The sequence below is a fragment of the Miniopterus schreibersii genome, assembly GCF_964146895.1.
Source record: "Miniopterus schreibersii genome assembly, chromosome: 11".
Lineage (NCBI taxonomy): Eukaryota > Metazoa > Chordata > Mammalia > Chiroptera > Miniopteridae > Miniopterus > Miniopterus schreibersii.
The window spans coordinates 38,620,657-38,764,835 of record NC_138111.1 but is presented as its reverse complement, the minus strand read 5'-3'; the positions used below and the strand labels follow the sequence as shown (position 1 = coordinate 38,764,835).

General features: G+C 38.0%; 2 protein-coding genes and 2 pseudogenes across 9 annotated transcripts; 2 read left to right on the top strand and 2 right to left on the bottom strand.

Moving 5' to 3' along the window:
• Positions 1–7,461: 7,461 nt before the first annotated feature.
• LOC308563680 (ferritin light chain pseudogene) lies at positions 7,462–7,959 on the top strand (annotated as a pseudogene). Its single transcript has one exon. The product of its transcript is annotated as a ferritin light chain pseudogene (transcript).
• An 18,038-nt stretch (positions 7,960–25,997) lies between these two features.
• On the bottom strand, positions 25,998–63,307 carry ABHD17B (abhydrolase domain containing 17B, depalmitoylase). Of its 3 annotated transcripts, none has more exons than XM_081151141.1 (4): positions 62,621–63,307; positions 33,200–33,669; positions 29,881–30,060; positions 25,998–27,520 (listed from the first exon to the last, which is right to left on the bottom strand). In XM_081151141.1, the coding sequence occupies exons 2-4, from the start codon at positions 33,664–33,666 to the stop codon at positions 27,301–27,303; spliced, it is 867 nt and encodes a 288-aa protein (XP_081007267.1). In that variant the 5' UTR covers positions 33,667–33,669; positions 62,621–63,307; the 3' UTR covers positions 25,998–27,300. The 3 variants fall into 3 exon arrangements, with proteins under 3 accessions (XP_081007267.1, XP_081007266.1, XP_081007268.1); XM_081151140.1 differs by lacking the exon at positions 62,621–63,307 and adding an exon at positions 35,882–35,981; XM_081151142.1 differs by lacking the exon at positions 62,621–63,307 and adding an exon at positions 35,229–35,303.
• Positions 45,469–46,170, bottom strand: LOC308563848 (small ribosomal subunit protein eS8 pseudogene; annotated as a pseudogene). The gene has a single exon. The product of its transcript is annotated as a small ribosomal subunit protein eS8 pseudogene (transcript).
• A 123-nt stretch (positions 63,308–63,430) lies between the features above and the next one.
• Positions 63,431–120,982, top strand: LOC308563738 (uncharacterized protein C9orf85). Of its 4 annotated transcripts, none has more exons than XM_081151143.1 (4): positions 63,431–63,826; positions 91,050–91,156; positions 107,048–107,161; positions 107,645–109,843. In XM_081151143.1, the coding sequence occupies exons 1-4, from the start codon at positions 63,725–63,727 to the stop codon at positions 107,796–107,798; spliced, it is 477 nt and encodes a 158-aa protein (XP_081007269.1). In that variant the 5' UTR covers positions 63,431–63,724; the 3' UTR covers positions 107,799–109,843. The 4 variants fall into 4 exon arrangements, with proteins under 4 accessions (XP_081007269.1, XP_081007271.1, XP_081007272.1 ...); XM_081151144.1 differs by having other exon boundaries at positions 63,618–63,826; positions 107,048–107,165; positions 107,658–107,735; XM_081151145.1 differs by lacking the exons at positions 107,048–107,161; positions 107,645–109,843 and adding an exon at positions 91,951–92,209 and having other exon boundaries at positions 63,528–63,826.
• The last annotated feature ends 23,197 nt before the right edge of the window (positions 120,983–144,179 follow it).

Below are 144,179 nucleotides of genomic sequence, written 5' to 3'. Positions count from 1 at the left end.
CATAATTTTAAACATGGGATCTATTTCATCAGTCCCCACAAATGGTATTTCAAAGTGAACGTGTTTTACTGCCAATCTCAAGATTATTCTCCTCCCAGGGACCCCCTTTCTTCTTTTTTTTAGCCACAAAATGTATTGTTTTGAATGATAATAAAAACAAGCAATGAAAACTTGGAACTTTTAGGAGGGCCATTTATTGCTTGCAACTGCGTTAAGCTGGCCCTACCCTAAAAATCTCCATAGAATGAAAACGTAAGAACTTAAAGGGGACACACATTCTCTAGTGGGGCACACTGGTCTTTGACTTACACACCTCTCAAGAAATAATATTTGTTTCTATTAACATTGGGTGAACTTTGACAAATGAACGTGAAGAATTAAATGAAATGAACTGTCTTAACAGGATGCCTCAGCAAATGGAGCAGAAAATAAAATGTAACTAAAGGGGAACAGAATTTGCTCTCCCAAAATATGTCTCTTTGGCATAAGAATTATCTTGGGCTGATTATTTTTGAGAAGCTGCAGATGCAGGAGAAGCTCTGAAAACAGAGTAGAAGTTGCTTTTTTTTGAGGGAATTTACATTTACAAGGGAAATCTCCATCTGTAAGAGTATCTCCCTCTCAAGCAGGAAAATAAAGGTGAGACTTTAAATCTCCAGAAACCGTCAATAAATCTGCATCACAAACTTACCCTTGTTTACCCTGTCTTCCCTAGTAACCTCCCAAAACTGTAGACCCTCCCCTCGCCCTGGGCCCCAATATGTGTGTGTATGTGTGTGTGTGTGTGTGTGTGTGATTAGCTAAAGTTGGTATTTAAGGTGGTGGCTTGGGCCATTTCAGGGAGTTCTCAGTTTTTCTGTGTATCTACACCATGTATATAAGGAGGTATACATGTTATTAAATTTCTGGCTCGCTTTTTTTTTCTTATTAATCTGTCTTTTATTACGAGAGGGTGTAGGGGAAAAAAAGTAATTTTTCTTTGACAATTTTAGGTTCTTAGCCAAGACCTCACCTTAAATACTATCTATAGCTGAAGACAAAAAAAAAAAAAAAAAAAGATGGGAGTGGGGGCCAATTATAGGAGGTTATCAGGAAAAGCCTGGTAAACAAGGGTAAGGTGGCAATTCAGATTTAAATCATACCCTCTCCAAGAGAGTTTTTGGAAATTTAAAGTCAGACCCTTCTACTTGGTTTTCAAAGTTTCTCCTGTGTCTGCTATTTCTTAAAAATAACCAGCTCAGCCCTAGCCAGTCTGGCTCAGTGGTCAGAGCGTTGACCCGCGGACTGAAGGATCTTGGGTTCGATTCTGACCAAGGGGATGGACCTCAGTAGCAGGCTCGATCCTCCGCCCCTGTCAGAGCGCCTGCAGGAGGCAACCAATCGATGCGCCTCTCTCACATCGATGTTTCTCTCCCTCTCCCTCTCTCTCCCTTCCACTCTTTCTGAAAAGCAAAGGAAAAAATATCCTTGGGTGAAGATTTAAAAAAAATAACAGCTCAAGATAATCCTTATTCCGAATACATGTCTTGGGGTGGCAAATTCGGCTTCAGGAATCTCAGCCAAAAACATAAAAGAGTGGAGGGAAAATTGTTTTTCTTGCTCTACTTAACTCTCTTGTAAGAGATGTTGGACTAAAGTGTACCCTTTACATAGATGAGGAAACTGACACTTCCAAGCAGTAAAGTGACTGGCTCTAAAACAGACTTAGAGTAAAGAAAGGAGGTCACTGGGTCGGAGGAAACTCTACAAGTAAGAACAGTGGCCACCAGATTTCAGTCTCCCCCCCACACACACACACATCAGTAAAGGTTGACTTCCTCCTCATGGGGAAATAGTTTTAAAAAACAAGTTAGGAAGAGTGGCCAGGAGCCAAGCTTGAGCTGGGAACAACAGGATGCAGCAGCAAACAAAGAGTCATTGTGGTCACTTCAAATGGCAAAAGGTGACAAGCCAGCATGGCCTGGCAAATAAAAATATCTGTGAGCACAAGAGGATATAAGTTGGGATTTCAGGATCTGGGGTGCAATCATGAATAAGAAATGGGGGACTGTGTTCTCCAAGAACTTTAAGTTTATTAGAGGAAACAGACTAATTACACTACATGAGAAAATGGCACTGAAGTCAAAATGAGAAACACAGTCAACCCAGGGGAGTCAGGTGTTTGAGTCTGTCAAATAACACAGGCATTATACAGGAGGGATTATACCCTGGGTATTGAAGTATAAATAGGAGTTTTTCAGGTAGACCAGTGGATGAAGACCATAGCGTTCCAACTTAGAGAGCAACACATGCAAAGGTAATGAACTAAAATCATGTATTATGGCTGAAGCTTAAACATCAAGTGGGAAAAACAGTAGATGTGTCTGGAGAAGAAGGTGAGGGTTTGGGACGTTGTTCTGAGGAAGTCAGTGAAGTGTCTTTGTAACCGTGCAGAAACTCCATTTCTTTAACATGACCCTTTCTCTTTTCTGTCTGTCCACTCCCTTCCTTAATCATTAAGCACTTAGGACATCAGGTTCCGGTCAGTATCAAACTGTCTTAAGAACAAAGCCTCAAGTCTGTTTGGTGCCGAAGGAATTAATGGGCCAGGTTTCCCAGACACGAGTGGAAATGAGGTCCTTGTGATATTTTCAGAAAATGAATTTTCTAAAACTCGCACAGGAGGATGGGATGTGGAAAAAGGTTGTTTTTTTTGAGTGAAGTTACATTTCTTGGGTTCCAAAGTCCCCTGCCCCTTAAACCAGTCCTGAAAAGGGGGCAGCTGGGGTTTCAGCAGGGCCAGTGTCCAGAGTTTCTGTTCCATGTTGCAGCCAGGTGTGGTTCAGCGTTCAGGCCACGTTAAAGCCTATTAGTCCACGTGTAGAGCCCCACGTGGCCGTGAGCCATGTGGCCACAGGGGAGCGAGTCCCTGCAACAGGAGTCCCAGGAGCCCGGGCCCTGGAGCCAAGAGAGAGTGGCTCCGCTATTCTAGAAGTTTATATACTCAGGTGTCCAGTGCTTGCAGTGGCCATGCCCACTCTGGCCACTAACCTGCTTTCCCGTGTGATTGACGGGCAAGCATTTTCCCACGTCACTCAGACCTCACTGGGCACGAGTCTATCTGGTTTTCCCTTTCCTCCTTTCCTGTTAAATAATAACCAGGTTATTACAACAGCATCATGTTGACCACAGAAACAGAGTTTCAGGCGAGCTAAAGATAACATCTTAATTTCGGTTGTGTTTCAGCCCCAGGCCCGTGAACAACCTGACCCTACGGACAACACCCTCATGAAACCAGACAGACAATGCCCCGGGCGACAGCAGGCCCGATACAGTGAGCAGCTACGCCCTGCCCTGGCCCCAACCCGTCAGCAGAGGCCTTGACCCCAACTCCTTTAGCCCCCACTGTTAACGATTTCTCCCCTTTATCACCCATCCCCTGAGAGCCGCCAGGGAGCCAAGTCTTGGAGCATGAACTTACCTGTGACTCTGTGCCTGGCCCCATTTCCTCAGTTAACAAAAGCTTACTTTCTTGGCTGCAAACTCCTGTTCAAGTCTGATTGGGCTTTAATGCACACAGGCAAACCAACCCTTTCAGTCGGTAACATTTCATTTTGTTTGCTTTGTTTTGTTTGTTTTGTTTAACATAATTTTGACAACCATTTTAAACTTACAGAAAAGTTGCAACAATAAAAAAGGAGTACAAAGAACACCCGCATATCATTTATCCAGAGTCAGCTATTGTTAACATTTTGTGTCATTTACTTTCTCATTTTATCTCTCTCCGAAGAACAGGGGAGAAAAGTGGAATCTAGGTTTTGAGACAGGGTAAGCGAGTGGTAGAGGCCTTGCCAAGACAGAATAATAACAGCACAACAACAGCATGAATAATTTAGATATTTTGTGTGCTCATTATATGCTAGGCATTGTTCCAAATGCTTTAGATGTATTAACTTATTAAATCCTCATTTTAGAAAAGAGAAAAAAACATACCTTGAGAACAAAGATAATGGAGTCAGTTTCTAAGGTAGTGAGGTAAGAAAGCAGCAGAGGCTTCCAAGAAAAAGGCAAGAGAAAGGTCAGGGCCATGGGTCAAGGGATTGTCTTGGAAAATTTGGGACATTTATCCTTCATTCACATCAGGAGATGGCTTGCCACTCTCCAAACCTCCAACCTGAGCTTGAATACTGAAGATTACATTAATTTTATATGTATATACTGCCAGAAATTATACACATATTACATGAATATAGTTCTGCCCACAGAGAATAAAATTAAACCCAAAATACCAAAGAGTAAGAGGTGCTTTCAACCAAAAATTTTATTTTAAATTATATGAAGTAAAATTAGGTATGGAAATGGCAAATCGGTTTTATTTTTATTTTAATATTCAAAATGGGTTTAAATCAGAGATGGAAATCAGCATCTCCCAGGCGCCCCCTTGTGGCGCAGTTTGGTGATTCCCAAATTTATCTGCTGGACATAATTTCCCTGGAGAACTTCACGGAAATAGTTTCCAAGGCTGCGTGCGCAAAGGATTAGAACAGGGTAGGAGGAGGTCTGTATTTTTAAAAAGCTCTCCAACATGATTCTGATGACAGCCATTGTAAGTACCAACAACTTAAAATTTCTTTTGTTGTTGTTGTTCACCTGAAACAACTCCTGAAACAAAATCTTTAGAACAAGAGGGAAGCTTAAAGATGATTTTGTCCCATTGTTTAATTGTAAAATAATTGAAGACTGTGAAAAAGCTGAAACCAAAGATGTGAAATGGCTTGCTCAAGGTCACAGAGAATGTAACCGGCAAACCCAGAGCAGAACCTAACATCTCCTGGCTCTAAATTCAGCATGATTAATTGGAGCAATTCTGTCTAATTCAATCCATCTCCACATGTTTATCCCTCAGCTCACTGAGAGTTCTGCAATGTCTCTAAGGAGAGCACAGGCGGAGTTGCCAATAGATATTGTTCGGAGAGAAACGCTTTCCTTTTCAACATTTGGCATATCTTAAAGATTGATTTTAAGGATATTGATTTGATATTTAATATCAAATATCACCTGTCATTCCACATTAACGTTTTAATTCTTTGGGTCTTGAGACTAGAAGGTGCAGGTGCAAAATGCAGCTTCCTGGGAAAGGTAACAAGAACCACCACCTTCCAGCCTGCCCGAGGGAAGGATCAGTTAGTTAATCTGCAGGGACAGGGACCGAGGGGAAGGCAAAGTGCTGAATGAGGAGAGAAATTTGGCAAGTGGGGAAAAAGACCTGACAAAGTTTGTCTGCCTCACCATTTTCCAAGGTTTGATTCTGTTTATCCCCAATATAATCACATTTCTGAGATTCCTTTGGGTCTGTTCACTCTGATCACTCTCAGTGTCCCCACATCTACTTTGAAAAGTTCTGGGTTTATCTAAAACCTGGCTTTTTAAAAAATCAGACCAGCAGCTTGGGTATCCCCAGGGAGCTAGGTAAATATGCAGAACCTTGGGCCGCACCTCAAACCTGAAGAATTGACATTTTAATGAGATCCCCAAGTGATTCATGTGCACATTAAGGTTTGAGAAATACTGCTCTAAAAATTAAATTGCAGAACCTGGTGGCTGTGAGAGAAACAAAAGGTTACCTAGGCCAGCTCAGAGTTTTCTCCACTGTATCACAATTTAGGGTTTTATGGAAAGTTTCCATGGTTCCAAGAAGCATGATTATTGCTTTGCAAACAGTGTTGAATATGTAAATACTTTTAGCTTGAGGACCACATCAGAACTCAGTTTCTTGCAAGCTTCCTTTTTTAATTTTTTTTTAAAATTCTTACATTAATAAGGCTGTTGGCTTCAGGAGCTCTCTTCCTTTGCACTTCACCTATGGTGGGGCATTTGTTTCTAAATGCAATCTAAGGGAGCTACTTCAAGCCTTGTCCTTCGAAGTAGAAAATGTAAGATGCCAACAGCGCTCTGCCTGTAACGAACTACGGGGACTGCTGCAAATTACCTGGTTTTCTTGCGTATTAGTCACGGTATCAGCAACACGGAGACACTACTGTCCTCCCTGTATGTCTCCCAAGAAAAGTAAGGAAGCAAAAGAATTCCCAGTCTGTGGAAAAGCACTGCTGCCTGACTGCTTGGTGGATCCAGACAGAAGGGTGGGAGCCATCCTTCACCTTCCACACCGCCCTCTCCTTCCAGGCTTATCTCAAATGCTTTCCTTTCTCTCATCCTCAGTGTCCCAAACCTGGACCAAGCCACTGTAACCACTGACCCCCGGCTCTCTTACCCTAAAAACCATCATTTAAGCTGAAACTAGAGGATAGGTTTTTTTAAAACACAATGTTGATCATAAAATTCCCCTCCCTAGAACTCTTCAGTGGCCTTTGAGGGCCATTAGGGGCAAGTTCCAAATACTCACATGACTCATTGTGCCTTCAGATCTGGCCTTTGCCACCTTCTTGAATCTCTTCTCTTGCCACCTCTAGTTACATCAGTTTTAAAAATCAGTACTTATAGAACGTTACCAGGAAACTACTTAATATCTGCCTCCCACTGTCCCTTTACCCTTTCATGTGACTGTCTCTTCTCTCATACTTGGATGAAAATTCCAACGGTTTTAAGGACTTTTTGGTTCTCTGTTGGGTAATAGAAAGTATTATGGTCACTGCCAGTGTCCAGCACATTCTCAGTTCAAAATTTCAAAGTATCTAGTCCCATAGAACACTGACAACACCAAACTCTATTTAAAATTAAATTGTGCCCTTCCGCGTGCTGGAGCCCAATGTGTGCTGGACACTTACGGAGGAAGAGGGTGTGACATGCTCCCTCCTCTTTTCCTGCCACGTGGTAGCAATATAAACTGGTCCAAACTCTTTAGAGAACAATCTGCCATTATCTTATCAAGGTGAACATGTGCATCCCCTATGACTCCGCAATTTACTCCTAGGGAGCAATTACCTCGAGAAACATACATGTGATCAGGAAACATGAACAAAAATGTTCATGGTAGCACTGTTTGTGAGGGTCGAAGACTAGAAACAATCCAAATGGCCACTGACAGAATGGGCCATAGATCATGATGTGCTCGCACAATGGGATACTGTGCAGTGTGAAAATGAATGAACCACAGCTCTATGCAACAATGTGGATAAAATTCACGAACTAATGTTAAATTAAAAAAGCAAGAAGAACTGTAGAATAGTTGCAGTGTAATACCTTACATATAAAGTTTAAAAACAAAGTTAATAATCTATTTTCTACATACATATACAAACACATGTAATAAAACCACACAGAGGTCGTGCCCTCAGCGGTCCCCCGGATCTGTCTCTTGCTTCAGCAGTGTTTGGATGGACCAGACCCAGGGACGTCCCTTCTTCCAGCCTCAACCACCCTCCAACCTCTTTTCCAGTCATCAGCTTCGGAGCCACCCCAGGCATCCTCAGCCTCCGAGACCAGCCGACTCTGTTTTTTGACCTTCCTTCCTGCTGAACACCCATGAGCTCTCAGATTCATCAGAATTATTCCACCGAGGTGGAGGCTGCGGTCAGCCGCCTGGCCAGCCTGCATCTGTGGGCCTCCAACGCCTACTCCTCTCTGGGCTTCTATTTCCAATGTGATGATGTGGCTCTGGAAGGCGTGGCCGGTTCTTCCAGGAGTTAGCGCAAGGGCCCAAGCATCTATCAAAGGTGCAAAACCGGCATGGAGGCCACATTCATTTCCAGGATCTGCTGAAGCCTTCCCAAGATGAGTGGGGCAAAACTCAGGACGCCGTGGCCGTGGAGAAGAACCTGAGCCAGGCCCTTTGGGACCTGCGTCCCCGGGTTCCACCTGCACGGACCCTCAGCTCTGTGACTTCTGGAGAACCAAGTCCTGGATGAGGGGGTGAGACTCATCAAGGAGACGGGTGACACTTAACTGACCTCTGCAGGCTGACCCACCCCCAGGCTGGTCTGGGCGAGTGTCTCTTTAAAAGACACCCTGAAGCAGGACTAGGAGCCTCTGGAGCCCAGAGGCCTTTGAGGGGCCCCTCTGCATTCCCCTGGTGTCTGCCTTTTGTCTGAGCCTCTCCCTGATTACTTCTGGGTCAGGGATACAGTGAAGGCCCCGGCTGGTGTGACTCAGTTGATCATACCGGGCACCAAAAGGCCGCTGGTTCAATTCCCAGTCAGAGCTCATGCCCAGGCTGCAGGCTGGCTCCCCTGTAGGAAGCGTGCAGAAAGCAACTGATGTTTCTCTCTCTCTCCTGCTCCCTTCCTCTCCCTCTAAAATCAATAAAAACATATTTAAAAGAAAGCGATACAGTGAAGAAATAATACACATAGCTGGGGGGTAAGCACATAAGTGTTTATTTTATTATATTCTTTAAATGTATCTATATTTTATATATATAAATGACATACCCATAAATGGTTTTATATGTACAAAATATTTGATAAAACAAACAAAATGTACAGGGTACTTATTTCTCCCTTTCTCTGCCATAATCAGTTGTCTCTGTTATTTCAAGGTAGATCCTAGATTTCTCGAACATTGACCTGTTTCAAGGCCACAGCCTGAGCCCAATTCTGAGGAGCCATTTTGCCCACCAACCAAATCTGGCATTGGACAGCAGGGAAAAAGGAAGAATAAGAAACATGTTCTTATTCTGGCTCTGCCATTTGTCAGCTGTACAATTTTAGGAATCTCAGACTCAGTTTTCTTGCCTACAAAATGGGACGAACCACTCCAGTCTCACAGGGTTGCTGTGAGGATTAAGCGAGACAAAGATGCACAGAGTGCTCGGGGCATACATAATAAGTGCTCAGACATGTTAGTTTCCTTCCCAGTCGTAAAAGAAATAGGGAAGACTGTGTGTTTAAAATGGTCTACAACTAGTATTGCTACTTACAAGCTACATTTAAGCCTGTGCATAACCATAGCCAACTCATTATTTCATTCAACAGACGTGTGTTGAATGGTCACTGTGCACCAGACATTCGGATGATAGATCTGTAGTTTCAACCTTGCAAGTGAAAAATGGTATCTTTTCTAACCTCAGGGGTAGGCCTAATGAAGAGATTTCTGACCCAAGCTGTGCATAACATAAGGATGGAGTTACAGGGACTGAGGCTGCGGGCAAGTAAAATGTTTAATAAATAATGAAAATATGACCCTTGGCGCCAGTGTGGTACTTAAGGCCATTCATACTCCCTGGCATCGGCTGAGTCATTGCGAAGCTGAGGAAACATGAGTTCCTGAAGCTACCTGGAAGGCCGGTTATGTCATCTCTGGGTGAAATGGATCCTGAAATATATGTCATCTTCTGGGGGGTGGGGGTGGGAGGAGAGGTTTTAACCCCTGGGAAGTGAGGTATTATTTTGTTCCAGTTTGCAAAAGAAAGAGCCATTACACTCCATTCCCAGAAACTGTCTCCTGAATGACTTAGAGCAGGGCTAAGGAAACAGAATGCATATTTTTAATTGATTCTGTCTTTCTTTGAGCAGAGCTTCAAGTAGCCTAATAAATTTTTAAGTTCCCAAAGAGCTGGTTGCATTCAGAGTGACTCCAGAAAACATGTTCTAATTTGGGATGTCACAGGCATCGCTGCCGTAAATCATCACAAACAAAATTGCCGCGTGGACTATTTGAGGACTAGATGAAAGGCCCCAATTGTCCCCGTTGCCTCTTCCTCCTTCACTTTATTGGGTATCAGTTCTCAAAATTAAGGATATGAATCTGATCTATGCTTCTATTAATAATTCAGATGTCAGGTCAGAGAAGGACCACAGGGTTTCAGAGCTGGGAGCTGGAGCTCGGAGTTCCTGCATCCATTTCCAAGGTCACCTCTTAGTGCAGGGGATAGCAAACTGTAGTGTGTAGTAGAGTCACCGGAGGGTTTGTTAAATAACAGATTGCTGGCCCCCATTCTCAGCGTTTCTGATTCAGTATGTATGGCTCCGGGCCTGAGAATCGGAATTTCCGGCAGCTTTTTAGGTGTCATTGAGGCTTCTGGTCCAGGGACCACAGTATGAAAAGCCATCCTAGTTAACTGAAGGACAAGGCAGAAAGGCCAACTCTCGAGCAGTTCAGTACTTTTTCCAAGGGGGCTCTTCTATAGGATACGGATTTTATGCTAAAGTTATGGATGGAATCCATAGTTTTCTCCTGAAAGGAGGTAGAGCTAAAATCATGAGCTTTGGATTCAGACAGTTTAGCTCTGTGATTTTGAACAAGTTACTTAGCTTATTTGAATCCCAGGTTCTTCATCTGTAAATTAGGAATTATTAGTTCTTCTAATGACTTGAGACTTCTAAAGATTAGTCCAAGAACTATTTGACAGGGTTTGAGGACTGTGAGCCTATTAATAAGCATCTAATTTAGCTTCTTCACTTTTCAGATGTGGAAACAAATGTGCAGGGAAAGTGTCTTATCTGAGATCTCATAGCACATGGCAGAAAGAGGAACAGGGTCTGGTCTTGTAATGAGTTTCGTTCTGTTTTAATCCTTCACATTGGATGAATCCTTCCAAACCACACACTTCAACAACACTTTAACAGTAGAAGACCATTCATATGGCAGGATGTAGACTTATGTCAAGCATTTTAGAGAGCCATATTAGCCAAGTTCTACGATTTAATCTACTTTTCAAAATGCTATTTCTTGTACAATGTTTTACATTACACTTACACAGTGGAACACAAAATATGGGAAGGTAATAAAGAATTTATTCTGCTCACCCTTAACTATTCAAAGAAAACATATAGCAAGTCTCCCAAATTGATTTTTATTTTTCCTTTCAGTGGATTTTCAAAGAGTCTTCCTTGTGGCATAACAGTGTTTTGCAAAAGGGTTGTGACTATTTATAGAATTCTTCTCTTTGGTGTTAAAAATGAGTACATTTGAAAAAGGAGAGTTTAGTAGATGGGAAATCAATTTCCAAACAAAGGAGGTAAAAGTTTTAAATGCATTAAGAAAATTACAGTAAGTGTTTACAAGGGGAAAAATGCAACTTGAAGGACGTTACTCACTCGAGCTGTACTTGTTTGGGGTGTTTAGAAACAAGAGTGCTCTAGAACTAGCTAAAACTCCTATTGAGTGGACATGGGTCCTGGGGTGCAGCAGTGTTGAGAGATTTGCTGAACTGAGTCTGTGGCATTGGCAAAGCCCAGTTTAGTGCTTTTGGCAGTGTGACCAGCTCATCATCATTTTCATTTTTGAAAATATTAATATTTTCCAAAAGAAGAATTAACATTTTAATGAAGCCAAGAAATAATGTGTCAGTGTTGTGTAGGTTTTGATGTGAGCCCACTGTTTACACCAAGATCACTACTTGGTTCATAGTCAGACTAAGACCAATGGTACATTTTATAACATTTATTTGATCCAAGGAATTTATTTATTTTTTTATTTTTAAATTTGTGTGTGTGTGCAGTACCTAATCTTGATTGATTGATTGATTGATTGGTTGGTTGATTGATTTGAGAGAGAGAGTGATCTACTACTCCACTCATCTATGCGTTCATTGGTTGATTCCTGTATTTGTCCCTACCAGGGATCAAAGCCACAACCTTGGTGTGGGCCTAGTCCAAGAAATTTAAAACTCTTATTCTGAGAAGAGATATATCCACTAAATGGGCACTAACTGGCTAAGTAGACAAGTGATGGCCTTAGCCGGTTTGGCTCAGTGGTTAGAGCATCGGCCCCTGGACTGAAGGGTCCCAAGTTTGATTCCAGCCAAGGGCATGCACATGTGTTGCAGGCTCCATCCCTGGCCTCCGGTGAGGCTCTTGCAGGAGGCAACCAATGGATGTGTCACAACGATGTTTCTCTCTCTCTCCCTTCCACTTCCTTCCACTCTCTCTGAAAAGAAATGGAAAAAAATATCCTCCAGTGAAGATAAATAAGTTAATTAATTAATTAAAATAAAATAAAAAAATAAGTAGACAAGTAAATGGGTCTCTTCTCCCTGCTCTTTAGTTTCAACCTTCAGGATCTAGATATAATCAGTGATTACAGCAGGGATTTTCAATGGCCTTGGGTGGACATTCTGATGTGTCACAGACCAGTGGGGGAGTGAGGAGGGTTTTGTTCCCAGCTAAGGGACAGGGGATTGTGCACATCAGGAAACCTATCTTCTCTGCCCACCATCTGATAATTAACCTTCACTAATGGAAAGGTGCAGTCCTAGGGAGATAATGAAAAATCCCTTTTACAAGCCAATTTGAGACCCAGGCAGAAATTTACAATGTGTCCTACCTCGGATGATCTGGAGCTCATTGTAATAGGCCTGAATCTCTGAAAAGAAATTATTTTGAAGTGATGACATAAATTATGTATGAGTATCAATTGAATATTCAAGTATAATGGATTTATGGAATACAAGAGACCATTTCTTTTGAGATGCTGCAATGCTGCTATTGTTAGGCTCAGAGCCCAGCTGATTGCTTATAGGGAGCCTTTGTGCAAATTTGAAAGAGGCGCTCCCTCTGGGTGATGCAGCCCCGTGGGTACAGGGCTTGGCAAGCGGAGCCTGGGCTGCAGCTCAGCTCCCTCTGTCCCATTGGCTGGGCGCCTTTGTGTAATGCACAAACGGCACGTCCTTAAGTGGCAGCCCCAATTGCTGTTGGAAATGTGTGCCAACAGCAAGGATTTCAAGGCTTGGAGTGCTCATGTTGGTTGTTAGAGAGTGCATCTGAAATAGATAAACATGATGGTTCCTTCTCTTACCTCAATTCAGAAGTTATCCTCAAGAGATAGTTAAGCTCTCACATGCCCTAAAAGCAGGTGGAGCCTTCCTGATAGAGAACAGAGATCCTGTCTTGGCAGGTGTGTTTCCTGAAGAAACTCGGCTGGTGGGGTCATACTTCCCAAAGCAGAAGCAAACAACCAACACCTGGGACATTTAGATTTCTAGTCCCAGAACTGTCCTTTTTGCCACCAGCTGCACTGACACTGGGAGGGGAAACTGTTGTGTTGGGTGTGGAGCTAAAACCCTTTATATCCACCTAGATGGACTGGAACTTAAGGGTGATGTGTGTTAGCAATAAAAAGTATATGGTCTGGAATGTCCATCTTTCCTCCTGGAACCACTGTGTATGGTGCCATGGCAGTGAGAGCAGAAACACAGAAACCTGATACTGAGTTCCCAGTTCCAGGACAAGATGGAATAGACTAAGTGCACTGTTCCTTGGCTAAGTGCAAGGCCTTGGACATCATACAGGAGTGGGAAAAGGTTAATAATAATAACTAATACAATAATAAATAAATAATAATACAAGAATAAACTGTTTCACGTACTCACAAGTGTAAACCTACTTTTGCCCACCTCTGTATATACAACAAATATAAGAAGGCTCTGTATATACATCAAATATAAGAAAGAGAGAAGAAGGCAGGCCTGTGAGGGCTCTCAGACCCAAGGAGGCACGTGGTGACATGGGTCTTCTTCTTGCCTTGTATAGCCCAGACTGGGTGCTGGAGAAGCAGGCAGCCTGGAAAAGCCAACAGACCAAAAAAAAAGCCCCAAGAAAAGTCAACTCACTCTAGCCAGAGGACAAGGAGAGGAGTAGCCTAGCAAAAGAGGGAACTTTTAGAGAACAGCTGCTCTACTCCAGCCAAATACCAAGAAAAAACTGTGAATGGAGAGCCTAGATCTATGCCCTTGCCCAGCTATACCAAGGCACTCCTCTTCCCCTCCCTCCTGGGGGTGTCAGGGTTTCTATCCCCACCTGGCAGTAATGGGAGCACCCCACCCTCTGTCCCAGGTTGTCAGTAAAGACCATCCTGGGAGCCAGCACTTCAGCCCCACCCGGTGGTAATGAGGCATCCCTCCCTGCCCAGGTGGTATGGGAGGGGGCTGAGTGGGAGACTGGGACTTTTACCCCATTCCAGCAGAAACTCGGCTTCCCAGCCCCGAGTAGTGTCAGCAGAGGCCTGGTGGGGAGCCTGAACTCCCACCCTCCCACCCCCCAGCAAGAATGTGATGCCCTTCTGCTTCCCAGGGCTCAATGGAGACCAAGGGGGTATTCTGGGTGTCCACACATGTGACAGTAATGTAACTAGACATCACCACCTTCCTCCACTGGTATGGTGCTAAAGCAGAACATTTCAATGTGATTCAGAATCTCATAACAGAATAGCAAAAATGTCCAAGATACAACTGAAAATCACTCATATCAGGAACCAGGAAAATCTCAACTTGAGAAGAGACAATGAACAGATACTAATACTAAGATTATGTAGATGCTGGAATTCTCTAACAAGGATTTTGAAGCAGCCATCATAAAAACAAAATGCTTCAACATGGAATTTCAAACACAGTTGAAACAAATTTAAAAAATGAAAAACCTCAGCAAAGAAATAGAAACTATAAAGAACCAAATAAGAATTTTAGAACTGAAAAATGCCATAATCAAAAAAACAAAAAAAAACCTCAACTGGATTAATAGAATGGAGAGACCAGAAGAACATATCAATGAACTTGAAGAGAGAGCAACAGAAATTACCCAATCTGAACAACAGAAAGAAAACAGAATGGAAAAAGCCCCGCAAAAAGGAGCAGGACCTCAGTGACCTGTGGGACTATAACAGAAGAGACCATATTTGTGTCCTCAGAGTCCCAGAGGAAAGGAGGAAAAATGCAGGGGTGAAAAAGTATTCACAGAAATAAATTTGGCAAAAGACAAACTTACAGATTTAAGAAACTGAGTGAATCCTAAAAAGGAGAATCTAGAACTGATCCTTGTTTTGGAAGGAGCCCTAAAACAGAAGTCAACTACACAGTCAGGCGATTCACATTGAAAAGAAAAGAGGAAGGAAGGCAGGGAGGGAGGGAGGGAGGGAGGGAGGGAGGGAGGGAGGGAGGGGGGGGAGGGAGGGAGGGAGGGAGGAAAGGTTGGGACCATTGCTTTATAGCATCCTTGTCATAGCATTAGGCATAGCACATGAAAAATAAAAACTTGAGCACTGGTGGCTTAGTTTAGAGAAGAGTGCATCTGCTAAGCAAACACACAGTAATATAATTCATTTAACAGGTGAACCACTGAAGTGGTTTGGGGATGATTTTGGAGGAGAGTCTGGTTTTCATAAGCCACTAGTCTATCCTCTTAAGCAGACTAAGAGTAAAATCAGGATGCAAGCATTTAAAAATAAATTCATTGTTATTTATTTAATTCATTGTTACTAATTTAATGTATTTCATATTTAAAATTGTTTAAATTTAACATTCGAGAGAAAATACCACTCAAAATTGTGGTTTGGTTTTGTATTTTTTTTAACTAAATACGATAACCACATATATTATTAATTCCATCTGGAAGTAATACCATCCTCTTTGCCAGTTTCTAGAATCAAATGACCCGAAAGGATAAGATCCCTCTGACAAGTTGTTCGAATATTTATTTTTCAATGAGTATTACATATACTAGAGCTAATATTCTCATACAAATGACACAAAAAAAGATCCTTGTTGGTTAATAATAATCTGTATTCAATCATTATTTCCTTTAGTCCTCACAGGAACCCAACAGGAAGAACAAAGAGATCTAGAAGATTAAGGTTTGTGCTAGATCCCTCCTAACTAGTGGCTACTTACTGACGCAAAGGACACAAATCCGATATCCTGTCGACCAGCCACTTCAGTAGCTCACAAAGCAACAAACTCCATCTCATTCTGAATTCTTTGCTATGAATTTATGGGGGGAAAAATATCACCTGATTTTATTTTAATCGAATTAAAGTTGTTTGTTAAATGACATAGACTCTAAATAAGGATATTTATTGTTCCAGAATAAGTATCCTTACCCCAAAGCTATGTTTTATGCAATGTTAATAGCTTTAGAGACTGTACTTCTCGATTATGTTCCCTCATTTTAACAAACATTTGTATCTACTATGTACCAGGTGCATGAATGGTCCCTGGCCTTGAGAAGACTCAGGATTTTGGGAGAATATGGATATGCCATTTGTTGTATGGGGCATATTGAGTCTATTATCAGTTTTAATATATTCTCGGTAATCAGAGCTTTGGGTATTTTGGAGTCTTTGGATGATGCTCTTTAATTTTTTCCTCCCAAACCATTAGAAATCACTTCTCATTTTGTGATCTTCTCTTTAGTACTCGGAACACTTCTTTTTTTTTTTTTTTTAATATATCTTTATTGATTTCAGAGAGGAAAGGAGAGGGAGAGAGAGAGAGAAACATCAATGATGAGAGAGTCACTGATGGGCTGCCTCCTGCGCACCCCCGACTGGGGACTCAGCCCGCAACCCGGGCATGTGCCCTGACCGAGAATCGAACCCCAATCGCCTGGATCCTGGGTCGATGCTCAACCGCTGAGCCATGCCCGGCAGGGCCCGGAATTCTTTAAATACTTTTTTTTTTTTCATTTTCACCCGAGGATATGTACAGAAATGGACTTATTTTAAGAGTGGCGAAGAGGGTCATACATTATTCAAGTGACAACTGCGTCGAAGTTGTTTCACATAAATTGTACAGAACATGACGATATACTTCATGTCTCCTTTCTTTTTTTATCCTTTTAATCTAAGAATACATTTTTATTGATTTTTTTTTTGAGAGATTGAGAAACATAGATGTGAGAGAGAAGCATCGATTGGTTGCCTCCCGTACGCGCCCTGACGGGGATTGAACCCGCGACCTGGGCGTGTGCCCTGCCCTGGGGTCTAACCCGCAGCATTTTGGTGACCGGGATGATACTCCAGCCCACTGAGCCACCCAGCCAGGGCCTAAAGCCTGTCAACCGGCTGGATGAACAGTGAGAAACTCTAAATAAGTCTCTGTACGTATGTTGTGAAACCTCCCCTCTCCCTTCCCAGCCAGCCCTCATGGCCCAACCAAAAATCGTCTGAGCACGAACCTCTCAACCGTGCCCCTTCCCTCCTCCAAGAATGAAAACTGGCCCCTCTTCTGCGTGTTTCTCCTCCTTCCCCTCCCCCTCCTCCTCTGTTCGTTTTTCTCTTTTCACTCTTATCACATCCAAATCAGTTTGCCTTCCGTATCTCCTCTACCCGTTCTGGTCCCAAGAATTTCAAAAACACAAGAACTTGATCACAAGAATTTGGAGAACAGGCTGTAATCCTCAGGGTGGAAGCAAAAGCCTCTCGGCAGCGTTGGTCCAGCTGGTTTCTCCTCTTGCTCAAGGGAGGTTAATCTGGGACAGCTTTTAGTCCCACTCAGGGCAGTGCCACTTGACTCTGCTCAGGTCTGTGGCAAATACTTTGACTTCAATTTGATTTTGTTTTTTGGCATCTTCTTCAGAATATCTTCACTCTTTGAAGTGTTTTTAAATGCTAAGGCTTGGACGTGGCTAATTGTTGGCATTACAAATAGGATGTAATCTAATGTCATATTGGACACGACAGTGGAAAGGGGCTGTCCTTGAATGCCCTCTTACTTTATTGACCAACACAGTTGAAGTTTGGCAATAGGAGAAAATGTATTCTCTTGGCACTGTGCCTACCACATGCTTCTTAGAACCACTTTTTTGGGCGGGAGGGGAGCAGAATTCAGTGATTTAAATAAATACCTGCCTAGCCTCTCTAGACCATCACAGTTGTATCAGAATAAGCTGGACCTTGCTGAACCTCATGATGAAAGGACAAGTCCATCAGTTATTTCCTGATAGAAGAGATTTCCCTTTTCACCATAATTATTTATCTTTATTTGGTGGTTACTGTTAATATTTATTTTTCAAGTTAGAATGATGTAACAGCATGGTAAAATTACCTATAGTTGACTTAAGAGAAAATTTTTAATGGGATTCAAATGAAGGTAAAAAGAGGGGAGAAAGGAAGAGACAAGGGGTAAAACTGAGAGATTAAAGATGAAACGTATGGCTTTGCATGTGTTTAAAGGGAAATGTGAAAAGAAATCTATAGAGAATAACACAGAAGCTAAGCCAAACTTCCTAGATACAAATTAAGTGTCTTAAGCCACAAAAATGTGTGTTTTTCCCCGATTAAAAAGCATAAATGAATCCTTCTTTACATGCATTTGAAATAGCTGAATAATCCAAGTACAGAACCATATCAGCACACTTGCAGGTAACGCGTAAGAGCTCATCTGTAACATCCTGGGTACAAGCCCGTTCCTTCCTACCCCCTCTCTAGTTATGATGTAAACTAGGTTCTGAAGCCTCTTGACTTCATCTCTAAAGTGGAGGAAACGGTTTTGGACAAGAGCCTATTTTTTCAGATCTGCATTTTTTCGCATGTTTTACGGTCAAGAATTGGCTATTTTCTTGTGAACTCTGAGAATGAATTCTTTCAGAGAGGGCATACCTCCACTTTTTCTATGCTGTCCTGAAACAAATGAATCAGTTTTTTTCTTGCTTTCATGTGCCATTCGGTGGTATGTGCTCACAACACACATCAGCCTTATGCGAAGTGGCATTACGAAGGGAAATTGGCTGCCCAATTTATATCTTTATAGTTTTAATTTTCTTCATTTTATATTTTTCTTTAAATCCTTGAACATACAACAAATGTTTTATACTCCTTGTTAGCTGATTCTATCACTTCAGTCATTTTTGGTTTGTCTATGATTTTTCTCCTGGTTATAGACCAGAATTTACTACTTTTTTGCATGTGTAGTCATTTTAAATTGGATGGATATTACAAATATATTGTTGAGTGTTGAAATTTTGTTGCCCTCTTTAAAAAGCAGTGAAATTTGTTTTGGCGGGCAGCTAATTTACTTGTAGATCGCTTTCTTTCTTTTTTTTAAAAAAATATGTTTTTATTGATTTCAGAGAGAGGATGGGAGGAGAGATACAAACATCAATGATGAGAGAGAATCATTGATCGGCTGCCTCCTTCACGCCCCCTACTGGGGATCAAGCCCACAATTGGGTCATGTGCCCTGACTGGGAATAGAACCGTGACCTCCTGGTTCATGGGTCCACACTCAACCACTGAGCCACATGGCCGGGCACTTTGATTCTTCTGAGGCTTGGTTTAAAGCTTTGTTGCAGTGGGTTGTTTGGCCTTTATTCTAGGGCCAATAAAGCCCTACTGCTAATAGGTGACCCTTCTCAGATCTCCTCTGATGGCCCCAAATAGTCAAAGAAGATTCTCTGCCCTGGATAGATGGAGTTCAAATGTCTCCAAATCCTGTGTGAACTCTTTAGTCTTTTTCCTTTACCTGACCTTCTAGGAATTTCACCCTATGCACACACAGAGTAATATTCAACCAAGGAATCAAGGGGGCCTTTGTATGAATTTCTGGAGTTCTTTCACTTTGCACCTTGTTTCCCTACAGTATCCTGCCCTGCAAATTCTAGCCACCTCAGCCCCATCCTAGTGAAATTAGCTTGCAACATTTAGTTTCCTCTCCCTTTGTTGCAGTATAAAAATTGCCTCCAGGTAGGGTTGCAGGGTTTAACGAATAAAAATCCAATATTGCATTTCTATACATAATTATAATTTAAAAAATCATTATGTATCTGAGATTCAAACTTAACCAGACATCCTAGATTTAACCTGGCAACCCTACTTCCAGGTAGCAAGCCAGGAAAATTGCAGGGCTCACTTCAATTGTTCTTCTTTTCTTAGGGATCACAGTCTTAAACATACTGTGGTCCCAATATCTGAAAACAGTTGTTTCATATACCTTGTGCAGTTTCCTAGTTGTTTACAGAGGGAGGGCAAGTCTGTATCAGTTACTCCTTGGCTTGCAATGGAAGTCCATAGTGCACCTTTTAAGCAAGCAGGCAAACAAACAGGGCAGGGGCTCTATCTGGAATTGTTCAGGGAAACCATTAAGAAACAGTAAATAAATGTCATTTCTACTCATCCTGGAATGTTACATAGAGCTGCTCCTTGTGAAAAAGAGCTCAATTGTAGTTCAAATCATCTTCCTTCCAAAGTTCATATTTGAAATCACCATTTCTTTTCTGTTTTATGGTCTCCACAGGCTTGGACGTTATCTCAGTTTTATCTGTTCTAGACAATGTCAACCTATCTCTTTGGGAAATCACAAGGATTCTGCAAGGTGAATTCTAGCCACTTCACACATCCCGTACTGCAGAAAGATCATTTCAGATATACCCCCCAAAGGCCCTACGCGGGCTTCTTCACATAAGAGAGTTCACTTTATTTACATAGATTATTACAACAATGACTCTCATCTCTTGGGGAGTTCAAAGAGACTGTGTTCATCAAGCAATAGTTACATGGCATGGTGGAAAGACCCTGTGTCTTGTGAGGATTAGAGGGCAACTAAGGTTTATTGAGTACTTGCTACATGCCAAGTATTTCCATTCTGTGGTGCGCTAGAGCCAGCCTGTGCCAGCTCATATGGGCTTGTGAGAAGCAATTGTTAAATTTTCAGGAATCTTGCCAGCCTTGTTTTTAACTGTTGGAAGCTTGAAATTGATAGCAGGAGAAATAGGTATCTTAAGGAAATCATCAAATGCTACAAATCATGGCTCTTCCATCAGCTTCAAGAGCTGATTTTAACCATTTACTAGCACATCACTGCAATCAGTTTTTCATTTTTATCTTCCCAACAACTCTGTAAGGTATTTATTAGGTGAAGTATAAAGATGGAAAACACTCATATTACGTAAGTAACGTGTCCAAAGTTTCCCAGAGAACAAGAAACAAAAAACCAATTCTGTAACTGCATGCTCTTTCTACTTAGATTGCTACACCTTTGAGCCACATGTGAACAGAGTTGTTGCTTTAACACTGACTGTAACCTTGGGTCAATACCTTACCACTATGAATCACCATTTACTCATCTGTAAAGTTGGGAGCACTGAATTGCTTAATATCTGAGGTCAACAGAATGGATATTATCAACATCCCCCTTTAACTGATAATAATACTGTGGCTCCAAGAGATCAATTAGTATGTCTAAGTTTCCAAAAACTACCTACCTTCCATTCTTCCCTGTACGGTTAGTTTTGCTATTTTTCCCCCCTCTAACATAATAATTTAAAAATACAAAAAGAAAAATGTAAAGTCACAGCTTCATATTATGAAGCTATTCTATTGACTTAAAACTTTGAAATGAACAAAAATTAAGTCTTACCTCTTTGGAATATTTTCTGCTCCTACAGTATGAATTCTGTTGTCAGGAAGCTTTCAGTTACCAAGGGAAGGGTAGACAGACAGTTGAGCCTTGAACAACAGAGATTTGAACTGCCCATTTCCACTTAAACGCAGATTCCCACCCCACCCCCAGTAAATACAGCCAGCCAGCCCCTCATATCCTAGGTTTTGCACCTGCAGATTCAACCAACCATGGATAGAAAACAGTATCTTCAAATTCCCAACTGCAGATTCCAAACCGTGGTTGAATCTGTGGATGTGAAGGGCTAACTGTAGTTAAGATTTGGGGAGTCAAAAATTATACAGACCCTAGTGCGTGTTGCTCAGTGGTTAGAGTGTTGGCCCACCCACCAGAGTCATGGGCCTGATTCGCAGTCAAGAGCACATTCCTCGGTTGCAGATTTGATGGCTCAGGTCCGGGTGTGTGTGAGAGGCAACCAATTGATGTTTCTCTCTCCCTCCCTTCCACTCTCTAAAAAAAATCAATGAAAAAATATCCTCAAGTGAGGATTAACAACAACAGAAAAAGTTATATGGGAATTATTTTGGACTGAGCAGGGGGTCAGATTTAAAAAGCATTTTTATAAAACAATATGTACCTACTATATTGTTGGACCTATACATATAGAAATGTAATATATGTGTAATATATTTGCCAACAACAGCGCAAATGAGGTGAATGTGGGCAAAGCTGTATTGAGCTGAAGAAATGACTACAGATGGTAAACTAACAGTTATAACAATGCACTGCGGGGGTTGTAACATTAATAGATGTAATATGTAGGTACTGCTTAGAAATATTTTCATTAGACTTGGTACTAAATGAGAGTTTTAGATATTATACAATTTGTTATACGCCCTACCAAAACAAAACAAAAACCCTAAACAAAAAACTCAATATCACCCAAATACTATGTTGCTCTGATAGCCAGGCTAAAAATATGTTTGAGTTACTTCTTGGTCTATAGTGGGGTCCTATAATTTCAGAGGCCTGGACTTAAAAAAATAGGTTTTTCACCTTATGTAATCATAAAAAATAACAGCAACATAATTTTCTAAGGAAAAACTCAACCCATAATTCTACTTCGACAAAATACATTTTCATTGTATTTATTGCCTTCTGGTTTTACTCCATAGGCATTCACATTTTATTTTATGGAGGTGTAACTACTTACATGTATTTTTTCACTTGGTATTACATTAGATACTTTAGCAAATTTAGGTGTCATTCTTGATAGCATTACATGTATTCAGGGATATGTAAGTATTTTCTTGTCTCTCTCCCACCTGCCCATTCTACTTTATAGTGGTGGACCTAGGAGGCTTGGAGCCTAGAATTCTACACTCAAAAACAAACTAGAAAGTACCAGAAAACAAAAAACACCAAACACTAAAATCTTGACCTTTGGCGAAATAATATAAATGGTCTGACTTGACCAAAGTTTTAAACTTGTATTTACATAATTTGAAATTGTTTAAATACAAACATAAGTATCATCTGAATAAGATTGGTTGTAATGTAATATAATGTAAAATGCTAATTAGAAGTTTTGATTTAAAGTCTATGAATCCACTATAGTTTGCAGGTAATTTGGAAAACGGGTACATTTAAAAATGTTGACCTACCTGCTCCCCTTCTTACCTTTTAGTATGCTGCCTTAGGCAGTAATCATAGAAATAATCAACTCTGAGTTAACTTAGTTCAATAGTTGAACTTTACATTTTATCAGCAGATACATAATCATATTTAAAATAGCACTTCTCATTTTTCTAATATAAAGATTTCATTTCTTAAAGCATACTACTAAAACTTTTTATAGATGTTATAATTGTCTTTTGCGAGTTCAGTACATGGCCTACAAGAGGAAATAAAGGGTGTAAATATTTTCAAGTCTATTTGGCTTCTAATGAAAAAACCAGCTTAACAGCTTTTAGCTCACTATTTATAAAGACTATGCTTTACTTCCTGTTTTGTTTCATTTTTTAAAACTGTAATGTCAAGTGGGTCATTTCCAGGCTACAGATATTTGCTTCCTTCCTTAGCATTACTTATTCAACTATTCAGTCAGAGGCACAATCCATTTCGAGATGTACTAGACAAACGACTTCTCTCTCCATTCTGCAAATTTAACTCAAAACAATCCAAATATATAAATAGGTCCCTTTTTGGTCACAGGATATTTGGGGTGCACATCATTAGAATGCAACATGCTATCATTGTTTTTTAATATATTGCCTGTTTTAAACCAAAGCAATTAGCTAAAAGCCCATCCATCACCAATTAGTATTAACTTCTGATACTTTATTCAATGTAATGGCTTATTCTCAGCATGTTATATAATTTGTAGTAAATGTGCTGTTGAAGTAAATACTTGATTTGATTAGTTACCATCTTCACTAGGTTTTAACACAACCAGAGCTATTACTGAGCCTAGTAAAATGAATTAGAGTTACTTAAATATACAATTCATTAATTTGAGAAATGTGAAAGGCACAACCTACCAATCTACTCTCTTCAATGAAGAGTAAGGCGTAACTGAAGAGACATTTAAATAAAATTATGTTTAATGAAAGAGCAAATAAGCTTATGCTGTACTATAGTTCAAAAGGATCACTGGCCTGTCAGTCCAGATAAATTGGGTGAGGATGAGGTAGTACCACCTCTGACTAGGTTGTTCGACCTTGGAAAAGTCACTTTTCTTCTTTGGGTTTGTTTCCTCACCTGTAAAATGAAGGGATTAGGCTATATCCTATCTACAAAGTTTTAACTTGAGTTTATCTGGCTTCCATACCTGTTCTTGAAGAGTTGTTCTCAAGTTTTTGTCTAAACGCACTAGGACCAGCCTATTATGTGACAAACGATGTTAGTTTACAATTTTAAAAATTTTCATTTATCAAGTTTTCAAGCTAGCATAGAAATATATATATATGCATAGAAATCACAAAGAGAAAAAATGACACTGCTACATATTCTTAGGTGGGATTTAGAACTGGTAAATTTAAGTTTGAAGTCTGAAAGTGGCAAGGTGAGAAAATCAATGTATTGTTCTTATTCTGCTTTTTTGTACTTGTAAGATAGGCAGGAGTTATGTAGGCTGCTGAACATTTTTCCAGGACTACTGTTAACATCCAAATTTTACCATGTTGGTATGCGCAAGAGCCAAGTATCAAAATAAGTTATCTGGGACTACTGCAGCCAAGGTTAAAAAATTGTATGAATCGTTACATATGAGTGGGGCTGAGAGATTTTACTATCACATTAGAAACATAAGACCATTAATCAATCAGGTCCATCTCTTCATTGATTGTGAGGGCACCAGTGACCCAGGGAAGTAACTTGCCAAGGTTACAGAGCTAATTCGTGTCAGTTGAGGAGAGAGCCCACGCCTGATTGCCAATTCAATTCTTCTACATCATACTGTGTTCTAGATGCCACGGGGCAAGCAAAGTTCTGAGTAGGCAGAAGAAATCTAAATGGACTATAGAACCTTAAAGGGACCTGACACAGGGTCCACCTAATTCAATTTCTCATTTAAATCTGGAATTTCTTTTGTAGCATTGTGACAGATGTCATTCAGCTTCTGCTCTAGTAGTAAGATACTCATTAACATGTAGGGGACAATTATTTCACCTTGATGGACAAATATCCATAAAGTTATTTTTTACATTGAGCTGTAAGCTGCAATTTTCTTTGTTCTACTCTGTGTCAAAAAGAATTGTACGTGCTTCGCAAATATTTGAAGACACCTGTCATTTCTTAGTCACGTAATCCTTGTTAGTTTTTGTTTACAGGATTCTTCCTAACTTGGTCAAACAGACCAGGATTTGTTCTGATTTGTGAATATCCTTTCACTGAATCCTGAAATGAAGTTAATATTGCAGATATGGATTAACCAGCACTTTATAAGATTTTCTGATGAATTTTTCTGCACCCTAAAATTACATCAGTGTCTAAACAGTTGGTTTCCATGTTATTTCTAGTTAAGCTAAAATCTCCATATTTTGTCTGCAAACTCTTGAAAAATGCAGTTTCATATTTCTATTAATGGCTTTCCATTGTTTCTAGGACAGTGTTCAGGATCCATAATACCACATATGATTGTGCCCCTAACTAGCTTGCCAGCCTCATGCCATCCATTCCATTTGACCTCTGGCCAATCTTTTTTTTTTTAATTCTCACCTAAGAATATTTTTTCCATGGATTTTTAGGGAGAGGGAAAGAGAGAGAAACGTCAATATGAGAGACACTGATTGGTTGCCTTCAGCACCCACCTCGACCAGGGCTGGGGATTGAATCTGCAACCAAGGTTAAGTGCCCTTTACCCGGAATTGAACCTGCGACCCTTCATTCCAAGGGCTGACGCTCTAACCACTGAGCCAAACAGGCCAGGGCTCTTCTTAATTTCAGATACACCATTCTTCTTCTAGGCTTCCACATACAGTTTCCCTCAGCCAGGAATGCTTCATCTGGACCATGGAAGTTTAGTAACTTCTTAGTAATTTTTCAAAGCTCAATTCATAAACTACTTCATGGGACTCTTCCTTGCTCTTCTCTGCACCCTCCCCTCCCAGAAGTACCTTTTACTTATTATAATATCCTACTAATCTCCTTCAGCCCTTATCCAAATAGTACTACTTGTCAATGAGGTAAGTCTCCTCAGCTAATACAGTGAAGTGTATGAGGACATGGCCAATGTCTATCTTTAACTGGCATAGGGTTTTCCAGCATTTAAATATGCAATAAATATTTGTTCAATGAATATATAATTAACCAAAGACAACACTCAACTAAACTCTGCAGCGTATGTTGTACAAAGAAGGAACTGTGTATAGGCTCCAAGACAATCTTGAAAAAGAAAAACCTTTCTAAAGGAAAGAAGTGATAAAATTTACAAAACTATAGAACTATGTCCTATTAAGATGAATGGTAACTTTTTTATAGGTGGAGAGCTTGGAAGAAGGCAAAGAAGCACAGGTGAGTGGTATATTTGTTGTTTTACTGTTAATTTGACACATCTGAACCAAAGCATTCACAATACTTGATATACTTTGAAGAGAATCATATACTATAGTCTTAGACATAACCACAGAACAAGCAGAACAATTAAAACTACATAAGGCCTTAAAATATATCCACAGTGTATATTATTTCAATAGCATTCATTTACAAATTAGACTACATACCATTAATTTAATTTTTATTTTTCTTTCTTTTTTTATTCAGGAATGATTCATTCAAGGAAAGGCAACTTAGTTTTTATGTGTGAGCTTTATTTTTTTACTACATTGGTTAATATAAAAGTTATGAATTAAATGTTTTCTTATCTCCTGTATCAGGAGTGAATCCATGAAATCTCCAAAACAGTAGGTCTATTGTTAAAAATAGCCAAAGTGAAAAGGGACCAAAGCCAGTCTGTTTGTGGTCTTGAAGAACATCCAATGGATTTTCAGGTTGTTTTATATGGAAGAGTACTGCAACTTTACAAGATTAGCCAAAATTTAAAACATTGCATACAAAAGTCATTCTGGAAGCTCTAAATGCCTTTTAAATAACTAAAATAAAAATTTTAAGTAGTTGCCTCACAGTACCAAACTTATAAATCAGAACTAGTTAAAATTCAGTGCTATCATGACTTCTCATTTACAAGGTAACTAGCTGGTAAATTAACAGATGGCATAAAAATTAAGACATATCATTTTTTTATTTTTTTTAAAGGAGAAAATGTATGATAACCAGGGAATACAGAAAATTCAATGTATTTTACAATAGAATAATTGTTTACACCTCTATCCCTGTACAACAGGGTTTAGGTTATCTCTAGTGAATGTGTGTTTCCTTAGTATTCTGTTGAGTACTTGAATTGTTTTAGATATACAGCTTTTATTGAAAGAATAGTACATTTGTATACCAGGATAAGATTTAGTACATTGAGATGTTTTAAAAATATTTATAAATTTGTTTCTCATATGCAAAAGCATTTGGCAATACTTTTACAGCATTTGATTTTATAGAATTAAAATTTCATACAGTACTCATCTTGATGTTAAAAAAAAATTCACAGAAAAAATATAAATTACACAGCCTGACTGCATGATACTGTTATTTCCAGTTATAGTTCTGGTAATTAAAACCTTCATTAAGTCTGTTAACAAATCATTACCTGTACATTTATGAAGGCAACTGACATGATTTGCAAACAAAACCTTCAGGTTTTATATTATTTACCAAAGAGTGCAGTTCAGCAAAAGAAAATCCGGTACGCAAATTTACAGAATATTTTACAAGTTTACCAGTTCCTGTGACACAAACTGTTTCAACCTTTCAAGGTACTGTCCATAAAGTTCCACATCATTGTGACCTGCCCCTTCAACCCACAGAGGCTCCACAGGTCTTTGGCAACGCTCAAACAATGCGAGGCCATGTGAAAAGTCAATGACTTCATCTTCAGTCCCATGAATTATTAATACTGGAGAGGTTATCTTAGAGATTTTGTCAATGCTGTAGGGAAAAAGGAGGGGGACAGTCAATGAATTAACTATGAAGAGGAATGTAAAACAAATTTTCTTGTGGTATATCAGAGAGATAATTCAAACATCAGAATCTACTCAGAAGGGATGGATGCCTCTTGGATTTCAAATGATTCAAAATTTACCTTTACATATTTCTACCTTCAGAGTATCTGAGAACGTTAACTTCATTCACTTCTGTTTTGAGGGAATCACTCAATAGTTACTGTCACCCTACTGTACCTTTATACAATGGTGATGTTTTGCACAGAGAAACTGAGATTGCAAAGAGAGGAAGAAACTAAGGACCATTACATACCTTTCTGCACTTATATATGGTGGTATGTTTTTTTGTTTGTTTGTTTTAGGGTGTTAACTCACAAAAATAGAACAAATGTAATAAAACATCAAAAAAATCTAGCTGAAAGGCAGACAGGAGAAAACGAGGATAGACAGTGAAGGAAGAACCAATCCAATTTACACCTAGGAAATGAAAGGGTATGAAGGTGGGTCACTGAAATATTTACAATTTGTTCAAAGAAATAGTTTAGATCCTTCCCTGCCAGCGTCTTTCCCCTACTTTTTGCAGGAGGGTAACTGCACTCCACCCCAAACTGGAGAGTTTGTGGACTAAGGGATTGCCAGAAACAGTTTAGGGCAGAGGTATCAGAGGCCAAGCGAGCACATACATACTGGCTGCTGTGAACCCTTTCTCCCCACTGGGCTTGCAGAAAGCTGGCATCCAGGACTTCATCCACTAAGGGGGAATTTTAGAAAGTTTTCTTTGGAGACTGTACTCACTTTAAGAGGGCAGATATATAAATATTGACAGGGGGGTTTGGGGTGGGGATCCCCAACTAACTGGCTTAACTACATCACTCTATAGTGAAGCTCAGTCAACAAGTCTTAATCACCTGCTTCAGATCAGCACTTTATTCCCTCTTGTCTTACTATGAGTAGAAAACCAAGAATTATCAGACATCAGAGGAGCACACTTTAACATAAGACAGAGATCAAAACAATGAGAATTTAAAAGGTAGCTCAAGGAGACATAAATTACACAGAGAAGAAATCTTACAAACAACTCTTAAAAAATCCTGAGAGAGAGAGAGAGGGCACTAACCATAAAATGAAGACAGAATCATGAAAAGTACAAATATCATCAATGAAATTATTCAAGGCTGCATTTAGTAAGGAAAGAATGTTTGGGTATATTATTTGCTGTCAAATGCTCAATAGTAAAGGAATTAGAACAAAAAATAAAAAGAAATGGATAATCTTTCTCTAACAGCTGTTAGTGCTGTCCTCTCTGTTGGTGCAATAATGAAAGAGGGAGCTAAACAGAGATATAAGTTTTATAGCATATTAGCATTACATCAAGTACCTTCCTATCATCTCTATCATTCCGCTAGACACGAAGCAATATAATGCACATACCTTCCAACCTACTGTTATCTAAAACAAAAACAAACCCAAAATAAAAGTAAAAATCAAAATCTCCCTCCCATAGCCTGCTCTGGTGATAAGGTCATATGTACCCATAAGCTTCCCTACAAAAGTGGCTCCTTACTGGCTAGTGATGAAAAAAATGTTTTTGAAATGACCCTTGCTGTTCTTATAAAGAACCAAGTAATGACTTTGCCTTTGGCCTATCTATCATTCACAAAAAAATCCTCTGTATTGTTGCCAATTAGGCAGAGAAAATAAAACTTAAATTTGCCAGCTTCTCACTTCTTGAGTTGGTGGAACTACCATCCTGGGTTAAGAAGCAGTAGAAGTGGCCCTTCTTTCGAATTTGTCTAACACCTTATGTTTGCAGACTTTGTGGCAGCAATACTTATCCTAGTTCATTTAAAACTCAACTTTTTTGCAATTCACTACTTTGTCAATCAGATAGATACCACTGGATATCACTCACTCATTTTTATGCATGCATGTCTCATTTTCCCTCTACTTGCTCCTTTCCTGCAGTTTTGTGTCTCACTGAATGGTACCACCATCCATTAGCAGTTTAAGTCAGAAACCTGAGAATTACATTCAAGTTCTTCTGTTTAGCATCCTATATCCAGCCTGACATTTAGTTCTATCAATTTCATTTCCCAAATTAATTCTTGTCTCTAATACTAATGCTACTGTCTGGTTAAAAGGCCCTCAGTACTTTGCACCTGGATCACTACTGCTCAAACATTTCAGCTTCCTGGTGTCCTGCTACCACCTGCTTCGTAAGTTAATTTTTTCAGAATTTCTGTAATATATGTAAAATAGAAGCTCATAGCTGAGTTGTATCATGAATACTGTAAGTGATGGAATAAAATTCCCCGAAACTCAAGTGTTTTGAATATTACTACTTACTTTGGGAATGCATCAAAACAGTAGGTCTTCTTGGTATCAGGAAAAGCAACTCGCATTCCTGAGGTCAAAGGAGAATGAAGAATAACAGCAGCACTCTCGTACCGAGCAGCAAGATCCACAGATGGTACTGTCCCTATACTCTGGCCATATATAATCACATTTTCAGGGCGAATGCCATATCTACAAAGTTCAGAAGTTAAAAAAAGAAAAAAAAGAGTTGGACTGGTATGAAAATGGTCAATCATCCCTAAGGATTTAATCTCATAACCGAATGACTTAGACAATGTCAACAAATTTTTATTTAAAATTTAAGTTTCTTAGTCCTCACTATCATATTTAATGTTAGAGTAAAATCTATTTTCTTAACTTCATGTTTTAATTTCATTTTTTGGAAAAACTGCTGAGGTCTTTTTAAAATTTCAATATTAAAAATGGATTTATTAAACCATTTATGTAATTCGATATAGTATCCTGTTGACTAAATTTGGAACATATTATCACTAATATTTTAATGATTTATATGTAATAGATAGTGTTTATCTTCCATTAAATGTTAAAAAAAGTTCTTTATTTCCCTAGACATCAAAAGTGGAGCATTTTCCTTTTTGAAGTTGGTCATAGTGATGAAAATGTGACATAGTTACATATGAAATGAATGTAAGTATTGTTTTAGCCAAGATTAAATTGCTACATTTCTTGAAATCTGCCTTTACTTACCAAAGAAATGGATTAGTGATTGAAAAAATAGACAGATGAATGATAATTCTAATGACCTATGATTCAGTTAATTATGAACAGATTTCATGCTAAAATCTTAAAGAGTGTTGCTTTATTCCCTTTAAAAATGGTTCATATTTAAATATGTGAGCTCAATGAACTCAGTAATATTGGGTATATATATATATATATATATATATATATATATATATATATACACACCATGTTCCAGCCACTGTTACTTGTCTATAGTATAATTGTCCCAACTGTAAACTACTGCAAGTGTAAGTAAGATGCTACAGAAGCTAATGAATGTGGGGTTAAGGGTTAGGGTGACAACAAATATTCCTTTCCACTTTAGAAGTCTGACAGTAGTCACTTCCGGATGCTAAGGGCCATTTGATCAACAGCTTCTCATCTTTTGAAAAGGTAATAGAGCTTTCTAAATTATTTGAGCATTCACCAGGAAAGAACAAGACAAGCCCTGTGTGGCTCCCTATGGCCCTTTCTAGGGGCACAGGCCTATTTGAACTATCCAGATAATGACATACCTTCCCACAGTTTCTTCCATTCAGTCCTACTCAAGCATTTGGATATGTCCCAGAGACTGGGCTCCATCTACTCCAGACTGACTCTAAACTTTTCTGACTCTAAACTTCTCTGACTCAGAAAAGTTTTCTTTACAACGGACCTAGCTGTGCATACTTTATAGGAATGAAAAAATTGGGAAAATGAACATTTGCAGCATCAGCATAACTTTTAAGGCCGCACAGTTGCTGTTAGCTGAGTAGCAGCATTGTTGGTAGCAACTATGGGTTTTAGGCTAAAGTTAGCAATGGGCAAGGCTCCAGAGCAGCAGAGGTAGCTGCCAATTTCACATCAGAGGACTCAAAGCAATAACACAATTTCAGAATACTAGAAATTAGAAAGGACATCTAATCTGGTTCAGCTGCTTACTCAGCAGATGTTCAAAGTCAGAGTACATTAGTGACAGACCTATAATTTGAACCCAGGTACCCTGACTCCCAGTCCAGTACTAACAATAAAGGCTCTCTGCTTTAAGTTAGCATCCTTAAGAACCATACCAGTTCACTGAAGTTATACTTTAAAATAAAGAGTGAATCATGGTATATGAATTATATCTCAACAAATCTGTTATTAAAAATGTGTATTATCATACTTTCCTGACAGTTACTATACTACATTCAACTGGCTGAGTGCCCACTTTCAGCATCAGCCATGCTAAAAGTGGGAACTCATTTTTGTTTCTTCGTTTGTAGGTTGAGGGAACTGATATCAGTATACCAGAGGCAGATTTTGCCATTTAAGGTGGTTTCTAAATTTATACATTTTTTACATTCTGTCCTTCCACCCAACCCTGAACTCCTTCCCTACTACTTTATATTATTTGTCATCTATTTTTTCTTATTCATCAGATATGTTTTCATATCATTTAAATTGATTTAAGAATCCCCTTTATATAGAACTTTGCTGTGAGAGTTGAGTTTTATTACATATCTTGGAGGGGGTAAATGATTCAAAAGACTTTTTCTGAAAAAGGTTATGCTTACCAACAAAACCAAAGTGGTTCTTAACTAACTGAAATCATTCAGATTTAAGCATTAAATTAGAAATGGTAAGTTTTCTTTTTCTTTCTTTCTCCCCCCCATCTCTCTAGTTCTTTTTTTTCAAACTTCATTTTCATTGTTGATCCTATTACAGATACCCCTATTTCCACCCCATCTCACTGCCCACCTTGATCCAGTCCCCAACCACCTCTTCCCTCTGGCCATCACCACACTGTTGTCTGTGTTATGGGTTATGCATATATGTTCTGTAAGTTTTCTTTATGTCCTTTAGCTTTGATCTAAACTATGGTGGAAGTCAGGCAACTGATCAATGTATAATAGGAAGAATACTTTATACTAAGATATCGATTTATTGTATGTTAAATGATGGGAAAATTCACTGAAGTCTACAAAATTGTATTTTTTTTTTTTTAAAGTATAAGTATCTTGGTGACTAGAAAAGACTAATGCAATTTCTAGTCCCCCCAACAATGTATTGTTATAATCAAAGAATAACTGTCATAGTAAGGTAATTTATTTAAATGATTTATCATAGCATTACTTTTTTTTCCTACTTGAGAGCCTCTCCAAATTTTGAGTCCAGAATGAAAGTAAAATCTCAGTTTTACAGAATGAATACTTTAAAAATAGTTCCATTATGATATCTTTAAGTCACACCTCTAGGAGATAATTACATAAAATAATGCAAACCCTGGCTTAGGATTTTGACAAAAACAATGCAGCCTCTCACACTGTTAATGACAGGTCAAGTCAATGAGTAATTAGCTAAGTCACTATTTTCTCTCATTCATATGAAATGCTGCAATTCTGAAAAAAACACTGTTATATCACACTCTAATAAGTTCAATTACAACCTAATTTTAACTCTTCATAGATATATATTGGTAAATATAATCTCTATTTAGTACTTCAACTTCAAGATGTGTTATAAAAAAGCTTTTATTTTATTCTACTATAAGACAATTTTAGTTATTCATCCTAAGTATGGAAAATAATTCCCAATCACCATTTACCTTGTCCTAAGAGCAAGCCAAGCAGCTTCTATGTCTGCATAGAGGTTCTTCTCCGTTGGTTTCCCAGAACTTGCACCATATCCAGAATAATCATATGAGAATATATTACAGTTAATCCGTGATCCCAGTCCTATGTAAAAGCTGCTCATCTGACCAAGATCAACAGCATTTCCATGTGAGAAGAGTAAGGTGTATTTGGCATTGGGTGAGCAACGCACAAACATGCAGGCAATTCTGTTGCCTTTACTGGTTCTAGTCATGAAACACTCAATAGCATCTTTTTCTCTAGAAGAGTACTGCCAGTCAGCTCGTTCTGATAGGTGTAAAGTCCAGCGGCTTCCACTTTCATCACACATTAGAGTGTAAGTTGGATCAGGTGGCAAAAATGCTAATTTTGAAGCAATTTTCCCTGGACAAGGTGGACAGCAGAAGAGGCAACATAGCTCACTAAATGAAAGGTTATTCATCTTCTGAAAAAGAAAAGAAGATAGCAAATGTTTTAATCACTGAATTGTGGATTCTGCATTCTCATACAATAGAAGGTTAAAACAAAGACACCAGCGGTCATTGTCTACTACTATTATTTCAAATATCTTCAACCAAAACAGATTTTGGGGATCTATCTAAAAATACTGTAAATCCTGGATGAGGCAAATATTCCTGATCAGGAGAGGGACTCAAATACTAGATATATATATATTTCAAATAGTAGTTATTATATTTTAAAATAATTACCCAAAATATGAAAAGTAATAGAAGAGTAGAAGTAATGTTTGTTATTTCTCTGCAAGTAACAACATAGGAGGTACAGTTTATAATTTCTGTGAAAATTCTCAGAATCTCATGGAGAAGGCAGGGACTTAACATGATATAGTAAATATATAATAGCAGTTATGAAGCATTACTATTTGTCAGGCATTGTGCTAAGTGTTCTATGCATATTCCATGTTTAATCCTCAAAACAACCCTGTATGTTGGTCTCTCACAAGGTGAGAGGCAGTGGTAGAGTCATGATTTGACACCTGGCTCAATCACTGTCCTATATCACTGAGCTATACTGTCGAGGGCTCAGAACACTACTTATACCATAACCTTATCATTTTAGCCATAGTGCCAGAGGCCCAAATAACCTACAAAACATTAAAATGTATGCTTGTGTGTAATCATTGCCCATATTAAAAAGGCTATACTACAAAGTGCATTATGGAAAAAAGGTAAAATCTGGTAAAAGTAAAATTTCCTAAATGGTTAGATGGGAAGGAACATAAAGGTTTGTAGCCAGAGAGAGGGGGGTGGAATCCCAACTCTACCATTTACTAGTTGTGTGCCTTTGGGAAAATTATTTACCTTTTTGACTCTCATTGTGTTCCTAAGTAAGGCCAATTGCCTACACTGAACAGAGTGGTTGTGAAGAACAAGTACAATGATACAGTTTAGGCACATAATAAAGCAATGGCCAGATAGTTGACTGACTTAGGAATGGTCCACTTTCTCCTATGTCTTTTATTTTATAAATATCCACCTCATATCAACTCAGGAACAAAAATAAATACTGTACTTGTTTGCCCTACCAGCATTTCCTTCTATGTTGTCCTTTCTCAAATTCCTATCTTCTTCTAGCAGTAACAGACCTTTGCTTAGTTCAAGGAAGAAGGCATTCAAAATAAACACCTTCCACAGGCTTGGTGGTACCTAATTTTCACTAAATACAAGGATAGGAAAAAATGTACATCATTATACCAAAAATGAGAAGAAATTATCTCAGGGGTGACTAAAGAGGCGAAAATATTTGGAAAGAAAAGAACGTCCTTTTCACTTACTTCTGAATTAAAATCTAGTCTGTACTGCTCAATACAAATGTGTTTATTTCCTACCATGAACTAATTAGGCAGAAAGAAGCAGCAGAAACAGCACAGATAGAAACAAGGGTTGGAATGACATAAAAGGCTTTAAAAACATGAGTAAGAAAGGGCAGAGAAGTGTCTACTGGGTACTGGGAAACAATTTTACTTGCTACTTGTTATTTTACCTTTATTCCTTTTCAGCCTTCAAAGCAAATACAGCCTGAATATGTTAATGTCTTAGTCCGACTGGAACAAGAGAGCTAGAACAAAAATGACAACTAGGTATCATCTCTAGTGCCAAACTCCCTGAAGGGTTGTGCTAAAAAGGACTCGGAGGAGGGCATGCCCTGGGCTTGGCAGGCAAAGAATGTGTGATAAATTAGCAATGTGGACTACAGAATTTGGCTACAAATTTATTATTTTGGTCAGGAGGGTAAAGGACCTGGTGAAGAAAATGGAAGGAAAGGGAGTTCAAAGGGTCAGTTCCAGATAAGTGGATGGCCCCGGAAAAAAGTTCAGGTAGAAGGTACAATATAGCAAAGCTATGTTATTTCTTGCCCCCAATATCTTACATGCCATCGACTGCTATTGCACAACAGCCTATTAAAAGCTTGATTGTAAGGAAACTGTAGATAGCTAGATTATGTTCCTATAATTTACCTCCTGAACATGAAGATTTTTATATACTATAATAAAGTAATTTTGAAGTAAAACTGGCTGACTGAACATATATAATGCTTCAGAGATGCTTATGGGGATGAACACCAAAGGTGAGCAGCACACAGGAGAAAGGCTGCAGTGCTAGGTAGGGTCTAGTTTAATGAAAAGACAATCTGACCTTCTTCAGGGCGGCAGAAGAAATTCCCATCACTGCCTCAAACCCAGATAACTGGTGTCCACTTGGTAACAAAAACTTGCAAATTAGCACCTTCCTCATGATAGGCCTGGTATAGAGCAGCAACATTTTATTCTTAATAAAAAACCTTAAGAATCATTAAAATATCTTGTTAAATTTTGATAATTTTAAGTCCAATTTATTTTATATAAAAATCATCTGAATAAAACTGCCATTTACTAGTCATTCCTCGGCAACAAATTAATATGTTTTTATTGATTTCAGAGAGAGAAAGGGAGAGGGAGAGAGAGATAGAAACATAAATGATAAGAGAGAATCATTGACCGGCTGCCTCCCGCACGCCCCTTACTGGAGATTGAGTCTGCAACCCGGGCACGTGCCCTGATCGGGAACCAAACCTCCATCGCCTGGATCATAAGTCGATGCTCAACCTCTGAGCCACGTTGGCTGGGTTCGGCAACAAAATCTTGATGAGACAGTGAATAATTGTAGGAGGAAAGTGATAGATATCTCAGGGCACACAAAAACCATAAAGGACAGACAACAAATTGAATGACTTAACAGACTTTTTGGGCCAAACAAGGATTTAAAATAAGTTATAACAAGCCTAAGAGAAAGAGAGAGAGAGAACTACTTAAGGATGAAGTGAAAAAGAGTGTCAAAGAAAACTCCATCCAACTGGAATCCCTGATCTAAAAAAAATTCAGCATCTGAAATAAAAAATTAAACTGATTAGGTGGGTATGAGAATTGATAACTCTTGAATGCATCAGTAGGCTGAAAGATCAGGCTAAGGAATTCCCAAATATGGTATTGTTCAGGGGGAGGAGGATGAAGAAATGAAAAATAGAAAAGAAAATCTGAGCACAGACATAGGAACACCATTGCCAATACTTACAGAAGCCACAGGAAAACGGGAGAAAATAAAGATACGATAATCTAAGAATTTCTCAGAATTAAAGTAAATTCAGATTGAAATAGTTCACTGCCAAACAGATACTTAAGAGCAGATTGATTACAAAGGAACAAGAATCCAATGAATAGCTGACTTTTTAATAGCAACACTAGAAACCAGAAACATCGGAGGGACAGTATTAAAGGAAGAAAAAAATAAATGTTGAATTTAGAATTTTACATCATAATAAGATATCATTTTAATGAGGATAAAATAAAAACCACAAACACATAAATGTGATATATCTTCAAGAACAAATATCTAAGGACATGCATATCTGAGTGGATGTTTATGGAGGGGGAAAAGAGAAAGGAAGATGAAGGGAAAAAAATAAAAATCAAGTAGAACAAGAGCAGGACCCATATTCATTGATGATGATAATGTTCCAGGGGGATAAAATCTTATCTGCTGGCATACCACCAGACACCTAATGCCAAGTAGAGTATCTGACACATAACAGGGTTTCCAATATTTTTTAAGTGAATGAGTTAGTAAATTAATAAGATTAATTAAACTCTCTGCATCTAAGAAGCCCCCAGAAAAGAAAAAAGTTTACCAAATACATGTTAACAAAGAAAGCAAATATGTTTTGTGATAGCTACTTAAGTTTCTTGTATGGGGATAAAGTAGAAGCAGTCAAATAAAAAGCTATGAACGTAAGTTTAGGGGTAGGTGTATGTGGGAAAAAGAACTGCTAGGCACTACAATCACTTGGTGCTTGTGCAGCGTTAGGAAGCTCAGAATAGGATAGTCTTCCAGGGAGGAAGAAATCTTGCCTCTCTCAAAATCAGTTCACAAAATGAAAGGTCAATTCAATGCTAAACAGATGGCCCATTGTGAAAATTAAGGTTTTCCTTTTGGCAGGAGACTCAGAGTTACTTCACTTATAGCAGGAGGAATTTCCTAAAACTGTGTGAATTAATTTAAGAACCTGCTTCTCCTGGTAACTTTCCCTACTCAATGACAAAAGAAAAAAGACGAACATCTGAGTTCTTTCTCAGCAAAACAGGAAGAATAGTGTTAAAAAAGAAATGTCCCCAAATAGAATAACCTACAGTTATCTCCTTCCTCTCTTCTGACAGAAAAAATTACTGAAATGACTCTTGTCAATTCCTGAGGTAATAACAATTTACTGAAAAAAATCTCCCTTCGATCTCCTTTTTAATAGTTTCTTGGTAATGTAGATTGACTCATATTACTACATCTACAAAGGACAACTGATTCTTTTAGGGCTCAACAGTCTTTTAAAGAAGGTTTTAGAGAAAAACATTTTAAAATGCTTGTATCTTGTGACAACTATGCTCCATCCAATTTGGAGTATAGATAGTATATGAAAAATCACTTAAATTGTGACATACTAGAGATTTCATGTTAATAACTATATTTTAAAGTCCAGTTAAATTATTTTGAATTTGACTTCATTTATGAATAAATCTGGAGAAATAATTTTGTATATTGTTCTGTAGAATGTCAGAATTTATCATTTACCTAGAGAATCTGCAACTACTTCCAGTTAGTTATAGGCCCATTTATTTAGAAATCAGGCTTCTAGAGGTTCCAAATGATTCAGCAACATTTTCCAGAATTTATTTTCTTAAAAACAAATCTCTGGGCATTTAAAGACAAAAAATAATTAAAAATGGGAAGACTGAACAAAATGTAAAGACTAGTCCATTTGCTACCATTAAAAAAAAAACCACAAAGGACAAAGAAAAACTAAAAAGAAAAAAATTAAATAAACAAAAAGGGGGGGAAAAATTAAAAACCCACTTTTAATGCTTACTTTTGGTTATAAAAATTAAAGCCTGATGTTTTTAAGGTAAACTGACAGAAGAAACCAGAAAAAATAAAATTAGACTTATAGCCCTGGCTGGTGTGCTCAGTTGTTAGAGTGTTGTTCCGTGCACTGAAGAGTCATGGGTTCAATCCCCAGTTGGGGTGCATGCATGAGGCAACCAGCTGATGTTTCTCTGTCCCCTTCTGCCTTCCTCTTTCTCTAGAACCAAACAAATCCTTGGGTAAGGATTTAAAAATAAATAAATAATTAGATTTATAGCAGAGCCTTACACCAGAAATGGAAAAATGAAGTGGATGTTTGATTATTAACAGCAAGAGATAGCAAAGATCAGAATGGACTAAAGTCAGAAGTGACAGTAGAGAAGATACATATTCAACTATGAAAAAGAAATCAGATTTTAGGTCAGTTCTGCACAAGGCCAGGAGCCCAACATATCCCAATAGACTGATCCCAAAGAAATCACCATACTACCATTCAAAGGTGGTCAATTATATAACAGCTCAGTAGCCTAAAGCAAGCACCAAAAAAAGGAAAATTAAATTAACTTTAGTATCCTTTGAGAGTACCAAGCAAGTTAGGCACGGCCACCCTAAGATCCAGTATGTAATCTGTAGCAGCCTTTACCCAAGTACAGTGATAAGTAGGAACCATAAATGTTATGGTCTTTAGAGAGCCATATACATTACAGAGTTTAGTGTATACAGAGAAGCTGAATATTCATCTTATAGAAAGTTTGATAATATGCTTTTTCAGTGAAGATGGAACATCCAAAACATTTATAATGATCAAGAATTCCACTGAGTGTAACTCAGAAACTATGTGTTTAATGTTGTTTTAACACATTTTCTACCTTATTTGTTGTGTATGTGTTACACAGAAATATAGCTTGTGAAAATCTTTGGTCTCTTTGCGGTAGGCTGTGTTTCTTTCCTCTTTTAGACCATTATTATAGGGATCAGCAGCAGAGGCACTCCACTGCCTGAGAGATCAGAGAACATAACTAAGTGACTTTGCTAAGAAAATTCAACTCTGAAGACAGAGACCACACTATCTGCACTACATGAGAATAAAAACTTAAAAATGTAAGTCCTACATAGGTCAATGTAGCCATTTCTATACTTATGTTTTCCCTCAGTTCCTTAACACTCACTACACTGTCTAATACAGGAGCCACTAACTACATATGGCTATTTAAATTTAATCAAAATTATATATTCAGTTCCTCAGTCACCTAGCCACATATGACTAGTGGATACCAAATTGCACAGTGCAGAAAGAACATTTCAATCATTGCAGAAAGCCCTATTAGGCAGTGCTGAACTAGATCTTTCAAACCAAGACAATCTAGGACTAGAGCTTACATGTTCCATATCCATATTAGCTTGAAATGCTGAAGCCTTCCCATAAAAGTACATGTAGGCAATTTTTATAGATCTTCCTGTTGAACACTATAAACCACACAGAACTAAAAGAGATACCTAGCCCGTCCAGGCGTGGCTCAGCGGTTGAACATCAACCTAGGATCCAGGAAATCCAGGTTCAATTCCCGGTCAGGGCATATGCCCGGGTTGCGGGCTCGATCCCCAGTCAGGGGCATGCAGGAGGCAGCCCATCAATGACTCTCTCATCATTGATGTTTCTCTTTCTCTCTCCTTCTCCCTTCCTCTCTCTGAAATCAATAAAAGACATATTAAAAAAATAAAAATTAAAAATAAATAAATGAGGTACCTACACTATACTGTTTCAGAAGAATGTTATCTTGACAGAAATATCACAATAGCTAACCCAATTCTAATCTAAAAGCCATTTTATTAAAAATGAGCAATTCAAATCAATTAGGCTATCTATACATTTTAATGCATAGTCAAAAGAATCATATTTTTGAAAGGTTCTCTGTAAGCTAGAGTTGCAAGTAAACCATAAGAAAATATAAAAACATTTGATTGAGACTATTAGCCAACTAATTTCTGAACATAGCCCATACAGTATTCTAAATACTTAATAATCCTGATGATCCGCTCAACCAATGCCCTAACAAGTGAATCAAGTCTTCCAGATTAAGCAGAAGGACAGGTTGTTAATTTTTGCATATACTAATACCATAGATTCCCATCAAGGATTTGGTGCCTGGAAAGTGTAATTAGCTCAGTATTCAAAGCCATACCTCTACACGTTGCAGAGCATAAACTAAAACATGGACACATGCCTCCCCCTTCCCCATCAGTTTTTGGCACCTCTATGGAAAGATTTTTCAACACATGCTTATTCCCAAAGTTCACAGAAGAGCCTGGCTGGACGAGGCTCAGCAGTTGAGCATCGTCCTAGGATCCAGGAGATCGCGGTTCGATTCCTGGTCAGGGTACATGCCTGGATTGTGGGCTCTATCCCCAGTTGGGGGCGTGCAGGAGACAGCCGGTCAATGACGACTCTCTCATCATTGATGTTTCAACCCTCTCTCTCCTGCTCTCTTCCTTTCTCTGAAATCAATAAAGATATATTTTTAAAAAAAATAAATTCACGGAAGAGATGTCATAGTACGTTGGTAACATTTCACAGATACACATTATTCCCTCCTCATTTGTAAGTAAATCTGTTTCTGGGATGCTTTTCAGGTGAATACTTATTCAATACATTCCACACCACATACCAATCCATACCAATTCCATACCAATCATCCCTTCGTATCTGAGGGGGATTGGTTCCAGGACTCCAAAGGATACCAAAGATGCTCAAGTCTCTTATATAAAACGGCACCATATTTGCATATAACTTATGCACAAACTCTATATACTTTAAATTATCACTAGATTACTTGTAATACCTAATACAATATAAATGCCATGTAACTAGTCGTTATATTATATTGTTTAGGAAATAATAATAAGGGGGTAAGTCAATACATGTTCAGTACAGATGCAACCATGTAGTCCTAACTACACAGTGCATGTCAGCAACAACGTAACATTTTTGGGGGAATATTTTCAATCCCTGGTTGATTGAATCCATGGATGCAGAACCTGTCTATAGCACAGTATAATCCACACTGGGATGCCACAAGAATTTTTAAAACATGCAACAACTGACTATTTAGTCAGGGGCAAACACCTCTTTCACCTTAGATTGTCAAATACCAAAAAAAAAAAAAAAAAAAAAGAAGACAATAGCCAACACAACAATAGCCAACTGGTGTGAATGAATCAAAATTATACCTATTTTTTGTCATATTGGAAAAAATATATTTTGTGGTGTGCTGCAGAACTTTAGTAATTAGTTTGTGCGCCATGAGTTGAAAATCCCTGATACAATCTAATCAAAGTAACCATAAATTTTGGGAAATTTAAGGATTACTGATGATTATAAATGATGAATTTTCCCCGCCCCAAAACAGGGCTTATATTTCTGGTATTCTGGTTTGACTTTCTAAGAGTTATAAACAAGATTATGAAACTATTTACAGTTAACACTGCATTTGAACAATTATCCATTCAGCCATTCCTTACCAAGTAGTAAATAAAATAAGCTGTTCCAATAAAACAAAAACTACCAAACAACAGCAAAGCTTTTGTTCTCAGGCAATTAAAATTGCTGTAAAATAAACTGGAGCCAGTCAAAAGACAAATGTAAATGTAGATAATACTACTACACTCAAATAATTATTAAACAAGCTGCATTTTAAAGATTTGATATGTTAAAAATATAACACTGCAATTATAAAAGTATTGCAAGACAAGTTTAAAAAATTTCAAACCAGGCCTTGGTAGGGTAGCTCAGTTGGTTAGAGCATCTTCCTGATACACTGTAGCTGCTGGTTCCATCCCTGGTCAGGGCACATACAAGAATTAATCAACAAATGCATAAATAAGTGGAACAAGTCTCTCTCTCAAAATCAATAAATAAAAATTTAAAAAAATTTTCAAACTACATAGGAGGTTACAAAATAAAATATAAATCTCACTGGGCAAAAATAAGGACTGGTTAAAAGTATATTTTGGAATTCAGTTCCCTAGACATTCTCCCTAACTCAGAAGACCAGAGGTTTATATTGAAAGAAACTTCTCTCAGGAATCCTGAAAGAAAGATCCAAAGATACTGACATGGGAAGTTGGAGGAATGGGAACGGTGTGGAACAGTGGCAGTGGGGAGCTATATCCTCTTTTGTAAGCGGGATGTCAACACTTAAAAGCCAATGTTAGCTGAGATGAAGTTTGTAAAACAAAACAAATCAAATAGTATTAGCACTAACTTTTGATACTGAAGAATCTAAATTTGCAGGTTTGAAATTTTGCTAGGTTATGAAAGCCAGACTAGTGTTTATTTAAATATACTTATATAGCTAGATCTTATTGTAAAAACTTCATAAATATTAACCTTTTTTAATCCTCATAACAACCCTGTTAGATACCATTATTCCCCTGGACCCCTATCCAATTTACAGATGAGAAAACAAAGTTTAAATTTCCTAAGATCATAATGCTAGTAAACAGTGAAGCCAGGCTTCAGTTTGGGTTCAGAGCCCATGCTTTTACTCACTGAGTCAGATTAAAGCAGGGCAATGAAGATGAACATGTTTTGCTCCAGTATGAACAAGAGAGAATGTAATGGAGAGTCCAATGGAGAAAGAAAAATAAGGATAAAAGAACTTCCCACATATGCCAAAACAACAGCAACAAAAACAAAATTTTTAAAAAATCAAAGACTGAATGAAAAAATAAGGGTGAGGTAGTTGTTCAGAATGTGAAAATATGTATCTGGGGAAAGAGGAAGGAAATGGTCTTGGCCACCACCAGATGGCAAAAGAAAAAAAAAGTAAAACCTGGACTGGTATCTATAAATTCACAGCTTTGTGGTTCTCTTCTGAAATTCTGAAGTCACTTTAAAAAGGCAAATTTTACTCGTTACATGGAAGAAAGTGATATATTTCAGTGGTCTTTAAATGTGTAAGGATTCTAGCAAGTCTTTGGATATAAAAGCTTCCAATACTATAAAAATTCTATTTCATAAAATGTACCGGAAACAGACTACAAACTGCTCTCAGAGGTAGTATCAGTTTGCAGTAACACCTACACAACTACCCTATGGGGATCTGTCATTTGGATTAACTTTGATACCTTAATAATTTTAAGTGATACTCTGACGGGATGTTGATGAGCGGCACTGAATCTAGAAATCAATTGGGGAAGAACTGAAATCTTTGAGTGTTAGTATTCCTGAACAATGTATCTCTATTTACTTATATCTTTTTTAAAATCCTATTTTCTAATTGTTTGCTGATGTATACATATGCAATATATTTTGGTGTGCTGATTAATATACAAGTTTGTAAATTCTTATTCTCTCATTACTGTTTCTTGACTTACTGCACTGGCTGGGATTCCAGTACACTGTCGAATAAGCTCCTGGTCTTCAATGGTGAAACAATGACAGTAATATTCTTTTTAAGTATAACTTTTCCTATAGAATTTTTATGGCTACCCTTTAGAGATTAAGAAAGTTTCCCCTTTTCCTAGGAGTTTTAATGGGATAAATTCCACAAAACCCACTTGGCATTCTTGGAATAATCCTAATTTGATGATAATGTATACTTTTTCATACATTGCTAGACTCATTTTGCTAATATTTGCACAAGATTTTTTTACATTCATGGGTGAGAATGGTCTTTAATTGTCCCCTTTCATACTCTTCTTGTCAGGTTTTTGTATTAAGGTTATGCTAACCTAATAAAATTTAGATGGGGAGTGTTCTCTCTCTATGCTAAAGAAAAATTAGTTACATCATCTTACAGTCAATAATTAATTTACTACCACATTTTTCCCCCTAAAGATTTTGTTTTCTCCGTTGTTTCTTGCTATTCTTTCTCTCAATTTTAACGCTTTTTAAAAACACTTCTCTACAGCCAGCCAGGCTTGGCTCGGCGGTTGAGCATTAACCTAGGATCCAGAAGATTGAGGTTCGATTTCCAGTCAGGGTACATGCTGGGGTTGTGGGCTCGATCCCCAGTTGGGGACATGCAGGAGGCAGCTGATCAATGAAGACTCTCTCATCACTGATGTTTCTCTTTCTCCCTCTCCCTTCTTCTCTCTGAAACCAATAAAGATATATTTAATAAATAAATAAATGAAATAAAATAAAAACACTTCTCTAGTAATAGCTGTTCCAATGAGGTCAGAAGTGGATAACTTCACAAAACAACAGTGCCTACTGCACAAAAACTAATATAATGAATCTTAACTGAACAATGCCTGATATACAGTAGACTTTTGGAGTTTATAGATTTAACCTTCAGTGTAAACTACTGGAGGGCAAATGAAGAGTCTGTCCCTGCAATAAAGTATAATTGGACTACTACCCTTCTCTCAGGGATGCTTTGAAAATTTAGTGAAATAAGACATAACACAAATCTAAAATTCAAACTGAGAGGTTGTTTGTTGCAAGAATAAGAGCTGCCATTATTAGTAACAGAATTCTACCTCCAAGCTTTAAATCTGGCCTTGAATGACTAGTTTCTGTGAAAGCTTGGCAGGCTCCCTATTAGCATGGGCATGGGGATGGGAGTGTTGGTGGTGGTATAGAAACCAACTTGGAGTATGAGACAGCTTAGAGCCCTTGAACAACTTCTTTCCCACCTGAGGATATAAAGGTACTTATGGCTACTGTGGCTGTATCTCAGGGAGTATTTCAGGATTTTACATTTCACCCTTCTTTATGAACCCTCTTACTCTAACCTAGTCTTTCTGGGTTTTGTTCTGTTACCTTCTATCTGAATTTCTAGTTTCTGTCCAGCTGCTTTATGCCTAAATTTCCCCTTTAATCTTTTTTTTTTTTCCAGATTAAACACCTTTATTACATGAGCTAGGACAGAAGGAAAGAGGATTTATTTGCCTTTCCGGGCCTTGATTTTCCTCAGATAGAACTCCAGCTCCTTGCCCTCGAGCACATAGCCATCTGCTCGGCCACACTGGCCTGGTCTTGAAGCGATGCGTGCAAGAAGCTTACCCTGCTGGAACTGCTCCTCTAGAAGACTGCTGATTTTGGCATTCTTTTTCCTTTCATCATATTTCTTCTGAATTTTCTTTGATCGTTTTTTGTTTAAAATCTCTTCCTCCTCAGGAGTCAGCTTGGCCCCCTTCTTGCGGCCCAGGGGCAGTGCATAGTGGGACTCGTACCACTGTCAGTATGGTGTGCTGTCAATGACCACAATGCAGTTCTTTACTAGGGTCTTAGTGCAGACCAGTTCGTTGTTGGATGCGCTGTAGACAACATCAATAATCCTCATTTTGCACGTGCAACACTCTGAGCCCCAGGAGAAGTTGCCCACATCCAACCTCAAGGCTCGGTACTTCTTGTTGCCTCCCCACACTCGAACTGTGTGCATGCGGCGGGGTCCAATCTTAGTGTTGGCAGCAGGGCGTCCCAGCTCATATTTTCGCTTCTTGTGGTAGGGCTTTCTCTTGCCCCCAGTTTTGCAGCGCTTGTGCCAGTTGTCCCGAGAGATGCCCATAGCTCGGCGCCGACTGGAAAGAGCTCCCCTTTAATCTGGAGGGCTTTGGTTACGTTTTATTTCACTTTCAAATCACCCTCGGCCCTGTGCTTAGCACAAAAATCATCTACCTGACCTCTACACTAAAACTTCTACTTGGATAGAGGGAAAAAGAGAACGATGCATCGAGGGCACTGAACAAAGCCAGGCAAGCTGGCTGTCTAGGGTACCTTGTTAGAGGGGAGATTAGTTACTAGTCTGAGAGCCACTAGGTCCACTGGGGACCCTAGGGTGGCCTATAACTGAAAAGATCTAAAGTCAAATAAATGCTTATTGGGCTTACTGGCAAGTAGGCAAGATCATAATTCTGCTTGTACTTCAGGGTGACAGGCCATTTAAACAAGGACAGGCCACCTGAAATGCCTCAATTCTAAACAGGAAATAACCCAGGATGGCTTTGTCCAAGTCCATCCCCCTTTTTTTGTTTCATTTCTAGGCTTTTCACATCCCTAAGAATAGTTTCTCTTGGAATTGTTAGGAGGCATGGACATGATAAACTCCTGACTGGGAAGCTCTGTAGAACTTGCAATGAAAACATTCACAGTGAGACTAAAACTCACTATCCAACAAGCTACCATTACTGATGGGTAGTAGGTAGATAAAATGCATAAGGATGTTCCTTAGGAAATCTGCCCTAAAGGTCTGAGAGGCACTTTGAGCAGCATGATGTATTTATACTACTTCCTTACTATCTTTTAGTGGTGAGGCTCAGTAGAAATAATCAATCCCATTGCTTGGAAGTCTTATCCTCCATCTCCCACCACGTCAACAGTATATTTATTTATGAGTTTCAGTGGTTGCCATCAGTGAGATGTTCTTAGATCTGGAAGCCAAGAAGTTATAACCCCTCAAGAACTGAGTAGACGGAGTACTTAATGTCTAAGGCCTATGTCCTGGCCAAATGGGTATATATATACTGTCTCTCAGGGTTGAATGATCTGTTTTTATACCTACTCTCAAGATTCTTCTGCCTTTTGTAGAATATCAGTGTGGAGAATTTGCAGCTCGGAGAATCAGTGACAATTTAGGAATTCTGCTTGTTGCTGTTCCTACTGTCCTCTTATATCAACTTTGACTAAATCTAGGGATGGGTGAAGCTTATAAGCCAATAAAGATCTGTGAAGTAGAGAAGTGCTACATTACCTTCCTTTGCAAAGTCTGAGCAATTTGAAAAATGTATCATGCCCTTCACTTGCCACCTTGTTAATGTTTTAATAATTAGTTGTTTCTTACTAACATCCTCTACCCCCAAAATAGTAAGGTATCAAGATAACAATGCAGTAGTATTGCTCTCAGACTTGACAACAGACAAATCCTTATCTGGATGGTTCTGAGGTAGGTACTACCTAATAATTTCCATGTAAAATCAGTTAATGTGCTACCAGCTTGGGGTCAAACCTGAAAATTATCTTACTTAGATAGCAATAGCACTACTAAGGGGATGTGTGGTTCTGTGGCCCCTGAAACCACATGCAAAGGATCCAAAACAGTTAATATTAGTGCCCTAGAAACTCTCCGTGTATGTGTATGTGTGTGTGTGTATATATATATATATATATATATATATATATATATACATATATATATACGGATGTTCTTGAGTTAAGATTTGTTACGTATCCATTTTATGATTCTCAAATCTTATCACATACCCAGTCTAGAACAGCTGCAGTATCTTAATTTCTTCAGAGGTATTTGAAAGATAAAAGAATGCTTCCATTTTGCACCTGATTTGTGGTTAAGATGAATATCTCCAATGTTGCACTGAAGCATTTCTGTCACAAAAGGAATCAACCTGGGTCTTAACCTACCTACACCTGATTCTGTAATGCTCATTCTATCCCAAGTGTACTTCTACATAATTACTATTCTAGGCTCTAGACAGGAATTTATACTTTGTACTCCGATTTTCAATTTCTTTTTTCCCTTTTGGCATTGTACACAATCCAGGTTACAATTCTGGTAGCAGACTTATTCCTGGCCTGGAGATATGCCTTGACCTGGGCATTAAGGATTATATCTGTTGCACTATCACCTACCCGGTGGAGGTTCCAGGGATCTCAGTCAAGGCATCACGAGTTTAAAAAAATACCCTGGCATTTAAAATTCTTTCTAGTTATAAATTCATGTGTCTCCTATGAGACACCTAAAAGGTATCGTTTTTTTCACCCCCTCCTTCCTCCTGGGAACCTACTAGTGAACATTTTAATAAGCCTTATTTCTAAGACGTTTTGCATATAATCAGCTCCAAGGCTGCTAGAAGATATATACAGGGTGTTCCCCAAAGATGTATATACACTTTGAATAATTATAATTCCAATGGGTTAAATCTAAAAAGAAACACCAATTGAGCTATCAGCTGTTAAAGTGTGTATTCCTAACCTAATTCAGCTTCTTCAGCTCAGAAAATGGACCCTTTTTCCACCACCAGAAACATGTACATGAACTTGATCAATTTTCTGCATATTTATTTATTCTGTTTTTCTTTTTAGTCTTGACATTTGCCTTTTAAAAAGTGACTGGGGAGAGGGATAGTCCCATGTCCTGAGGAAGGGGTATATATATGTTTTGGGAGAAGAGAAATATGTATATCTCCTATTTCTTCAGTTGACATTATTATGATAATCTCAGTATATTTTTTACATGTCTTCTACTAGGAAAAGCTGGCAGCCTTACCAAAAATCCAGCATCTCATTATGTCCACAGATGAAAATTCCCCAGTATCTGTAGTCTTCCTTCAATAAAGACTTAAGGGTTCTTGACTTCGTGCAGGAAAAATTTCACAAGTCCAGGTGAATTTTAGAAGATGTTATTAAAGCTGGAGACAATGAAACAAGGAAGGGCTGGGGAAATGAGCCTAGGCTGGGGTGCTTTGGTTCACTAAGAAAAGGGGGCCTTGGGGACTGGTTCAGGGGGTTTGCTAGGGATGAATTGGCACTGCCCATTGCTGCCTTAGTTGCAAGCCTCATGGGGTCCCTTAGCGTTTAGGAGATGCTGGGGAGAGGCACAGGCATGTCCTGGGAGGGCAAGCCAGTGCTGGACCTTTTTTCTGAGGGGTTTTAAAGGCTGGGTGTTTAGGGCAGGTCTTAGGGGAGGATCAAAATTGAATATTCATCAGCTTTATGCTGATGTACCAATGAGGATTATTCTCTTAACTTTATTTGTGCTTGGGTGTGGTTGGCAAATGGCACGAATTGGATTTCTATCTATTCTCCCAGAGTAGGATGATTTAAGCTATTTACCCTCTGGTTGGAGAGAAGTGCAAACCATTTACTCCTAAGTGTCCCTGGTTTAGGGAAGATAGAATTTATTACATGGCTGCAAACTGCTGTTTAATTACTATCTGTTTCAGTTTCCGTATTACACTTGTCCTGGCTTACTGGCCTGTCTCACTCTCATTTAATGTATCCAGTACAGATAAGTGGAACAGATATAAATCTGTTTAAACATACAAGAAAAAAACACACAAATGTCTTCAGAATGGATCAGACCACAATTTCAACTATTTCTATAGATATTATTTTGAAAGAGGAATATTATCAACCATTGGGACAACAAAACCACAGAACTGCATAAGCAGCATGTAAGTAATATTCCTCGCATCTATCAATCCCTTCTCCATATTTTTTTTTAAAGGCTGATTTATTAATTTCAGAAAGAAGAAGGGAGAGGGGGAGAGAGAGACAGAAACATCAATGATGAGAGAGCCATTGACTGGCTGCCTCCTGCACGCCCCACACTGGGGATCGAGCCCGCAACCTGGGCATGTGTCCTGACCAGGAATTGAACTGAGACCTCCTGGGTCATCGGTCAATGCTCACCGGCTGAGCCACATGGCCGGGCTAAACCTTTTTGGCAGGGATACAGAAGGAATTATGGCATTTACGCAGCATCAATATAAGTATAATTTTCCCTAACAAGGGATCATTACCTCTCTTTACATAGATTGTAACATGGCTAGTTTGTCTATTAAGTCTGACTATCTACATAAATGGTCACCTCCACCACTTCCTTTTCCTCTGGTTGCCAGTTGCCTCCCTTTCGTTATACTTATCTGCAAGTTAAGTTTTGAAGAAATACCACTATGCACTCTTAGAAAATGCGTAACAAACACTAGTCACTGTCAGTTGTGCTTAATTCCTTTCCTGGACTCAACAAACCAGCGTTTTCCCAAGGTTTCTTAAAACACTGAAATTTTACTTTTGCATGAGTGCATAACAAGAACTAGAATAATTATTCCAAAGAAAGCATAAATGCCTAAGAAAATAAAAACAACATATTTAACAGGTTTGAGTCAGTTTTAATTCTTGAAGACCCTGGGTAAATCACTTAACTGATGATTCTGTTTCTTCATAAGGTAACTGACCTAATGTTTATGTTAAAGTCTCTTTTAATTCTAAATTCATGAGCTTTTTGTAAATGGGTACACATTATTTTAAATGTATTACAATGAATGAATAAATAATTAATAAATTAATTCTCTGGAGGGTCTTTTCATTTTATGAAAAATTAAGTGTTATGTAAAGGGGGGGTAGATTTTAAGCTTCAGAAATCAGACGAAAGTAGGTATCAATAATTAGGAAAGACTTTGTGAGAAAAATTAATAAACGAATGATGATCATCTATATTGCAAAATGTATAAACCACATCCTTTAGTTAAATATCAATACTTGATTACACTTAAAAGTAATTTTCTCCTATTTGGTAACATATGTAACTTTCTTCTATGCAAAATAAAAATATTGCTGATCTACTGGATATTTCAGTTAATTAAAATTGGTTTTATATTCTTCTTTTAAAGACACAAGTAGCAAAAAAGTAAATATTGTAGAATCATTAAAATTTTTTTGGTAGATTCTCATGTTCTCTTTTAGAGACAATTTCTACAGCAGGTTTAACAAGGAAGTATTTTAGGTGAAACAGAGAGAACAGTATACTGATGCTGTACAACAACTGGAGAAGGAAGGGTGGAGGGCAGGCAAACAGGTTGTAAGACCGGTTAAGGCAAGTCCTTGACACCTGCTTTGAGAAGAGTGTGATAGCTGGTTTTTGGCAGTCTACATGTCCAGTGCATCTCCGGTGTAAATATTTGTTTGGGATGAGAAGAAAGCAAGCATTAAAGATCATCCTTCCACATGTCATCAATTGGGTCATCAAATATTATCCTACATACCACATTAAGCATGAAATAGTAAACTCATCTAATGTTTTTGGCATTGCATACAATTTTTAACTTTCGAATAGTAGAAATAGCACTAGTGTAGGAAACGCAGGTTCTGGTTACAATTCTATCTAAAACGAGTTCTTAAGCCCTTAACTGCCGCAATTACAATGTGAGAAAACTGAACTATAGTATCTAGAGCTTTCTCCAGCAAGAATATTTTATTATACTAAATCCTTCCTCTTTTCTATAATCCACCACAATTTTTTGGACCCCTTATCCTATATTCACATTATCTTTCTTTATACAACTAGATATGGTTCTCCTGCTCTCCGTGCCTCTACAGAAAGATAAATCTTATTGTACACTCTATTAAAAATAGAATCTAAAAAAGGGAATTTCTAAAGAAAATAAGTAAAACCTGTGGGAGCACTACTAAGAACAAGTCAAAACAGTATAAAGTCGTAGGCAGTTTTCACTGACCTTAACTTCTTAAAGTCTAAATACAAAAACAGAGAGTTAAATTGGGAAGTCATTCAATTTGTCATCTTTAATTGTAGATGAACACATATGTAATTTTCTTCATTTACTGAGGTTACATTTTCTACCACTTCATAGTAGTTCCCAGCTTTTAAAAACAAAAGGGTGATGCAGAACAAGACAACAGGAGTAACCCAAAATGTGTAAGCAAATAAAAAATATTTGGGAATAGGTGTCAATTTCTTCCATTCAGACATGCTCCTAATCTACAGTTTCTTTTCTGTGTAGACTACAAGGTGATCTCATGTTTAAGAACTCCTTGATGGCTTTCTTCTGTACTTGTAATAAAGTCAAACTTTTCCACTGCTCCTTAAAGGCCTTGCATGATCTGGCCTTTGCTTACCTCTCCCAACTTCCCCTTTCACCACACTAGCTGTCTCCCTCACCATCTTTCAGTTTCTTGAAAGCTGTTTCCATATCAGGGGCTGCATGTATATGCTTTGCTCTTTCTCTACCTGACTTCTCACTATTCCAGCCTCAAATGCTAGTTTTTCAGAGATTTTGTGAGCTTCAAATCTAAACTAGGTTATCCTTTCTCATAGTACCCAGTTCTTTTCTTTTAGTATAGTTGTAAATTGTGATGCCTGTCATGTATTCACCTATGGGCTTACTTGATTAATGCCTAATGGCTTTACTATTAGGTCAGTGACCATGTGTGTTTTCTTCAGCAGTTATACAGGTAGCAGCTGATCAAAAATAATCTTCTAATTAAATGTAAGAGAAAAGAGTAAAGAAAATAAAAACCTGTAGTTATACCTAAAGACCTGACAGCATATAAACTGAGATAATGCTAAATGTAACCAAAATAGGTTTTGTTGTGAGCCAAATCAACAACACTAATGTATGCAATTTATGGCTCGAATCTTTCTGGAAACCATGATAACTAACAAATTGTGGTTCTATTTACATTGTACTCCATGCGTTAAAAAAACACAACTTCTGATATACTTACGAGGTGGGCAAAAGTAGGTTTACAGTTGTTTGTATGGAAAATAATACAATAATTAACAAATAATAAGAATAAACTCTGTGCTTCTAATACTCAAAATTGTATACCTATTTTTGACACCCTGTATAATCCCCGAGAAGCAATATACAGACCATTAAGTTGAGAATAGTTACAATTTACTAAATGGAGATAAGTTTTATCTGGGTAATGCCAATTAACTGCAACATAGCAAATCAATCTCCTGATTATAAAGCTGTAACACTATATTTTTATGTATTAAATTATATCATGAGTGCCCTTTGACAAGCCTGTTTTTTTGTTTTGTCTTTTAATTTCAGAGAGAGGAAGGGAGAGAAACATCAATGATGAGAATCACTGATAGGCTGCCTCCTGCCCCCCCCCCCCCCCCCCCCCGGAGATTGAACCCACAACTCAGGCATGTGTCCTGACTGGGAATCTAACCATGAGTTCATGGGTGGACACTCAACCACTGAGCCATGCTCACCTGGTCACCTGGCTGGAAAATTCTGTTTTTAAAGGGTTATTTGGATGGTGGCGAAAAAGAAAAAAAAAAAGGTTGAAACACTTCCCATCTGAGTAATTTGTGAGGCCGTTTTAGACAGACTAGTATTCATGAATTTTTTTTTTTTAAATCCTCACTGGAGGATATTTTTTCCATTGCTTTTTCAGAGGGAGTGGGGGGGGGGAGAAGGGAGGGAGAGAGAGAGAGAGAGAGAGAGAGAGAGAGAGAGATCCACGTGAGAGGCACGTGGATTGGTTGCCTCCTGCTCACGCTCTGACTGGGGAGGAGCCTGCCACCAAGGTACGTTCCCTTGGTTGGAATCAACCCAGGACTCTTCAGTCCTCTGGAGGACGTTCTAACCACTGAGCCAAACTGGCCAGGGCTTCATGAATTATTTTGAAGAGATAATTTAAGTTTTGTATTGGCGAAACTGAATATTCTCTTGTTTGACTGAGAGTTTCTTTTGGGATGAAATGTGTATCCTTGAAGCATTTATTTTTAAATGATTTGGGCATTTAAAATAAATGAGTGATTTGTTCCTGTAGTCCCAAGTTCACCATACTACCCTTAAGTGAGAAGTGATAATGCCCTAACAATACTGCAATAGCAGTATTGTTTTAAAAAGTGTCTTGCCTTGCCATCTAGTCAGGTTCACCAACTGTAGCTGCTGAAGACCTCAGATGATGGAGCCATACCGTAACTCAAACCTAAAAGACCACTCAGTGCGTGTAATACTCAGATGCCAAGAAAACAAGTTCTTTCCATTTCCACTGTTAGCATCAACATTGGAGGATATTAGTGAATGCCATGCTAACCACCCCTATAGCCTTCAGGACTTAGGGAAGGAGAAGGTTGGCAACAATGGTGGCTATAAGCCCCTAAACATTGATTTTTTTTCTGTATTACTCTCATTACTTTCCAGTGCCATTATAGGCAGAGGCAGAACTTCAGATCTGAAGAGAATAACATGGATTCACTCTGGTAGAAACCCACGTATCGATTAAAGATGAACTGTTGTATGGATTCTTGAATGTGTCTTGACTGGGGATTGAACCCACAAGCTTGGTGTATTGGGAAGGCTGCTCTAACAAACTGAGCTACCCAGCCAGAGAAAGGTGTTTTTTTTGTTTTTTTTTTAATTACAGGTGATATACAATATTGTATTAGTTTGTTCTTTTTTTTGGAACAATCAGGCATGCATTTGATAATCTCTTTCTGGAACCTATAAATCAACGAATATTAATCAAATCTTGATTGCCTTTTCATTCTCAAGAAGTGTCACGCCTCCAACACATATTCTGGGGGTTCCAATGCCTGTATCTTAAGAGACAGTACCTAATCAGTTATCTTCTCTTAGCTTTCATGCATTGTTAGCCTCTCCTGCTCTACTGGTTCATTTCTTCTGTTTATAAATATATTAAAGACTACAAAAAAAAAAAAAAAGTGTGTATATCTACATTCTAACCACTATCTCTGAGTGTCCTCCAGAATCAAACTTCCCACTATTCCCTACTGGGCCCCAAATGAGTTGTGATCTAACACCTATCATCAAATTGTTAACCCATTTAGGATTACTGATGAATGACTTATAATTTCAAAATGCACTGGGTATGTCTCAGTCTCAATTTACAAGATCATTTTGTGGTATTAAACACTATTTGTCCTTTCCTTCCTTCTTGAAACTAACTTCCAATATTCCATTTTCTAGTGACCTCTCCAAAGGTTTTACTTATTTATAATTATTTTAAAAAACACACACAAAAAGACTGGCAGTCTTTTGTCTTATCTTTTGCCTAACCTAAGGCTTACTACTTTGGTCATCTTTTGTCTTCTGGTCTTTTTATCTCAATCACACCTATGGTTTTAACTACTACTTATACAATAAAGATGCCTAAATCTAAAAACTTAAATCTCTAGCACAGACCTTTAAGGTTATAGACCCTGAAAATCTCCCTTAGTATTCCCCTCCCTCTAATTCAACCAAGGCCTATCTCCTATGTATCTCTCTATCCCCTCAGCCACATTTTAGCCCAGCCATTTTTCATTTAATGTTATAAAATCACTCACTAATATCTGTTTCATACTCCTTTAATCCATACAACACTGCTGTCAGGTGATGTCACTTTCCTGTTTAAAATCTTTCAATGACATTTATAAGCCCTCTTGAATAAATCTAAATTTTTTTTTTTTAGCATGCCATACATGTTTTCTTCACCCTCTCTGTTTCTGGTCTCTACCCTTTTTCTGAGCACTTCCCGATTCATTCATTCTACTAAACATACTGTTGCTCAATAAGAGAAACATTCTTTCTCACTTCTATGCCTTTGCATACTGTTCCCATCTCTGTTGGTAAAATCCTCCCTAACTTTCTACAAATAAGTGAAACAATCTTTGCTGTTTTTTAAAAACCCTCTGTTTAAGTTTTCTTTCTTTCTCCAGGGGTAAAAAAAAAAAAAAAGATCTGAACCATGCTCATGTTGATCCTCTACATAATCTCTTCTGTGTGCCTATGCATGTATTAGTTCACGAACTAAAATGTTTTCTTATGGATTCTAACAAAAAAATTGAAAGCCATTTTACCCTTGGGGATTGTATCAGAATATTCTTAATGTAAAATTTAACAAGTGTTCACTCCTATTAACTTTACTGCCCTAAATCTTTATCAATAAAAGTGACACTGAGGTCTGTTAAAAAACTGAACAAAATGTAACCTGTTGTGTTTCAGAGATGGGCTTGTCAAATTAAGTAACCGATCAGCATTACTTTCTTGCTTGTAATTGATGTGCGGAGAATAATTTTTACATTTGGGAATGGGGATGATAAAGCTAGGGAGTAAAAAATTATGAGTACACCAAGCAGGATACTAATCAGAAACAAAATATCTAGGTCATGGTCTGTGGATGGCATTTCTGGGAAAAGTATTACAGGAATTATTTCAATTGATTTTAATTTTCAAAACGCATTTAAGATCAATCTTCTAAATTCAGAAACCAAACAAGTTTATTGAAATTGGTAAACTAATGATGTCTTCTACTTTTATTCTGGGAGACACTGGCTTTACTTCAGGTTTGTTGTGACTGGAATGGACAATTGCCTACACCAAGTAAATGAGGTTATTTCAACCCCTTTCTTATTCATCCTGACCTACATTTAGCATATATTTATTTTCTTAACCCTGTGTGACTACATCCTAAAAATAAATCTTAGTTAAATACTCAAAGACAGCCATAATGAAAAGAATTTCTTCAGCACTATGTATTTTCAGTGGTAAAGACCTCTTAACTTTATTGCCAATTCTAATATCTCCTTAGGCACTGTAAGAAACTTTATGAAGGAAAATTGAAAATAAAGTCATAACTAAAATGTTGTTTGTGTCCTAATGATTTTCCAAAGGTCATGATCTAACAATATAAGCCACATAGTTTTGCTTTTATAATTTAGAGTCAATTTTAGCAATACTGCAGGAAGAAAAAGAAGGGGAACATAGTGAAAATATAGTCAAATGTAACCAGATTTGATCCAAATTCTCCTTGACTTTCTGTGTCACTTTATGCCACTTAGCAGCTTCAATTTCTTCAAGTGCAAGAAAATACATATCGGCTACCTCCATCATAAAGATGGTGTATGGTGATTATAATGAGCTAATGCCTATAATAATACAGTGTGGAGCTCTAGCATAAAGATACTCTATAAATAAAAAACATTTTCTCAGTAAATCTGCATGAGATGATTTTCAAATAAAAACAGAAGTAAAGGTAGTTTACAAATGACTATGTTAATGAAATACATTACCACACTGACTGGTTCTTCTCATTAATATTTCTGAATGGGTGGGATAAAATTTATGACTCAAGACAGATTATTATACACATCGATAAATGCTATGAAAATATAGAGTACTACATGAGAACTAGGTGGGGGTAGGAGGTAGATGCTTTTGCTTATCATCTCCTTTATCTTAATAATACTTTTCTCAGCTTATCATCCTTTTACATAAGAGGAAATCAAGGCTTCAGGTTGTTAAGTTAATTAATTTGTCCAAGTTCACACAACTTAAGTGGGAGAGCCAGGAACACAGGTTTAACTTAAAGACTACATTCTGTCCACTCTTCCAAGATTTTGCTATCTTCTTCATTATAGCTCATGGCCTCACTGCACATCTCAGCTCATTCTCCCTTTCTCAATGAGACCTACCCTAACCACCCTATGTAATAATTCCCTTGAACCCTTCTCTCCTTTTACGTTAGAAGTACTTATCACTTTCTAATATATATTTTATTTATTTATTGTGCATATTGCGTATGGTCCTCTGATAGGCGGTAAGCTCTACGAAGTTAGGAAATTTTGCTTCCTTTGTTTACATAAATTATCCACCCAAACCTAGAATAGTGATTAATTCACAGTAGACTGGGCCATTTTTTCCTTTCCCACTTTTCATCTTTACCTGTATGCAAGAACTTGTTAACCATTCTTGCTTTTTTAATTCTTGGGAAAACACAAAGTTAGGGCCTATATCTGAGCCAAATTAACATTAAAATAGTATTTAAATTTACTGTGAAATTATGTTTAAAAAATTAGGGTCATATGTATCATATAAAAAACTTCCAGCCACAATAAAAAGTGATGAAAAGACAGGTAAAATAAACTGTGCAATGTGAAGGATACAATGATGATAATGATAGAAGATCAGTACTTAAGTGCCAGCTCACTTTCTATGATGTTTTAGGGGTTGATTGTCAGGCACAGATGAAACACAGGAATTAGAGTACTTTGAAGCAGTAGTTCTCAAACCATATGGATTTCAAAAACCAGTTAAATTAAAAAGAAAAGTTGAAATGACAGAGTTGCCAAATTCTAGTTTTGCAGCAAAGGGACATTACAAATGAAATACAATCTACTAATATTATAATTCATAATACATTAACATAGAAAAGACATAATTTCAGTATAAAGGTTAGTCATTTTTATTAAGCAAATTTAGATTCACAAACACCTCATTACATAAAAATAGTTCTATGTAGATTTAAGATCTAAATGTGAAAAAGTAAAAATTTTAAAATAAGCTGTAGCAGAATCCATAACCTCAGGATAGAAAAGACTTCCTTTAAAGAGAAAAAGCACAATCATAAAAGAATAAATTTGACATTAAAATTAAGAACACCTAGTTATCAAAAGGCACCATACTTAAAGCGAAAATGCATGCTCAAGACTAGAAAGATATTTGTGAAGCCTACCAAGTATTTTTACCAGAATATATAAAAAGCATTCACAAATCAGTAAGATAAATAATCCCATTAAAAAAACACACAAGTTTAAGTAATGCACAAAAAAGGAACATGATTGGCTAACAATAAATAAAAGTGTTCTCAATTACAGGGCTAATAGGGGAGATGCAAATGAAAACTACAATGAGGTACCATTTCATACTCAAAATGGAGAAACTTAAGAAGTCTGAAGTATTTGGAAGGTGGGAAAACAGACCTCATTCATTACTGAGACAAACACTTTGGAGAGAAAACTAGTAGTTATCTAATAAAGTTAAGGACGCAGCATCTATCCTGTGTTCTAGCAATCTACTACTAGATTTGTATCCCAGGGCAATCTTCCTCAGTGTTGGCATTTAGTTGCTGTAATGAATAGGGGGCACTACTGAACAGATGCCAGGGGTGCCAAGCACTCTTGGTGTGTAGAGATACTGCTGCCCCATGGCCCATGTCTTTTGAACATTCTGCTGAACACGAAGGTCAGATATTTATAAACAGGACTTAACACAAAGTATATTTGTGTTGTTTTAATATAGACTAAGATTTTAAAGAATGCAACCACTGTTTAAAGAGATAAGCCGGCACTTTTATTTTATTTTTGTTCAAACTTTACTGAAAATAGTTTGTTAATTCAGAAACTTACTTATCACCAACAGTACCATCACTGGTGTTTGAATGGCCAATTCAACACACCTGTTTTAATCTGCATTAGTAGCTGTCCTGTTCCTGGTGATACTACCCATTGGTGCAATGTAGCTGACAACTACTATTTCTCCTAGCAGTGCTTCTTAGACTTTAATGTGCACACAAATCACCTGGGAATTTTGTTAAAATTCAACACCCAAGTTAGTAGGGTAGGGCCTGAGCTTCTGATTTCTAACAAGCTCCCAGAATTCTGATATTACTGTTCTACTATCACACTTGGTAGAAAAGATTTAGAGTGTGGTTGAGTCTCAGCATTTACACAGCAAAATATATTACTTTGTGATAAATTACCTCTTATATTTTAGTAAGGGCATTACTTTCTTTAAAATATGAATGTTTATTATTATTAATTTCATTTTAGGACATTATTGGGGAAGTTGCAAAACATTTCTATAAAAATGAAATATAGGGTCAAGAACCACTGCCCTAAGTAAACATATACAAGAATATTCCCTACAGTATTTTTTAATAAGCAAACAACTGGAAACAACTAAAATGACCAACAGAAACTTGATATAGTCACATAATAGAACACATACCATACTGCAGTAAAAATAAAGAAACTAGAACTACCTGAATAAACACAGATAAATCTTGGCAAACTGAGTGAAGAAAGCAAGCTAGAGATACAAACATCATATTTAAATAGTCTTAAAACAAAGAAAAACTATATGTTCATGGATATAAAGGTAGGTAGTAAAGTATAAACATGGGTAGGAAGGATGCATGTCAGTTTTGGGTCAGTGGTGGGGAATGGAGAAAAGGGTGTAGGATTTAAGAGGTGTATGTAAAGTACAATAAGAAGCTTCACTTTGTTTCTTCAAATTGGTAATAGGTGAATGGATAGTAGTATGTTGCCAATACTTATATTGCTATATTATTTCCAATTTCACCTAAATTGGCAAAAAATGTTGGGTCTATCCAGGTGTTTGAAAAAAACTGCTCCAGAGGAAAGGATTTAGGACTAGATGTCAGAAAACTCAGCCTCAAGTCTCAATTCTGCATCTTACAAATTGTGTAGCTTTAGGCAATTCAAATAATTAAGTTCTCTTGGCTTTATTTCATTTGTATAAGACATCGCTATCCCATTCCAACTCACAAAGCTGGGTTTGAGAGGCATAATGGGCAAGGTATGTGAAAATTTTTTCACAGGGTAGGAAAGGCAGGCGTAATTTTTGAGCAGTAAGCAAATTCTTGAATATATTAGAAATAAAATCTATCAGTAAATAAACTAACCATGTTGATTTGTCACTCTCTTTTCTTGTCATCACTGATTCTAAAGATATAATACCAATCTTAACATGGAAGAAACTTTGAGTCTATCAATTCCTAAATGGCATAGAGGTAGGTATCCTCCCTATTATAACTGTTCCTTTATGCTAATTCTTCACTAAGAAATTAAAATTCATAATACCAAAACAAGAGAAATGTACTAAAAAGTGCTCTTTTTAAAACAGTCAATGTCACATCCAGAGTGAGTGTTGATTCTCACTGTCCTTTCTATAAAGTGAGCAGGTGGGCACATTTTATTAGCCCTATATTACATAAAGATGAAGAAACTGACTCAGATGTGGCTGGCCTGGAGCTGTAGATCAATTCAGCGACAGAACTTGAAATAGACACCAGTTGCCCAGTTCTTGTGTGTCAATTAAGCAACCAAAAACATTATTTTGTCATGATGCTTTATGGTAATTTGTCACAGGGATACAGAAAATTCTTTGTCAGATGCCATTTCATACACATTTCAAAATGGGCAAAAATACTCAATAAAACAAGCCACTTATCTACTATAGTGCCATACAGCAAGGGACAAAATTAAAAACTGCCTAGCCTGCTAAAAATCTAATCCCATCCTTGCCAATTAACCTTATTAATACTAGAGGAGGAGAAAAGAGAGGTCAAAATATGGATGAGGGTGCTATTCATTTCCTCCTGGATCTAAAAAAATATAGCAATTATTAAACAACAGGGATTTTATATTTTTTATTAGTGGAAACACGGTTATCTCCACTGTTCTTGAAGCAACCCACCATCCTCACTCCCAAAATAGAAATTTACCAACAAGCAGAGAGTCCCACAGTACCAAATTAGAACACTGACAATTATGATAATTATCAAAACATTGGTAATTATTAGATACCAGATATATCACCCAAGTGAGTTTATGCTATAAACATATGAAGAGACAAACACTTTATGGAGAAAAGTTTATTATTTTAAGACTCCCTGTGAATGTAAACAGATGAATGCTATTTACAACACGTGCCTGACTTTTACTCAGACCCATTAGGTAGTTTCAAACATTTGCTGACACCAGATATCCAAAATTCATTTTATTAATTGGAGCCTTAAAAAAAATCAATGAATCATGTTGCGGATCAAGTATTACATATTACAGAAAGTATTTAACAGTAACACCTTGTCAAAAACAGCGAAAATTTAAAGGTCACCCTCTCTGTATTCCGTTATTCATCCTTTTGCTTAACAAATCCACCTCACACTGACATACATCAAAGCATCATTAAAAAAAACAGCACCACCAACCTCCCGCACTGCCAGAAATTTCACCATGGATCACCACAAACATTTTTTTAAACAAGAAGCTGGGTTAAACTCTCTTTACCAAAGCCCTTCACAGCAATACAATCTAACTTAAAACAACTTTCGTTTCAGGATTAAAAAAAAACACCCAAACATAAGCTCCAATTTTCCGATTCAAAATTCCTGACCGGTCTCCCCCAGAGTTCGAAAGTAGGTAAGATCACAGTTCACCCACCTAGAGAAGAAGAACCCCACGGCCCGGCCCGACCGGAATACCCAAATCGCTAAGCACCCGGCAGAGTCGGTCTCAGATCGAGGCTGACACACGAGGGCATTCGGGAGAAAGCTTTCAGGCACCGCGAATCTCACAGTGAACCTGACCTCATCCTCCGGTCCACAGGGAGAAAAGCAAAGGAAGTGAAACGAGACCATTCTCGGCAAGGAGGGCACCGAAGACCTTTCCCAATCCGTCAGTCAGTCTCTCCCACGTCCCCAGATTCCCCCAGCCTCGCCGACCACAGGGACCCTGCTCTACCTTTCCCTTTCGCGAAATCACCGGAGAATCCCCTCCAAAATCGGGAGGGGCTTCCCCGCCTTCGAGTGGGATCCAGGTCTCCCAACAACAAAGACGCCTCCCGCTCCCCTCCCCCAGCCCGGCCGCGTCTCGTCCCGCCCGCGCTGCGGCTCCGGGCCTAGCGCCCCCTCCCCAAGCCCGTCGCAGTGTCCCAGCCCCCCGCGGCCTCACGCACCTGCACCTGAGGGGCCGCAGCCAAGGTGTCTGGCAGAAAGGGCTGGGAGGGGGCCTCTGCCGACGCACTGTCCTCCACAAGGCGCGATCCGCGATGCCGCCGCTGCCGGACTCTCCCGACCAGCGGGCGGGCCCGGCCGAGAAGGAGGGACGAGGGCTGCTGTCCCCGGCGACGGGACGAAGAAAGACGGCAGCGCCCGAGAGGGCCCACTCGCGCTCCCGAGTCTCGCCTCCTCGCGCTGGCCCTGCTTCTCCCCACCGGCTTGCGTTCTGCTGACTAACGGCCTCGGCGAGAGGCGCTGGAGCTGGAGCTGCCGCGGCCGGTGGCTCTCTGGCCTCAGGTCCCGAGCGGCCGTGGTCGCAGCTGCTGCCGCCGCCGCCGCCACCAGCTCCACCAGCACCGCCGCCCTTTCTGGCACTGCAGACACCACCCAGACCCAGCCAGGTGTTTCTTCTCTTGAATCCTCTTTTCTCGCTCCCTTTCAGCCGACCAGCCGCTGGGCTCGCCCTCGTGGCGGGAGGGAGGCTGGAAGGGACGCGAGGGGGACCAGCAGCAGATTTCCGAAGCCAGGAGTTGGTCACTGACTGGATCAAGATGCCAAAGCTGCCCGGGGCTCCAGCCTGCTAGCAGGCAGGAGGAGGGACGCAGCCCAGTTTAGCCCGACTTTCACCAATCACAAGCCTCCCAGTGGAGTCGGGCGCCAGGAGAGGCTGAGCTGAGTCGGCAGGAGGCGGGGATTGCGGAAAAGGAGGGCCAATAGAAATAAAAACTCCCCGCCCCTTCGCCTTGACGGACTGCCACGTTCGGACCAATAGGGGAATTCTCGCTTCGAAGAAAGCGGGGTTTCTTGGCGGAGTTTGAGACAGAAGTTGAGCCGAGGGATAGAGTCTACGCCGCGTGGAAGAACCTTGAAGTTGCGGAGGCACCGAGGGTGGCCTTTGACCTCCGCTCGGAGTCACGTGGGCTGGCGGGGGCGGGGCGGAAAAAGCTAGACAGTTCCTTCCGGGTCAGTGACCGAGGCATCTGCTCGCCGAGGCGGTTTCTGGCGTCTTGGTCTGTCCTGCATCTTCCTCGTCCCGGCGCGTGGAGGTTGTGATTTCGGCGATGAGTTCCCAGAGAGGGAACGTGGCCCGTTCCAGGCCGCAGAGGCATCAAAATACGTTTAGCTTCAAAAATGACAAGTTTGATAAGAGTGTTCAGACCAAGGTAGGAACCTGCTTGTTGCGCTAAAGCTGACTCCGGGAAGGAATGGTTCAGTGGAGGGGAAAGAGGAATTGAGAGGAGCTGGCAAGGGTGAGTGTGGACCGCAGCCCAGAGTTAGTTTTGGCTGCAGTGCAACCCTTTCTAGCGTGATATTCCCACACCCTTTCTTTGACCTGGATGTGTTGTCTGCTCGTAAATGTATTTGGCAGTCAACACTTAACTAATTGCACGAAGAGAGAATGGGTCCCCCATCAAACTTGAAATGCAGATGGGTAAATTGAGTTGTTGAACGCTTCCATCTGGATCACATATTTACAGTAGGAAAACGAGGATTATGGCAGGAGTGTCTCTAACATTTTGTGCCAACTTTATGTAGCAACTATTTCTTTTTGGAAAACCTCAAGTCCATATGTTTGTAGGGAGGATGTGAAAGATTAAGCGCTCTTGGCCCCAGTGCCCTCACCAACATAATGGGTGTATGTCTCTTTTGTAAAGATTGTTTTGAGGATCAGATGTTTGATTAATGAAAAAATGATTGTTTTGCTTTTTATAACTCATTTACTTCTTTAGTAGGATTTCTGTAAGCTGGAAGAAAATTCAGACTATCTGCCTAGCCACAAGTTTCGGGTTGTATAAAACTACAAATTTGCAGTAGGTGTCTCCCCCTCCAACTTCTCCATAGCTGTATGGAGAGGAGATAATTGAACACAAGGGCATCTTGGGGGCCACCATCAAGATTATGATAGTCACATAATCTGGAGTTCAAATTTACTAGGTGTGTGGCTTAAGTGAATTATTTAATATTTCTTTTCTTTGAGCCTTACTTTAGTTTCAAATGAGAAACCTGGCAGGATTGTTGTGAGGCTAAATTAAATGATATATATAAAAGGTCTGGATCATAAGTGTCCAACAAGTGATAATTTCTCAACATTAATTTTTCAACATTCAACCTAATGTTAAAAGCAAACTGATTATGGCAACTCTTTTTCTCTTCTCTTTCTGTCTTCACTAATTCTACAAATTTTAATGAGCACATTTCATGTGCAAGGCCCTGTGCTCAAGTGCATACAATGTTAAAAAGTGTTGACTTTGCCTTGAAGGAGCTTATAGTTTCCTGGGCCATTGGACAATAAGCAAGCACAAAGATATATAGTTATGAATTATAATAAATTCTGATGCCGGGAAAAACAGTTCAGTAAAGAAGAGTAAAGAGGGATATTTTCAATTAGATGCTGAGGGGACCTCTTCTTTCCCTTAGGTTCAGATTCAGATAAAAAACTGCAGCAACATTTGGGAAGACTTTCTCAAGTTTGTGTCTGTTATCATTAAGTAAACCTGAATAAAAAGCTGTGCTATTCCCAATAGATGTCTGTCTGTCTGGTTCTGTATTCTTACTGTAAGTTTTGGCATAAGCAATTAATTATGATTTTTTTCATCAGATGAGAAAAAGCAGTTTTAATAAATATTTAGCTACAGTGTACCTTACTGTATTTCTTGTACCTATAAATACAAGACTTCTTGAGGTTCTACTTCTTGTGCTAGTAGTTCTTTGTAGACTTCTTGTACTTTTCATTGTCCATTTTCTTGGTGTTATCTAATAGCCATGTCATTATGGTCTTAAATCTTTTCATGTGTCTCAAGTCATTAAGTTTTATTTTGTTTATCACTTTTATTATTCTTTCCTTTGCTTTTTTTAAATTGTGAGTAAGCCTCCTGGCTGGAGTGGCTCATTTGGTTGTGTGTCTTCCCTTGCACCAGAAGGTTGCTGGTTTGATTCCTGATCAGGGCACATGCCCGGGTTGTGGGCTAGATCCCCGGTTGGGGGTGTGGAGGAGGCAGCCTATCGATGTTTCTCTTGCTCTCCCTCTCTTTCTGAAAATCAATGAAAATATTTAAAAATTTAAAATAAGTTGTGAGGAAGCCTCCTTTGTCCATTGGTAGAAACACCAGGTGTTTTGTTATTGGAGGTACTGACAAAAACAGCAAGAAATATTTTACTGAGGAAAGATCATTAGGTTGATTGTTCAACTGTCTAATGGAGGACTAATAATTGGCTGCATTTATAGCAAATTCTTTTTTTTTTTTTTTTAAATATCTTTATTGATTTCAGAGAGAAGAAAGGAGAGGGAGAGAGAGAGAAACATCAATGATGAAAGAGTCACTGATCGAGCCCACAACCAGGGCATGTGCCCTGACCAGGAATCGAACGGCGGTCGCCTGGATCTTAGGTCGACGCTCAGCCGCTGAGCCATGCCCGGCTGGGCTCTTTCTTTTTTTAATCCTCACCTGAGGATATTTTTCCCATTGCTTTACAGAGAAGGTGAGAGGGAGGGGGGGAGAGAGAGAGAGAGAGAAACATCGATGTGAGAGAGACACTGATTGGCTGCCTCTCGCATGCAGCCAGAGCGTGTGGGATCAAGCCTGCAACCGAGGCACATGCCCTTGTCCGAAGTCAAACCTGGGACCCTTAAGGTCGAGGGCCGACGCTCCGACCACTGAGCAAACCAGCTAGGGCTATAGCAAATTCTTGAGCCAGCTAGATACCACTGTCCGAAGCCAAAATTTTGTCAGAAGCACCTGACCCTGTCTTCATTTCTATGCTTTACTTTAGAAAGCTGTTTGATTCAGTGACATCTGACAAAGGAGTGCTAGGACGTGCATGATTCTCTGTGTAACTCTCTTTAAAGGATTGTGGCAACAACTGACTACTTGTACCTCAGGATTTTATAGGAGTCCTGCATTAGTTCTCCATCTCTGCCAAGCAGTTTGTCAGGACTTCACTGAAGTTGGAAGATGGATAATGACAGATGTTTTATTGGGAAATTTATATAGGTAAAGCACCTATTCCCAAAAGGACAGTAGTGATAGCTGTCTTCATATACTTGGAATATTTTCTGGGAGAGTAGAGAAACTTGTTCTGTGGCATTCTAAGTGACCAAAATTGAACCAAGGGTCAAACTAACAGGGTTAGGTTTTAGCTTAATATAAGGGAGTTGCCTAATAGTGAGGAGTGTGCACCAGGATTTTTAAATGTCCCCTTTACTGAGGTTATTTAAAAGAGATTATTTGAAGAGGTAGAAATAGGATTAAATCTCTTCTAGTCATTTGTACTAAAATGTAGATATCATTAACCCTTTGCGGTCGTTTGTCTACTCTCAGCCACCACAGCAAGGAACGGTACGAATCTTATCTCCATTCATGTATCAGTTCATAAATCTTGTTTATCCTTCATAATCTTGCATGTTATGTATCACTGCCCTTTCAATGGAAATTTATTCCGACCAGTACGACACCCATGTCCAAATTTAATACGACCGCAAAGGGTTAAGACAGCATGGTGACTCTTACTGGAAAGTGCTATGTGATGAGAACACTGGATTAAGAAAAAAGAGCCACCTTTTAGTCCCAATTTCTACATTTATCTTGCTGTGTGATGTTAGGTAGTTTACCTATAGCTTTCAACCTACAGTATGGGATTAATACTATCTCTTAATTTTCTCTCAAGATTGCCATGGGGTTCATTGCAAAAGTATTTTAAGAAATAGTGATACAAATATGAACCAAACATAAAACATATGATATAATTAGTGGACTTGCGGTTGATCTAAGCCTAAAAAAATTTAGAAAAGAAATGCATACTTGTTGAAGGATATTGAAATAATAGAGAAATGAATGAAGTATAAAAGTGAAAGTACTCTTCCCCAGCCCTATTTCTATTCAGGTACAGTCACTGTTAACGATTAGATATGTATGTTTTTAGACATCTGTGTAAAATATAGTACATACAGGGGTGGGCAAAAGTAGGTTTACAGTTGTTTGTATGGAAAATAATGCAATAATTAATAGATAATAATACAAAAATAAGCCGTTTCATGTACTCACAACTGGGAACCTACTTTTGCCCAACCCTTTATGTAATAAGATTTATTTTTTTCTTTCTCATTTAGTAAAGTGGGTATGTCAGAACATAGAGATTAAGCTCATTCTTTTTAATGGCTATATAATATTCTATAATGTAAGTGTGGAGTAACTTACTTTCCTATTGATAGTTTTTCACTATGACAGATAAAGCTGCAGTGAAATTTGTATTCGCATATTTGTTCCACATCTGTTATCAAACATTGTTTATCTACCTAGGGGTATAGGGTTGAGCATTATATATGGGCATGGCTTTAATTGAAGCCTACAGTTTGGTGGGCAAGGTGACAGGCAAATAATCTTTTAAGTATGTTAATGTAAATGGCAGTAAGGGCTGTGAAGGAAAAGTCTAAGGGAACCCTGAGAGTAACAGGAAGACTTGGTTAAGTTTCAAGGGTCAAAAGGCTTTCCTGAGATCCGAAGGATGGATAGCATTTAACTAAATAATTTAACTAAATGGGAAGAACATATATCATCTTCTGAAGGATGTTATTTGTTTTGTATGTGTTGTCAGCATTGTTTTTACTAGCATTCCTGAAATGTTAGAGCCCCATGATCACATGATCTTCTCCATAGAACAGGAGTCAATTTCATGGTCAAATTATTTTGGAAATACTGTATACTCGATTTCACTTTTAGGAGTCATAGTGTACATTAGCATAATGCACGGAGATGTTTTGCAGTTTAAAAAAGTTAGGTAAACCAAAACTTGCTTGGCTGCAGGAAATCTTTGGTTTACATAATACCTATTGAACTTGAACTAGTTTTGGGGGAAACACTCATTTATGCGAAATTCATGTCTCTACCTTGAAATGGATAAGGAAAAGCTGAGGCTGTACATTAAACAGTTTTGGAGCTATAGTTTTGTTAATAGCTAATATTTTGTACTTAAGTGTGTTAGTCACTATACACACTTGACATACATTATCTTGATCTTCAAAATAGCATCATAAGATGATGCTATAATTATCCCATTTTACATATTGTGAAATTAGAACTTAGAGGTAAATGATAGGCCCAAAGTTACATGACTAGCACATGGCTATCCATTGTTTAGGTGAGGTCTATGCTAGGAGATCTCAAAAGACAGGTGGAAAAACCCCTCATTTGTGTATGCGTTTAGTTGTCATTGTTTTTTAATACTGTATTTTTGTGCGTAAGAGAAGCAATGTGATACCAATTGTTTTATATTAAATGTATCCCCCCCTCAATTGACTTGTTATTAAATTCAACATACTTTTTCAATTGACAGAATCTCAAATGTGCTGGGCCTTATGATACACTTAAGAGTATTATTCCAAATAAAAGTCATAGTACTAGTTAATAGCCACTATTGTGAATATTTTGAAGTACAGTATTCTCTGTTATTTACCTCTTATCTTCTCTCCTCCCTTTCACACAAAATAATTTCATCCATGCTTCTTATATTCCAAATACCTACATTTTCAAGGTGCTTTTATTTGAAGCCAGTACATCTGTTTTGCATGTTTCTTAAAGTTGAGGCCTACTACAATATACTTGTTTTTCCTACCTCAATCGTATATCATTTATTTATTTATTTATTTATTTATTTATTTATTTATTAATTATTTTTGTGTGTGGAAAAAAGCACCATAAAGTTTATTTGCTACTCATGATCTGCAAAAAGGTGATTCAAAATGAGGTCATTTTTCCCCCCAGCAAATTCAGTCACATGTTCTTCCTCCTTACCTATTATCATATGTTTGGTTTAACAGGATGGAATAAGTCAGAACTGAGTTCCAGTATCAGCTAGCATTTCTCTTTATTCTTGCTACTCAGCGTGTGGAAGGTACATGTACCAGTAAAAATCAGTATCATGTGGGAACTTATTTAAAATGTGGAATCTCAGTCTTCGTCCTATATCCACTAAAATAGAATCTGCATTTGAAAAGATCCCTAGGTGATTCGCAGTATTTTAAATTTTACCTCAACCATGTATTTTAGACATTCCATTTACTATACAATAAATGACAAGCGAAACTAATTTGTCTTGATTTGACCTGTGCTAAGGAATGGTACTATACTCAGTGGTGGGTTATGAAATTTTATAATTGTCAACATTTGTTTCTACATAAAGTTAAATACTGCACTGTTAGAGTATTATCCAAATTTTTCATCTAGGTAAATTAGTTCACCTGAGAGAGATAGAAAGTCATAATTTGTATTAACTCTCCCCAAAATGGTTTATTTTCCATTTAGGGAAACACTAGTAGGGAGTGGTGCAGTTGGACAAAGAACCTCAGGGCTGAGAGTTACAAGCTGCTATGGCATTTGTTACTTTAAGCCAGAGGACTCTCTACATCTGCACAAGTGTTATTTTGAGGTCATAGGCAGGTGTCAGAGAATCCTGCTGTCCTCAGAACAACCCTCATGCCAGCTCACTCCATCCTCAATTGTCTTTGCTTTTTCTCACCACTGACTTTTGTGAAAGGAAGAAATGAAATGAGAAGGGTATAAAGTAATAGCTAATGTGTAAGATTCCTTTCTGAGATTTTCCTTATCACTCAAGGCCAAATAGCACTTAAATGTATTGAGTAAATTAAACATTCCTTTTCTGAACTTGTCTGATACATGCAAAGCTTTCTACATGAAGGTAATTATCATTAGGATTTCTTAGTTGCTAACTTAAGCAGAAAGGAAATTTTTTGGAAATTAACCCTTCCACTTTTCTCTGTACCTCATTCATGCCCTTTTCCCCCTCTTTATCTAGCTTGGAGTCTACGTTCCATTAATACAACTGTTCTTTTGTATATATTTCAGCTCCCTTATTCTTCTTGCCCTCTGTGGTACTTGCCTGGCAGAATTCTAACCTTGCTTAGATCCTGCTTTCTGTTGTTCCATCATCACATCTACCAAATTACCTGTATCTGTACCCATATATGCTGCCTTTCTATTAAAGTGGATGAAAGGCCTGTTTCTCCCTGAAACGAGTCCCTCCACTTGAACCCCTCAGCTGTTTCCCTAAAGCAAGGATGGGGAACCTGTTTTTTTTTCTGCCAAGGGCCACTTGGATATATATAACATCATTCTTGGGCCATACAAAATTATCAACTTAAAGATTAGCCTGATATATTCGGTCAAACATTTAATTAACTCACCCCTAATGTGATGGCTGGAACTGCTTCTCTTTGGTGAGGCCTTGGCCGGGCCAGACCAAATGATTTCTGGCTGACAGACCGGACGTTCCCCACCCTGCCTAAAAGACTTAAAGGCTTAAGGCTTCTAAGTTGTTGTCTGTGTTCTCTTGCATCATCAATCCTTCCATCTCTAATGGGTTATTTCAATTTCTTAAAAAACTCTCCTTAGATGGAATCCATGTTTTTGTAGCTCCACCCTATTTCTTTCTTCCTCTTTATAGAAAAGTTCCTGGTTCCCTACTTCTTTACCTTTCATTGCTTCTGTCTCTATCCAGATAGTTTTATACCCACCATTTCGCCAAAACCACTCTTGTCAAAGTTATTGATCTCTGTTATTGATTTCCAAATCCTTAGTTAATAATGCTCAGTCCTCATCTCATTCAATTGCTCAGCAGCATTTGCCTCTCAAACAGTCTCCTGAAAAAATTTTTTCATTCAGCTCAGTCCATGGTCTTAAATACCATCTTTACACTGATACCTTTGAGATCTAGAACTCCAGGTCAACCTCACTCCTGAGCTGCAGAGTTGTTTAACTACCTACTTGACCTATATTCTTGAATATTCAAAAGGCATCTTAGGCTTAACATGGAAAAGAAAGAACTCTTCATTTCTCTCTCTCAAATCTTTCTTCTAGTTTTCTCCAGTTCTTTAAAGAGCTCCACCATTTACTCAGTTTCTCAAACCAAATAAGAATCACCCTGATTCTTGGTCTTTTTCTCACATTCTGTGTTTCAGTTTATCAAAACTATGAGTTGTTACGTTATTTTAATTTTCATAACCTCATTACTTTTTGGCATATTGTTTACTTATTTGTCTTATTTATAGCCCACCATAGAATATTATTTCTGTGAAGCCAAAGATTTTCTTTACATTCTCAAAACCTAGATCAGGAGTTGGTACATAAGAGATATTATATAAGTAGTTGGTGATTGAATAAAGTAAGTAAATAATTATAACTGTATATTAAATGCTGTGACAAAGGTAGTACAGGGGAGGGCAAAAAAGGCTAAGAGTTGATGAAGGCTTTTTTCCAAAACAAGATTAGAAATAGGTATTTATTCTTGTTTCCAAAATGAACATATTACATTATGTGATTACAAAAGCATAAGACTGAAAGCCTCTCTTAGGTGATAGGCTGTCTGGTTAGAAGATTGTGGTTGACTAAGACCATTTTGCCAAAAAAGGATAACCAAATGGATTGATCTCAAGCTTTGAATTAAAATTCAGTAGTCAGCCCTAGCTGGTGTGGCTCAGTTGGTTGGAGCATCATCCAGTACACCAGAAGGTGGTGGTTCGATTCCTGGTCAGGGCACAGACCCAGGCAGGGGCACATGTGGGAGGCAGTTGATTGATTGATGTTTCTCTCTCACATCTCTCTCTCTGTTTCTCCCTCTCTTCCTCCCTCTCTTTGAGATTAAAAAAATAAATAAATTCCAGTACTGTCAATTTAGCCCATCATTCTTATAAGTAGATGTAGTCTGTTTTATTTTGGTTTTGGTCAGGTTAGTTTGAAGAATAAAAATATTTTAAAGTGTATGCATTGGTTAGGAAAATTCCTTGTCAGTTGTCAGATTTCAGATGTTTTTGGATTTTTGGCCAAAGGTATCAAGCTCTTGTTTAAGACACTGGCAACATGGTGTGGTAGAAAGACATTGATCTTGGAATCAAAAGATTTAGGTCAAATTCTCTACTATTTACTGGCTGTATGATCTTCCATGAGTTTCTTAAGCTATCGAGGGTCTTAGTGGGTTTAGCTCTATTGTGAGAGTCAGTAAGGTTTATGAAAATGCTCACATGGTACCTGGCATTAGGCATTCTGTAAAAGCTAGTCCATTCCTTCTTCCTCACTAAGCTGTTCATCATGCTCACAGGCTACTCCCTCAGTTAGTGACTTCCTTGATGAATCCTGTTGGAATGTCTCTTCTTCCCTGTGGCACTTATTGCCCTCCCCACACATATGGTGCATGTCTTATTAGTTATTAGTCTAGATGTCTTAGCTTTTCTCTCTTACACATACATACACAAATAGCATCTATCTCTTAGAAGACAGGGACTCAAGCATTTTTGAACTACTCATGGAGTAAAATATGTACCCGTAGCAACTGTTCTGTCCTGTGGGATGAAGAAGTGAAAATCAAGTAGTTCTTATTGCTATTGTACAATGGATTACTGATCTATGTAAATTCGCCTATCTTTATTGAGTCCCAAGCACTGAAATGATATGAATCCTTCATTCAGGAATCTTAGATTAGTAACTACTTCAAAAAAGTAGAAAAAAGGTAAATATGAATCATTTTCATTTAATAAACTTTTGTTGAAGTATAACTATAAGCATATAGAGAGGTGCAAAAATCATAAGAGTTCAATGATTTTCATAAAGTGGACACAGTCATGTAAGCAATACCCAGATCAAGAGAATGTCACTGGCCTCTCCTAGTCATTACCACTCTCCTCTCCTCAAATGTAACCATTATCATGATGAATATGAAGTATTTTTAAATAATCTTAAAGTCATGGCTTTTGAGGGCAAAGGTGAGAGAGATACAGGTACCAGGTGATTAGTTTCTCTTTTCAGAAATGTTGTTAGTGGATGTGGATAAGCATCCTAATGCTTCATGTAATACTGCTTCGGCTAAAAGAAATTTTTATGATTTGATTTCCCAGCAGTGATTAATTTGGTACCTGTAGGACTTTTGGCTTTGAAAAATATCATGAGTAAATCTGAATTTCCCCGTAGCTTTGGGCCTGATTATTTCAACCTCAGTCCTAATTGTCTTCCACTTTATCTGCTTATTCATGAGGTTGAGTGACATTTTTAGAACTTTATAGTGGACATTTTCTTGGATATTTTATCAAGTTTATTTCTAGTTGGAAAAGTTGGGTTTATAGTCTAAAGTAATGTAATTATTCATATTGGGTAATTTGGAACTAAGTTGTATTTTTGTTTTTGCTTTTTGGTTTCTTTATTTTGTTTTGTCTTCCTTTTTGTTTGTTTTTGCTTTGGCAGAGCCATATGCCATTAACAAGGATGTATTCATGTTGGTGATGGAGCTATGTATGTATAAAAATTTCCAGTGAATTTATTCGGTTAGCAGTTAAACTCTGTGGTAACTTTAATCAGATCTGGTTTTGAAGGTCATTCGATGATGTAGGCCATTTACAACATCATGGATATGAAATACCAAGCTAAGCTAGGGATTATTTTAAATGTTTTTTTGTTCTGTGAAGATTTATATGTTACTAAATGCTCACCCTTGTCTTAGCAGGTGGCTGACTTGTTTGTTTTGAAATTACTCATGTCACCGAAGTCATCAATTTGAATATATATTTGACATCATAGTGTATATTTGTATATGTGAATGTTGTATATATCATCATTAGCCTTTATCATAAGACATAATAGTAATTTGATATTGTGTTTCCTATAAATTTGAAAGCTTATAAGACATGATGCTAGATCTAGTTTTTAATAAAGTTAAAATAGTCATGTGGCATAAACTATTATCATCTATATTAAAATATTACTGTTGCTGTTACGTATGTGATGCTGTTGCTTTAATTTAAACTCTTTATTATTGAACCATGGACAGTTCTCTCACCTTCATATCATGACTTCAAGGTCAGCTATTCCCTAGTAAATTTAAATAAAAAAATCCCTGGTTTACAGTGGCAATTAACTCAAATCTTAAGGCTTCTCTAGGGACACTTTTATTAAGGCCTTCTTTTAGCTACTTAGTAAGAAAAATAAATTAAATGTTACTAAGGATTCTAATTTAAAATGGTGGACTGAAAACATGCATTATCTTCCTGTTTCCCCAAATTTCAGCAAAATGACAGAAGAAAAAAAAACACTATAATATTAGAAAATTGAAAAAGCAGAAAAGAATATTAAGTAAATTGAAGTTATAAAATAGGATTAGACTGATGCAACTAAACAGTTTATGAATCTGTAATACAATACAGCTGGAAGTAAAGATTTTTTCAGTAAAACTCTAGAATAATGCCAATATCAGAATTAACAAGATCTGTACCACTCCAACAGTTATGTAACAGTTTCCCTCAAGATAAAGTCAGAAGAATAACCTCTAAAGTGGGGAAATGCCATTAACGACAAATGCAGAGCAATATTCCAGATCATTGTTGGTCTCAGAGTTTAACAAGGAACCTCTTATACTTGGAAGCAACAGGCTTCCTGTGCCTGCTAAAGCAAAAGCTGTCAAACTGTTAATTTTTATCCTTTCAACCAGAGGCAAGGATTATATAATTAATATTTGAATTCATTTCCAAAGCAGTAGCAATTCTCAATTCTGCTTTAGTAATTCATTCTATATTTAATACTGCTTATTCTACACCAGTACTATCCAGAAGAATTTTACTATCTAGTATGGTAGCCACTAGCCACATGTGCTAACTGAGCATTTGAAATGTGGCCCATGCGACTAAGGAACTGCATTTTTTTTTTTTTCCTTAATATATCTTTATTGATTTCAGAGAGAGGAAGGGAGAAGGGGAGAGAGAGACGGAAACATCAATGATGAGAGTCATTGATGGGCTGCAGCCCACAACCCAGCATGTGCCCTGACCAGGAATTGAACCCCGATCGCCTGGATCCTAGGTCAATGCTCAACCGCTGAGCCACACCCAGCCGGGCGGAACTGAATTTTAATTTTATTTAATTTATTTCAATTTAAATAGGCACATGTGGACAGTGGCTACCGTATTGGATAGTGCAGATCTAGGCTCTCATTTATAAATATTAGCAGACTACTAAGAAGCACTACACTTTTTAGGAATACCAAAACCACGAGATGTGTGGTTGACTGGAAACCCTACCTCCCATGCCCATTTAACCAGAGATAATTAATATAAGCTACAGAAGAAAACTTGAAAAAAAAAGTTTAACTGGTATCCATCTTTAGTGATTCAAAAAAGCTCTCAATGTCCATAAAACAAGGATAGACTACTGTTGGGGTGGAAAAAAAATCTGTGGCATTTCTTAAAAACTCCAACAGTGGTTGTAGAAACGTAAAATAAACATCTTAATAGGATGGCTGAATAGCAGTAAGGATAAGAATAAAGACTAAATTAGTAATTTGGGAGATCAAGCCAATAGATTAGTCTAAAGCCTAGTCTAAAAGGCCAAAGTGATAAATGATGAAATGAAATTTGAGATATGGAAGATTGAGTTAGGAAAGTCTAAAGGAATTCCAGAAGGCAGAAGGTTGCAAAAGAAATGATGAAAAGTGGAGAAAAGCCCAATTTCACAAAGTTGAAGAAAATCTTAAGCCTTCAAATAGAAGGGCTCTAGACATGTGGTGATATTTTTGAACTCCAATGATAGAAATTCCTCCCAGAGAAGGAAAAAAGAGGTTAACCATAAAGCAACTATAGTGCTGTAGACATCTGACTTGTCTGCTACTTGTAAAAAACAGGGCAAGGTTTCCAAAGCTGTAAAGGAAGTATTTTTAATTTAGAGTTCTTGATAGAGTTAAGCTATGGCTCAGATATCAGGGCAAAAGAATCATCCAGACAAAAAGTTTATTCAAAAAATATGTATCTACAGGATGGGCAAAAGTAGGGAAAAAGACATGCAGGTTATGATTATTACACTAACTTTATTAACTCTGTTTTGCATACTCACAACTGTAAATCTGCTGTGCCCACCCCTGTGTTTAGGAATGTACCCTCAAATGTAGGAAGATAAGTGGTAGAAGAAACAGTGGTGAACAAAGAACTTAGTAAATCTGAGTTAACTTTAAATAATCATTGATAACATGGCGGTAAAAATTAATGCTGCGGCTATCTGTGAATTATCAAATAGAAGAGGTAAATTTTTTGGAGGAAAAAATCTATACCCACAATTCCAGATTTCAATCAAATGTGGGAATTAAAAATAAAAGTAAGCTAAAGAACCTGTCTTGTTTGGGTGCTGGAGAAGCCATAGAGAAGAAAAATCAGTATCATCATCAAAGTTTTAAAGTCCAAGTGCCTGTTATTTGCTCAGTATCTGTGGTAGGCAACACGGAGATGAAAATAAGACCCCATTCTAGTCCTCATGCTGTTGATAGTCTAGCTGGAGGGATAAGGCCAGTGTACAAGAAGGAACAGTGAGCAAATTAGTAATTTTATCAAGACCTTATAATAAAAAAAAGGGCTTTGATTTAAAATAGCTGAATTAATGTAATTGTAGTTCAGTTAGTAAAGTAAAAAGTTGAACTGCAATACTAATATGTCTAGCATTAAAAACATGGAATTTCTCCTCTCTGTAGAAGTGGTTATATAAATCACCTTAGTCTCTGTCCATTATCAAGTCATATACATTTTAGGAAAGGCTGAAACACAGTGGCCTATGTGAATATTCACATATAATCTCTCCTGCTTCTGTTTGTGGGTGAACCCAATTTCTAGTTTTAATATGTGACTAGAAGAGGTACCAGGAATGTATGAAGGAAGATGAGTTACTGTCGTTCTAAATTAAACTTGTGTATCACTTTAGACTTTGATCTGAAACCTTTTGAGGACCTACAGCAATGGTCTTTGAAAACATAAAAAGCCTTTCCCATTCTGTGACGCCTTTGCAAATTTGCCATAAGTAGTAGAGATACGTGACTCCCTCACTTTGTCCCATTGGGTGGGGGCTGAATGAAAGGATAGTTTTTGAATCTGTAAGGCTGCCATTCAGCCCTGGATCTGTGGTGACTCCCCCTCAATCCAAATACTTCTGATAGCCTAGTTTGAAAAAGCCAGTCAGCTAATCTGTTATTTTAAACACCATTTAAACTCTAGCAAATTTTGCTTGCTCTCCATGACCCTTATTACTTCATGACCATTACTTTCATCTCTCCAACTAGATTTTAAGCATATAAATCTTCTGAATTCTTGAGATGCCTACTGTAATGCTGAGTACATGCTAACTCATACTTTTTCGAATTGTTCCTGTAGACAGCAGAGACATAGCCATGATATGTGCTGAATTTAATTCTAACCTGCGACACATTTTATAGTTTGACATGTTGGAAGGAGTCCTAAGTTTGGAGTCAGGGCAACATGAGGAGTAGACTCTTCAGATTCCTGGTGTGGCTATACTGACTCACTCTCTATATAACCATGGGTAAGTTACATCAGCTCTACAAATTAGAATAAAAATAAATAACAATACCGCTTTCTTTCTTTCACACGGATGATGTGAGAACAAAGAAAGAATTATCGTAGGACAAAGTCATATTTTATTTATTTATTTATTTATTTATTTATTTATTTTTTAAATATATCTTTATTGATTTCAGAGAGAGGAAAAGAGAGGGATAGAGAGAGATAGAAACATCCATGATGAGAGAGTCATGGATCAGCTGCCTCCTGCACGCCCCTGACATGAATCGAGCCTGCAACCAGTCATGTGCCCTGACCGGGAATCGAACCCCGATCTCCTGGATCCTAGGTCGATGCTCAACCACTGAGCCACGCCTGGCTGGGCCAAAGTCATATTTTTAAAAAAATCTATAAAGTGTAGTAGCATTTTGTTATAGATGATTTGCATTTGTTATTCAGAGTATACCTTAATTTTATCCCTTAGCTTTTTAATGTTGTCGTCAAACATCTCTGTTTTCCTTTTAAGATTGAGGAAGTGCTGTCAACCGAAGTTAAGGAAGTCACATGTGAATACTGAGCTCTAAATGAAATGAGTCATGACACAAGCCTAATTTTTTCCTGATGTGACTTGGCTCCTGAATCAGTTGTCAGCATACATAGGTTATTCGTATGACATATTAATATGACCAACACAAGGCAACTATCTTTGAAAAAGTTAACTAGCTTCAGTATGGTAATTCTTATATTCCTGCCCTCATGCAAATGACTTACAATATTGATTTATTTGAAAAAGTGAAATCATTTGGTTTGTGGACATTACCAATTATTATGCTAGAAAGAGTTAAATCCATAAATTACTAAATATGCTCTTAGGAGGAAATGAGCATTATTATTGTTTTTTGTTTAACATTTTGAAACAATGGCCAGTCAGTAGTTTGTCTCTTTTAAGATCACTAACTTGGGGCATACCATTCCAGTCGGACAAGGTCTCAAAATGTGACTAACTTTTAATGAGTGCTAATAAAAACGTGTGTTGCCTCATGACACTACACAATTGCTTCTTGAGCTTTCTGCATTCCAGTTGAATTATACATGGTTAGCGTATGTGGCTTACCACTTAGTCACCCTTTATTGTTTAGGTCTGAGTGTGCTGAAAAATCTGTGAGGAACATGGTAGAAAAGTAAACCCTCCTCCTTTGGAACATTGCTTAGCAAACAGTTTTTCTTTCCTAAACAAATTTTTCTAACTTGAATTTTGTCTTGTACTTTTATTTAATTAATATTATTTTTAAATATATCTTTATTGATTTCAGAGAGAGGAAGGGAGAGGGAGAAAGAAGCATCAATGATGAGCGAGTCATTGATCAGCTGCCTCCTGCACCCCCCCGACTGGGGATGGAGCCCGCAACCCAGGCATGTGCCCTGACCGGGAATCAAACCTTGATCCTAGATCGATGCTCAACCGCTGAGCCATGCCCAGCCAGGCTTGTCTTGTGCTTTTAAAACAAATAATAGATAATACTGCAAGGCTACCTAAGGAAAAAGCTGGCAGCTTTGGCCCTCTTTGCAAAATAATATACCAGTGTTAGAATTTAAGTTAAAACACAGTACAAATTAAAATGTGTACTCTGCAAAAGTGTGAGCAATTTTTTTCTTTTACTATTTAAAAAACCTTGAAAACTGTAGGAAAATACTTTCTACTTGTCACTGTAATAGAATACCCTAAACTGAAAGGCATCTTTTTATGGGTCCTGCCTCTGCTGCTCCTGATTAATTGTGTGACCTCAAGGAAATCTCTTAATTCTCTGAGCCTCAGGTTTCTCATCTGGAAAATGAAGATAATTATGCCTGCCCCTAGCCACAGGAATGTTCTAAGAATAGCAGCAGAGAAAATTTTTACAAAGGATTAGGCATGTGGTTTATAGGTTTATGATAGTAGTATTTTATGTAAAAATTATTTGGTTTGTTTCATTTTTATAATTAAAACCAAAAAGACCGGTTTTTTAATAAACTGAATAGACAACTCTTTCTTATACATGCTTTTATCTAGATACCTGGCCAAAGTACAGACATGTCCCAGGTATGTGAAATCACTCAAGGATATGAGTAAGCAAAAGAACATTGATCAGGAATTGTAAACAACCAAGCAGGGAGTTAAAGAAGTGTAGTAGAAGATCTCTTGAGAAGATAGAAGCACATTATTTATCTCTATCTCCTTTAGTTTTGATATAGAAATCCTCTGTTGGGAGACAATGTATTATGATCTCCCCTCCCTGACCTTTCCCAAAGTACTTTTTACTCTCCTGTTAACTAAGATATATACTATTTTCTATATTTAATAAGAATAACATGGGAATGTAAACAGTGGAGGCAAAAACAAAGGTTGAGAATCACTGATCTAGAAACTACCCAGAGTTCCCAGCATGTTTCTAATTTTAGGTTCCCTAGGTAATTGAGATTTAGTCCGACATTTGATCTCATAACTAAGGCAGGGTTAAAAAGGAAAGAGCAAAGAAATAACTTTCCAGCTTTCCATGTGTTTAGATTTGGCTTAAATTCCAGGAAAACGAATAAAGGCCAGAAACTGCTGATACAAATTCCACTTTCCTTGACCATGAGGAAGTGAGAGTAGAAAACAGATGGTTTCTATACTCTGTGTGCCATGTTTGAACTAAGGGAAGTACAGAGTAAGAAACTAGGGGGAGTTACATTTTGGGGTGATGTCTTTTGATATAAAATTTTGGGAAAGCTTAAATTAGCATATAAATAGTCTGATTTTTCCAAAGAATTGATGCTCTTAATGATGAAACTAGAAATCAGACTGAGATTTAGTTATTGAGGCCATATGGATTAATGGGGCCGAATAATGGGATTTGGAGTCAGAAGGCATGGCCTTGAGCCCTGGTTGTGTTTCTTTGTAATGTGTAATCATAGGCAGACTATTAAACCTGTCTGGATTTGTCTTTTCATCTGTAAAAAAGGAATAATATTATCCCCCAAGGTAGTTGTGAGGAACTGATAAAATTAACTGTGAATGTTAATTTTTAAACAGAAGGTACTATGTAAAATTTTTTAAACAATAGTCAACATTTATTGGATGCATACAATTTGCCAAGGAAAACATAACTATAAGATAGATATTCTTGCTTTCTGTATGAGGCAGCAGGCACAGAGAAGTTACTCAACATTGAGGTGTGATTTGAAATTGGCGCCCAAATTTGCAGTTAACCAACATGCAGCGCTCTATAAACATCTTGATAGCTACCTATCACATAAACATTTTAAAAAAATAATTTTTATTTTACATTTGATGTACAATGTTATATTAGTTTCAGGTGTATGGCCCAGTGTTTAGGAATTTACATAACTTACAAAGTGATCACCCCAATAAATCTGGTATCCATTTGGCACCATACATAGTTATTATTATTGATTATATTCCCTATCCTATATTTTACATCCCCATGACTATTCTGTTACTACCAATTTATATTTCACCCATTCCCCCCCATCTCCCTTCCATCTGGCAACCCTCAAAATGTTCTCTGTATCTATGAGTCTGTTTCTGGTCTGCTTGTTCATTTATTTTGTTTTTTAGTTTCCACATATAAGTGAAATCATATGGCATTTGCCTTTGTCTGACTTATTTCACTCAGCACAATACCCTCTAGGTCCATCCATATTGTTGCATTGAGTTCATTGCTGAGATTATAGGTACAGGTTCGGTTGACCAAGAGTAATAGTAGTGTGAACAGAAAGGCGTACTGAACAAGCACCTAGGTTGAAGAGACAAAGATTGAGTGAGTGAGTTGAGTAAGTATTGGGAAATGGATATTTTTAAGGGCAAACAGAGGAAGAAGTGTTAACAAAGGCTCTTGAGAAGGATCAAATGGAATAGGGTTTACAATCCTACTTTGTAAGTGAGTCTTTTCTCAGGAAAGACAAAGATATTCCTTGATAGGACCATTAATATTTTGGTCATTTACAGGAGAATTCTGAAGTGGAAAAGGCTTACTTCCCATAGAACTGTTCTGACAGTAGCACTGTTTATTTCTAGTTAGAGAAGTTGTACTTGGGCTACTTATTTACTAAAAATGCCTTATAATGCCCTGGCCTGCGTGGCTCAGTTGGTTGAACATAGTCCGGTGCGCTGAGAGGTAACCTGTTTGATTTCCCTTCAAAGGCACATGATTGAGTTGCAAGTTTGATCCCTAGTAGAGGGCATGCAGGAGACAGCCAATTAATGTTTCTCTCTCATCAATGTTTCTCTCTCTTTCCCTCTCCCTTCCTCTCTCTCTAAAATCAATAAAAACATATTTAAAATAAAAAAAGGTCCTATAGTTAATAATGAAGATGACTCAAAGATAATTGAAAGTACATTATCTTAAAATACTAAGCTGCCATGTTTTTATTGTTGAAAGGCAAAATTTCCCTTGTCAGGAGATTATTCCTTCCATATTCTGCTTATAATATGTTTTTAGCATTACATTGTGGGTTCTATAAAAATGTTTTTTAACATTCATAATATGTCCTTTTGAATTGTACCTTTTAGAACAAAATAGAGAGAATTAAAAATCTTTATACCAGAGTGTTCTTTGTTTTCAGCTGTCCACATCTTTTATTTATGTTTGTTTGTTTATTTATTTATTTATTTATTTACTTGAGAGGGAGGAAGAAACAGAGAGAGAGCTGTCGAGAGAGACAGACAGAGAGAGAGAGAGAGAGAGAGGAGAGATTGCTGTGAGTGCCCCAGTCAAACCTGCAATCTTCCAGTGCATGGGACAATGCTCCAACCAACTGAACCACACTGGTCAGGCTGTCCACATCTTTAAAGATGTGATTATCAATGCAGTGTTTTGGTTATTAGAATCCTATAGAAATATTTGCTTGTTAAAATACACAACACCAACTTATTTTAATTTTTTGTTAAAAGTATATGAGTGAAATAGAGTATTTTGGAAAAAAGAATTTGCTTTCTTAATAGATTTCCCTACTGCCAGAAGAAAATACTGCTCATAGGCAGGTGTGGCTCCATTTAAGTGTTCGTTTTGCATTAAGTTTGCCAGTGAAAATCTGGGTAGTTTGCTTGGCTGCGGAAATAAATCAGTAGGTACTTTGGGTAGATTCTACATAAACCCTCTCTGTATAATTGCAACTGACAATAGCTCTACCCCCTTATTGAGAGAATAGTTCTCTGTTTGGGATGACCAGAACTCATTTTATATTCAGTCTTTGGATGAAAATGCAATTGTTTATTTTCACAGATGTTGCTTGTTAAAAATTCCAGCAATAACAAAAAAAGTGGGAGAGGGAACCAAATATTATTTCTTGCCTAGAAAAAGCTTATGTTGTAAGTATATTGACCAAGAGGAACATTTTGAGTATTTTTAGTATATATTTTCCTTTCTCTCAGTTTGATATTGTATTGGTGTTTTATGGACTTATGAATATGGAGTGGGAGGAAGATGTACTAAACTTCAAGGAAGAAAATTATTTTAGCTTATAGTAGAAATATATTTCATTCTTAATGCCTTAGCTGTCTTTTAATTAAAATTTTATATAGTAAAAAAATCAAATATTGGTAACTCAGAAATGTATGTATTTGATGTATGTATGTATATGTCAAATATTTTTAAAAACTAGGATAATATTTTGCTTAATGGAGAATTGGGCTGAATTTTTTGTAAAAAAAAAATCTTATAAATATTGATAGCTCGTCTCTAATTAGCTACATTGAACAGATGTAGTTTCCTAAAAAAGAAATAAGCCTATAGTAACTTTGCTCTTATATTTTCCCTTAAATGACAATAAAACCAATTTTACTAGTAGAACTCCAGAAGTATTTCTGAGCTATTTATATGACTAGCTCTTTTTGTGAAATAATAAAATACATAAAAATAGTAAGGCTTAGTAACTTATCCAAATAAGGTATTTCTTGTATAAGTAGGTAATAGATATTTAAGCTATTACTTTGTATCACATTAAATAAAGAGTTTGTAAGTTTGAAAGTTTTAAGTGAATGGAACTCAGTATTGATATTCTGGATTATATAGTAGTGGTGTTCTGTCTATAGTAAATGTGATATTAAGTTGATTATAGCAACAAAATTTTAAAATTTCCTTTTTGAAAAGGAAAATGGCAATGTCTTCTATTTTAAAAATTGTAACTGCCTGGATAAAAAAGCAAAGCAAATTTTTGTAGACAATATTAGGAAATAATTGCTCTTTCAATATCCAAATAATTGATTTTAGAAAGGGACAATTGTTCTTTACTGTGAGTTTTTGCTTCTGATACATTCCTGTTATTTTTAAAAATATATTTTTATTGATTTTAGAAAAAGAGGAAGGGAGAGGGATAGAGAAATAGAAACATCGATGAGAGAGAAACATTGATTGGCTGCCTCCTGCACGCCTCCCACTGGGGATCCAGCCCAAAACCTGAGCATGTGCTGTGACCAGGAAGCAAACCAGTGACCTCTTGATTCATAGGGCAATGCTCAACCACTGAGCCACACCAGCTGGACTGTATATTGTATTCAGAAATAGATCCACACATACTTAATTTTTGACAAAGATACAAATGCAATTTAGTGGTGCTGGAACTTGGACATGCATATATAATTTAAAAAGAACCCCTATCAGTGTTTTGCATCATGTATAAAAATTAACTCAAAATAGATCATAGACTAAATGTAAAACCTAAAATTACTGAACTTCCATAAGAAAACATAGGTAATAATTTTCATGATTCTTTCAAGACTCCTTAGATTTGAAATAAAAAGCATGATGCAGAAAAGAATTATTTGAAAATGTGTTTTTCATTGAAATTGAAAAGATCTTCTCAGAAAAACACTGTTAAGGTAATGAAAGTAAAGATACAGATTGGGGGATCATATGTGCAAAGCACTTACCAATAAAGACTTGGTATCCAGAATATATAGTTAGCCCTCACATTCAGTAATAAGAAAAAGGACAGCCTAACTTAAAAAATGGGCAGAAGATTTAAATAGATCCTTCACTAAAGAAAATACACAATGGCAAGTAAGCACGTGAAAAGATGTTCAACATTATTAGTTATTAGAGAGATTCAAATTAAAACCCTAATGAGATAACACTACACACACATTTGAATGGCTAAAATAAAAAATTTTACAGTTTCAAGCACTGGAAAAGATGTAGAAAAATGATCTTCATACATGGCTAGTGGGAAAGGAAAATGGTATAGCCATGTTGAAAAACTTACTAGTTTCTTATAAAATTAAGCATAATATCATCCTATAACCTGACAATACCATTTTTATATATTAGCCCAAGGAAATAAACATCTATTCACACAATATTGTTAAGATATCAGTTCTCGTATGCAAATATTTATTAGCATCCCAAACTAGAAACAATTCAGTGTCCTTCAAATGGTGAATGAGTAAACATTATAGCACATTCATGCAATTGAATACCATTCACCAATAAAAAAAAGAATGAGCTCCTCAAATAGTTATATACATTATCATTCTGTTTACATGATATTTGTGAAAGGCAAAATTATAGGAACAGATTAAAAATGTGTTGCCAGGGATTAACCACAAAGGGGCATAAGGGAACTTCTTGGAGTGATGGAAGTGTTCTGTATTTTGGTTGTCAGATTCATAGAACCATACAGTTTTACTATATAGAGATTATACCTCAAAACTGACTTTAGCTGGCAACCTCTTAAAAAATGTAATTAATTTAGAAAGAATGATAAAGTTAACTTTTAAAATGATTTATTCAGGCAAAGGATATTGAATGGATGCTATAACCATCAAGTGAAAAGTTATTGTGGAATAGTATATTGAAATCACCCCATAGGTAATTGTTAATCTTTATAATTTGAAGAGATCTGTGCAGTCACCACTTTAACCAAGTGATCAATGAGATTTATCATTGCTGACTAGGCAAGAATGGGACAGTTTATGCCTCATGACTTAGAGTAATATGAACTATTACATATAGCAGCAGCATGTATGAACTATTATGAACAGTATTAAACCTGGATCTAATCAAGACTTTAAGCCTAAATTCCACTTTACAGAAATATAGGAGATAAAGTGATGAGTAAAATTACACCATTAGAAAACAATCAGACAGAGCCAGAATTTGATATATTTTTGAAGACAACTTGCCTGGTATTTTCAAAAACAGTGTAATAGACCCTTCTAGATCAAGAGATAACAAACAGTACTTGAATACTAATTAGGGGGGGCAAGGCGGGGCAGTTGAGGAAATCTCAACGTAGACTGAGTACATTCAATAACGAGTTATTTTTCATTTTTCTGAGGTGCGGTAACAGTATTGTGGTTAAGTAGGGTAAAATACTTCTAGGATATATGTGATTCTAAGAGGTTGTTACTAGAGAAGAGCACGGGTGGTCTTTCTCTGTTGCTAGTGGGAGTGGGGTTCTTGAGGTACTGCTGGAATGAGTATTTCTGGAGGCCCCCACAGGAGGATGAGATGTGGTAGAAAGCTTTATTTCTGTGAAATTACATTCCTGGGTTTCTAAAGTCCCATTTCCCTTAGTCCAGTTATAGAATAAATGAGCTAGAAGCAAAGCCAGTGTCCAGAGTTTTCTTTCCATGTTGGAACCGGGTCCGGTTCAGCATCAGGCTAGTAGTTCATTAGTCCCTTGTGTGAGTGGGTGAATACTGGAGAGCATGCCCCGAGCAGTGAGAGTCTCAAAAGCATAAGAAGAACCAAGAGCACAAGAGAGTGTGTTTCTTTGTTTAGGGAATTAAGTATCCCAAATCTTCCTGCACTTGCAGTGGCCACACCCATTCTGGCCAATAGCCTGTTTCCAGATTTGGCTGACAGTAAGCACCTTCCCTATGTCACCCCAACTTTATTGGGCATGTGTCTATTCTCCTCCCTACCCAGTCCCTTCACCCAGTGATTTTTGGGGAATAGCCAGTGGCTCCCTGGGGAGTGTAAAGCTTTAGCTTCCTGGTGAAGCTGCCTAAATGACATGTCTATAATGGCTGGCTTCCCCCTTTGCTCCTTTCCTGTTATTAATAACTAGGTTCATTACAGCGGTATCAAGGTGAAGTGTCTTGATATCTGCAACTGATTTTAAATTTACACATACATAAAAAGCAAAGAGATAAAATGTTAATAGTTGTCTCTAGACAGTGTATATATGGCTATGCACTAGTATTATTGTTTTAACTTTCCTGCATGTTTGAAAATTTTCATAATAGAGGAGAATGCTGTTAGACTCAGTTGAGTACTATTTATTGACAATGTCCTTATGATGTGCAGTGCATTGCTATGGATCCTGTGAATATCAGGCAGCTGTACCTACCTTGCATGCCTGAAAATAACCTTTTTTTACCACATTGTGTTTGGCATTATATAACGTTTACTTTGAGAACTGGAGTACAAAACAGCTCTGTGAAATGCTTTGTATTGTAAGGTGTTTTTCATACCATTTCTTACTGTTTGCTATGGTGGCTGGTTTTTGGGGAAAGATGAAACTTTGGGTTTCAATAACAAGATTAGTTGTGCTGTTTCTGAGAAACCGGATTTTGGCATGATAGAGACACTGAATTAGGTAGGAGCGGAGCTTGTGCTTTACTGGCAGCTAGAAAGTTCAAACCTCACTTGTGGTTCATATGTAGCAAGTGCACCTCCCAGCAGCACTCCTGACTGCTGCTAATTTTCCCTGCCTACGCTCATTCCCACCCCACGCCCACCGGCAATCTGATTCCCTCCTCTGTTTTTCTGCTTGTATTTATTTTATAAGATATTTTATGCCCAACAATGTGCTAGCCATATCAAAAGGATTTAAAGCAATGTAGCTTATGATATAAAAGTCACAACCTCAGAGATAGTTAGGTAAGTTCTTGCTCCCAAATTCCGAGATCTTTTATCCTCTAACGGAATTTAGACTAAGGGACTGATACTAGAAAAATTTAAATTACATATATTTAAATACAATTAAATAAAATATAAAATACTGTATTTTGTGGGGAAATTTAATGCAGGAGATTCCATGCAAATGGATTTTCAACAGCAGTTAGAATTGGCATTTTCCTTAGAATTTCATTTTTTTAAACCTTTTTTTTCAATTAATGAAGTAAAATATGCCATTGTTTGCTTTTAGAATTTCTGAAAGAATTATGATGTACCAAAACATCCTAATGAAAGATTATAGTATTCTTTAATAGTATTCAAATTCCTTTCCCCCCACAATAGTTTCATCCTCTGTTAAAGGATACTTTAGATTTTATAAAATATTTTTCAGCATCAAATATTATATTACCGAAGGTGCACTGTCTGACAGCAGAATATTTAAAGCAGGGATAACATTTACTATAAAATATGCTGTATGAATTATTGATGGCTAAGACATTTTTAAGACTTTATGTATATTATGTTAAGTAGGAGTGCCTTTTGATCCACCTTAAGTTTATTCTAACTTTTTAAAAACAAATATTCACTTGATAAATAAGGTTTTCTTCTTTAATTAAGAGTCCTAAGTTCAGTAGAATCTTCCACTGAAGATCTTTGTCTTTAAAGATCTGGAAAGTAGCTTGTTAAATTAAATGATCTTTCAAGGCTTTTGTACTTAGAAAACTAAGTTTCGATTTTATATTTGGGCATGCTTAAATCTTAACCTTAATAATCTTAATATAAAGTACCCTTTAACAGAAGGATAATACTGTTGTGGAGGGAAAGGAATTTGAATGTCATTCAAGAGTAACTAATATAATCTTTCATTAGGATTTTTTGTACATCATAATTCTTTCAGAAATGCTAAGAGTAAAACAATGGCATATTTACTCCCTTCATTAATTAAAAAAAAAAAAGGTTTAAAAAATGAAATTCTCAAGGAAAATTCAAATTCTAACTGCTGTTGAAAATCCATTTCCACAGGATCTTCTACCATGAGGGATATGCTAAAATTAATTGCCCTAACAGGGTTAGCTGTAAACATCATAGGTGTGAGTACGGTAGCATTGCCTTGTTCTTTGCCCCAGGCAGAATGATTTCTAGAACTAAGAGTTAGCTTTCATTGCTCACAACTCTGGAATTCACTTTTTCTAGTTTGCCAAAATACAGTCAACAAGGTGTACAGCTCTCTCTCTTTCTGCAACTATTTTTACGAGGAAGTACCATTCTCATTTTTACTTCCATTCATTTCTTAGCACATGAAAACCAAGTTTAATTTTGTAGCAGTGCCTGTTAGTCATGTGAGCTCTGTACACCATCTCCATTTATACTGCTTCACACATCACTTACAGGACAAGTTCCCACAAAGACCTGTTTTGTTCTACTGTCAATCCACCTAAAGAAACCAGTTTCAGAACTATGCGCAGCTTTGTAAATCAAGATGAACTGGTCAGAAATTGGATACAGAAACAAACAAGAAACCAAATAATGCTTCCTAGTTAACAAGCAGAGCATTATATATAATCACTGCAGGTAAGGAAACGCTCTGCATTCTAAGCGTATTCTAATTAGAAAGTTTATATCATATTCATGTAATCATAGTCAAGTCATTAGCTTGCCCCCGTTGCTGGAGTCATGAAAATATAATTAATGCTTTTAGTAAGATACTGTAGGCAACAGAAGGCAGTGAGAGCAAATGATGAAATGTGAACTTTTGTTCTGGGTATTTCTTAGCAGGCCTTGTAGGCGATAACTAAGTATCAAGGTTGATAAGAAGAGGAGTTTGATATCAAGCACAGATTTCCTTCTTTCGGGCAGTAATTAGCAGAGCACAGTAAGAAGGAGTATAATGACATGCAGAATTTATTTTCTCAGGGGCTCTGCATGTAGGTCAGGAAGAAAGCAATACTCACTCATACACAATTCATAAGTAACAGAGTTATGTTTTTCACCATGAAGTTAAATTCAAACACAGTATATTCACAGCTTAACTTACGGCGTTTGAAAATACCCTTGAGAAATATTTTCTCTTTGAATAAATGTTTTGTCAAATTATTTTGCTTTCTTGTTTAGAACTTTGAAGAACAACAAGTACTTCGAAAGTTTTGTTTCAGATGATCACTGAACTTTGTACTTTTAACTCAGTATCAAATAAAAGTAACCTCCCAAAGAATCTGCTTTTTTTGTGATGCTTTTCTTTTTCCTCTTGAGAAATAAAAACAGGAAACAAAAGCAAAGAAAACTTCAAAGTTCTCTACTCTTATTCCAACAATAGGCAGAGACGAAGGCTCCGCTGCAAGTTAGAGAATTCTCAGAGTACTTCGTGAATATGTATAATCTGGGTCCTGCCTCAGATGAGGATGTTATAAAACATAAAACTGTTGTGGAGAACACATGACACATTTAAAAACTTCCATCCTCCTTAATTCCCAACACATTTGGAAAAGAAAATTATAATAAAAATGGGTTTTCCCCTCCTAAAGCCCTTTTCCCACCACAGATATATACATGTCTTAAAGAAACCAGATTAGGAAGGTAACTTTTCTAAAACATTTTTCTTTACTTGAGAATACAAAAGGATTAAACTGAATAATTAAATGCCTTCTTGCTTGCAACTGCTTCTCCCTGGCATTTCTTTCTCAAGTTTCGTAGTCTCTGCTCTCCCCTACTGACTGACAATTTAGGACTATCTAATTTCTCTAAGTCTGATTTCTCATTTCTCAGTGGTAAGGTTTGAATTGTCAAAAGAGTAATATAAAAAATGAATTAGGTTTTCTCCTTTATTATTACATTTTTATTGACTCACAGTAAAATGCACATACATACCTTAACTGTGCAGATTGAGTTTTAACATATGTACACATCAGAACCAATGGTGACGACTTTCTCAAAATACTCCTGCGAGCAGGTTAAAAAGTTTCCTAGATGATTCTGAGCTACATCAGTTAAGAATTCTTGCTTTTGTAAAGAACCCAATTGAGTCATGTACATAAAAATACATATCATAAAATGTTAACACAGATTAAAGGTAGGTTACTAGTTTAAAAAAACTTAGATTTCTTGTGTACCTTTTTCATGGGGTTTGCAATGCTGGCTCACTGATGAAGTTCTCAATTTGTTTTTCTGTTGTTTTTTTAGAAAATTAATACAAAACTTCATGATGGAGTATGTCAGCGCTGTAAAGAAGTTCTTGAATGGCGTGTAAAATACAGCAAATACAAACCATTGTCAAAGCCTAAAAAATGGTGAGTTAAGTTTCTTAATTACTTTACCATTATCATATATTTTATTATTTCATTCCCCAGTTTTCAAAATTATATTCAAATATTAAGGTAAATAGAGAAAAAATTCCATTTTCCCACATAGAATTTATTTTACATGCTGAATCCTGCTTTGTGAAGGAAAATAGATTGAAAAAGTGGATTGAGCATTCTCTGCCCCAGTCTTCCATAAATAAATAATGCACTATTTCTATAGACTCTGTTCATAACAGGTAGCTTAGGGCAGAGAAGAGAATATTTGTTTTATACCTCCCACTGATGAGGTATAAATGTTTGCTATGGATCACCTTTACCAAGGGGGTCTTAAAATGAGTCTGACTTTTTAATGCAACCCTTGAAGATTACTGAAATGACTTTAGCTGGAGTGTCATAAATAAATTGCTAGATTGATAACTTATAATTTCATTCCTTTGATTGATAACTTATCATTTCTTTCCTTTGAATATTCGGGTTTAAATAAAAAGATTCTGGACTTTGTTTTCTACCCCTCTGTCCCTCAAGCTTTTCCTATAATCCTGGAATTCTGTTTTATCAGCCTTCTTTACATCCTGGTGCTGCTCCCTTATATCCTTTAGCTCAGCTGAATTAAAGGCCACATTGGAGGGTAATTGCTGCCTAAAAGAGAAAAGTGATAATTTAAAATATAAAAGTTTGCATTAATATATGTGAGTGTTTTTACATTATGTGTTTTAATTTGGCAGTCTATTTTGTAGCTATTTAGAACACAATTGTTCATTGTCGGTTTATTTTCCTTTTAGCTTTTGAGTAGTGGCAACTTCCTTAGATCTATTCTCTCTTCCTTCACTGGAGAAATTTTACTTAAAGTTTGGATGGCTAGCCCAGCCCGGCATGGCTCAGCTGTTGAGCGTCGACCTGGGATCCAGGCGATCGGGGTTCGGTTCCCAGTCGGGGCACATGCCCGGGTTGCGGGCTGCAGCCGATCAATGACTCTCTCATCATTGATGTTTCTGTCTGTCTCTCTCCCTCTCTTCCTCTCTGAAATCAATAAAGATATATTAAAAAAAAAAAAAGTTTGGATGGCTAGTCTAAAAAATAAATTTGATATAACTTTTGCTGTTTATTTTTATTGAAAAATTATATCAGACCTTTGCCAACCTATAAATCAAGCTATAGTGTAATTTGTTTTCTGGAGAATATTTAACAGTTTTGAATTTTTTATTTTGGGCAATTTATTTTGCCTACAATGCTTTTTTTCCCCCCCAATATTGAAAGCCTCGAGGAAGGATAGATTAACTTTAGTTATTTAATTTTTACTATTTATTATAGGTATAGTTGACCCCCGTTTAAATAGACACATTTCTCTCTACTGTTTTAAGTCTTTTTTGTGTGTGTTTGTTCTTTAGCATTTCCTACCCAAAGAAAACACTTTGAAACAAATCTGATGAGTTTTATGCTCACTGGCCCAAATTAGCAGTAAGGAAATTTGGCAACTGTTTTTATCCAATGCTAGATTTCCATGGATGAGTTAATTGTGTTCTCTGCCATTGAAATTAGATGCTGGTTGTGCTAATAAAACATGTAGTTTTAGTTAACAGGCCTTTTATAAGATTTGTAGCTTTCTGAATATTTTCAGGCAGAGAAACCATCTTCAGGAAGGAGATCTTATGATGTTCCCCTTAGCCCAATTTGAATTAAATATGGTAAACGAGAGAACTTTAGGCAGGTGCCTGTTAGCTAAATACCCGTTGTGTCCCATTGTTTCTGAGTCACCTAGCATGGATTTTCCTGCCATGTATGTTTTGTCTTCCTCAACTACCTGTCAATCGTCCATTCTCACTTCTGAAATCTAAATAACCTGTTATCATGCTCGCTTCAGCATGACGTATACTAAAATTGGAACAATACAGAGAAGATAAGCATGGCCCCTGCCCAAGGATGACATGCATATTCGTGAAGCGTTCCATATTAAAAATAAATAAATAAATAAATAAATAATCTGTTATCCCCTTCCCCCTTTCTCCTTTGTCCAAAAATGTCTTATATACCAAATGTTGCCTCGCTGTCTTTGGAATTTTATGGCTTTATCATTTCTATGTGAATTCCCCATGTGCATGAATTAAACTTTATTTTCTCCTGTTATCTGTCTCTGTTAATTTGGTTATTAGCCCAGCCAGAAGAACTTAGAAAATGGGAAGAAAAGTATTTATATATTTTTAGACCCTCACTGTAGCACAACTTGTTTAGAAAATTTAAATGCTTTGTTTAAGCTAATCACTTACAAATTAAATTTTTCCTTTGTTAGGATTTATTCTTATTTATATACTGCCTTTAAAAAAATACATGCATCTAGAGAAATAGACTTTACACTCAGGTACTGAAATCCTTGTATTTCAGGTAGCTAAGCAATCCTTTTCTCCTATTAATTTAGAAGTATGGTAGGCAAATACCCAAACTTGTGTTAGAATCTCTAGCCTGCTTCTTTTTCTTCCTACCCATAAAAGAAAAATCCACCAATAATACAGTGTTAGCTAATGTTTAACATGGCCATAGTAGTAGAAGAGAAAGGAGAAGCTGGAATAAAACAGCAATAGGCCCAAAACAGGTTGGGGTCTGAGTTCAGAATTGGACCTCTAAGTCCTCTATATCAGTAGTTCTCAACAGAAAAGTGAATTTTGCCACCAGGGACATTTGGGAATGTCTGGAGACATTTTTGATTGTCATGATTAGAGAGGATCTGGGAGGGATGCTACTGGCATATAGTGAGTAGAGGCCAGGGATGCTGCTAAACATCCTATAATGTGCAGGACAGCCCTCAAACAAAGACATTTCCAACCCAACATGTCATCAGTGTCTTGGTTGAGAAACTCTGCCTTGTACAAAATCAGTGGATATTCAGAGTCAAGCCACTGAAACATCATATATGTTGTGGGGGCTAAAAAAATATTAATACTCCTCTTTTCAACTTCTAGATTTTTCTAGTCTGGGCTAATAATAAAATTAACAGGGACAGATTAACAGGAGAAAATCAAGTTTTTAATTCATGCACATGGAGAATTCACATTGTCATGAAAATTCCGAAGACAATGAGGCAACATTGAGTATATAAGACATTTTTGGATGAAGGAGAAAAGGGGGGGATGGGATGCGGTCTTATATTTCAGATGTGAGAATGGGCAATTTACAGGTAGTTGAGGGAGAGCAGAATGTAAGTGGCAGGAATATTCTTGCTAGGCAACTCAGAAACAATGGGACACAGGCGGTGGGCGGGGGGTGGGGGCGTGGGGGTGGGGGTGGAGTGGGGGCAAGCAGGGCTGGTATCCTGCTAACAAGCCTGGACTCTTCTTGACTAATGCTAGGGTGAAAACTTTTAAGGTGATTAAGCCAAGGCTCCCTTCCCAAAGCAAGTTTCTATCCGAATCTCTTGGGCAGGAAAGGGGGAGGATCAGAAAAGACTTTTTCTGAGTCTTTTGTTTTTTAATAAACAGTTTAAAATCAAGGCAGCTTCAGGGTGGCAAAACTTTGGTCCCTTCAACATCTTAGGTCATTGTTTTTCAGACTTTTCAGCTATAGAATTCTTGAATAAAACAAAAGCTTGCCGAGGAGTTCATTAAGTACAACAGGCCAAAACAGAACTGTCCTGAATGGGGAGAAGGGAGCCCAGACCTTAAATGCCACAAGAAGAATGTAATTGAAAGTGGATTTCATCCTAAAAATAATCCAGGTGAAGAAGGAAAGAACTGGTGCAGTAACATGCCTTGGAACCAACATTGCTCTAGGGATGTCTGGCCTACAGGTTTTCTAACATGTGGGTGCTTTATGCCTAACACACTGCCTTTCATTAAACAAAGGCACTCTCCCTGAGGACCTGGTCCTCACATCCAGGTATTGAGCCCTTTCTAATAATTTTAAAATTTATTGCCTCTTAGTTTTTATTCCCATTGACTGCCGGAGGCATCCCTTATCTCTTCATACTTCATTGCATTAAATAAATGCTCTTCTATCTTACTTCTACTCAAATACCACCATTGGTCTGGAGTTTGAATAAATTAATGTTTTTAAAAGGCGTGTTGCACATAAATGTTTTAAGGATTCCTATGGGGAAGAGTTGGGTTTCTAGCAGCAGGAGGGGAGCTTTGTCCCCAGAGTTGTTCTGTTTTTATATGTCTACTATATATCTACTATAGTGTGGGCATTGAGGGTGAGAGTGTTTTGTGAATACACAAAAAAATAATACTATTTGGGAGAAAATTAGATGAGATAGAGGGGGATGAGATGTTGCTAAACAGGTCATGCCACCCCATGCCTTACCTCTCTAACAGTATGCTCGCTCCCTCTTTACTACAAAGGTTTTTTTCTAGCCAAATTAGCCAAACTCAGTCCTTCAAGATAATCTTGTCTAGACTAGCCCTGTTCTTTTTTTAAAGTTATCTATTTATCTATTTTTGTGGTGCTGGTAAAAATCATAAAACATAAAACTTGCCATCTTAATCATCTCAATCACTAAAGTGTAGATAGTTTAGTAATGTTAAGTATAATCAACTTGCATCTCGAAAATTTGAAACTCTATACCCATTAAACAACAATTCCTTTGTCCACTACTGCCAGCTCTTGGTAACCACCATTCTACTTTCTATTGCTATGAATTTAACTTCTTTAAATGCCTCATATAAATGAAATCATACAGTATTTGTCCTTTTGTGACTGGTTTATTTCACTAAGCATAATGTCTTAAAGACTCATCCATGGTATAGCATGTGACATTCCCTTCTTTTTTAAGGATGAATAATATTCCAGTGTGTGTGCATACACCACATTTTGTTTATCCATTCATCCACTGATGGACGTTTGGGTTGCTTTCACCTGTTGGCTATTGTGAACACTGCTATGAACATTGTGCAAATATCTCAAGACTCTTGCTGAATCATACAGTAGTTCTATTTTTAAGTTTTTGAGGACTCTCCAAACTTTTCCATAGTGATTGCACCATTTTACAATCCTACCCACAGTGAACAGGGTTCCAATTTCTCCACATCCTTGCCAGCATTTGTTAACCCCTTATTTTTAAAGGAAAGAAGCTTATACTCTGAAAATTCTGCTTAATAAAGAGGACCACTGCCCTCATTTTTCAAAGAAAGCAAATTCACAGAGAGTACTAGATATATTCACCAGCTTGTGGTTATATTCATGGCAGTCCCTTGCACTCATTCTTTGGCACTGGACTCTGGGTTTCTCCGTTGGTTAGAGCATCCTCCCAGTATACCCAGGTTTCAGGTTTGATCCTGGTCAGGGCACATACAAGAACCAACCAATGAATGCGTAAATAAATGGAACAACAAAAACCAACCTTTCTCCCCCCCCTCTCCCTCCCCCTCCCTCCCTCCCTCCCTCCCTCCCTCCCTCCCTCCCTCCCTCTCTCTCTCTCCCTATTCCGCTTTCTTTCTCCCCTATTCTCTCTCTAAAATCATTTTTTTTTAAAGTATGTTTTTACTGATTTCAGAGAGAGGAAGGGAGAGGGATAGAGAGATAGAAACATCAATGATGAGAGAGTGTCATTGATTGGCTGCCTTCTGCATGTTCCCGACTAGGGATTGAGCCTGCAACCCCCCCCACCGCCCGCATCTGCCCTGACCGGGAATAGAACCGTGACCCCCCTGGTTCCTAAGTTGATGCTCAACCACTGAGCCATGCTGGCCAGGCTCTACAATTTTTTTTTTAACCCTCACCCGAGGATATTTTTTCCATTGCTTTTCAGAGAGTGTGGAAGGGAGAAAGAGAGAGAGAGAGAAACATCTGCGTAAGCCCTGACCAGGGCTGGGGATCAAGCCTGCAACCAAAGTACGTGCCCCGGAATTGAACCTGGGACCCTTCAGTCCGCAGGCCAAAGCTCTAACCACTGAGCCAAACTGGCTAGGGCTAAAAGCATTTTTTTTTTTTTTTAAAGAAAGTCATAAATTAAAGGTAGAAGAGCACTTGCTATAAACAATGTTTGCAGACAACACTTTGAGGAAGGCACTAGAGAATGACTGCGAAAATAGTCAAGAACCCTCTGTTTTCTGTATAGACAGTGCAGTTCATCTTAAGCTGTCTCTATGGCTTTTCGGGAGTTCCACCTAAATGGTCGTTTCTTCATTCATTTGCTCTTCTTGGTTTTTCTTTCCTCTTGTTATATAATCTCGATCCATGAACATTAATCAATGTTGTCTGTCAAAAAGATGATTTTCTATCTTCTCTGAATATGTTATTTAAAGGTAAAAGTGGCGTTTTCATTACTGTCATCAATTGCTCACCTGTGTATGAAGCCTAGTTTTTGACATTAATATTAATTGATACAGCAAGGTTTGATTTAAAATTGCCTGACCTAAAGTGTAATGATTTTGATTTTCACTTTTTTTCTAAACTTCTCTTGGTCAGAGGTGAATTATTATATACTTTTAAGAATTATTCTAATCAAATCTACTGCAGCAAGAAAAGTTGGTCCTGCCCTGGATTGTGGGTTCTGTCCCTGGTCTGGGTGCATGTGGGAGGCAACTGATCGATGTTTCTCTCTCACATCTATATTTCTCTCCCCCTCCCTTCCTCTCTCTTTTAAAATTAATAAAAATACATATTAAAAAAGAAAGGAAAAGTTGGCCTGGTCTTTCTAGTTATTTTCAAACATGTCATTTAGGGACACAGGAAACTGAATTGTCACTTCTTCTACTCAGAGTTCCTGGAATTTGGGGATATTGTTTTCTTAAAAGCATTTATAAGTAGCATATGATGTAACTCCTTAGCATAGTTTCAGAATTTTTCTGTTAGCACAGATTACTTAGTGCTGTTGGAGGAAATGTGTTGTGGAACCCTGTCAATGTTAAGTTTCAATTATTTGCACACCAGGGGTGGAGTAACACAGCTCACTGTTTACGAAAGCACTTAGTCATCACGTATGTGAGAGTATACAAAGTGGAGCTTAATTATGATAAAGGTTAAAGTGTAATAATATAACCAGGAAATGAAGGCAGTTGTGGCAGAGTAAAATAAGCCTTTTACTTCTAGTAAGTGCTAGAAATCTAAGATGAATTTTTTCCCTGTTGGTATTTATTGCGTATATCACTGATTCTCAAACTTTTGTTCTCAGGACCATTTTATACTCTTAAAAATAACTGAGGACCCCAGAGAGCTTGGTTTATATAGGTTTATATGGATATCTATTGGTATTTATATTAGATATGAAATCAGACTTATTTGAAAATAATTATTTAATAAATAATGAGTATAAATAACATGCCCATTAACTGTTAATATTAATAACTTTTCTATGAAAATAACTTTTACTTATTTATTTTATTATTATTTTTTAAAAAATTTAAATCTTTATTGTTGAGAGTATTATAGATGCTCCCTCTTTTCCCCGCATTGTTCCCCTCTACCTGGTTCCCTCTCTGCCCCAGGCCTTCACCACCCTATTGTCTCTGTCCATGGACAATGCAAAAAATAACTTTTAAAATAAAAAATATTAGTGAGACAAGTGGCATTGTTTAACATTTTTACAAATTCCTTTAGTTTCTGGCCAGTAGAAGTGTTATTGAACAGAAAGAGTTTGTCCACCCCACACTAGCAGAACCAAACACTAAACACCCAGAATTGTGGTGGAGAAATATTGGCTGTTTTATTGATGAATTGCACCACCCAGGAAAATAGGACCTAATACTCAAAAGTCTGAACTCCCCAATGGCAGGTAGGTTACAGATAATATATAGGACAAAACAACAAGACACCCTGGGTTAGAGGTTTGGGTCATGCTGGGAGCTGACTGATTGGAGGTGAGGTAAGGGTAATTACTTCTGGTCTTGAGGACAGCTCTGAGGTCTGTTCAGGTGTGCTTCTGTCTGGTTTCAGGGGAAAGTAGCCAGGTGGTCCTTCTACCTTTGGGATCTGGAGCTGAAACACAACTTAGGTTAAGATGTTATCTTTAGCCTGCTAGAGGTCCAGACCTTGTGACCATTAGTTGCTACTACTGTCCTCTGCAGCCTGTGGGGTTGCTGATTATGAGGAAAATCTAGGTCTTTGAGGGAGAAGGAGAGGGAAAGAGAGACAGGGAGAGAGATCGAGAGAGAGAATTTAATCAAAGTTATAAGGACCCTCAGTTTCAGAAGGAAAAAGAAAGTAAATTTTAATAACTGTTTCTTAATAATTATAGAAATTCATCTTTGATACTACCAAATCTCAACAAGTGGCAATTTCCTACAGAGTAAAATCTGAAACTACATCAGTGAACACTATAGTCTGTTACACTGAATTTCTCTGTCTTGTGCTTTGAATAGATCTTTCTCTTATGGGTGATTTTGTAACATCATACATTGGCTCATTTGGAAAAAATTAGTTCACTGAAATATGCATATCTTCCAAATGTTAATATGTTTTATTTTACAATATAAAAAATCATGTTAATATCACAAACATGTCATTAAAAAATATATGGATTTTTGTCCTGGCCAGGTGGCTCAGTTGGTTGGAGCATTGCCCTTACACCAAAAAAAAAAGGGGGGGGGTTGTGGGCCCCATCGCCGGTTGGGGCACAACTGATCAATGTTTCTCTCTCACATAGATGTTTCTCTGCCTCTCTAAGATCAATTTTTAAAAATGTTCTTGGATGAGGATTTTTTTTTAAGTATATGCATTTTTATTTTTGTTTTTTAACTGATTTTATGCAGGTGCCACTGTCTTTAATCATGCCTAACATTGCCAACACTTTTAGTATAATTATAAGAATGAGTCTCAAAGAAGTTAAAGTGACTTTCAAAGATTATATAACAAGGACATGTCAAAGCTGGGCTAGAATCTAGGTATTCTGTTTCCTAAATCAGTGCCATTTTGTGTTTTTTTAAAACATCTAAAGTTCTCTTAACAGTGTACTTACAAAATTTTCAAATTATAGCAATTTTTTAAGGGAAATTAGGTAAAATTTACATTTAGGTGATTTTCAAGTTTTTCCTTACTATGTTTTTTATATGAACAAAACCACTCAGGAGTGATTAAATAATTTACATTTATTTTAAAGATATTTCATTGTATTTCACAAGTTTTATGACAACTTGGAATTCATATGTCCTGTCATTAAAATAATATCTATACCATTTAATGCTTAAGATCAAAACCCTATGGCTAGGCAAATGTAGTATTGTGGTAAAAAAAAAAAAAAAAAATCCAGGGACTCAATTACTTTCAGACGTTCTCTCACTCTACTCCCAGCAAGGATGTAAAGCATGGATTAAGAGTTTTAAAAGAGAAAGCACACCACCTCTGTGACAGAAACTGGAAAGTTGTAACCACCTACAAATTCATATAGTCTACATTTTCACAAACATATCTTACATTTATAAAGAGGAAACATGTCATTTAAAAAATATGTGTGTACCTCATTATAAATAGGTATATTTATATTCACAGAAGTACTAACCTAATATAACCTAACCGGTTTTCAGAATGAATTTAAATTTGAAGAGAGAATTACCTTGCTTTCAGCAATAGAATTCCTTCTTTTCTCCAAATTGGCTATTACAGTCTCAACCAGCAGTGGGAGCACTGGAAAGCCCCCAGATCGAGTAAGCATTACTTTGATCTGGTCAAGGATTTTCAAGTGTAGTGTGCACAAGAATGTCTTGAAGAATTTGTTTAACGGCAGATTCTTAGAACCCATCGACAAGATTCTGATTATGTAAATAATGGGTATAGCCATTAATCTGCATTTTAATAAGCTATGCAGGTGCTTGAGCCAGTGTTTAGAGTCCCTGTTTGGGGGATCAGTTGAGCTAGAGAATGTAGAATCTATGGTCTTTTGACTTTAGATTCCAAAATAGGAGATCCCATTTTTAAGCCTATTTTACATGTAAATTTTAACATTGACAGTTTTATAATTAGTTTTATCCCTGAATTAGCAATTTGAATACTTAAGGATTGGTTTACCCCAGGAATCCCTGGTGTGAAAAAACATTCTAATTTTCTTGAAGCCTCAGAAGTACCTAACCAAAATAGACTTTCTTTAAAATTATTTTAAAACTTAAAAAAATTAAAAAACAAAACAAAACACTGAACATTTTCCTAATCCAAACTTATTTTTCCACTGATTGGACCTCCAATTGTTTATCCATTCACCAGTTGATGGACATTTACATTTAGGTTTTGCTAGTTTTGGGTGGTTATGAATTACACTGCCATAAACATTTATGTATAGGTTTGTGTGAACATATGTTTTCATTTTTCTTGGGTAGATACCTGGCAGTGAGATTGCTGGGTTGTATTGTATGTTAAGGGTATGTTATAAGAAACTGTCAAATTTTTCCAGAGTGGTTGTACCATTTGCATTCTCACATGCAGTTTATGGGAATTTCCGATATTTTAGCCATAAACTCTATCTCATTGTGATTTAAATTTGCATATCTTTAATGACCAGTGATGCTAAGCATCTTTTCATGTGCCCGTTTTGTATCCCTGTTTCTTCTTCAGGGAAGTTCTTTGTGTTCATTAGCTCATGTATTTATTGAGTTGTTTTGTTTACTTATCATTGAGTTTGGAAAGTTTTTTATATTCTGAGTATAAATATTTTATCAGATATGTGTTTTGCTGATATTTTCTGCTTTTATTTTTGGGTTTATAATTCATTTCCTATTAATGCAATGGCTCTCCAATTGTTCCAGCCTCATTTGTTGAAAAAACCACCCTTTTGTCATTGAATTCCCTTTGTACTGTGTTGGAAATCAATTGACATATGTATGGGTTTATTTTTGGATTCCATTCTTTCATGGATCTGTGTGTCTATCCTTTCACCAATACCACACTATCTTGATTACTTCGGCTTTATGGTAAGTCTTGAAATCCAGTCAGGAGAATCTTCCAACCTTATTTTTCTTTTTTAAAGTTGTTTTGGCTATTATAGTTTCTTTTGCTTTTTTTCTTATAACTTTTAGAATCAGCTTGTCAGTTTTTACAGAAAATCATTGGTCATTGCTACAATATAGAGATAGTTTATTTTTGTTTACTGACTATATATTGTTACTTTAATAAACTTACTTTTATTTTTAATACTTTTAAAAATCGGTTCTTTGGGATTTTCTATATGAAGAGAGTTTTATTTCTTGCTTTCCAATCTTTATCGCTTTTATTTCATTTTACCTTGTTGTGCTGCCTAGGAGTGATGAGGACAGATAACTCTTGCCCTGTTCCTGATTTTATGGGGAAGATATTTAGTCTTTTACCAGTAAGTACAATATTGGTTGTAGGTTCTTTGTAGATGCTTTTTATCAGGTTGAAGAAGTTTGCTTCAATTCATAGTTTGCTGAGGCTTTTTATTATGAATGGATGTTAAATTTTGTCAGATGCTTTTTCTGCATCTATTGAGATTATCATATGGTTTTTCTTCCTTAGAACATTGATTTGGTGAGTTACATTTATTGATATTAATATTGAATTAGTCTTGCATGCCCTTGGGTAAACCCCAGTTGGTCATGATATATATAATTTTTATATGTTGCTAGATTTGATTTGCTAACATTTTGCCATAGATTTCTACATATATGTTTATTAGAAATACTAGTCTGTAATTTCTTTTTGTTTTGTCTTGCTATTAGGGCCTCAGCAAATGAGTTGGGAACTGTTTTTCCTATGTTGTTTTTGGAAAGGATCTGTGTAAAATTAGTATTATTTCTTAAATGTTTGGTAGAATTCATCAGTGAAGCCATTTGGGTCTGGAGTTTTATTTGTTGGAGAGTTTTTAACGACGATTAAATTTTTCTTTAAGGGATAGAGGATTTTTAGATTAAGTATTTCTTCTTAACAAGTTTTGATAATGTCTCTTTCCCAAATTTGTCCATTTCAATGATGGTGTTGGATTTATGGGCATAGAGTTGTCAGTAAAATTTTATTATTAGTCTTTAAATATTTGTTGGATCTGTAGTGCTGTCTCCTCTTCAATTTCTGATATTGGTAATTTGTTTTCTCCCTTTTTTTTGTCCTGATCAGTCTGGTTATGTGTTTATGAATTATATAAATCTTTTCAATGAACCTGGTTTTGGTGTTATTGATTTTTTCCCATTTTTCTGTTTTCAGTTTCATTGTTTTCTATTCATATCAGTATTTCTTCCTTTTGTTTGCTTTGAGTTTAATTTATTTGTCTTTTTTCTATTTTCTTAAGGTGGAAGTTTAGATAGTTTTTCTTGTTTAATATAAACATGTAATTATATGTATTTCCTAAGAACTTTTTTAGCTTCATTCTACAAATTTTGATGATGTTTTCATTGTCATTCAATCAAAATATTTCCTAATTTTTCTGTGACTTCCTATTTGACCTGTAGATTCTTTAGAAGTGTCCTGTTTCATTTATAGGTATTTGGGCACTTTCCAGATATTTTTCTGTAACTGGTTTCTAGTTAATTTCACTGTGGTAAGAGAACATACTTCATATAAGTTTTCAGATAGTTTTTTTCTGTGTTTTCTGTGTGTGTTTTTAATTTATTGAAGTTGGTTTTATGATCTATCTTGGAGAATGTTTCATGTGTACTTAAAAAAAACATATTGCTCTTGCTGGGTGGAGGGTTCTATAAATGTCAATTTGGTTCATAGTCTTCTGTCAACCAGATGTTCTATATCTTTACTGATTTTTTATTTTTATTTTTTGTCTATTTGTCCAGTAGTTACAGAGGGAGGTGTTGAAGTCCCTAGATGTAACTGTGAATTTGTCTATTTCTCTTTTTATTCAATAGTTTTCCCTCATTTGTTTTAACAGCCTGTTATTGGGTGCATAAACATTCAGGATACTGTGTGTTTTTGGAAAAGTGACCTCTTTTTTGTCATGTTAATATACTTTCTTTTGGTTAGTGTTTGCATTTTTTTCTTGTTCTACTTAACTATCAATATATTTATGTTTAAAGAGGGTTTCTTATATCTTACATCATTCATTCCATGTTTTTCTTAATTCTAACATTTCCATTTGACTTTTTAAAAACAGCTTTATTAAGATTTAATCCATGTACTGTATTGTTCATCCATTTGAAGGGTACAATTCAGTGGCTTTTAGTGTATCACAGAGCTGTGCAACAATCACAAGAATCAGTTTTTGAACATTTTTGTTATCTCGGAAAGAAACCCATACTCATAGCAACCAATCTCTATTTTCCCCCAGACAGCTCCCCACCCCTTGCCTTTTGTCTCTGTAGATTTACTCATTTTGGACATTTGATTTAAACAAAATCATATAATATGTAGTCTTTGTGACTTTTTCCACTTAGCATAATTTTTTCAAGCACACTGTAATATTTATCTGTACTTAATTCTTTTTTATTACTAAATAATATTCCATTGTATAGCTGTACATCTTATTTATCCATTCATCAATTGATGAACATTTGGATTGTTTCCACTTTTTTTGGTTATTACAAATAATGCTGCTATGAATATTTTGTGAACAAGTTTTTTGTGTGCAAATAGATTTTTCAATTCTTGGATATATTTAAAAGTGGAATTCCTGGGTTATTTGATAATTCTATATTTAAGCTTTTGAGGAACTGCCGAATTATTTTCAAAAATGACCTCACCTTTTTATTTCCCAGGAGCAATACAGGAATTCCAATTACTCCACATTCTTACTAACACTTGTTATTGCTCTTCTTTCTGATGGTAATCATCCTAGTGGATGTGAGGTGGTATCTCATTGTGGTTTTGATTTATATTTCCCTGGTGGCTAATGATGCTGAGCATCTTTTCATATGCTTATTTGCCATTTATGTATCTTTTTTGGGAAATGTCAATGTAGATGTTTTGCTTATTTTTAATTGAGTTATATCTTTTTATTAGTGAATTATGAGTTCTTTATATATTCAAGATATAAGTCCCTTATCAGATACGACTTGCAAATGTTTACTTCCATTCATTGGGGTGTTCTTTTTACATTCTTTTTTTTTTTAACTTCTTTTTTTAAATTAAATTTTAGAGAGAGAGGAAAGGGGTGGGGAAGAGAGACAGAGAGAAAGAGAAACAGATTTGTTGTTCCACTTATTTATGCATTGAAATCAGGGAGAATGATGCCTCAATATTGCTCTGGCTATGTGAGGTCTTTTGTGGTTGCATACAAATTTTAGGATTGTTTGTTTTATTTCTGTGAAAAATGTCATCGAGATTTTGATAGGGATTGCATTGAATCTGTATATTGCTCTAGGTATAATAGGCATTTTAACAATATTATACAGATATATATAGAACATTCTATCCTAAAGCAACAGAGTATACATTATTCTCAAGCGCACATGGATTATTGCCCAGGATAAGTCATATGTTAGTCCTCAAAACAAGTGGTAAAAATTTAAGATTAAAATTGTATCAAGCATCTTTTGCAATCACAGTGGCATGAAACTAGAAATCAGTTACAAGAAGAAAACTAGAATAATTTGTGGAGAATAGGCAACATGCTACTGAAGAACCAATGGGTCAAAGAAGAAATCTGAGAGAAATAAAAAAAAAAATACCCCGAGACAAATGAAAATGGAACTATACCAAAACACTGGGATGCAACAAAAACTGTTCTAAGAGAGAAGTTCACAGCAATAACTGCTTACATCAAGAAACAAACAACCTAACTTTACACCTCAAGGAATCAGAGAAAGAAGAAGAAAAGTACAAAGTTATTAGAAAGAAGGAATTAACATAGATCAGAGTGGAAATAAATGAAATAGAAACTAAAAAGACAATAGAAAATATCAATAAGCCTGGTTAGTTAAAAACAAAAACAGAATTGACAGGTCTTTAGCTAAAAGAGGACTCAAATAAATAAAATCAGAAATGAAAGAGAATGTTATAGCTGATACCACAGAAACATAAAGAATCACAAGAAACTACTATGAACATTACACCAACAAATTTGACAGCCTAGAAGAAATGGATAAATTCCTAGAAACATAAAACCTACCAAGTTGAACGATTAAGAAAAAGAAAGTCTGTATAGATTGATTACTAGTAAGGGGATTGAATCAGTCATCAAAAACTCCCAACAAGCAAAAGTGCAGGATCAGAGAGCTTTACTGGTGAATTCTGCCAAACATTCAAAGAAAATTAATACCAACCTTTCTTGACTCTTCCATAAAATAGAAGAGGAGGAAACACTCCCAAACCCATTTTACAAGGCCTGCATTACTGATGCTAGAACTAGACAAGAATGCCACGAGAAAAGAAAATTACAGTCCAATATTCCTGATTAATATAAATGCAGAAATCTTCAACAAAATATTAGCAAACCAAATTGAACAGTACATTAAAAGGATCCTATACCATAATCAAGTGGGATTTATTTCAAGGATAGTTTATCATCTACAGATCAATCAATTTAATACACCGCATTAACAGAATGAAAAATAAAAATCATATGATTATCTTAATAGATGCAGAAAAAGCATTTGATAAAGTCTGACATCCATTTATGATAAAAATTCTCAACAAAGTGGTTAAAGAGGGAAAGCACTTCAATGCCATATATGAGAAGGCACAGCCAACATCATATTCCAACAGTGGAAGGCTAAAAGCTTTTCCTCTAAGATACCCACTGTTACCACCTTTATTCAACATAGTATTGGAAGTCCTGGCCAGAGAAATAAAGGGCATCCAAGTTGGAAAGGAAGAAGTAAGACTGTTACTATTTGCAGCTAACTTTTTTTTTTAAGGCTTTAAGAAAGTAGATAAATCTCAAATACATCTGTAAACTGTTAAATGCTTTATTTAATGTAAAGTTACATAAGATAAATATCTGAGATTGAAATCTAGGAGTTTTTTAGGCTTTTTGTATATGCGTTTAGGTGTACTTCCTCATTTTATCAAATAAATCCTAGGTAATTAGTAAAAATACTAATGTTTGATTTCATTTTCCACTTTTAGTGTTAAATGTTTACAAAAGACAGTAAAGGACTCTTACCACATAATGTGTAGACCATGTGCCTGTGAACTCGAAGTTTGTGCAAAATGTGGAAAGAAAGAAGACATTGTTACTCCGTGAGTATTTCTTTTATGTTTGGACTTTACTCTTTCAATAATTGATAAGTGAATTTTATTTAAGGAAACGTTCATTAGCTCTGTGAGTCTTAAGTTACAGTATATCACACTAATGCAGACTTTTTCTACCTAACAGGAAAAAGTCTTAATTTATCATTTCAATAAAAGTGAAACTTTATAATTTTAGGAAATTAAAATATTTATCCATGAGGTTCATATTCATTATTCATTACAAAAAAGTTCCTTATTATGTTACTACTTTTCTTTAATGGACATCATGTGTTAAATTTCTTTGAGCCTATTTTATTGACAACACTATTATAATTCATTGGATCTTAAATTAGTCTTTAAGGATCTTTTTCTTTATACTTATTTCATTAGGCTTCTGTTAATCAGGAAATGTAGTGTAAAGTTCTTTTCAGTCTACACAGTTAAATAGTGAAAGCCTGAGAAATAAAGAGAAATTTTTCCTTCCATCTTTAGGTTTAATAAAGAGACAGAAAAGACAGAAAACACTGAAAATAACCCACATTCCAACTGTAGAAGAAGCCTCAGAAGAAAAGAAGAAGAAAATGATGATTTAGATTTTGATATTGATTTAGATGACTCAGAAGAAGAGGGCAATCAAATAGATTAATATATTAAAAGTCAGTGTGAAAACATGAAATTCTGAACAACTTTTGACTTTGAGGGTTTTACAAAAAAATTCTGTGAAATCCTATAAAGAATTTGAAATAACCTATAGAAAATGACAACATTTTTACATAGAGAATATAAATTGTGTATATTTGAACAATTATAAAATTTATACAGAGTTTTCTTACAGTAAATTTTTAAGTAGCATATGCTAGAATATTGGCCAAAATGAGCATTGAGGTATCATAATGCAGTTCATGGGAATTATTTAGAATATACTACCTAATATCAAAGTAAACAAGATTCAGAATTGATGGTTTCGTAAGAAATATCTCATGGAAAAAATCAGGTGACATTATTGCTAGTCTCAAAAATTGATCCTCAGTATGTACCTTTTGATAAATTTATCTCAAGTAAATGACCCACATTAACAAAAGCCCCCTTACTTAATGTTTGGCTGCTTTATAAAGCAAAAAGTTAATTTTTTTAATAATAATGTTTAACAAGTATATAGCAGTTTTTAAAAAATTATTTTTATATACATCATCACATTTCCAACCTTTTTTCTTTTGTGAAATAAACATACAGAAAACTGCATAGCCCGGCCGGGCATGGCTCAGCGGTTGAGTGTCTACCTAGGATCCAGGCGATCGGGGTTCGATTCCCGGTCAGGGCACATGCCCGGGTTGTGGGCTCGATCCCCAATGACTCTCTCATCATTGATGTTTCTATCTCTCTCTCTCCTTTCCTCTCTCTGAAATCAATAAAGATATATTTTAAAAAAGAAAAGAAAACGGCATAAAATATATATGGATGGTTTAATAAAATAATTACAAATATTTAGTATTTAAGTTATAATGTCAATTTAAAATATTTCAGCATAGACCCTGGCTGGATAGCTCAATTGGTTAGATACGCCAAGGTTGTGGGTTCAGTCCCCAGTCAGGGCACATACAAGAAGCAACCAATGAATGCAGAAGTAAGTGGAACAACAAATTGATGTTTCTCTCTCTCTCTAAAAATCAATCAATAGCAAAAAAAATTTTTTTTAAACTTCAACATAAAAAAGTAAATACACAGATAACATTACAGTGGCATAAAAAATACGTTAACCAGAAATAATTTTTTTAAATGCTCAAGAACTCTGTCGGCAAAATATAAAATATTATCAAGACATTAAAGAAAATGAAGGCAAAAATAGAGAAAAATAAGTGGAGAGAGAGATACCATGTTCATTAGGTGGAAGTCTCAATACTCTAAGTTTGCAATCTTACCAAAAGTTTCTTTTCCAATTTGTGTTGCTTACTTGTTTGCATATCAGTTTATTTCCTGGACTATGTAACTTTTGTGTCTAAAGAGACAACCAAATTATTATGAGGCCTAGAATAAATTCTTTCCCATCTGAATAAATAATAATTCCTCAGATTGCCAGGAGGGAAATTTAACAAACAGCATCACCTAGTGACATCTACTAATATCTGCATTTCATTCTTTAGTGCTAACAAAGGTTTTTCTTTCTTTTAACAGACTTAAATTTAATTGTTATATTTAGATCATTTAAAAAATATATTTTTATTGATTTTTAGAGAGAGGAAGAGGGAAAGAGAGAGAGAAATATCGATGTGAGTGCGGCTGCCTGCTGCATGCCCCCTACTGGGGATTGAGCCCACAACCTGGGCACGTGCCCTGACCCAAATCGAACGGGCAATCCTTTGGTCACTGGACGATGCCCAACCAACTGAGCCATGCCAGGTAGGACTATTTAGTTCATTTTTTATTTATTTAGGAATTAATCCTTTCTAATCTGAAAAGTTTTTTGTTGTTGTTTTCATTGAAACCCAGCATGGACCTAAATCATGGCTCGGTCACTTAGTAGCTCTAGGACTTGATACAAATTAATCTTTCTGTGCCTTGGTTTCCATGAGGTTGATAGAAGGATCAAATGCATTAATATGTAAAGTACTTAGAACCTGTAAGAGCACTACACAATTGATATTATTGCTACTATGAGTGTGTTTGTCTGTATAAATTAATAATGAACATCAATTTGGTTGTTTGCCTATATTCTGCAAAAGAAGACTTTCATATAGATACACACACACACACACACACACACACACACACACACACACATGCATAATGTATATATATGGAATCCTGCTACTTGCAGATCCATGCTATCTGATTCCAAAGTCTGCTTTTTATTTAATTACTGCCCTATAGTACCCACTGGGTCACATGTCAAAAACATTTCTAAAGGTAAATAAAGCTATATTATATGGAGGACATGACATAAACAAGTTATTTGGTGATTAAGAAGGCTTGGAATAATAATGGTAATAATATAATAGTTAACATTCAACAAATAATCTTTGAGCACTTACATGTGCAAAGCACTGTTCAAGATACTTGGGGAGTCAACAAAATAAAGATACCTATCCTTTCAGAGATAACCTTTCAGTGGGTGAAGACAGACAATAAGCAGTAAACATAGTAAGTAAATTATATATTAGAAGGTGAAAAGTTCTATGAGAAAAAAATAAGGCATGGTGGTGTGATTGGAAGCCTAAGGGCAAGGGTGGGGTGGGAAGGCTATGGTTTTTAAATAAGGTGCCTGGAGAGACATGTTGGGGAATAGTGTTCCAGGCCAAGGGAGCAGCCACTACAAGGCCTCTAAAGCAAGACTGTGCCAGGTGTGTTCAAGGAACAGCAAAGGAGAGAGGGATTAAGTTGGAGAGTCCTAAGAGGTAAGATCGCATTTAAGATGATTTTTTTTTTTATCTTTGGTTTTCATGCATTTAACTGATTTCTACGGTGTGAATTTATTTATGCCACCTGAGGTTTTCTGAGCTCCTCCAGTCTGTTGGTCAGCATCCTTAAACAGACTTGGAAAACTGTTGGCCATTATTTCTTCAAATACGACTTTTTCTTATTCTGGCCTCTCCTTCTAGCACTCCAATTACATTTACTATTGGAACTCCCTGACTCTATACCAAGTCTTTCTCGTGTTCTGCTTTCTTTTTCCATTCTTTTTTTTCTTCTGTGCTTCAATTCATATACTTTCTATTGGCCTTTCTTTGCACTTTGAATTCTATCTCCCAGATTATAGGATTAACATGTTCAGTCTGCTTTTAAACCTATCTAATAAATTCTTAACTTCAGACACTGAATTTTGCAGTTCTAAAATGTCCATTTGATTCTTTTTTAATAGATTTTAATTCTGTTAAAATATTCCATGTTACCTATCTTATCCATCTCTTTCTCTATTCACATTAATTATAAATATTTTGATATCCTTGTTCACTTTTTTTTGCTTTTTATTGATATATATCTGTGTGTGTGTGTGTGTGTATATATTCATGTAAGGTGAACAGCAGTGTTCTAAGTATTCTCCATTTTTCAGGTGACTAAACTAAAGCTTAATAACTTGCCAAATAAAAAAGATAATAAATAATAAATCTGAGATTCAAAGCAAGTTTTCGTGGCTCTAAAGCCTATATGAATTCAACCACATGTATGCAAAATTACAAATGTTTTATGCTCCTGAACTTTTTTCCCCTTAAGTGAAATTTTTAACATCTTTAACTCGTGCACACCTCTGTTTCTTCTTTATGCCTTTCTTTCTAGGCCTTTTCCTTCCCTTGTAACATTAGTCCTGTACTGAATTGTTGCCCAATTCAAAAGCTACAATTTTAAAATAAAAAGATTATAGGTATCCTCTGTATAACTTGTGGCATAGATCTTTGTCACTCATTATGTTCAGATTTGTTGGTAATGAATGTTGCAAGACCATTTCCCACAATTTTTACTGTCAAGCCTTATGAAGTCAGGGGAATATGTTGGGATTACTTACTCAGCTGTATACAAAGGAATCCCACAATTTTGTCAGTAATTATACATATGGAAAAAGTTATGAATCCCCAAATCTCATCTGTAAGACTTTTTAAGGAATTAAAGTACCAGGCTTTCAAAAGATATCACTACATAAAATTACACATGAAGTTTCACTTTTGTTTTATATTATCTTTAAATTTTTTTTCCATAATCTTAAAAATGTTTTCTTTTAAAGGAAATAATTTGCTTTACCATAAAACATGTTGGTATTTGGTATTAATGTGGAAGGTTTTAAAAATATATTAGATATAAAAATACAAATTGTCCTGAGTGTTAAGAAGTTGACTGATATAACAGAAGTTTGATGATAAAATATTTCACCAAAATTTGATTTAGAAGTTTCTGAGTCTGGCCAGCGTGGCTTAGTGGTTGAGCGTCAACCTAGGATCCAGGAGATTGCACTTAGATTCCCCAGCAGGGCACATGCCCGGGTTACGGGCTCAATCCCCAGTAGGGGGCGTGCAGGAGGCAGCCGATCAATAACTCATCATTGATGTTTCTCTCTCTCCCTCGCCCTCTCCATTCTTCTCTCTGAAATCACTAAAGATATATTTAAAAAAACAAGTTTCTGAAACTTCTAGAAACAACTTGAAATATATAAATTAACTTTTTTATTTTGAAGCAATGGAAAATGAACTTTTCCATTTTATACACTGTCCATTGGTGAGCCTCATGGACATGATGAGCAAAAGAATCCACATACAAGAGATTAAATACTTTATGATCTCATTCATACAAAGTTCAAAAATAATGAAAACCAATTTATGGTGATGGACAGCAGAATAGCAGTTTCCTTTGGGGGTGTGGACTGACCGGGAAGGGGCATGAAGGAACCCAGAATGCTGGAATTGCCCGTATCTTGATCTAGGTGATGATTACACAAATGTCTAGAAATATAAAATTTAACAGGATTTGTTCACTTTATGTAAATTTTACCTGAGTTAAAAAGTAATTATAATAATTTAAAAAATTAATAGTATACTGTTGCCAAATTCATGCCTTTAGAAAAGGCAACATAAACCTTAACTTCAGGAAGAGTAGGAGATAGAGGCGCTCTAGGGGTGTAGGAGGCACATGTGTTTGAACCCTAACCCTGCTTCTTACTGGTTGGATGACCCCGGCTCGATTTCCTTACCTATGTGAGGTTACCTTGTGTGTACCTTACACATCTGCAAAGTGAGGACAGTGATCTCTACGGTATAAGATTGCTGTATTAAATACGGTATCTGTACAGCTCCTGGCCCATATTAGGTGCTCCATTCATGGTATTTATTTTCTTTAATCTGCAAGAGGTTTTTTCTTTTACCATTATGAAGAAAAATTACGATAACATGGGGAACAGCCTGAATGGCTGTTGTAGGAAATGAATTGGCCCTGGGGAGGTTGCCAGGACCGGCTGCAGTTAGGAAAGATGGTCTCCTACTGGACAAAACTGACGTCCCTTGGCAGAGGATATTACAGCATGTTCACCAAGACAGGAAACATTAGGTAAACTGACTTTTAAACTATTTACACTTTTAAATAGTACTCACAGTATGTTTTCTGGTGATGTACTCTAAATTAAAAGCAGTAGGTCCAATTCTTAGCCTAGACAAATAATTAATACACTAAAGAGTGTCCAGAATATCTGGAAACACTGGGAGAATAGTGTTTTTTTTATACTTTACCCAAAAGCATACTGAACATACTATTTGGAAATTCAACTGAACAGTTATACACTGTTTCAAAATAGATGTCTCCTATGTTTCTCGCCTTCGCAACACTTGAAGCTGTCAGCTGAACAAGGCAGGTGCAGCGTGAGTGGCTGTCAGTGGCCAGTGACAAAAACAAGACTTACCGAAACAAACAAGTATTTCTTATAAGTCATTTGGAAACAATTTCAGAATCCATTTCTTGGCAATGGGAATAGTGCGTTTCAGATCCTATTAAGTGATTGATTTATATGTGGGAAGTCCTCAATTGGTCGTTCTGGAAATACTTAATGATGCTGTGCCACTGTTTGTAAAGTTGAGAGGATATCCTACAGAAAATGAAAACCCCAGGGGAAGGAAGCCACGTGGGGCCACATTGTCTGCCTGGCCACAAACATTTACTACAAGGTTTGCACTTTCGAATTGTGAAGACGCAACTGGTTTTAACTGAAATGGACCCTAAGGGATAGATTGGAGACAAAACAGGAATTCACAAAACAGCTCCATTACGTGTTTGGCCAAGCATCCGACCAGTCTACTTTTCTGTATTTATTGTTTCAGCCATACGACCTCCTCTTTTTCTAGGATCCACTTGTCAAGTACGATTTGCCCACACAGGGGACATTCCTGTGTCCGACAGTCAATCATGTTTTTCCCAGCTGTAAACTGACTGCAGCGTTGACAAAAAACACCATGGAATTGAACTTAAGGTAGTAATTTTGCTTTTTTTGTTCAGTGTTGCTTTAGCAGGCAAAAAGATTTTGAGAGAGTTTCAACTCAGGTTCTGCTTTGTTTGCAAAAAGCTCACGAATCCACATGTGCCCTAAGCATCGTCAGCAGATTGAATAAGCAATTTGTCTTGCATATTTATCTACCATTTTTATATGCAGTAGATGTGATTAGTTAAATGGAAATTGGATTAAAATTATTACAGAGTTCACAGTATTCTTGAAATGATGTATTTCCTCAATTTATACTAAAGGTTCAATTCATATATGCAAGATTGTGACTGTTCTTCTGTTAAAAAAGGATCTCAGCCCGGGGATGGTTGGGAATCGCTAATAAAAGTATCAGCCTTCATTGTGCTATAAATTCTGTAAAATTCTGTAAAAGCTATTTCCACAGTGTAGTGATAATTCTGTCTCTATAATTTTTAAATGCTGAGGTATATTTTTATAATTTGGTAAATTTACAGAGTTGTGCAATTATCACCACAATCCAGTTTTAGTACATTCCCATCACCTTAAAAGATCTATCATGCTCAGTTTTAGTCAGTCTCCATTCCTACTCCCAGCCCAAGCACCTAATCTTTGTCTATAAAATTGCTTTTATGAACCTTTCATATAAATTAAATCATAAAATATATAGTCATTAAGTCTGGCTTCTTTCACTCAACGTATCATTTTTGAAATATATCCATGTTGTCACATGTATCAGCAGTTCATTAATTATTCTTTTTGTTTTCTTTTCATTGCTGAATAGTATTCCATTGTGTGGACATACATACTAAGTTTACCTACTCAAATTTTATTTGTTTCTACATTGTGGCTCTTATGAATAATGCTGTTGTGAACATTTGCAGATGAAGTCTGTGTGGACATGCTTTCATTTCTATGGGTGTATATACCTAGGAGTTAGGGGGCTGGATCATATGGTATATTTATGTTTAATTTTTAGGAGACTACCAAACTGTTTTCCAAAGTGGCTGCACAATTTTACAATCCTACCATCGGTGTGTGAGGCTTCCACATTGAGGAGATGGAATCCCCCCCCAACTCTTGTAATTGTCAATCCATTTTGATTATTGCCATTTTGGTGGGTGTCCAGTCTCATTGTGGTTTTAATTTACATGTCCCTAGTGACTAATGTGGTGACTCAGCATCTTTTCATGTGATTATCAGCTAATGGTATATCTTTAGTGAAATGTCTATTCAGATATTTTGCCTTTTTAAAAAATTGTAATGTTTTATTATTGAGTTCTGAGTTCTTTATGTTTATTCTACACACAAACCCTTTATATGTTATTTCTATAACTTAGAAATATTTTTTGCTAGCCTGCGGTTTGCTTTATTTATATGAATATAATATTATATGATAAATATTTCTCAATTTAAAAATATCATCCTTCACATTAAGAAATTAACAGTGTGGAGACGTAATAATCCCTCTGGTAGTCATGGAGGCTTGGAGCCCGAAGCCTGATAGCTATCCACGGCCCCTCCCAGCTACCTGCTTCATCACTTATGAAGCTTTTAGAGCAACCATGTGTGTGCAGTTTTGTTTGAACAGATTTTTAGAATTGGAAGACATGTAGAGAGCATGTAGTCCAACACATTGCCTCAAGAGTAAGTGAGTGTGAAATTTTAAGTGAGGAAATGTGTTTCCTTCTGTGGTGGGAGTACTGTGGACATGTCCAGTATGACTCTGGGGAGGGGAAGAGAGCACCCCCCCCTGAGAATTTGAAGAGGTGACTTCATTACCTTTAAGTCAAAGTGGGATCCCAGTAATTGAGTACATGTGTATATGTGTGTGTGTGTAAATAAATAAATGTGGTTGGGGGGGTGGTTCAAGTAGGGACTTCATGTAGGAAACAGAAGACTAAGTGGACCTACTACTTCAGTGTGAAAGCTGTTTTTATAACAAATGATCAAAGTCATAATATGGATTCTCATATCAACCCCTGGTTCTTCCTAAGAAAATGGTGATATAACCACTATCATTGGGAGAATCATTTTGATCAATTGTAGATCCTCTTTTTGGTGTGTTTTCCCCCTAAGTTCTTTTGTTCATTCTGGACTGGATGCTTTTTGCTCCGCATCAGAGAGTCTTTAAGTCTTTACCATGTTCTTATTTTAAAGTGAGTCAGTATCAGTTATTTTCCATAGAAAACAGTTTTTATGTCTCATATGCAAATGTCCTGCACCTGAAGTCTGTGGCCAATGTAGTTTCTTCTCTCTTCTCTCTTCCCATTTGGTAGAATGGGAATCCTGAGTTAAAAATATTAAAAATAAATAAATGAAGTTTTCCGCTTGGTCCCCAGACCTGGGTTCCACTGGAGTCCCTTGCATTGTGTATTTAAAATACAGATCCTCTGGCCCCACAGGCAAAGCTCTTCAACCGTGTTGATAGCAGGTAGTTCAGGGTGTCACTAAGGCAGGTCAGATGGCTCAGCAGGTCAGTGCCCAAGTGCATTGTCATAACAGTGTGCTTGGCACAGCTAGGAGGATGGGCTCACAGGCACTAGAGATGCTTGGGCACAAAGTCATCCAAATCTCAGGCTTGGGCCATAACTGCAGGGACAAGCTGGCCTTGCTTGGAAACATTCTATTGTAAGGGGCAAATGTGGGTGAGATTTAGAAGCCCTAGGGAAATACAGCAGAACAGGCTAAATTTTGTGCTGTGAAAGAGATGTGGAAGAAACAATCGGCCTCCTGAATGGGTGACTTGTGACCATGTGGCCCATTTGGTTGGCAGCAGCTCAGCCTTTGGCAGGTAGCTGAAGGAGAGGAGGTCTGAGAGGGGTGCTGGAAGGCGGGTACACCCTTTCCTGAGCAGGGGTCCGAGTTCATGCTGCCCAAAGGAACCTCATCGCCTGCCTTTCCCATCCCTCCTGTCTCCCCGTTCAAATCCTGGTCCTAGTGTACATGATCTCACTTCCTCAGGATGCTTAGGTTTTTGCAAATAGATTTAGAGAAAAGAGTTACCCTCACCTACCCCTTAAATACCGTGTATGTGCATGTGCGTGCGTGCGTGCGTGCGTGTGTGTGTGTGTTAGTGGTCTCTCTTTTAGCAAAGCTTCAGATGACATAATAATCAGAGAGATCCAGTTTTGTTTCAGATGAAAGGGAAAGTGATTGTGAGGCTTCGTTCTAATTATAACTTTTTTCACTAACTGGGTCTATGACTCCAGAAAATCACTCTGTCCTGCCGGGCCTGCAGGTTTTCCTTGTTTAAAATAACAGAGTTGGTCTAGATCAGTGGTTCTTGTCCTGTGGTCCCTGGACTATCAGCATCAGCATTACCTGGGAACTTGTTACAAATGCAAATTCTTGCCCTGGCTGGATAGCTCAGCTGGTTAGGCATCGTCCCCACAAGCCAATGTTGAGGGTTTCATCCCTAGTCAGTGCACATACAAGAAACAACCAATGAATGGAACAACAAATCGATGTTCCTCTCCTCTGTATCTCCCCCCCCCCTAAAATCAGTCAATCAAACAATCAAAGAAATGGGAATTCTTGGGCCTCACCCCTGACCTACTGAAACACACTCCGCCGTGTAGCCCAGCAATCTGGTTGAACAAGCCCTCCATGGGGTCTGACATTTGGCGAAAATCTGAGAAACATTAGTCTAGATTAGTTCTCGGCTTTGGCTGAAAGGTAAAATCATGTAGGCAGCTTTTATATCCTACCAGTCTTAGGCTCTACCTGCCAAAGGTTCTGATTTAAATGATTTCTGGTGGGGCCCAGACATTGTCGTGTGGTTCTAGCGGACATCTAGATCCTGTCTGAGCTCACTGTTTCCAAATGTCATTGCTCCCATCCAGACCTGCAGGCTTGTTAGACCACTAGGTGTTGCTATAATGGAGAAGGAAAAACATTTTCAAAACTTTGCTACTGGATGTGCAGAGAAGGAAACTATTTTTTCACTTCTGATATGTTATTCTATGATTTATATCTGAGAACAATTTGTTAAATATTCACTTGCAACTTGTTCAATTTTATTAAAAGGAATTAAATGGCCCTCAATGATAGAATGAATAAATAAATTGTGGTACATACATACAATAGAATACTCCTGAGCGATAGAAATAAATTAGTGTGGCACACAGCAGCAATGCTGAACCTCACAACTTCATGACGAGCAAAAACAAGTCACCCAAACCAACTAAAAGCAACAGCTGGACACAAAATAGAAATAATGTATGATTCCATTTAAATGAAAATCAAAAACAGGCAAAACTAGCCCTGTCAGTGTGGCTCTGTTAGTTGGAGCATTGTCCCATTGTCCCGCACACCAGAAGGTGGCAGGTTCCATTTCCAGTCAGGGCACAGACCCAGGTCGGATGCGTGCAGGAGGCAACCAGCTGATGTTTCTCTCTATCAATGTTCCTTCCTTCCTTCCTTCCTTCCTTCCTTCCTTCCTTCCTTCCTTCCTTCCTTCCTTCCTTCCTTCCTTCCTTCCTTCCTTCCTTCCTTCCTTCCCCCCCCTCCCCTCCCCTCCCCTCCCCTCCCCTCCCCTCCCCTCCCCTCCCCTCCCCTCCCCTCCCCTCCCCTCCCCTCCCCTCCCCTCCCCTCCTTCCCCTCCTTCCTTTCCTTCCTTTCTTCCCCCCCCCTCTCTCTCTCTTTCTTTCTTTCTTCTCTCCCTTCCTCTCTCTGAAATCACTAAAAAATATATGTATATTTTAAAAAGTCAGACAAAATTAATCTATGTTGATAGAGGTCAGAATAGTGGTTACCCTTGGGATAGGTTGGTAATAACTAAAAGAGCATGGAGGAACCTTCTAGAGTACTGGAAATGTCCTGCTTCCTGATCTAGTGATAGTTACATACACACATATACACATGGACATATACATACATATACACTGTACACATCTGTATATTGAGCTGTACTCTTAAGATTTGTGAACTTTACATTTGTATGTTATTTCTCAATATTAAAAGCTTACAAAAATTGAAATATAATTCTCAGGGGGAGTAATTGACCCACCAGCCCATTATCATTCAGTAGATTTTTAAAAAAATATGTCTTTATTGAGTTTTAGAGAGAGAGGAAGGGAGAGAAAGATAGAAACATCGATGAGAGAGAAACATCAATCAGCTGCCTCCTGTACGCCCCCTACTGGCAATTCAGCCCAAAACCCGGCATGTGCCCTGGCCAGGAATCAAACCAGTGACCTCTTGGTGATGGATCAATGCTCAACCACTGAGCACACTGGCCAGACAGTAGGTTGTTTTATTTGTGCCATCTGTGGTCACCAGAGTTGAACATAGCACTTTGATTTTATGTTGATATTAAGTTAAAATGTATATATCAATCTATGTGGCCCCAAGCTGAGAAGGTAATGGCATGGTCTGTATACATGTAAAGCCCTTGTTGGTCTTGAATGTTTATATGTGTCCAGGGCGCACACTCTGCAGCAGTACACTTGAGTGATTAATTCTCTTCCAGCAACCCTCTGCTGTCTCTTATTCTCCAAATCTTGTAATAGAATCTAAGAAGTGAAACTGCCTGTTTTTTATTATCTGCAGAAAAAGACCTCACGGCCCCTCTTGTCAGTGATAGGAGGTTAAATGCATCTTAACAAATCGAGGTGAGATAAGAATAGATCTGTAGCAGAGAGAAACAAATCCTTGCAAATTGTACTAAGCCAAGCATTGTCAAAAAAACAAGGCATATTAGAAGGGCATTCAGGGAAGAAAAATGTGTTGAGGAAATGAAAATCAAAGTCGCTTAGCAGAATGCACAAACACCTGTTGGAAAGGGACCCTTATCCTACAGGGATGGGAAATTACATCCATTACTCAGCTATCACTCTAAAGCCGGAGCCTGGGCGATCTGATTCCATCGTAAGCCCTGCTAATCAAAAGCAGGGGCTGGACCTATGAAATCACTCAAGGAGAGTCGAAATCATTGTTCTGCTGGGAGTGTGGTAAATGCTGTCAGAGTTTTACCTGATCCAGTCATTTTGAACTGCTGTGCTCTGTCCCATTATGTTCCAATCACTTTGATGTCCTTCTATTAAAATTGGGAGGAATACATAGGGCAGATTATTTCTTTAGATATATATATTTTTTATCATGCTTTGTAATTTGGTCTGTGGACAGGTAATGGCATAGCTTTGAACACTGAAGTACTTTCATTCATTTACTCATGATGAACTATCCCCGGTGCTATGGAAGGATCCATGGAAAGGTGAGACAGTCTCTGCCCCAAAGGGTTTATAATTTACTTGAGGGGACTGGACATAAACACACAAAAGTTAATTTTTAAAAATCACAAGATATCTTCTGTTTGTCCCTAGATTCACTTTCCATCCTGTTGCACCCTGGGAGGCTGACCTTACAAGTCACATTCATGGATGTCCTTGCCCTTTGGCTTCCAACTGGATTCATTCGATGGGACTTCCCCAAAGAAGAGTGCAGGTTATGCCCCTGGCTCCCTTCCTGTGGGGTTACCAGGGGCAGGCTGGATGAAAGTACAGAGACGGTCTGGTTCTCTACACACAGAGGTCTCTGTCTTCCCGTTCCGGAAGGATATTCTCATTGCTCTTTCAGGTCTAGGGGTGGTAACGGTGCCATGCTGTTCCTAGCTTCAGGGTACTGGACCGTGCTGTGTGGATCCCCTAAACCCCACTCACATCCTTGTAAACAGTCCCTTTTGAAAACTCTCTTTAGCCCACCTGGCGTGGCTCAGTGGTTGAGCGTCGACCTAGGATCCAGGAGATCGCGGTTTGATTCCCAGTCAGGGCACATGCCCGGGTTTCAGGCTCGATCCCCAGTAGGGGGCGCGCAGGAGGCAGCCGATCAATGACCCTCTCATCATTGATGTTTCTCTCTCTCCCCTCTCCCTTCCTCTCTCTGAAATCGATAAAGACATATTATAAATAAAATAAAAACTCTCTTTAAATGAACCAATTTTAGTGTGTTCTCTGTTTCTTTCTGGGAACTTGACTGACATAAAAATTGCTATCATACATTGCCCAAGGAAATAGATACTCAGGATGGGATGCTGGATTTGGGTTATCCATCTATTTGAAGATCCTAAAGATAAGGTATTTGCCAATGTGAGAGAGGACACATCATCTCTGGTATATGGCAGTGCCATGATTATTCAGAAATATCGTTACTGTGTGGGCACAAGATGAAGCACAGAAAGAGGGCAAGGCATTACCTGTGGCATTGACATTGTGGTGCTAATAATGATTATATAGATCATGGAGCCACCTGGCTTCCTTTGACAGTCCTAGAGAGTGTACAAAGGATAAAGGAGAAATGAAACTGAGTTTCCAAATCGTAAGTGGATAATCAGAAAGCCTGCGTGGCAGCTTTGGAAGATTAGCAGCATCCCCTGTAGTCACAGAGCAGATGACATTGTGATTACTATTATAAAAAGGGTCAAGTGAAAACTCTGGAACTGCACAACTGCCCCTTCAAGATAGGAAGCCAGAAGCGATTCCCCATCCCCAGGGGAACTGCAGAGGTTGGTGTCACCACCAAGCGCTCGAAAGAGGCAGTGGTGTGATTCTTTCACGTCCCCATTTGACTTGCTTGTCTGACTAGTGTAAAAGTCAGATGGGTTGTGGAGATGATTATATATTACTGAAAAGTTAAACAGATGGTGATGCCCATCATAACCATGACCGGGATGCAGTATCATTACTGAAAAAATCAGTACAGCCCTATGTGTCCATTTACAGCTGTGGATGTGGCAAATGCTTTTTTTAAAAATCCTTATTAATAAAAGTCAGAAGCATTTTGAAGCAGATTGCCTTATCAAGGAAGGGCAAAAATATACCTTTATTGATATGTCCTTGGCCATGAGAACTCTGTTATAAAAGAGTCTAAAGAGACTTCGATCACCTTGATAGTCTGCTTAGCACCAGTCTAATCCACTACAAAGATGACATCATGCTAATTGGAACTGAGGAACAGGAGGGGCAAGTATTCTAGATGCCTCAGTAAGTTCCATTTATGCCAGAAAGTGGGAGATAAAGTCCATGAAAGTGCAAGGACCTGCCACATGTGTGATGTTTTGAGGGGTGCAGCGGCTGGAGACATGTCTCTAAAGTGAGAAGCGAGTGGCTGCACCTTGCATTGACCACCACAAAAAGGCACAGCGTCTGTTGGATCTCTTGGAATTTTGGAGGCAACATTTGCCACATTTGAGCATGCTGCTGTTCCAACCCGTCTACCTGGCAGGCTGTGAAGCTGGCAGTTTTGAGTGTGATCCAGAACAAGGAAGTGTTCTGAAGCAGGTGCAGGCTGTGGTGCAAGTTGCCCTGCCACTTGAGCCTCAGAACCCAACAGACCCAGTGATACCCCAAGTGTCTGTGACCAACAGAATGTCTTATGGCACCTCTGGCAATCTCTAGAAGGAGGCTCATGACCTGCTGGTAATTATGACGATTTGAAAGCAGCTCTGGCTTGCTCCTGTGGCCTGGTAGAGCCTGAAAGCCTGACCATGGGCTAGCATCTATCTGTGTGACCCAAAACTCCCAGACATGAGTGGGCATCTCCACTGAACCATAGAACTGCGTATGTGCAGCCACATTCCATTATAAATGGAAATAGGTTATATGTGGTCAGTCTCATGCAGATCCAAGAGTCCAGTGAACTTCCAAGCAGGTGGCTCAGCCTCTTACATTGCCAGGTTCCCTGTTTCACTGCTCACCTCACCTCATCCACATGTCCTCATGAGAAAATTTCTATGACCTCTTGATGGAGGAGTGTGGGCCTGGTTTACTGAAGGAGCTTCCAATATGCTGGCATCAAGGGTGGTCCTGAATGACCATGGTAAAAGGGAATCTTCCCTATGGGCAGAACTTTGGACTTAGAAAGCAGTCAGATTTATGGAGGCTCTGAAGTCCAGGATAGAAAGCTAAGGTTTGGTCCCATAGACTGTGGATCTCAGTGAATAGCAGGACTGACTGACTCATTAGGCAGGATTCACAGTGCCTAGGATCTTATGGTACATTCAGGAGCCCACAGAAACGTTTGATTTTTAAGTTTTCTCAAAATGAAAAAAGTCAATGAATATATAAAATAAATCCAGTGTGGATTATAGTCACCTGTATGACCATGTAGTTGTGATAGATAGATGATAGATTAGATAAATAGATGATGATAGATAGATGATAGATGATGATAGATAAATAGATAGATGATAGATAGATAGATAGATAGATGATAGATAGATAGATAGATAGATAGATAGATAGATAGATAGATAGATGATAGATAGATATAGATAGATGATAGATAGATAGATGATGATAGATAGATAGATAGATAGATAGACAGATAGATAGATAGATGATAGATAGATAGATGATAGATAGATATAGATAGATAGATAGATAGATAGATAGATAGATAGATAGATAGATGATAGATAGATAGATAGATAGATAGATAGATAGATGATAGATAGATAGATAGATAGATAGATAGATAGATAGATAGATAGATAGATGATAGATAGAAAAAAAATTGTTTTAATGGAGGAAGGGGCCCACAAAGGCAAAAGTCCACAAAAATCATAATGTGGCCCTGGGTAGGCATGTAGGGAGGATTCAGGAACAACTTCAAAATTTGGAAACTGAAAAGGTTAAACCAAAAGCCTAAGTATGTCATTGACCGAGATGGCGAAATCAGGAAAAGCTGGTTTAGGGGAAATACTGGTGCTTTGCTGAGTTGGAGGCTGTTGCAGAAGCTTTGGTATGAAGTGATCAGAACTTTGATCAGGTGGTGGCTTTTGGAAGAGGAGCGGGTCTTTGAACTGGTGTCTAATTGGACTGGGAAGAGAGGGTGACTATGGGAAACCACCTCAGGAATTTCCCATTTCACCACCTGCTGGATGATCCAGGTTTCCTCTTAGTGCCATGACAGGAAGCAAGAGTTGAAAGGTGGTTCTCACCAAAGGCTGTGCTGGGTCACATCCTCCTGTACCATTAACTCTTGCCTCTCTCATGTTTCTTTTGCCCCACCGCGTTCCCTGGGGTCTGTTCACTTACAGAGATTACAGCATCATTTTCAGAGCATTTGAACTTAACTCTAATGCAAAGAGCACAAAGTCATAATAATATTAGCAATCACAATTTTTACCTGTAGAACTCCTTATAGATAAGTGTTTTCTAGTAAGTGCCTTATAAGACATAACACCCCCAAGAGATAGGAGAGACAGATGATTTGATTTCCCAGCCTGCAGATGAAAGAGCTTGTCAGAGGTCTCTGGTAGAACTGGGATCAATGACCATATCCCTTGACTCCAATTCTCTTTCAACTCCACCCTAGCAGCCAGCTTAGATTTAGTTTAAAGGAAGTCAATGTCTTCACCACTCTGCAGGCTTCAATTCGATTTTAAAATACCAAAAACATCTCTATGGACAAGCCTTGATCTCCCCCCTGCTCCTTCATCCTGGAGATATCTCCTAGGCCCCGGTCAAGGCCCTTGTTCCTAGTGTGTACTTAGCCTTGGCATAGTCCATTCTCCTTGGAACCACTATGTATCTTCTCCCCTTCCCCATTCTTTCTGTTTTGCCTGCTCCCATCTCCTCTCTCTGCCCCTGCACTATGTCCTCTGTCTGCCCCTGCACTCTCTATTTCCTCTCTTCTGTCTCCCTTTCTTATTCTAGCCACTTCTCCTCTCTCCCCTCCTCCTTTTTCCTTTCTTCTTGCTTTTTATGTTCATTTCTTGACATTGTTATTCTATCTCCTGCACCTACATCTAAATATCCATAATACCATCAAGTAGCCTTGTTCTAGGTCCTTCACGCTTCTAAAAGAAACTTGTATTTCCAAAGTAAATCCATAAACTTTCTATGAGTATATGTTCAAGCAATCCAATTAGAAAATGGGCAAAGGACGTGAAGAGACATTTCACTGAAGGAGATACAGGGATTGCAAATAAAAACATGAAAAGACATTCAGCATCATTAGCCATTGGTGAAATGCAAATGAAAACCACACTCTGATATCACTATACCTATTGTAACAGCTGAAATAAAAAGCAGTGACAATACCAAATGCTGGCAAGGAGAGGGACGGCATTTGCATCTCTGGTGGGACGGTCAAATGATACAGCCTCTCTAGAAAATCCTTTGGCAGTTTCTTAAAATACTAAACACACACTTAACATATGACTTTTAGTCACACTCTTGAGCATTTATCCCAGAGAAATGACAATTTATGTCCACGCAACAAACTGTACAGTAATGTTCATAGAAGTTTCATTAGTAATAGCCTCAAACTCTAATCAACATGCCCTTGATAAGTGAATGACTAAACAAACTGTGACACTGATACCACAAAGTACTACTCAGTAATGAAAAGGAACAAACTATTGATACAGCTTAGATAAATCCAAGGGCACTGCGCTAAGTGAAAACAAGTCACTTTTAAAAATCCACAATGGTGTATAATTCCATTGATATGGCAGTCTCAAAAAGACAAAATTATAGAGATGGAAAACAGATTAATAATTGCCAAGGGTTAGGGATGTTGGGGTGGGAGGGTGGGTATGACTATAAAGAAGTAGCACAAGGGAGATCTTTGTGGTGTTGGGATAATTTTTTATCCTGAATGCAGTGGGGTTACATGAGTCTACAACGTGATAAAATGGCATAGAACCATGCACCCACATTTTACCAATGCCAGTTTCCTGATTTTGATATTGGATTATAGTTACATAAGATGTAACCATTGGGAAGACTGAATGAAAGCTACAGGAGGCCTGTCTGTACTATTTTTGCAAGTTGCTGTGAATCTATAATTATTTTTTTTTAAAGTTAAAACAAGCATATATTAACAATTTAAAATATACAATAAACTCACATGCATCAGAAATCAAAACATATAAAGCAGTGTACAATGAAAACCTTTGCATTTTATCCCTAAAATCCATCAGCTCAATATCCATGTCAGTCAAGAACCCAGCATGAAATAGAGGACAAGCTCAAGCGGGGTAGCTAAAGGACAATTTTAATGGAGGGACTATTTACAAAGTTTTGTTCATGATCCAGGAAAACCAACTAAGCATGCCAAAGATCACAAAAGCAGAATGGTGGGGGAAACGTGGTTGCTAGGGCTCAGGGTGCAAAGGGAGGGAACAGTTACTGGAACTAGAGAGTTTTAGGAGAGTGCAGCCCACCCATAGATGTGGCTGGAAAAGAAATACCACCTATAACACTCCTGCCCTCCAGATTCCTGCTTTACCTCCCATTTGCTAAATCCAACCCGCAATAAGAGGGCATCCGTAAAGCATACCATTCAGCCTGCTGTATGGGGGAAGAGTTAGGGGGAAGGTTGAAAGCTGGAGCTGAAAAATATTCTGAAAATCTAGAATATTCAGTATAGTATTCTTCTAGAGGTTTTTTCTTTTGCCACAAAGGTAGATTCTTATTTTTCCCTTTTACAAATACAAGGTAACATACACACTGCTCTGCAAAATGCTCTCCCCCAGTCACCATATCTTAGAGATATTTTCAAATTGCTTCAAGAATAATTCCTCATTGATTTTTGCAGCTGCAGAGTATTCCATTATAAGCAGTTATTTGCATCATAACTATCATTATATGTATCTAACCAGTCCCCTAGTATTGATGTTTGGGTCCAATCTTTTGCTGTCACAATAATACAATGAGTAACTCTGCATACATATGCCATTTTAAAGGTGTGCACTTATAGATCCAGGATAGATTCCCAGAAATGGAATTGCTACATTAAAGGAATCTGCATTAGCAATTTTGATAGTGATAAGGGAGGGGCTCTCCACTGGGATTGAGTCCATTTAAAGTCCTACCAGCGATCTAAGTAAAGTGTCCCTCTTCCCATAGCCTTGCCAACAGGATGCGTTGTTACTCTTTGGCATTTTTGCCCATCTAATAGAGGAGAAATGGTATCTCAGGATAGCTTTAATTTAAGTTATTTCATTATGAGTGAGGTTAAACAGCTCTAAATAAATTTAGTCACTTGTGCTTCCTTTTCTGTGAACAGTTTGTTCATTCTTTGCCCTTTTCTTCTACCGGTTTATTGGTGTTTCTTTGATTTCTAGGAGCTCTTTTACATATTAGGGAGATTAGCTCTTTTTCTGTGATATTAATTGTAAAGATTTTTCCTGGGTGTCATTTCATTTTGGCTTTATTTGTGATTTCCCCCCACATGTAGAAGCTTTCTTTGCTTTTTTTTTATGTAGTGGAATTTAGCAATTAACCATTTTTTTAAATGGCTACTAAACATAGTAAGGTTTTCATGATTTGAAGTTTTAAAAGAATTTCTTTATCTTTTCTTTTTAGAACTTGTATGCCTTCATCTTTTAAATCTTTGATCTAGTTGGAATTTTCTTGAAGTAAGGTGTAAGGTATGTTTCCATCTTATTTTTCCCCCCTGATTTTAACCATTTATTCTACATTATTTGATGAGTAATCATTTCCCCCCACAGATGAGCTGTATCACTTACTGCAGTAAAAACCTGCCATGAATTTAGATCTATTTATGAACTTTCTGTTCTGTTCCACTGGTCTGTCCATCATACTGTTTTAATCATTGAGGTTTTGGGTATGTTTTAATATCCCATAGGATTAGTCCCCGAGTACTGCTCTTCCTTTTTAAAGTGTTTCCATCATTTTTAATATTGACTTTAGATTTATTAGTCTAGTTCTAAACAAGCAAACAAACACCAAAAACAAACAAAAAGCCATCTTGGTTTGTACAGAAGTCACATTACATTTATAAGTTTACGTGGGAGGAAATTAATATATTTTGATGTTGTCATCTTGTCTTCTTATTCATGCACATTGTATGTCCTTGCACGTAACTCAAGTCTTCCTTTCTGCCTGTCAATTATGTTTTAAAATATTATGCGTACAGACCTCACATATTTCTTGTTAGGCTTATGTTATAATTGGGGATTTTAGTCAATCATATCTACCATATTGTTGATTATTTAAGTGAAAACTATTGTGTATATGTTTTCATACTATACTAGTTTGCAGAATTCTATTTTTATTTATAGTATTTTTCAGTTGATTCCTTTGATTATCTAGTATAGAAAACATGTTATTTACAACTAGTGAATGTTATACCCATTCTTTCTAACTTTTATATGTTGTTATTCTCCAAATGTGTTAGTAATACCTCTGGTAAAATGTCCAATGAAAGTAGTAATAATGAGCATTTACTTGTCTCTTCCTGATTATAGTGGCAATGCTTCTAATGTTTCCCCATTAAGCACAATGCTGGTGTGTGTGTTTTTGACTGAGATAGATACAACTTTTATACGCTTTTTGTAAGTGCCCTCACCGGGGATCGAACCCACAACCTTGGTGTATTGGGATGAGTCTCTAACCAACTGAGCTATCTGGCCATGGCTGGTCATTATGTTTTTATGTCTCTTACACTTCTTTGAATGTAGGCTACTCCCCTCACTTCTCCCACACACACAGCTTTTCTTTTTATGATGTTGTCTAGTTAAAAAGACGAGTTCATTATCTTGTAGAATGTCCCCATTTCTGGATTTGTCTGATTGCTTCCTCGTAGTATTGTTTAACTGGTTCCTTTAGCCCCTGCATTTTCTATAAGCGAGAAGAGAGAGCTAAAGTCTTGATTATATTCAGATTAAATATTTTTGGCAAGAATGCATTGTAGACAATGTTGTTTATTTCCCATTACATCAGTCAGGAAGCACATAATGTCTCATTCCATTTAATAGTGATGTGGATATTTATCACTGGGTTCAGATGGGGTAAGTCTGATGCCTTCGTTGTCATGTTTGGTTTTCCCTTTGTGACTCAGAAGTAACCTGTGGAGTGATACCTTGTCACTTTGCGAATATTCTGTTCCCCATCAGCTTTTCACATGTTAACTTTAGCATTCATTGGAAAACCTTTTTTTCTGTTAAGAGCTATAAAATGGTGACTTTCTAATTCTTTATTCCTTTTACATGTATTAGCTGAAGCTCTTTGATAAGAAAGAGCTTTCTTTTTGACTAAGGCTATTGGATTACTCTTAATTATAGTGCTTAGTTGAAGACAGTATGAAGGTTTAATTATTTCCTTTTAATCCTCAAAATCTTAATATACATACTTAACAAAGTCAATGTTAATCAATATCTCCACTCTTATCCTTAAATTCAGGACCTTGGAATTTGTCTTACCCACTATTTTTGTCAGAGTTTTAAGCCTATCTTCTTTTGTCTTTCTCCCCAAATTAGACTTCATTATTACTGATTTATACAGTTGGCCTCTATTTGTTTATATTTACCAGCATGTTAGCCCTTTTTTTTTTTTATCACCTCCCCCTTTTTCCTCTTCTGTGATCATTTTGCACCTTCAGGAATGTCTTTCAACAGTTCTCTAGTGAGAGTCTTTGGTGGTAAACAATCTTAGCCTTTGTTTTTCCAAGAAGGAAAAGAGTTTTACTGAGTTGAGGTTCTAGGTTGATGGTTACTGTTCTTTGTCCTCTGGTCTATTGTGAAGTATGGTCTCCAGCTTGCCGCTCAGTCCTGTGACTTCCTTTTGTGGTCCCTGTTTTCTTCCTCCTTTGCTGTTGTCATTATAACTCCTTGATTTTGCTGAAGCACACTCTACAGTGGCTTCTTTAAAAAAGGGCATGTGAGGTAAAGTTTTTGAGCCCTTGCTTATCTATAAATATCTTTATTCTACCTTCACACACGTGATTTGTAATTTGATACAAGATTTGGCAGGCATGGTTCCTAAAATATTTTGAAGTAATTGTCCTAACACCTTTCAGTGTTGCTGTTGAGAATTCAATGTTCTTTGATTTTCCATCCTTTTGTTTCTCCCCTCTCTGAAAGTGGTTAGCATTTTTACTTTGTTCCTCCAAAATTTTATTCTGATATGCTGGGATGTAGATCTTTTTTATTTATTTAAATCAGGCATTTGGTGAGCTCTTTTCAAGTTGGAGACTTATGTTGTTGTATTTGGATTTTTAAAATATTAGTCTTTGATCATTTTACTCTTCCCATTTTATTGGAGCTACTATTTTTTTTTTCCTGGAACTGCTATTAGTCACTTGATAGGTATCTTTGATTTCTCTTCTTAGTCTATTGTCTTTTGTTTCTTATTTCTATCTCTTTATCTTTTAGAGTTCTACGTTCTGAAAGATTTACTTAATTCTTATACTCCAACACTTCTACTAAGTTTTTAATTTTGTTGGTCATACTCTGAGTTTGCAAGAACTTTAAAACAATGTTTTTATTGATTGATTTTAGAGAGAAGGGATAGCGCGAGAGAGAGACAGACAGGGAAACATTGATTTGCTGTTCCACTTAGTTATGCATTCATTGGTTGATTCTTTATATGCCCTGACTGGGGATCAAACCTGCGACCTTAGTTTATTGGGACAATGCTCTATCTGATTGAGCTACCTGGCCAAGGCCAAGAACTTTTAAAAAAATTTTTGATTTATTTTTTCATAGCACCTTGTTTGTTTTTTTTATGGGTGAAATATCTGCTCTTATCTCACTGAAAGTAGTGACAGTTTAATAAAATGTATTATTCTGCTTTGTACATTATACTTGTGTATTCTGGGTTCCTTTTAGTGTATTTGCTTTGGGCCTCTATTTTTTTCTACTTGAAGTTTTCAACAAAAGCCCGGCTATTCTTGTTGTATGACAAAATATTCTATGAAGGGAGGTTGAGAGGAAATTAAAGGATAAAGAACATGCCTTGTTTTTCAACCAAGCATCTTATTCTTGACTGTCATTTTTCTCTCAACTTTACATATTATTGCCTTTGTAGGGGGAAAAACACAAATAACCTTGACTTTTTAAAATATATATATAATAAGACTATGTTTTCTATGAGTAACAGTAAATTTAGGCATAACTTTGGAATTTTTTTTTAAAGGCACACTTTTTTTTTAATTGATTTTTTTTTTTTTTTTAAATGGGGGTAGGGAGAGAAACATCAATTTGTTGTTCCACTTATTTATGCATTCATTGGTTGCTTCTTGTATGTGCCCTGATGGGGGATCAAACCCGCAACCTTGGCATATTGGGATGACGCTCTAACCCACTGAGTACCTGGCCAGGGCTTGTGTGGGGTTTTTAATAGTATTGACTTTAAGAGATATATGTGTTGATTGCCAACATTTGGCCCATGCATGCTTTTAAGAACACTAGCCCATGAGTTAGGAGGACTGGGTTCTGCTTCCCGGTTCTTGCTGTGTGATCACTGTTGTACCACTTTCCTTCTGTGAACCTCATTTTCCTCATGTGTAAAATGAAATCTGTTTCCCTCACTGGGGATCAAATGTGACAAACCATTTGCCTTTACCCATAAATCATCACTTTAAAGGTTTTTAAATCCCTCTGTTCCACAAAGATCTGCAGGCATGACACTTGCTCACCAAGGTGTTATTCTTTCAGAAAAGATTAACTTTTGGCTGACGGTTGGCCTACAGCTGCCACATTTTCTTTTCTTTGTTTTTGCTTTTCTAACTTGGCCTTGTTTCAATTGTTTGAATCTGGATGAGATTCCCGAGGCCTGGTTGTATTTTATTCAGCCTCTGAATGGTTTTCTAAACACAAACATGGCTACATGAAGTTGATGTCACTAATTTAATGTCAGAAAAATGACTTTTGTCCATTAATTGCCTTGGGCGGATAAGACGGGTGGCCACTGAAAGTATAAAGGACTAATCCATTAGTGACTAAGGCTAAAAGCAATCCTCCCCAGAACTAGGTCAAGCAGTTTATTTAGGGCTTGGGTGGTGACTCAGCCTGTGGAGGCTTGGACTTCCAGGTTGAGGGACTCCTGACGTGGTTTTGGGAGAGTGTGTAGCTTGGTAGGAAGAGTGATTAATTCTTCTAGAAGAGTCTCTGCATCTCTGTCTCTATGTCTTTTGTTTTTTTTTAATCTGTGGTTTTGTTTTTAATTATCTTAAGGCTTATGATCACATAATTTTGTGCTGATGGTCTATTCTCTACTTTAATCCTTCTAGTGAGTTGGCACCATTACCAATCATACATATACAGTAATTCTACATTTGTGTTTTTAATAGCTGTTTGAGACAATCCTGAATTATAACTTAGTCTGACTTAAAGAATTCACAAGGAAAGTTTGCTACTATATCTTGTCATGCTGAATTTGAAAAGCATCTGTCCTTATAGATCATCTATAAAAGGTGAGAAGTGGTTAAATATTCTTTATTTGATATTGTACCTACACAACACTAAAATGCCTTTTATTAAGTAAAAGATTACCATTTAGATACAGGGAATTTTAATTAAATTGGCATAGTTAGAACCAAAAAGATAAAATGGATACTGCCAGCTTTTCTTCAGCCCTTGCCTTTTAAGAGGCTAATGAACACAAGTGAGTCTTGCTGTTCTAAGAGACAGTGAAGGGATTTCCTCAGTACTTAAACATATTAATATAACCAGTTATACAAATCTAAATGTGAAACGAATCTCCTACAGGTTTCGAGATGGTATTCGCCCTCTCTGTGAAAAGCTGAACATTACAAATCAAGTCCTATCATGTTTTTAGAAGGGGAAAACTGATAGCACTTGCTGAACTGAAGTTACCATCAAAGTGTTACTGTCATAACTAACTAGTTATTAATATTAATAATAGGGAAGAAACAAAGGGAAAGCCAAACATTATAGGCATGGTCATCTGGGCAGCTTCACCAGGAAGCTGCAACTTTACACTCCTCAGGGAACCACCAGTCCATTCCATGCAAATCACTGGGGGAAGGGGTCCAACAAAAGGGAAATGGATGCATGCGCAGTGAAGATGAGGTGACGTGGGGAAGATGCCTGCCTGTCGGTCTAATCTGGGAACAAAGATCATGGAGTAGGAAAGTTTCCCAATGCAAACCTGGGAAAACTTGGGAACACACAATCCCCAGAGGCAAAGAATTCCTTTGTTTTGCTCCTGTTTCCTTGTACTCGCTTGTTCTATGGCCCACGCTAGCCCACGATGTGGACCCCATATGCAATAGACTACAGCTGGGAACACCATCTGAACTAGCCAGATACTGGACTGGACTGTGATTTAACACGGAGTGGAAACTCTGGGCACTCACTTTGATCTGAACCCTACTAAAGACAAAATGGGAATTTTTCCGTGGCGGAACAGAGGGAAATGGGACCCAGGGGGAGGGAAACTCCCTTAATGTTGCCTCATCAATAAAGTTTTCCACAATACCTCATCCTCTTGTGGGGGCCTCAGGATATTCTTGTTCCTGTGGCACCTCAAGAAGCCCACAGATGGGGACAACTCCCCACCAATAACAAAAGTTCAAAAAGCTGATCATTCATTTAACCACAAGCCAATCTTGTTTAAATCAGGACTGCCGAAAAGAAATGTTCTGTACTCTGTGGTGAGCACACAATACAATGTGCAGATGATGTACTGTAGAATTACACACTTGCAACCTATATAATTTTATTGGCTAATGTAACCCCAATAAATTCAATAAGAAAAAAAATATATTAAAAAAACTAAAATGTTCTTTCAGCCATTCATGATCTGAATTCTGGAAAAGAAATCAATTTAAATATGGTACACATTAAAAAGTCATGAGACATTTCTGTTTTGTCATAAATAAGGCAGTGGCCAACTATTACTCATTAGTAGCTTTTTTGAGATAAGCTATCAAGTCTGCCCTTTCTGCACTCTTCTCAGTGCTAATGAAGATCATTTTTGTCCCAGGAATGTATTCTAGGGATTCTCCAAATACTCCATCAGCGTGTCCTTTCCCCAGGTGATGCCTTTATTCTTGCTAGCATCCGTGTAAAAGAATCTAGCCTGAGACATGACACGACCAGGGAGGGAAGAGCACTGCTGTGCCTATGGCTACCGCTGGTGGAGGTTCATCTGCAGCCGTCAGTTACTCTTCCATTCTTTATTCTGCCCTTTATTTGGACCCAATGATGCCCACAGAGAAGCTTTAATGGGGGTGTAAATGCTGTGGTCATCTCTCACTCCTCATTCCCTCCTACTCCTGCCTTAGTCTATGTTTTGAAGACTCTTAGGTCTTTGGAAATATTTTTGTGTTAAGAAAACATGAAGAAACTTTCCCAGTCCTCTATCTGTAAGGGGCACACAATTACAAAAAAAATAGATAAAAAAATGTCTAACCACTATGCTGTACACCTGAAACTAATATGATATTGAATATCAACTGTAATGGAAAAAATTTTTTAAATTAAAAATAAATAAATAAAAATAGGTGATTGCAACATGGAAGGCATTTAAACACACACACACACACACACACACAAACACACACAGATAAGAAGGAAAGATAGTGGGGAAGTTTAATTTTAGTTCCCAAGAGGATCATAGACGGCATTGAAGGGTAACTAGTCATTGATTGGCTTTAAGGGGGAACTTTTATGTATATTTTTCTTCAAAGGGAATCCATAGCCATGACAAGCCAGGACACTGAAATAAATTCAAGACTAGTAATTAAACATAGGTTTCTAAGACAGTGATCCAAGGAAGGCACACTATAGAGATAGGGAACAATAAATCATTTGTTGAGCCTGTATACTATCTGGAAAGCTCTGGCAATGTTAAAAATAATAAATGATTCAAAGACCTTTGGATAAATATAGCTGGATAAGAACAAGTGAGTAACACTGGTTAAGTAAATTGTGCTTCTATGCTTAAAGAGATAGGATTATAAACCATATCTCAGTTCACTTCACATATTTATTAGCTACACACCTGGGACAAAGCTCTGCTCTAGGGATTGGAGAGAACTACAGAATGAATAAGACACTACTGTGTTCTGATCGGTGTGGCTCAGTGGGTTGAGTGTTGTCTGGTGCACCAAGAGGTCCCAGGTTCGGTTCCCAGTCAGGGTCCATACCCAGGTTTTGGGTTCCATCCCTGGTCGGGGCGTGTGTGGGAAGCAGCTGATGGACGTTTCTCTCTTACATCGATGTTTCTCTCTCTCCTCTCCCTTCCTCTCTCTCTAAAATCAATAATAAAATAAAACAAAACAAAATTTTAAAAAGGGTTCTACAGTAGACCTTGTATACCTTTAAAAAAAAAAATTTAAAGACACTCTTCTGTTAAGGAAATGAAGACTGCAAGCTATTTTATGTGTGCTCACGCATTCGGAGTATACAGTTTTGCTGTTGTACTTGCTGGCTTATCTGTGCGCTGTTCTTATTGGTTTTGTCCCTGCCTAGCCGTGGGGTGAAACCTCTAACTCTCTGCAGGGCATGTACATCTGCCCTGGAGAAAGGGGCTGGGGAAGACGGAGCCGACCTCAGGCGGGAAGCAGGAACCCAGAGGCCTCTGCACTCAGGGCCCCGAGATGTAAGCCACGGGATCTGGCTGGGTCCAGCTCTGTTTTTGTTAGTTTGTTTGTTTTTTGTAGATTGTTTTCCTCCTGAGCCTTTAGTAAAGCCTCCTTGCAAGGTTCTGGTCTTGCTTCACCTGTGCTTTTCCAGGCTCTTATGACCAGTGGTTCTGGAAGCGCGGTTCTGGGACCAGCAGCATCGGCGCCTGCCTGGGAACTCATTAGCCATGCAGATTATTGGGTCCCACCTCGGGAACTTGGGGGTGAGGGCCAGCGCGTGTTGACCAGCTTTCCAGGAAATCCTGGGGCTGGCTCCCTGTGGAGAACTGCTCTTTGACCTTGAGAATTGAAGGGGAACAGCGTCCTCTGGTGGCCACGCAGTCACAGACACCATGACAAAGGAGCTGAATCCAGGGGGGATCTGTCCCTTCCCACACAGAGAGGCTCTGGATTGATGTAATTAAGGGATACTGCTGTTCTCTTTCTAACAGTCCAGGCTCTCAAGATGAGTAAACATGGGTGAATTCTCAAATGAGTGTTCTGCTCACTTTTCCCCTTTCTGGTCTTCGCACCACCCCCTTCTTCTAAACCCTTCACTGCCTCTCCATTGAACAGCCCTGTCCCCAGTGCTTCCACAGCGGCCCGGTCCTGCCCTCAGGCCCGCCCTCTTCTCCCCCACGTGGGAAAATGTTGTTTCTCTTTTCCACGCTCGTGTAACTCCTGCTACAACGGGAGCTCTCACGAGGCGTCAGTTTACAGTTGTGTCCCCTCGCCAGGCTGAGCTCCTTGAGGACAGGGACCACGTTCTATTCCTTTTTCTCCCCAGCATTTGTGCAGCGCCTGGTTAACAGCCGGTGACTGGAGAATGGTTTCCGAGTGAGTAAATGGGCGAGTCTAACTGGCAGCCTAGTTGTGAGGAACTAGTTAGTAGCTGTCCGTGGAACTCCCTAACTGTCCTTCATGCGGTTCCTTTCAACGTAAAACGTCCTCCCACACCCATCGCTAGCCTCTCAGAATCCCACCCACCCTTAAGATTCACTCAGTGACCCCGGCGGGTGAGCTGTAGAGTCCGGAGTGTGCCCTCGATCAGGCAGAGCCAGCAGCGGGCAAGCGCGTTACCAAGTCGCACTGTCCCCAGGACAGAGTGCATCCAAGATAAAATTAGCACGAATAATAACAATAACATTAATCTGTAATATTAATGGGTTATATTGATTGAGTTCTTATTACACGTCTCAAGCCTTGTACAAAGCCTTTTACATACATTACTATGTTAATTCTTAAATTGGCCATATAGCTGTAGTCAAAGCCAAGATTAAAGCCCAGGTCTGCTTAACTCCAAAGTCAACGCTCTTAACTTGAATCTAAATAGATCACTGGCAAAGTATATAGATATTGGAGGCCTTGGTGATGGAGAAAAATGATTCTAAACAGACCAGCAAAAAACCTAGACTCCTGTACATTTCAATGAATAAATCATTATTTATTGAGCACCTACTATGGGGCAGACATTGCTCTAGTGATGAGAGGATATTGAGGCTGAATAACAGGGAAGATCCTCATTGTTAGGGAATTTACTTCCCAGTGGAAGAGCCTTTTTGAGGAGATAACATTTGGGCCAAGCCCTGGATGATTAGAAGGAGTGGGCATATGAAGATTTGGGAAGAGTCTGGTCCAAGCAAAGGGAAGGAAGTGCAAAGGCCCTGAGGTTAGGAAAACTGGAGGAGGAACCAGCAACCATAAACCGCTAAGCGGAATTGACCCTGGGTCAAGTTTTCCAGTCATAGGTTCTGTAAGAGTGGGAACCAACACCAGGTTGTGACTGGCCCAGAACTTGAAGGAAAGCATATAGTCAATTATCCTGCATAAGAAGGACTGAGTTGAAAGCAGATTCTATTGCTGCTCTCAATAGTCACACTATTCTCAGTACCTGAAAATGAATCAAATTTGTAGCTGAGTGTGGGGCATAAGCAAGCACCATCATTAAATAATATCATCAACACCAATTTCTAAAACTCAGGTAAGTATGTAACAATGTAGGAAGGACCTTCTTTTCAAAGGCATCATACCAACTGGGTTCTGCCTGCCAGATGTCTCCTGACTTTGTTGCCTTGTCAGAGTAATTTTATAAAAATCAAACCACATTCTCACTAATGCTCCAATTACAATGACAGGATACAATGTACAGTAAGTCCTCACTTGGCGTTGTGGATAGATTCCTGAAAACTGCTGTTTTAAGCAAGATGACATATAGCAAAACCAATTTTGCCACAGGCACAAATTGATATAGATGAGTTAAGTTCCTATGACATATTTCTGGTCACAAAAACATCACCAAACTTCTAAACAAAGACTTGAAACACTTCTGATATTAAACATTGAAATAAATGTGTGCTATATATACATTTAAGAGAGATTAAGAAAAACAGGGGAGATAATTCTTTTCCAACCCTCTTATTCCAGTTCTGGGCCTGGGCAGCTGGAACCTCTCCTGGCAGCTCAGGACATACTGGGGGAACCCACCCTGGACAGGATGCCCTTCCTGGGCAGGGCACACTCATACCTACAGTGCACACTCGGACTGGGGCAGTCTAGGCATGCTCCCCTCATGTGCTTATCTTTGGGGTGTGGGGGAAACTGGAGTACCCAGAGAAACCCCAGGCAGACTGGGGAGAACACACCAACTCCACATAGACAGTGGCCCTGGCTGGGAATCGATTGTTTTTTGCTTATCAATGTTATAATGAAAGGACATTGAAAGAAACCCTGTTATTCAAGGACGGCTGTATACACAGTTATACACAAGGTCGGTGATAAATGATGCTCCTGTTTTCCTCCTGGGGCAGACCATTCCTACAACATTCCAACTCCAAATCCAGTTTGTGATGCCTTCTTGTTCCTTCCTCTTTGACCACACGCTTGATGTCCTCCGGATGGCCTCTCCTGGGCCTCAGTTCCCTCTTGAGAGATGGCTGCCTTTATACAGGTGCTAGGAGGAGCTCCCTCCCTTGTTTGGGGCTCATAGCACCTCTCTTCACAAACGGATTTCCCTACCTCCTGCTGCTTATCTTCTTTTGTCTAAAGTGATGCTTCTTTCAGAGCATCTCTGAGGAAGAAGGCCTTGGGGACCTGCAGCGCGCTTCTGCTCCCTTGGCCACAGCTCTAGCAGAGAGGCTACAGCCAGAAGCTGCAACACAGCCTCCAGACACCCGGTCCTTACATTCCCGTGGGGCGTGTCCACATCCATTTATGCACAAATGCCCAAGGAGCACCTCCCACAGGCCAGGCACTGTCTAGACACTGAGGGGAGAGCGGTCAACCAAACGGACACAGTCCTAGCCCTGTTAAAGGAATAAGTGAATAAAATCATTTCCGATGATGGCGAATGCAATGAGAAAAGAGGTGACAGAGAGCAACTGGGGCCGTGTCGCTTAGATAGGCAGGTGAGGGGCGCCTCCTGGAGCACAAATATTTGAACAAAGAGACAGACAGACCAGTCTTGAAAAGATGTGGAGGAAGTTCCACTCCTAGGAATGTATCCTAAGAATCCTGAAACATTCATCAGAAAGGATATATGCGCCCTGATGTTCATAGCAGCACAGTTTACAATAGCTAAGATCTGGAAACAGCCCAAGTGCCCATCAGTAGGTGAGTGGATAAAAAAGCTGTGGGACATTTACACCGTGGAATACTACGCAGCTGTAAAGAAGAAGAATCTCGTACCCTTTGGGACAGTATGGATGGACCTGGAGAATATTATGCCAAGTGAAATAAGCCAGGCAGAGAAAGACAAACATCACATGATCTGGCTTATACGTGGAATCTAAAGAACTTAATAAACTGATGAACAGAATAGATTGAATGACATGGAAGCATAGATCAGACTGAGGAATGTCAGAGGGATGGAGGAGGGCAGGTGGGTGAACGGGGAGAGAGTAACCAAAGAATTTATGTGCATATATACACAACCCAAGGACACGGACAGTGGTGGGGAGAGGGACTGGGGAGGGGGAAGGGAAGGGGTGGAACAGGTCATGGGGGAGAAAAAGGGACATCTGTAATATTTCAAACAAAAATAGAATTAAAAAAAAAAAAGATGTGGAGAAAGAACTTTACAGGCAGGTAAACCACAAGGACAAAATTGCTGAGCTATGAGTACGCGCTGTGTGTTTGAATAATAGAAGCCGATGTACTTAGAGCAGAGGGAGGGGCAGGGAGGGGTGAGGTCTGCCTGGCAAAGGTTAGGATACGGAGTTTAGATTTTTATTCTAAGGTCAAAGGAGAGCTAGCAAACCGGTGTGACCCAATTTGACTTACAGGTGTACAACTTATCATTTAATCCCCTCAGCAGATAGTGAAGAAATTAATAGTTACAGAGAAAGGGAGGTACAGAGAAGTTATGTGGTGGATCCAAAGTTCACCCAGCACGGGCCGAGCAGAGCCTGAAATGTGGATCTTTACACTCCCAAGTCCAGCATTGCTCTCTGGGCACTAGCTGAGTTTTAAGTGAGGTTGATGACAAGAGCGAGAGCATGGATATGCTATTTAAGTTGCACATATTCTAAGTAGTTCTTAGACCCAAAGCCCATCACCTGAAGGGGAGGGTGGGCCCCAGGAGGTAGGCTTCTGCAGCTCACCAGCAAGTGTATACAACACATATTCATACAGTTCTTCCCCTAAAAGAACTTTTCACTGCGGAAGGTTCTGTGTGAGCTCTGCCCATATAGACACAGGGTCTGAGCTCGAAATCTTAAAGGGTCTTCATTATGTCCCTGTTTAATTCAACTGTGTGACCTTTGCAAAAACCAGTTGGACTGTTGCAATAAAAGTGCACTATAGGTTTCATTTATAGCTGCTGCCCTATATGGGGTATCTTGTGTTACAGATCTGGCCCTTGGTATATGGCTATTGGTCTCGAGAAGGCTCTCCACCTCCAATTCTGTAAGTAAAGAAAATCAAGGGTTCACATTAATGTGGAAAAAATAATGCACATTCACCGACTAGGACCAAGGCTATGTTGACTCTCCTGATGTCTGAAATAAAATAGTCTCCAAGAGCCTTGATCATTTTGATGTCTTGCAGCCTTTATATGGTCCATTTATAAATGCTAACGGCTGATATTCACTAGGTAAGCCATCCTGTGCACCTGGTTACTGGGCGTCTCCTCTGGAATGGATGCTCTCTCACACTGTGCCTACTTCGATGCACTCATGTCTCTCATCTTCCAATCTTGCTGATTTCATGCCCCAGACCAACCAACCACACCATTTTCCTCTGCCCTGAGTCTGTTTCTGGCCACTTTTCCTCCCCTACAAAGTGAACTACCAAGTGTACTGGTTACAGCTTTGTCCACTGAAAGAATTTCCCTTCACTCTGTCCTTAACGGTCAATAGTGAATGGCTATAATGTGACAACTGTCCAATTTATTTTCCCACTGTGTACTGACCAAACCCGCCTGTGACCAGGCCCAGAGTTCCACCATTGGCTCCTCTGGGAGCTGCTGTGAGGCCATGCGCACGAACCGGGGAAGGGGCACTGGCACCGCCCTCTGGACTTGCTTGGGCCCGATTCTTATGACCATTCTTCATCGCACAGGATTGTGGCAGCTCCTTATGATTCAGTGATAATGACGATGCCCAGCCCACAGTGAGCAGCTCCTTTCCCTGTCCATCCAATGCTTAAGCAATGGGCCTGTAAATAGAGCAGCCATACTGGCAGGGGTGGAGACTGCATTTGACCAACAGAATGAACTGCCTCTCGACAAGGATGACCTGCTGGCTACTGGCTGCTGCTGTGGGATGTCCAACAGGTTAGTATCGGGGAATGACACTGAAGCCTCAGTGGAGGGCATCGGCCAGCTGCTCGGTGGCAGATTGATTACATCAGGCCTCTTCCACCTTGGAGGCGGCAATTCAGATCATATGTCAATTTATATCTGGGAGCTTATTCTGTTTGAGGGCAGATATACTTTTGAGATGAAAAACATAAAGAAGATACATAAATTCCCTTGAGGTATTTCTGGTTTAAGCATAATTACTGGCAAACCATTTGGACTCATTCCTTCTGGTTCTTTTTTTAAAATTATAATTTATTTTTATTGTTGACAATATTACTTTCGTCCATTCCTCCTTCCTTTTTGCCCCCCTCCACCCACCCAGACCTCCCTCTGGTTCGTCCTTTAGAAGATAAGAAACAGGACAGTGGAAGAGCCTTTAAAAAGCCTAAGTGGAGCCCGGCTGGGCGTGGCTCAGCAGCTGAGCGTCGACCTAGGATCCAGGAGATCGGGGTTCGATTCCCGGTCAGGGCACATGCCCGGGTTGCGGGCTGCAGCCGATCAATGACTCTCATCAATGATGTTTCTATCTCTCTCTCTCCCTCTCCCTTCCTCTCTCTGAAATCAATAAAGATATATTTAAAAAAAAAAAAAAAAAGCTTAAGTGGATTTTAAAGAGCTTATCCATAAATAAAATGTCCCAGTCCCAACTTTTCCCTCAGGTTGTCTTGCATATCTACACCCCTCTAAATGTCTAGCATTGCTCTCCCCAGAAGCACATGGGTGAAATAGAGTTCATCTTATGTTTTAAAGGATTCTGACATTTTGAACCATCTCTATAGTAACATTAATTAAAGCAGCCAATGACTGAGAACTTCCTGCTTGTTAGTCACTGGCTTAGGTGTTTTCCATAAGGTATTCTATTTGCTTTTCAGAACAACTGCACAGGGTAAATATTATAATCACAACGTGTTGATGAGAACACCAAGAACCAGAGAAGTTAAGTAACTTGCCCACAGCTGGTTAGTTGTGCATCTAGGATAGAATCCAGATGTGGTTACCAACAATGTATACAAGAGTCTCCCCTGTTTTTTAAACTTCGGAGCTACATAATGCACTGGGTCAACTGGATTTACTATACCCCAAGAATTACTTTCCCTCTTTTTTTTTGATCATCTTATATTTTTTACTTTTTTTTCTATCAGATGTCAAACCACCTCCACAGGCATAGGTTTTGATTCCTTGACTTGCCACAGAGACCACTTGGCATACGTTTTAGTAACTCAAGGCTGTTGCTTCTGCATCATTTGGTGCAGGACCCTGGGACCTCAAGAGGGAATAACTAAGTAGAGCATCCTGGCTCCATGGGCCCAGCAAAGGGCCGCGCAAGGGCAGCCATTGGGTTAGACCGCAGAGTGCAGTTACCACTTGTGGCCACCAGATGGCAGAGGCACTCAGGGCAGCGCGGCCGGGAGGCCCAGGTCGCAGGCGAGGCTCCCCTGGGGCCGAGCGCCAACGGCACACGGGTTTGGAAGCGGCGTTCTCCCGGGAGCACCAATTGTTCAGGCAAATGTAACCCAACAGGCAGAGAACAGGATGTCGCTGGTGAGTTTCAAACAGCATCACTTAGGTTTTGACAGATTTCTACCAGGAAAATGAAATCTAGAGGAGCGCTCGCTTATGTGTGTGTGTTCTGGAGGTGGGGGTCCTTCAAAAGGGTCCTTTCAGAGCAACGAAGTCAAACTAGAAGATGAACAGAGAAACTAGGGACCAGGCTGGATGCGGCCGCAAGGCAGGATGCAGGAGCAGGGGTCAGCATGTCAGGGTGAGGCACGTAATGTGAGTGAACTTCAGTTATGAAAGGTTCTGGAAGGGGCTTCTTTTTTATTTTTATTTTTATTTTTTACACGACGGACCCACTTGACAGGCTGGTGAAATTCATGGACCCTGTGGTAGATTGTATTTTATAAAAATGTCCTCAACTCCATTTTGGGTCTCATCTTTTTCCAGGAACTTAGTACTTCCCCGTCAAGAGGTGGTGTTGCCAGTGTGGCTCGGTTGGCTGGAGTGCGGCCCTGCACACCGAATCTGACTCCCGGCCAGGGCACACACCCAGGTTCTGGGTTGGATCCCCGACTGGAGGCAACCAGCTGATGTGTTTCTCTCACATCGATGTGTCTCTCTTTCCCTCTCCCCTTCCTTTGTCTCTAAAATCAAATTTTAAAAAAGAGGTGGCGTCTCTACGCTCTCCCCATGAACCTGTGTGGGCCTCTGTGACCGCCTCAACTCATAGTCCAGTGGGAGTGACATGTGTGACTTTTGAAGATAAGTAATAAAAGTCAGGATAGTTCCTGTCTGGCCTCGTCTCTGTCTTCTCTCCCTGGACCCGGAGCTGCCATGTAAGAAGTCAGGCTACCGTGAAGCTGCCAAGTTAGAGACACCACGTGGGACGATCACGCAGACACAGAGATGCTGGACGAGCCCCCTCGCCCGCCCTGTTCCAGCCCCCCGCTAGCCCTGTTAATGGGTGATTTCAGCCCCAGCTAGCCTCTGACTCTAATTCCATGAGAAACCTCAAGCGAGAACTACCTAGTGGAGCCTGGTCAGCCCCAGAACCAAGAGAGAGAATATAAAATGATCGTTTAGGCTTCCCTTGCACCATAAATTATTCACTATTGTACCCGCATCACCTCCTCTATCCCTGACATGTGAGAATTGCTCAATAAAGATTTGAATTAATGGGTTCAATGTGCTTCAAATGTCTACTGTCATCAACGACTCCTTTCTCTCTCTTTCCTCTCCATAATCAGAGCCGTGTCTGGGCCTGGCCATTACGCTTTTGCCCCAGGTCTCTGAAATTCACAGTGTGCCAGCTTTTTAAATAATTGTGCAATTAATTCAACAGCACATGTGCATAGTATCACTAAGCTTAACGCTTAGTTAGCAAGAATAGTTAGTTAAAATAGGAAGCTACCAGATGGTAAGTATCATCAATAACAGCCATACGTGAGCCAAGACAT

Coding starts and splice junctions, on each gene's coding strand:
- LOC308563738 (XM_081151143.1), top strand. CDS start 63,725: ATGAGTTCCCAGAGAGGGAACGTGGCCCGTTCCAGGCCGCAGAGGCAT. Junction 63,827..91,049: donor ATAAGAGTGTTCAGACCAAG/GTAGGAACCTGC, acceptor TTGTTTTTTTAG/AAAATTAATACAAAACTTCA. Junction 91,157..107,047: donor TTGTCAAAGCCTAAAAAATG/GTGAGTTAAGTT, acceptor TTCCACTTTTAG/TGTTAAATGTTTACAAAAGA.
- ABHD17B (XM_081151140.1), bottom strand. CDS start 35,980: ATGAGGAAGGTGCTAATTTGCAAGTTTTTGTTACCAAGTGGACACCAG. Junction 33,670..35,881: donor CTTCTGCCGCCCTGAAGAAG/GTCAGATTGTCT, acceptor TTTCTTTTTCAG/AAGATGAATAACCTTTCATT. Junction 30,061..33,199: donor TGGCTTGCTCTTAGGACAAG/GTAAATGGTGAT, acceptor TGAACTTTGTAG/ATATGGCATTCGCCCTGAAA.